At 38.9% G+C, this 115,588-nt stretch overlaps 5 protein-coding genes across 7 annotated transcripts; 4 read left to right on the top strand and 1 right to left on the bottom strand.

The window, feature by feature from the left end:
* Window positions 1-18,703: 18,703 nt before the first annotated feature.
* homer3 (homer scaffold protein 3) lies at window positions 18,704-58,905 on the top strand (the record flags this gene model as incomplete). The annotated part of the gene is given in 9 exon segments (NM_001171520.1): window positions 18,704-18,870; window positions 28,454-28,610; window positions 28,699-28,830; window positions 29,884-29,991; window positions 32,603-32,724; window positions 42,714-42,870; window positions 48,202-48,309; window positions 50,301-50,381; window positions 58,010-58,905. Coding segments are annotated over 9 exon segments (1,074 nt in total). The 3' UTR covers window positions 58,199-58,905.
* A 9,131-nt stretch (window positions 58,906-68,036) lies between these two features.
* Window positions 68,037-112,063, bottom strand: ddx49 (DEAD-box helicase 49). Of its 3 annotated transcripts, none has more exons than XM_012958676.3 (13): window positions 112,027-112,063; window positions 79,297-79,420; window positions 78,566-78,651; window positions 77,495-77,616; window positions 77,035-77,222; window positions 75,836-75,976; window positions 75,248-75,323; window positions 74,954-75,030; window positions 74,437-74,534; window positions 73,622-73,696; window positions 70,173-70,261; window positions 69,994-70,065; window positions 68,037-69,916 (listed from the first exon to the last, which is right to left on the bottom strand). In XM_012958676.3, exons 1-13 carry the CDS (start codon window positions 112,046-112,048, stop codon window positions 69,740-69,742), a joined length of 1,347 nt encoding a protein of 448 aa, XP_012814130.1. In that variant the 5' UTR covers window positions 112,049-112,063; the 3' UTR covers window positions 68,037-69,739.
* Window positions 80,645-91,728, top strand: cope (COPI coat complex subunit epsilon). Its single transcript, NM_001112979.1, has 10 exons — window positions 80,645-80,785; window positions 81,018-81,080; window positions 81,864-81,964; window positions 84,595-84,747; window positions 88,079-88,132; window positions 88,395-88,476; window positions 89,821-89,976; window positions 90,114-90,182; window positions 90,608-90,682; window positions 91,413-91,728. Exons 1-10 carry the CDS (start codon window positions 80,687-80,689, stop codon window positions 91,458-91,460), a joined length of 900 nt encoding a protein of 299 aa, NP_001106450.1. The 5' UTR covers window positions 80,645-80,686; the 3' UTR covers window positions 91,461-91,728.
* cers1 (ceramide synthase 1) lies at window positions 94,725-108,030 on the top strand. The gene is made up of 7 exons (XM_002940602.5): window positions 94,725-95,634; window positions 100,971-101,130; window positions 103,482-103,662; window positions 105,096-105,257; window positions 105,364-105,511; window positions 106,586-106,731; window positions 107,096-108,030. The coding sequence occupies exons 1-7, from the start codon at window positions 95,395-95,397 to the stop codon at window positions 107,136-107,138; spliced, it is 1,080 nt and encodes a 359-aa protein (XP_002940648.1). The 5' UTR covers window positions 94,725-95,394; the 3' UTR covers window positions 107,139-108,030.
* gdf1 (growth differentiation factor 1) lies at window positions 110,634-115,296 on the top strand. Its single transcript, NM_001016819.2, is given in 2 exon segments — window positions 110,634-110,910; window positions 113,329-115,296. Coding segments are annotated over 2 exon segments (1,086 nt in total). The 5' UTR covers window positions 110,634-110,642; the 3' UTR covers window positions 114,147-115,296.
* Window positions 115,297-115,588: the final 292 nt, after the last annotated feature.

Here is a 115,588-nt window from a genome sequence, read left to right as displayed (position 1 = left end):
GCTCTGCAAAGCAGCAGCATCCTGCATGGAACTTATAGTTTTGCACAATTTAGTGTCATCAGCAAAAATAGAAACAGTACTGTCTATGCCCACCTCCAGGTCATTAATAAACAAGTTAAAAAGCAAAGGCCCAAGGACTGACCCCTGCGGTACTCCACTAACCACACTGGTCCAATTAGAAAATGTTCCATTTACCACCACTCTTTGTACTCTATCCTTCAGCCAGTTCTCTATCCAATTACAAATATTATGTTCTAGGCCAATATTCCTTAATTTGATCATTAACCTTCTGTGAGGTACTGTATCAAACGCTTTAGCAAAGTCCAAGTAGATGACATCAACTGCCATTCCAGCAATAAAATAAAGCAATCAATAACCGATACAAGAGGTGAAGAGGGCCCTGCCCAAAAGAGCTTACAATCTACAAGGAGAAAGGGTTGAGATACAAGGCGTGGGACTGGGCATGACCAGAGTTGTGAGAGGTGGGGCACAGGGTATTGCTAAACTAGATTAGGGTAAGCCTCTCTAAATAAATGTGTTTTTAGAGATTTCTTGAAGGCAGAGAGATTGGGAGAAAGTCTGACAGTTTGTGGGAGCGAATTCCAGAGAAGGGGGGCAGCCCTTGCAAAGTCTTGAATGCGAGCGTGTGAGGAGGGAATGAGAGAGGAGTTGAGGAGCAGGTCAGTAGAGGAGCGTAACAAGCGGGTTGGATGGTACCTAGAGATGAGTTCAGAGATGTAGGGTGGGGCAGAGTTATGGACTGCTTTAAATGTGAGGGTCAATAGCTTGAATTTTATCCTGGATGGTAGGGGAAGCCAGTGCAGGGATTGGCAGTGCAGGGATGGTAGGGGAAGCCAGTGCAGGGATTGGCTTCCTCATAGGCTTACAAACTGGGCATGTACACTGGTCTTGGTGCAGGAGGCATTATGGGAACTTTCTTTACAGAGCTTAGCGTTTTTTTTTCAATGAGGCATCTGAACGGGAGTAATATGGGGAGACTTAAGGGCACTATTGAGAGAACTGAAGGTATGCCTGCAGCTTGAGATTAACTATTTATTAGCCTTTCCTTCTACTTTAAACTTTAGTGACAAACAAGCATCAGAGCTCCTGCCCTCCAATTCCAAGTCTGCAGCTCACTGACAGCAGGGGGGCCCAGTTTATCCAAGTAATTGCAGCACTGCAGGGCCCCCTTTAAAAGGCATCTATCACTAAAAATGTTTCCCCCGCTAGAGGTGTAGTCTAATAGATCCCACAATAGTTTTGATACTAAATATGCCCCTTACCACCACTAAGCCACCTGTACTGGGAGGAAGCTCCTGGTGGGTGGCCATGTTGGGGCACATGCATGCACATAATAAGTGAGTGCGAGAAGCTCATTATGTGCATGCGTGTGATATAAGCTTGGGAGGCACTTCTACCGCTTCTATGTCAGGACCATGCGCATAATGAGCAAGCCGAGATGAATAACTGAATATTGTTGTTCATTCCCTTTGCAGCTCTGAAGTACCACCTTGGGTACGTGGGGCAAGAATCATATACAAATGACAGGACAAAAATACCTGAAAGCAAATGAACAGTGTCAAGGGATCAAATGACCATCTAAAATTGTACTCAATAAGGACAAGGCTAATAATCCTCCACTCCAAAAAAGTACATGGCAATGCTTTTGATATGAACTGACATATATGAAGTTAACCTAGAAACCTAGTTAGTGGTTAAATAGGGCAATATCTGTTCATAGTCAGTTGTCAATGAGAGTTGTTGGCTGGCTCTGAACATTTGCAAGAGTCCATCCAGCCAGGCAAAGTGACAGCAGCATTTCAGAAGTGCCACGTGGGGGTATTCTGACACCAAAAGAATGCAGATACAAATGACGTTAGGTCACACAAGTGCACCTATAAATACTTACACTCATGAATCTCTGTAGATGACGTACATGAGAAACAAAATCCTTCAGCACCTATTTTAACCATTCAGTTCTAGAACAGGAATGATCTAAGTATGTCCTCTGACTTGCTGTATAGTGTAGTATAAAAGCTATCAATAAAGATGTGCACTTCCAACTCTGTCAGGATGCTAATTTTATGGACTTTATGATTTATGATAAAATTATTTTGCCATGAAGAGGTACCAGGCCTAATCCTTATGTATCAATCAAAAGTTTAGTCATTCAATTAAAAACCTTGTGCCAATACAGATTTGTTTAGATGATGACACAGGAAAAGGTGATGTACCGTGTTAGCCAGTCAAAAATGTTTACAGGGTAACCCTTTTGAAATAAAAAATAACAAAAGTGGTATAAAGGTGATACCTTTATTGGCTAACTAAGATAGTCATAGCAAGCTTTCAGAACATTTTAGTTCCTTTTTTAAGCTGATTACAATGAAGCTGTGGTGCTCTCTGATATATATCCAACATTCAGCTCATAGATCAAATAACCAGAAAAAAAGAATATCTGTGTGGAAGGTGTTAACAAAGTCATATAAATGGGGGGGGGGGAGCTGCACGGGACAAACAGATAAGGTACAGGATAATGTGGATCAAAGTGACTTGATATAAATTAGGGTAAGTTACTTAAGTGTGAAGTGAATGGAATTCCATGTAATTAACTGGCCCAGTGTCTCTACAGATGTTTGTATTTTTGGCTGGACGCAGGCATCTGTATAATTTGCCATAAATCCAAGGCCCAGGTTCAGTCCCTTCTCCAGAGAGTTGAAAGTTTTCATTAATTTGTACTCCCATTCCTTCCTTTCATTCTCTGTTTTAAAGTTTTCCTTAAGGACCAAGATTCTTAAATCGTTTATGGAGTGGTGAGGGCTGTTAAAATGGTTCCCTACTGGTGTGTCCAGTTTTTTATTTGTTATGGTAAAGCGGTGGTGTGTAATGACACACAAATGCCCCCCCCCCCCCCCCCCCCCCCAGGTTATCTGAGATCAAAATCGCTCATGCCTTTTATTCTGGCCTTTCTGAGTAACATATGTTCAGAAGAAACAAATCTAAACCCCAATTCCTAGCAGTTCCAGAAATAATTATAGGCTCATTAAAGAGGTGATTCACCTTTAAGTTAACTTTTAGAATGTTATAGAATGGGTAGTTCTAAGCAACTTTTTTTGTTGGTCTTCATTATTTAATTTGGATAGTTGTTTAGTTATTTGCCACCTTTTCCTGACTCTTTCCAACTTTCACATGGGGTCACTGACCCCAGCAGCTCTGTTAGGCTATAATCGTATTGTTATTGCTACTTATTATTGCTTATTTTTCTATTCAGGTCCTCTCCTATTCATAGCCCAGTCTCTCATTCAAGCCACTTGCTGGTTGCTAGGGTAATTTGAACCCTATCAACCAGATAACTGCTGAAATTCCAAACTGGAGAGTTGCTGAACAAAAAGTGAAATGATTAAGAAACCATAAATAGTACAAAATGAAGACCAATTGCAAATTGTCTGAGAATTTTACTCTCTGCATCATACTACTAACCACTGTTCTGCTCTGATCAGTGCAAGAAATCACAAAAACAAATATTTCTTAGGTAAAGAAATACATGGGAAAACATGTTTTTTTCAAAACACATCAGTTAATAGAGCTTCTCCAGCAGAATCCTGCACTCGGATCTGTTTTTAAAAAAATGATTTTTATTTTATATTTAATTTTGAAATTTCATATTGGGCTAGTCATATTCTTCATTTCCCAGGGTGCCACAGCCATGTGACCTGTGCTTTGATAAACTTCAGTCACACTTTACTGCTGAGCTGCAAATTGGAGAAATATCACCACCCTCCCTTTCCCCACCAGGTAGCAAGATAGCAGCTCCCAGTAGATATCAGAATAGCACTCAATCCGTAATTTGGATCTCTGTACCTTAAGTCTACTAAAAAATCAATAAAACATTAATTAAACTCAATCGAATTGTTTTTCCTCCAATAAGGATTAATTATATCTTAGTTGGGGTCAATTACAAGGTACTGTTTTATTATTACAAAAGAAAAAGGAAATCAGTTTTAAAATCCTGAATTATTTGATTTAAATGGAGTCTGTGGGAGATGGGCTTTCCGTAATTCGGAGTTTATGGATAACAGGTTTCCGGATACGGGATCCCATACCTGTACAACTAAAAAAAAAAACAAACATTTGTTGGTTCAAGAATAAAATTTTAAATGATAGATATGTAAACAGTGTAATATAAAAATAAAAAGTACACCATAAATATCATGACAGAATCCCTTTAAAACAAAGGAAAGAAACAATGTTTAACCTAAGTCCTATTCACTGCACAAATGTTGAATATTGGTGTATATTGACATAAAAAAAACAACCTGAATTTTGTCATTTAGGTATCCTTTAATATAGGTCATTGTGTCCTGCTTGCCCCACTTCTATTTAAATGACGCGTTCCTCTGGAGGCAGACTTGCTAATAAATTTCACTGCTCTGAATTTATGTGAATAAATGCAGCGTGAGAAGGAGGTGCAAAATCTACACAGGTCTGCTTTGACATTTTGCTTTGCCTACTTTCTGTTTCAGCTTTTATAATATGTGGTGCTGTCACTCAATGAAGATCACTTTCCTAGTCTTTACAAGTGGAAAATGACAGTATAGTGGCAACTGATCCCCAAAACGATAATTGTTTCCTATAGATTTTACTCCTGTGTTATATAAGGGTAATTCCATATCCAAGAAGCTTTGTTCAAAATTATCCAGAAACCCGTTACCCAAAAAGATCTTACTTACAGAAAGGACAAATATATAACAAATATAATTCATCTGTAATGGTGGCAAAATAATCCTTCTGGGTTAAATTAATGTTTAAGTCATTTTCTAGTAGACTTAAGGTATGGAAATTCAAATGAAAGAAAAATTCACTGTCTGGAAAACCCCCCGGTCCTGAGCATTCTGGATAACACGTCCCATACCTGAGTATAAAACCAAGCAAGTGCTACATTTTTTCACAGTAAGTTGGTCATGTGGTAGAGGCCTGCAGTGGTCGAACTGCATCATACCTGGACCAAACCTACAACTGCTTTATCCCCAACTTTCTACTTTTTGACCACTGTAAGTGCCATATTTGTAGACCTCAAGTAATGTCATCCCAGGGTAGGATCTTATATTGCAGCCCCCCCAGCCCAGACCTATACCTACTTGTGAAAATCCTGCCCACAAGCCACAAAATGCTCATATTTTTCTGGGTAGCCTATTGATACTTGTGGCTACCTGACACAGAATTCTTAAAGGTGAAGGAAAGGCTAATAAAGAGTTAATCTCAAGCTGCAGGCATACCTTCAGTTCTCTCAATAGCACCCTTAAGTTTCCAAATATTTCTCTTGTTCAGATGATCAGAAGCCAAACAGGAAGAAAAAACGCTGAGCTGTGTAAAGAAAGTTCCCATAATGCCTCACTCCTGCACAGACACCCAGACCAAGTGAACATGCTCAGTCAGTTAGACTATGAGGAAGCTTCCTGCTGATTGGCTCAGATCCACATTCCTAAGGGGGGAGTAAGTTCTTAGCATTCTTGAGGGAGGGGGGAGCAGGAGAGGGGGGAGAGCTGGATGTCTCTAGCAGAGGAAAACAGACTCAACAAATCTTTTGACAGGGAACTCAGTGCATTGTTTCTGTGAGTACTTATGGCTGTATTTACATAGACCTTTCTTACTAAGCTTACTTAGTTTTTATCTTTCTTTCTCCTTTAAGGTTTGTGGTTTATAATATATTATGCCTTTTTGCACTAAGCAGCATTTCAGACTAAGAAGCATGGCATCATGTATACTTATGGGCTTATTTATCAATTTTGAAGTTTGTGAATTCAGGTTTTTTTCCTAATTCGAATAAACATTTAAAAGAAACCCTCAAATGCTTGGTTATTTATTAATGGAAAACTCCTATTTATTAATGGAAATGTCAAATACCTAAAATTTTCTAGTTTACAAACTCAAAAGAAACCTCAGAAAACTCGAAAATTTCAAATATAAAATATGACTTGGACAACTCCCATTGACTTCTACATGAACGCTCAAGCTTTTAGCTGCAGAATTTGTAAATTTGAATTTTTTGAGTTTTTGCACTTGTAAATTTTTTTAAATTCAAGTTTTTAAACCATAACTTGAATTTTGGGAGTTTTAGCACAAAAAATATTGAATTGTGAAAAAATGAATATTCGAACATTCATAAAACATCCCCTACATATCGAAGTGACTTTATATGGATTGAATAATCCGCTATGGGACTTGTTATCTATAATGCTTGAGACCTGGGGTTTTCCAGATAAGGGTTCTTTCCATTAATTTGGACCACTATACCTTAATCTTACAAAAAAATAATTTTAACATTAAATAAACCCAAGGGGGATTAATAGGGTTTAATTATATCTTAGTTAAGATTAGATGCAAGTTACTTTTGAATTATTACAGAGAAAAAGGAAATTAATTTTAAAATTGAGTCTATGGTAGTTGGCTTTCTTGTAATTCGGAACTTTCTGCATATTGGGTTTCCAGATAACGGATCCTATACCTGTATGTAAAAAACAATACATATTTTTCGCAGTTTATCTGTTGAATAAAACAAGTCTGAGAGTAGCCAGTGGATTGATTTGCTCCAAAAATCGGACCTATAATTAGCTTGAGCATCAACATCTACATCTGTTTTAAACATAAAATATTGTAAGCAAAGCTGTACTGCAAGCACCTTCTCACATGTACTGCTTCAGTGTTGGCTGCTGCCTCTTTCTAAAAAGATGGTGCTGTCTCAACTGCTAGGAGAAGAAGTCTAGAGATGGTGATGGTACAAGATTAAGCATAATCTCTGAAGTCAGTTCAATTTTTTCCATAAAACTATGTGCAAAATGTTTGTCTATCATGCATTTTCTTGCATCTTTAGAGGAAAGTGATAGGTCTGGGCCCTGGAGCACAGTGACAAATTAGTTTCTGCTCAAGAAATCTTGTTGTATATAACTTTTTATACACTCTCTGTTTATATTTCTTGGCAGAGCAAGTAGTTAATACCATATACAGTGATAGCTATATGGTACAAATTATTTATGGTTTTTTTCAGTAAAAGCAGGTCACACATGAAGTAAAAGCAGAGTAGTAGATGATTTCATCTACTATGTGTCCACCTTCGTTGTCAATAGAGAGGGCAAAATTACCAACTTTCAGAAGACTGAAAGGCTATTTGACCAGAAGTTGCTTAACAAGTAAGTTCTACTGAAGTCACCAGGTATTCAGCTTATATTTCTGCAAGAAGTGTTTCCAGGAGTCCTAGAGAATTGTTAAGTCCAAGATGGTGGCAACAAATGCAGTAGCTCCCGTTGATGTGCCCTCAATACATTTGATGCATTCAGTACAGCACAGAGGTTGGCAGCTTGTTTCTGTTTTAGGTAAAACATTGCCCATCAATATATATTTTTGAGATAATTGGTGCTCAATAAAATGCAAGAAAGCTGCATTAAGAGAACAAAAGTAGTCCGAACAACAGTTTCCAGCCTACAGCCCTACAACTGTGGGTGAACCAATTCTTAACTGAATAAAATTAGAGGCTATGGGGCTCACTTTGAAAACAAGATGTAGACTGACATTTCAATGTGTTTAAATAGAGTTCTTTTTTAGAAAAAAATCTACTTGTTGACACAAAAAGATGTACAGCACAGCGAGGCCAGGCTTGTGTGTTTGTGTCAGGCTGTATATAAAGGATATAAGGATGATATGGTTTTAAAATGTCTGTATCATTTATAACACATCAGACATGTCTAAAATAATAATAGTGAAAAGCAACATGGGAATTAACTGGTATTTTTAGTGGTTCATATCAGGATAAATGTATATATTTATATATGTGTATATGATAGGACATATGATTTAGCCCTAAGGCTACCCAATTTCAGGCTTACTTTGTCTCTATAAAGAATATGTGCAGTTTGAAAGGCAGAGTGAAATAAAAGGAGAGAATGACCTTGTCAGATACAAAGATAGGATAAAAAGCATAAAATTAAAAATCAAAACCAATTGCAAATTGCCTACATGTCTAAGTCATATTTACATTTAACTTAATGGTGAACAACCTCTTTAAATATAAATACTTGCATTGGAGGGTAAAGCAGAATTTTTGAATTGTTAAATGTAACTTAAGGCTGGCCTGGATACAAATGTTTAAGGAGAAGGAAAATGTTAGGCACCCCCCAGTGATTGTAATTACATACCTAAATTTGAGCTATCCCCACACCAGCCCGGGGTAGTTGTGACAAAGAAATCCTTTTCCTTCTTCACACCGCAAGAACAATGCGCAGTAGAGTGAAAAGCAGAACATTAACAAAAAATCCAGCTTTTTTACTCTACTGCGCATGTGCTGGCCCTGGGATTGCGAAGAAAGAAGATCACTCGTTTGCAGCTACCCCGGGCTGGTGCAGTTTTCTTTTAACTTGGAGTATTAACCCGGTATATACCGTAAGCAATTACTATCACTGGGGGGGTGCCTTACATTTTGGCACCCCCACTGATTTTACCTTTCCTTCTCCTTTAACTCATATTAAGATTAAAGAAAGAATAAATATACATATCATGTGTTATATGTAATTTCTGTATTATGAATACCTCTTAGTGCGCTTAGCGGGTTATGTAATAAAAGACACTATATTTGCCAGGAGCAGTAACCCACAGCAGCCAATCAGCAGGTAGAATTTACTTGTAAACCTGTTTAAAAGCAAACATCTTATTGGTTGCGATTGGTTCCTGCTCCTGGGCAAACTTAGTGCTTTATAATACATAAGGGGGTTAGTGCATACAATTAATGTGTCAATACATCTAATATTTATGCTGAATGCTTTTAAGGTCAGTGAAACAAGTGGTTATACTTTTCTTCTCCACCTGAATGCTGAAGGTGGGTTAACCTCTTCCTTGGATCACCGTCACCAAAGACTGCAAATCAAGGTCTCATAAATGTTTAATTTTTACAGTGGGGAAGGTTGTTAGGGCTTAGGGATAGTCATTTGTAATTCTCTTTATTATTATTTTCAATGCACCAGCAAGTTATGTGGTGCTGTAGAGTAGCATTAAAACACATTTACAAGGATCGCAGATTAAAAGGAGGTGGGAAATAGACTGCTGGTGTGAATTTTAACTCTACAGAGGTTGGATAACAACTGAAATATATTGGTTGAAAAGATACATTTAGTATCTTTAATATATATATGCACAGATTTTGAATGGAGAACATTGTGTCAAGTATCAATGAATAAAACGTGGGTGCAGGGAGCATTTTCAGAGCTGAGGGGAATGAAAGAGGCTGGCAAGGAATTCTATGGGCAGACAGATGCCGTGAAGTCGAGAGTGGGAGATTATTATAGGGAAAGAGAGGCAAATGTCTTAAGCAGTGAGTAGTGGGAGTGAAGGACATATCTAAAAGAAAAGGCTAGAGGATATAAGGAAAAGCTGAATTGCTATAAGCATTTAAGGCTAAAATATATTTTTTTGTTTATTTAAAGGTCCAGTATTTCCTCATTTCCATTTTTATTTGTCTACAGTAGAACCACTGTTTTACTTTTTCAGGAGACTAGAAAAAATGGTGTCAAATGTGGGAAAATGTAAAATCAGGGAAATGCACTATATAAATTCATATATATTGTTGGGACTACAAAAAATGTTGTAAAATGAGAGAAAACTTGAAATCAGGTTATATAAAAGCTAGTTTTCATTGTACAGAGAAACCTCTATTTTACATCCCCTGATTTCAAGTTTTTCTTCATTTTACACTAGTTTTTGTGGTCTCACCAATGCTGAACAGACTTATTACTCCTATTGTCTTGACCGCCAAAACCTCTACAACCACACTGGTTGCTACCTCTTTAAGCGGTTTATTTCACAAAAAATTTAAATTGGTGTTTTTTCTGAATTCCAAAAAAAAACGAACATGAAAGTATATGCAACTATCTTCTGAACCCTGAATCATCAGCATTTATTAAAGAAAAAACTGTGAAAAGTTGCCTGAAAAAACTCGGCAAGTTAAAGCTGGCGAGTTTCTATAGAAGTCAATTGGAATTGTCTCTGATAACTTTATTTTTTTTTCTCCAGTTTATTAATGCATTTGAGCTTTTCATCATATTACTTGCAGAGAAGCACAGATTCCAAACAAAAAATTGGTAACATGGTTATTATGGTCATGAAATTGCAAATCAAGACCAACCTTGCAAAAAGCCCACAAGTTAGCCTTTTGTCTCATCTCAGAATATAGTTATATATGAACACCTCTGCATAAGTGTCTTGTAGCCAAACGTTGAAGAAAACACATGCAAGTGCGATAACAGCAATTATTTTTTTCTGTGATGGTTCAAGTGTAGAAAAGATTTGTCCATGTCTATAATCCCTTCGTACAATTTCCACTGGGGAGTAAGGATTCATTCGGGGTTTTAGAGCTCAGTGCTGTTGCTGAACTTTCCTTTCCCTTTTTTTCCTCTCCTGTTTTCGCTTTTTTTGGCAAAGCCTTATGAAAAGCTTATTGGTCCATTCTCCATAGGCCATTGTTTCCGTTGGAAGCTATTTTAACCTGCTCATAGTTATTGTAAACTCAGATCATGCAGTTTATAGCTGAAGTACGGCACCAATAATAAAACTTTCTTTAGTGATTGGCATTAACGACAAGGCCCCTGTGGCAATTTGCTAAGTTTTGCACTATATTAAGAGCAGCATGTTACGAAAAACATAACTGGATTAACTTTTTATGTTATGTTCCATTGTGTGTATTAATGAATAGCAGTTTTGTTTCTTAACGTTTTTTAAATATCTTTGGCCTGTTATTCTGCTGTTTGCTTTTAATCCTTTCATATTCAGTCACAAAACAGTTTAGGCATTACATAACACACAGAGTGTGAAACAAGTGCTGAGAGACTTGGGTGGGATAAGACACAAGTGGGGTTATGTTTAAAAGGCACTAATGGTGCGACCAGTTGTCCAGTTGTTTTAGACTTAATTCTACTAGATACTGTACATATAGTATAGTCTCGCCAGAATTCAACAACATATCTAATAGGTTCTCTTTATGGTGGTTCCTGATAGCTCATTGGAAGTAATTTAGAACTTAAGATGTTGATTCTGTCTATGCTCGTAGAGCCTCTTGATGAGTCAAGGAAAGGAATTAGTGCATAGGAAACATGTAAATTGTAACATACAGTATTTGTCATTGCCACAAAGTAAGCCTTCAATTGTGTAAGACTAAGTGCTCACGCTTGTCTTATTCCATTCAGTATGTGTAGAATGTGGCCTGGAATAAATTACAAAGGCAATGGGGTCAGTAATGGAGCTGCATTTACTCAGAGGCAGGAAAAAAAGAGTAACTCTGCACATCACCAAAATCAGTCCATGAAGGAGCAGCCATGCGGAGAGGGAGAAAGACAGGGAAGAGAGAGAGAGGGGGCACAATGTGGAGGGGCTGAATATTTCAATTTATATTCTCAGTGAAATGAATTTCAAGTTAAAGAAGCCCCCCGCCAATGATAGAAATTATGTATACATTTTCTAGCACTACTATTTTTATTTTTAGTTGGATACTGAATGGTTGCATGGTTTCCTGGTGGAGCTTATTTTTTGGTAGCTGACAAAGTAGTGAGCAGGTGGGAGAGCACAGGGGTGCAGTGGTTAGCAGTCATGCAGCACTGTGGGCCCTAGGTTTAATTTTAGCCAGGGTACCATCTGCAAGAATGTCCCCTCTGTTCTTGTCTGTTCCTCATTCTTATGTGGGATTTGTCCCACACTCTAAAAATATACAGGATGGTTAATTGGCTTCTAATGGAATTGACTGTAATATGTTTGAGCTGATGTTTTTAGATTTTATGGAACACCTTATATTCCCCACCAAAAAAAAGCAATTGAATGGCTTTTCTATCTGACATATAGAAAGAAATAGCTCAATGTGTAACTGAAGAATCTGAAAGTTAAAAAAAAACAGAGAGAGAAAATTTGAATCAGTGCCATAGAAGATATGAGCACAGTTAAATGTATAGGACAACATCCATCTTTTTCTGATCAGCGGGAGTGCAGGCAGAGAACGGGGTTTGAAGTTAGCAGCCAGCGTGGGAATTCCGTAGCATTAATAATGGATGGAGGGATGTTTGTCTAAATACAGGCTGAACTGCAATAACTACTTACTGCTTGCAACCATCTATTTATTCCCCAGCCGTATACTCATACTGCATACTTTGTATGCTCACCAAGCTGACTGCAGTGTTGTCTGTGTTTGAGTACCTGTTGGTGGGGCAAAATCTCTGAAAGGCGTCCTTTTTAAGAATTCCCTTCAGCCCTTTATTTTGTTCTTTAAAGGGTATTCCTGTGAGATTTGAGATAAATGAACCAAAACTATATTTATCTTTTATTTTCAATCTCTCAAAGGCATCCAAACCTCACATGCCATCAATATGTGTACTTGGCTTCCAGGAAAAAAGCTATTTTTAATCTCTTATCAAACTGTTAAGGGGCACCTAATACTAAAGAGCAAGCTGCCATGAGTGCATCACACTCTTTATATGTATTTATACCTTTGTTAAAGTAGCACTTTATTATTATTATCATCTCGTATTTATAAAACACCGACATGGGGGGGGCATTAACTAATGTTTGTTTTTTTTTCATCTACACGTCATGTAGAAGTCAGTGGCAGAAGATCTTTCTTTGTTCTGTGGTTTTAAAGGTTTTCAGGGTTTTTTGACGCCTGTACAACAAAACAAAAAAGGTTTTGCATTTTTTTCACATTTTTTTTCCGTAAGCGCTTTTTCAATTAATATGATTTATTTTGTGTACATGAGTTTAGTTGTTGTTTAAAAAAATCACTAAAACCCAGGGCTGTGGAGTCAGAGTCGGAGTCGAGGAGTCGGAGTCGGAGGCAATTTTGGGTACCCGGAGTCGGAGTCGGCAAAAAATGAACCGACTCCAACTCCTACTAAATTTAAATGGGAATAAAAAAAAAAAATAAAGCAAGTTTAAATGTCCCAATTCACAAACAGTCATAATTAATTACTTATCTGCTATAAGAATAAAGCCCAATGCACGCCGTGCATAAACGAACACGTTGAGTGACCATGAAGCTTTTCATTGACTGTATGCTTCACTAAATGGGACGTAACGCACAGTTACGGTGCGGCAGCTCCACTGCGTCGGGTTTCTCTGTTACAGGGAACACAATGCTCACTGTGAACCTAGCCTAACTCTCACTGATAACTAATTAAGTAAAAACATTGCAGGACTAGAAATACTTGTATACGTGAAGGGAATGGATAGTCAATAGTTTAAAGGAAAAGTAACACCAAAAAATGAAAGTGTATAAAAGTAACTAAAATATAATGTGCTGCTGCCCTGCACTGTGTGTTTACTTCAGAAAATCTACTATAATTTATATAAATAAGCTGCTGTGTAGTATGGGGGCAGCCATTCCTGCACTGGTACAGCTGGGGTGTTTGCTACAGAAACCCTACTATAGTTTATATAAATACCCCGCTGTGTAGCCCCGGGGGCAGACATTCCTGCACTGGTATAAGCTGGGGTGTTTGCTACAGAAACCCTACTATAGTTTATATAAATACCCCGCTGTGTAGCCCCAGGGGCAGCCATTCCTGCACTGGTACGGCTGGGGTTTTTGCTACAGAAACCCTACTATAGTTTATATAAATACCCCGCTGTGTAGCCCCGGGGGCAGCCATTCCTGCACTGGTACAGCTGGGCTGTTTGCTACAGAAACCCTACTATAGTTTATATAAATACCCTGCTGTGTAGCCCCGGGGGCAGCCATTCCTGCACTGGTACGGCTGGGGTGTTTGCTACAGAAACCCTACTATAGTTTATATAAATACCCCGCTGTGTAGCCCCGGGGGCAGCCATTCCTGCACTGGTACAGCTGGGGTGTTTGCTACAGAAACCCTACTATAGTTTATATAAATACCCTGCTGTGTAGCCCCGGGATCAGCCGTCCCTGCACTGGTACAGCTGGGGTGTTTGCTACAGAAACCCTACTATAGTTTATATAAATACCCCGCTGTGTAGCCCCAGGGGCAGCCATTCCCGCACTGGTACAGCTGGGGTGTTTGCTACAGAAACCCTACTATAGTTTATATAAATACCCCGCTGTGTAGCCCCGGGGCAGCCATTCCTGCACTGGTACAGCTGGGGTGTTTGCTACAGAAACCCTACTATAGTTTATATAAATACCCCGCTGTGTAGCCCCGGGGGCAGCCATTCAAGCTGGGAAAAAGGAGAAAAGGCACAGGCACATAGCAGATAACAGATAAGACACTATTGTATTCTACAGAACTTGTCTGTTATCTGCTATGTAACCTGTGCCTTTTCTCCTTTTTTCCAGCTTGAATGGCTGCCCCCGTGGCTACACAGCAGCTTATTATATAAATTATAGTAGTTTTACTGTAGCAAACACACCAGTTTTACCAGTGCAGGGCAACAGTGCATTATATTTTTATTACTTTAAAGCTATTTTATTTTTTGGTGTTACTGTTCCTTTAAGATTGAAGCTTTAAAACATTTGAAAAACTGCTGTAATTCAGCTGTAATGTTAGCTTAAGCTTTAAACATGACTATGGGATTCTAGGGAAATCATTAGGAGTAGTATAGATAAAATTGTCTATCAGTTTATTATCAGTTCAGTTGTGTTTTAAGTGCCCCTTCCCCTTCCTGGATGTATAAAATACATTAGCATATTAAAAACAGAGGAGTCGGAGTCGCGGAGTCGGAAGTATCAGAAACTGAGGAGTCGGAGAATTTATCTACCGACTTGACAGCCCTGCTAAAACCACCATACATTGAATATACAGAGTTACATACAAAGCCAATAACCAATACAAGAGGTACAGAGGTCACTGCCCAAAAGGATTAAAGTGCTTCAGTTTAATATTAACTTTTTTTTTGTTGTTTTTAGTATGATCTAAACAATTTGTATTTGGTATTTTGATTTAATAGTTTTTGAATGGCTTAATGTTTTCTTCATCAGCTATCCAGTTTGGGATTTAAATAATTTTATATAGATTCCAGGTTTTACTTTTCCATATGAGCTAGTCCTTGGTTTGGAAATCATAATGAAAGATGAATATGAGATGAGAAAGATAAGAATTAAAAAAGATGCATATCTATAAAAATATCCTAACAGAAGATGGGTTTTTTTGGTTGCCAGAGCTATTCATAATTTAATATTGTCACAGGAAGAGAGGCAGGGTATTAAACACAAAACATTTCTTGTTGTTTTGTGAACTATAGTTGATTTTAAAGCACAAATATGTAAAGTTCAGTTTTGTTGCTTTAAATCTAGTTTCTTTATAGATGTTATAAGATCACTCATTTGTTGGCATGTCCTTTCTACAGTGAGGAACATAAGTATTTGAACACCCTGCGATTTTGCAAGTTCTCCCACTTAGAAATCATGGAGGGGTCTGAAATTCACATTGTAGGCGCATTCCCACTGTGAGAGACAGCATTTAAAAAAGAAATTCAGGAAATCACATTGTATGATTTTTAAAGAATGTATTTGTATTGCACTGCTGCACATAAGTATTTGAACACCTGGCAATCAGCAAGAATTCTGGCTCTCAAAGACCTGATACTCTGCCTTTAAATAGTCCACCTCTACTCCACTCATTAATCTAAATCAGTAGCACCTGTCTGAGCTCTTTAAAGACACCTGTCCACCCCACAGTCAGTCAGACTTCAACTACTACCATGGGCAAGGCCAAAGAACTGTGAAAAGACACCAGAGACAAAATTATGGACCTCCACAAGGCTGGAAAGGGCTACAGGGCAATTGCCAAGCAGCTTGGTGAAAATAGAGCAACTGTTGGAGCAATTGTTAGAAAATGGAAGAGGCTAAAGACGACTGTCAGACTCCCTAAGACTGGGGCTCCATGCAAGATCTCACCTCGTGGGGTATGACTGATGATAAGAAAGGTGAGGAATCAGCCCAGAACTACAAGGGAGGAGCTGGTCAATGACATGAAGAGAGCTGGGACCACAGTTTCAAAGGTCACTGTCGGTAGAACACTACGCCGTCATGGTTTCAAATCATGCATTGCACTGAAGGTTCCCCTGCTCAAGTCATCACATGTCCAGGCCCGTCTGAAGTTTGCCAGTGACCATCTGTATGATCCAGAGGAGGCATGGGAGAAAGCCATGTGGTCGAATGAGACCAAAGTAGAACTTTTTGGTCTAAACTTCACTCGCCGTGTTTGGAGGAAAAATAAGGATGAGTTGCATCCCAAGAACACCATCCCTACTGAAGCATAGGGGTGGTAACATCATGCTTTGGGGGTGCTTTTCTGCGAAGGGGACAGGACGACTGCACTGATGAGAGGATGAATGGGGCCATGTATTGTGAGATTTTGACCTCCTTCCCTCAGTAAAAGCATTGAAGATGGGTCTTGGCTGGGTCTTCCAACATGACAATGACCTGAAGCACACAGCCAGGATAACCAAGGAGTGGCTCCGTAAGAGGTCCTAGGGCGGCACAAGTTTAGGGGCGGCATGCCGCCCCGCCGCAACAGATTTTTTACATTTGGCTCCCATATGGAGCAGTCGGGACCTCTCCCCACTGCTCTGTATGGGAGTTTAAATGTGCGATTGCGCATGCGCATTGATCGCGCATGCGCACTCGGGGGAGAGGGGCGTCGCGCGATTGCGCATGCGCACTCGTGGGGGGGCAGGGGGCGGCCTTGGGGCGCCGAAAAGTTAAATCCGGCCCTGGTGGCCTAGCCAGTCTCCAGACCTAAATCCAATAAAAAATCTTTGGAGGGAGGTGAAACTCTGTGTTGCTCAGCGACAGCCCCAAAACCTGACAGATCTAGAGGAGATGTGTGTGGAGGAGTGGGCCAAAATCCCTGTTGCAGTGTGTGCAAACCTGGTCAAGAACTACAGGAAATGTTTGACCTCTGTAATTGCAAACAAAGGTTTCTGTACCAAATATTAACACTGATTTTCTCGGGTGTTCAAATACTTATGTGCAGCAGTGCAATACAAATACATTCTTTAAAAATTATACAATGTGTCTTTCCATAATAATACATTAGGTCTGTTAAAAAATGATTTAATATTAAATAAACCCAATAGGTACAGTCTTATTATTAAAGGGAAAAAGGAAATCATTTTTAAACATTTGAATTATATGATTAAAATAGAGTCAGGTCCTATACCTGTAATGTCGCTTTGTTTTGTTCTAGGGCAGTGCTGTCCAACTGGCGGCCCGCGGGCCGCATGCGGCCCGCGACCCCCCTCTGTGTGGCCCCCCACCTGTCTGGCTGCTTTGATGGCTTACTCTTGTGTAAGCCTTAAATGGTATCAGTACTGTGATTAACTGCCCCCCCTGCATGGTTATCACCTCAGATTCAGGCTGTAATCAGGCTGTATTGTTTAAATATGTAATCCCCTGTGTTGTTCACACCTTTTAATACCTGCATTGTTCACCCTCTGCAGTGTTCACACCTCAGGCTCAGGCTGCAATCACCCCCATTGTTCCCCTGTTCACACCTCAGGAGCAGTAGAAACCCACAAACAATCCCTGCACACTACAAAAAGAACATATACTGAGGTGGTACTTCAATTAAAAAGTTTTTTAATATATAGTTATTGTGCAGACTGTAGGAGCAGTGCCAGCATTATGTCACTGTAGGCTGCCTGTGTGTGCCATACACACAGGCATCATAGGGCAAGCAGAGTATGGCACACACAGGCAGGGTAGGGAAGGCAGAGTATGGCACACACAGGCAGGGTAGGGAAGGCAGAGTATGGCACACACAGGCCAAGTATGGCACAAACCAGCCAAGAATGGCAAACACAGTGAAAGTATGGCACACAGGCAGGGTAGGGAAGGCAGAGTATGGCACACACAGGCAGGGTAGGGAAGGCAGAGTATGGCACACACAGGCAGGGTAGGGAAGGCAGAGTATGGCACACACAGGCAGGGTAGGGAAGGCAGAGTATGGCACACACAGGCAGGGTAAGGAAGGCAGAGTATGGCACATACAGGTAGGGTAGGGAAGGCAGAGTATGGCACACACAGGCAGGGTAGGGCAGGCAGAGTATGGCAGGTTTTTGCTGTACTACAACCATTAATATGGGTATGGTCATGTGATAACATGGGTGTGTTTTCAAGTGGGAGCGGTTTCAAAAAGGGGAGTGGTCAAAACTGGCTTCCATTATCGGCCCTCCACCACGTAGGTTGGAAAAATTCCGGCCCTCGGTACAACAGAAGTTGGACAGCACTGTTCTAGGGCAACAAAACACACAAATACAGTGTTATATCTAACTGCTTATAGATAAACCTGGACTGAGCTGTGAGAATGAGAATGCAGAACAGGGACATGTTGGATTAGTATGTATGCATAGAGCTAATTTTTATTTTACATCACATGTCGCACAGCAGCATGCCAGTACATTATACTATAAAATGTAAAAAAATTGTGATAAACTGTTTAAACTGGGCGATGTGGTAGAACATGGTAAGTGACGTAACCAGACTAGTAGGGACAATGGGGCTTTTAAGTGTTTTCATAAATTAATTTGACAGTACCCAAAGTGAATTATTAGGTTCTGGAAAACCTGTGTATTATACACTATTATTCTGAGTCACTTAATGTCATCCCAGCCCTCAGAATGGGGGGGGGGGGGAATAGACCAGCCAGTTTGTGGAGTTTTACAGGCATTTATAAAATCAGAATAAAATGACATCTGTTTCCTTTTTCTCCAGGAAATGAAAACTTGGCCTCGGAGCAATATAGAAGTTGTCTGTCTGGAGCGTAAGGCAGAACATTTGTAACTTATGTTCTAATCACAACTGTGACCTCCATCTTGTTCTCTTCAGTGTCCTTGTTCTTCCGCAGTCTTTCATCCACAAATGTCTTCTACCACTAACAGGTATGGATTTCTCTTCAGGCTTCCTCTGAACTGCTATATTTAGCTGCAGCGATGATGGATAATGTTTAGGGTATCACTCTAGCAATTGCAGGTTGAGGTCCAGGGCTTTCTGCTTTACACCCACTTCCATTGAGAGAATATAAATGAAATTGTAAAAAACCAGCACTTCCTTCAAGAGTATTAAATGTTTTAGTTATGGTTCTGGCCCCTACGGTAGACACTTATTTAATACGCTGATGTTAAAGGAATACTGTCACGGAAAAACATGTTTTTTTAAAAGGCCTCTGTGAAAGTGCTGCTCCAGCAGAATCCTGCATTGAAATCCATTTTTAAAAGAGCAAACAGATTTTTTTATATTTTATTTTGAAATTTGACTTGGGGATAGCCATTACCTTACTTTCCGAGGTTCCCTCAGCCATGTGACTTGTGCAAGTTGGAGTGATATTAACAAGTTGGAGTGATATTGCCCCCTCCCGCCCAGCAGCCAATCAGCAGAATAATGTGAAAGTAGCAAGATAGCAGCTCATTGACACCTCTGCTGAAGGATTCAGCTGCCTGAACTGACAGTGCCTCCAGGGGCTTACTGTCCTAGTCATTTCTCTGCCAGCTAAAATAAAAATATAAAAAAATACATTTGTTGGTCCAAGAATAAAAATTTAAATTGTAGAGTTAATTATTTGCTATGTAAACAGTGTAATTTAGAAATGAAGAGTATACCATAAAAATCATGACAGAATCCCTTTAATGTTCCCTTTGCACTTGTTTGTTTTTCTAGAGCCAATTGAGTTTCTCAGCATCACATGCAGCCCTTTGTTATGTGCTGTGTGTTTGTAGTAACTGGTTACCATATTCATATTAGCTACGTGTATGTGTTCTCTATGTTGTAAGGCAGTGCTGTCCAACTTCTGTGGCACCGAGGGCCAGAATTTTTCCAGCCTCCGTGGTGGAGGGCCGATAATGGAAGCTAGTTTTGACCACTCCCCTTTTTAAAACCACACCCACTTGAAACCACACCCATGTTATCGCATGACCATAGCCATATTAATGGTGGTAGTACAGCAAAAACCTGCCATACTCTGCCTTCCCTACACTGCCTGTGTGTGCCATACTCTGCCTTCCCTACCCTGCCTGTGTTTGCCATACTCGGCCTTCCCTACCCTGCCTGTGTGCGCCACACTCTGCCTGCCCCACCCTGCTTGTGTGTGCCATACTCTGCCTTCCCTACCCTGCCTGTATGTGCCATACTCTGCCTTCCCTACCCTGCCTGTGTGTGCGATACTCTGCCTTCCCTACCCTGCCTGTGTGTATGGCACACACAGGCAGCATAGGGCAGGCAGAGTATGGCACACACAGGCAGCCTACAGTGACACAATGCTGCCACTGCTCCTACAGTCTGCTCAATAACTATATATTAAAAAACTTTTTAATTGCAGTACCACCTCAGTATATGTTCTTTTTATAGTGTGCAGGGTTTATTTTTGGGTTTCTACTGCTCCTACAGTCTGAGGTGTGAACAGGTGAACAATGTGGGTGATTACAACCTGAGCCTGAGGTGTGAACAATGCAGGGGATGAACAATGTAGGGATTTAAAGGTGTGAACAACAAAGGGGATTACATTTTTAAACAATACAGGTGGTTTACAGCCTGAATCGGAGGTGTTAACCATGCAGGGGGCCCGTACTGGTACCATTTAAAGCTTACACAAAGGTAAATTATCAAAGCAGCCATACAGGTGGGGGGCCACACAGCGGCCCGCGGGCCGCCAGTTGGACAGCACTGTTGTAAGGCATTTGACAGTATGCTTTTATTGCATAGAATATACACCATGTTAGACCACCTTCTATAAACATAAGGGGAGAATGCTTTATTCAAGACCAGCAATGTGGCAGCTCACACCAAAAGGTATAAATACAGGTGTGCAGAGTGTGAATATTCTGTCCTTGGTAAGACATTCTCGAATTAAAGGAAAATGTATGGAAAATAAACACTGTGGTGTCTATTTAACAGTCAGCAAAATAGCTTGCCTGTGACCATTTCATCTGATTATGATACTGCCAGTTAAATATTCAGTAATGAGTTATTCACCCAATGAGTTGATTCACATGCGTTAAAAATTTTATCACATCTAATTTTTCTCTGTCTTAATGCACGATTCACTAAAAGGATACTTGTGTTAATTTAGACGCGATGCTGCTTGCAAAAAAACGCATGCTATATTAGCCATACACGGCATTACTTTCGTAAAACTACTTTTAAGAAAATTACCCATATCCCTGCAAACTGGAGGCTGCATCACTCTAGGGCCAACACATACTTGAATAAATCACACTGCAAAGTCCATATTTTATTGCCAAAAGCTCATTAACTGTACTGCCTGCCTCAAGTAGGTGTTATTTTTTGCACAGACAGATGCGATATTTAGTGCGTCTAAGTGTTTGTGAATCATGCGTTAGTATTATTTCTGTGCATAAATTAACGCAATATGTTAAAATTAACGCATGTGGTAGCACGAAATTTAAAGCATGCGATATGCGACCATGAATCACGCAGGTTTTTTTGCGTCAATTTTAACGCAAAAAAAGTGACCTTTTAAGTGAATCAGCCCTCTTATGTTTACATACTTTCACACACTGTCCTGCAAAAAACTAGGACATTTGGGAAGTACTTGTTTAGGAAGAGGTTTTCTGTGAGAAGTATTAACAATAAGCAGAAATGTTTCATAGTCATTGTAAGTTTCTTAAATAATATGGCAATTACTACTACATGTATAATATCCCATATTTGCAAATCAGTTATCCAGAAAGCTCAGAATTACAGAAAGGCCATCTCCAGACTCCATTTAAAAGAAATAATTACAATTTTTTAAAAATGTTTTTAAAACTTTGTACTTCCAACGTTTATTTAGGGGCAGCTTTTCAGCTGCATGAGTTAAGGAACTTATACAGGGTTTTTTGGAAAAAAACCTTGTTAGTTAAGGTATTTTTCCCTGAGTGGGCTTACTTATAAAAGAAATAGTTTGGCACCTAAAGGCTGGCCCTTAATGTTTAAATTCTTTTTTAGCATATTTAAAGTATGGTGACCCAGATTACAAAAAGATCCCTTATCTAGAAAACCCTATGCCTCAAGCATTCTGGAAAACGGGTTCCTTACCTGTACCAGACTATACGTGACCTCACTGTGCTCTATTTTGGAGATACAGCTACCCACTTGGTTCCTCCTTCAGCTGCTACATGTAGTCTAACCTCTCTAACATAAACCTCATTCATAGAGTAATACTTTCCCCAGCTCTTAACACACATGGCAGCTAAAAAGATAACCAAGTGCACATTTTGCCCTGCGTTACAGTTGTGCTTTGTAGGATATTTAAACACACTTGTGGCAAGGAGGTGGCATATTCAAGAATGTTACCAAACTGGAAGATAGACAGATAGATAGATATAATTAAATACAGCCCTTGTATATCTTTTACCCTCTTTACTCCCTCGGAGATCACATGACAGGAATAATGAAACTCTGACTGTTTGAATGGTATGATCCCAGGAGGTGGCACTTACTACTTAAAATGCCAATTTAGGATTACCCAATGGCACATAATACTAAAAAATGCTAGTTTTATAGACATGGTTTATTTAAATGAAGCAGAGATTTACATATGAGCTGTTTTATGCAATATATTTTCATAGAGACCTACATTGTTCGAATGTATAGTTTTCCTAAGTGTAACTAAGAAATAGGCTTTTAATTTGCTTCTTTATTACAGAGCGTTTTATACTTCTTTAGAAAATGTGTTGGGTTCTGTTCACACATCAGCCTCCCTGCGTAAACTGCGTACAGAGAGAACAGAGAGAATGCATTTCTACTCATTATATTACTCTGTGCATTACACAGATTATATAACTTTAAAGCTCTTTCCTTGTGCTCTCTTCTCATTACACTACATTAAGTGAAGTGAAATTTTTCCCTTATTGCACAGCAAAGTGCAGAAAGAAGAAGTACAGAGAGAAAGCTTGTCTGTGGGTCACATGTCTTATTGTTTCTAAATAAACTGGCAAAAATGTCATCCTGCAGAGGAAATGCTTTCTAATGGGCAAGCATCCATTTTGGCAAATATCTGGGTCATTACATTGCAAAGAAAATGTTATCTGGTTACATCTATTCTTGATGCCTATAGTGCATGTATAAAATATATGCCTTTTAGCTACATTTAACTTCTGTCTATATAAAGTCTCCAAATGCAGCAAAGAAAATATTGAACAGCTTGTATATTCCTAGTCTGTGGATCTGTAATTCAGATCTGTTTTATCTTTCTTTCTATATTAATTCTTTTACAGAATACCGTACACAAGGACTTATATTGCTAGAACTCATGAGGCAGTGTATGAAATGATTCTGGTCTGTATAGGAAAAATACACATATTCAAATGGACAAAAAGGGCAAATATACCGTCGTCATGATTAATGGAGTATCTGTGTGAGGCTTTCTTGGAAATTCCCCAAGATTCAATTAAGAGACACTCGGATTTCAGTCAGATTAATCTGCTGTCGTTTCATCTGGGTCATACAAGGCAGCGAATTAAACCACCCTTCTCTCTACTGATTTCTGCCTGAAAAAAAAAACAGATTTTCAATTATGAACAGGCTTGATTAAGATTTTTGTCTTGCAATATATTTTAAAAAGGAGGGATATACTGTCACAAAAAAAAAAAACAAAAATAAATAAGCTTTATCTTACAGTTTTAAAATATAGTCAGTAAAAAAATTCTGCCCCATTTCCCGCTTTAACAATTTTTCTCTTTATATACAGGCTTTATGTCAGTTTATTGGATGGACAATGAGTGCTAATACATTAATTGTCTGTGCTTCTTTTGCATGCATCATATATAAGAGCAGAGATCCCCAATCTTTTTTACTCGTAAGCCGCAGACAGAGGTAAAAAGTGTTGGTGACCTACAGAAGCATAAAAAGGTTCTTTGGGGATGCCAAATAAGAAGTGTGAGTAGCTGTTTGGTAGCCCCATGTGGACCGATGACCTGTAGGAGGTTCTGTGTCTCTTTGTTTTCAAAACGTGCCCTTAATCCAGAAATTTAAAAATAGGCACCTATTTTTAAAACACTGGGAGCAACATCAAAGGGAGTGGCGAGCAAAATGTTGCTTATGAGCCACTGGTTGGCATCACTGTATTAGAGTGTTTTCTAAAAAAGTGATTCCACCGCAAAGCCTGCTTTTAGAAAGGGAGATTACTGAGAGGGAAATTATGAAGAGTAACATTTTTTAATTATTTCAGAAATGGTTCAGAATTTTGAATTAATTTTAAAGTTTATTCATTTTATAAGCTGAAGCATAAATGTTAAAGTCTCCTTAAAAAGTAATGTAGACTTGTAAAAATATTGATGAATATGATTTAATAAAAGGTGTAAGGGTTAATTAACAAAGACCCCTGACGAAGTGATAGGGCATAGGTCCCGTAGTTCTCATGCAGAGAGTACTTTTTTCCTAGGACTAGCTGCATTCTGTATCTCATGCTGATGAAATATGCAGCATCAAGTGCAGGCTACTCCTGTCTTCACTGCCTGCCATAGGGCAAGCATAAAGTACAGGGTATATTCAGGGCTGTATTTAGGTCCGGTGCCACCCTAGCACATAAGTGAGATCATGCGCAGCATGTGCGTGACATCACATATACTTAATGGAAGTGAAGTCATGTGCAACATGACGTCACTTCTGCCACGCAACCAAACCCCCTTCTGCCCCAGCTACGTCGCCAGATTTCTTATGGAAATCTCTAGTCACAGGGGTGCCTATATATAAATACAGCCCTGGGTATATTCCAAAAGATTTAAGCCCCCCTCATTTTAAATATATAATTGCTTTCATGCTGCCTGCTGTAGATCACTTTGTCTTTTCAAACACTTCCAATTGGCAGTCAAAAAACTAGCAAGACAAGCAAAAATGTAGAGTTTAGAATAATAAATATCACACACATGGCGATAGGTACTGTATGTGGCACTTCTAGCTGGTTCAGAAAATGTTGCTTTTTATTTCATGGGAGAAAACGATGCTTAACCATAAACATGAAACTATCTAACAATATACCCGATACTTGTCATATTTTTTCCAGGACGCTTCCAGTTTTCCTGGTCATTATCATGGGTTTCCAAGAAAGAGGTAATATTGAGGCAAATAGGATATGCATTAGGTGTATCAGAGCATAACCATAAAAAAAGAAACATTTTGAAATCTGAAATGTTGGTTGGTCTGTATCCTGACTGCCATTAATTACAAAAAAAATCCAGTGTGAAGAAGAAAGTTTACATTTAACCATAACATTTTTTTAAGTAACATTTTTAGATTTATAACGAAGTGGCAGATGCAGGCATTTTTGTAAAAAAATGCAAAGTCCTTAGTTAGGTGCAAGGTCCCCTTCCCCCCCAATAGAGTAGCTATAAAGGGATCCTGTTCCCTCAGTGATATTATCAGGCAGCTACATCTGAAAAAAAAGACTTTTGTATATTTTTATTTACTATTGCACAAATTCATAATTGTAGTAGGTAGACTGTGCCAATTTAAAAGGAATACTGTCATGGGAAAATATGTTTTTTTTTTTTCAAAGTGCATCAGTTAATAGAGCTTCTCCAGCAGAATAATTTTGAAATTATACATGGGGCTGGCCTTATTCTTTATTTCCCAGGGTGCCACAATCATGTGACCTGTGCTTTAAAAAACTTCAGTCACACTTTACTGCTGAGCTGCAAGTTGGAGTGATATCACCCCCTCCCAGCAGCCGATCAGCAGAACAATAGGAAGGTAGCAAGAAAGCAGCAGCCAGTAGATATCAGAATAACACTCAATAGTAAGAGAGAGAATAGGAGTAGGAGAAACAATAGGTTACCTAAAAGCAGTGTAGGGTTGACTTCTTCTGAAAGCTCAGACTCAGGCACAGTGCACTGAGATGGCTGCCTACACACCAATATTAGAATTAAAAAAAATACATTTGTTGGTTCAAGAATAACATTTTAAGTGGCAGAGTGAATTATTTGTTATGTAAACAGTGTAATTTAGAAATAAAAAGTATACCATACAATCATGACTATATCCATTTATGGAGTTTTCAAAGTGCACAGCTCAGGCTGGACACTGCTTCTACAGTGCTGGGTTAGGCACAAGGAGTGGCAGCCATTTCTCCCTGTGGCTTCTGAGCTGTTTAGAAGGGTGCAATGTACTCAGCTGCATAGTGAAGCTGCTTTACTGGCAGGCTTGTACACTGATCTCACTCAGAAGAATAATCTTAAGGTTCACATTTAGCGTATGCTACACTAAAACACAGATATGTAATTTATTACGTAGACAGCTCCCTCACCTACCATTATGCACCAGTATAATATTAGTGTCATTAATTATCACACAGATTGTTGGCTTCAAACTGCTGTCGCTATGACGCTGGGAGCAAAGCAGGTAATGTCAGATACGGAGGTGTACAATGAAAACTGGCAGGATTCTCTGTTTGCTGGTATCAATGCATAAACCAGAGTAATGTACTAGTATGTAATGATACAATAACACCAGAGATCGGGGGATAGCACATTGATGTTATTTATTGCTATAATTTTGTTCTGTCTTTACCCACTGTGGAAAGAATTCAATAGACCAATCAAAAGCTGCTAATAAGCAGCAGTGGAAGTAGACGTGCTAGAATGCAACTGAACAGATAAAAACTGGGAAAGCAGTATGTGTATATACAGTGCATCAGTTCACATTATAATTATTTATATATCCAGAGTAACAGTTGACATTGAGTCTTATGGTGCAGAACATATATGCAGGTTAATTGGCTTCTGACTAAATTGACCACAGTGTGTGTGTGACAGTGATAGGGACCTTAGATTGTAAGTTCCTCATGGGCAGGGAATGATGTAAATGTTTTAGCTAGGATTAGGCAGGATAACTGCAATTAACCCTTTAATTATAATGAGGGATAACTTGGTTAAGTTGTAATGTTTTAGCCATATTATGAGGAGGTACAGATACACAGGAATCCTCTAGGGTGAGATAAGGACAGGTAATCAGCTGCTGCTGCTGTTGAAGAGGAAACAAACTTGCCTAGGGGAATATAAAGCATGCAAATTTGTGCGTCTGCATATTTTATGTTTCCATTCCACCATTAAAGGTGGTTCTTGGTAGCCTATGTAGACATGTAGTATTGCCTTGTTCGCTGACCATATAGTACATTAGGAGCCATTGCTTTTGGAGTTTCTGAACTATATAGTTCCACAGGCCATGATAAAGGCACCAGTTAAGGTGAACCACCATATTCAAATGAATTCAATCTTTTTTGTATTAGTAATTGGGTAGAAAGAGTGATTTCCTAGTACTTGGGGAAAAATACTAAATCAATTATATCTTTATTAAAGTGGTATTCTTGTAATCATTCTTCTTGTCTACATCAGTGTGGCACTTAAGCTATGAAAATGTCAGTATAATAAGAGACTATAATATCAAATAAAAGGCTAACATCTTATTTAATAGCTGTTTAATTCTTTTGTACCTGTTTTATGTTTCCACGTATACAAGTATGAGGGATTATTTACTGAAGTGGAGCATACTTTAAAGTGTTATAAACAAGTGCAAAGCTCCATGTTTATAGCCCTTAATTCTAGGGATGCACCAAATCCAGGATTCGGTTCGGGATTCGACCAAGATTCATGCTTTTTCAGCAGGATTCAGATTCGACCATGGAATCCATGGTCTTGGCCAAACCAAATCTGAATCTTTAAAATCATGTGACTTTTCGTCACATAAACATGGAATTTTTTAATGCACGCAGTTCTTTCCAATCCTTCGATTGCTTTATTTACATATGCAAATTAGGATTCAGTTCAGTATTCGGCCGAATCTTTCACAAAGCATTTGAGGTTCGGTCGATTCCCAAAATAGTAGATTCAGTGCATCTCTGCTTAATTCTCCTTGCCATTACTGCCACAAGGTGCAAATCTTTAAACTGCAGCTTGTTTCTGGCATGTCGAGGGCAGCATATGGGCTTATGCACACCCCTTACTTTTATGATAGTAGAAACAAAACAATGCAGCATCTTAGTTGCAAATTGCTAGGCAGTAGTGATGTGCGGGCTGGCCCGATACCCACGGAACCCGTGGGTTGGACGGTTTTGGGCCAACCTCTGCACTATATTTTCGGGTCACAGGCAGGTTCAGGTTGAGCTCTTCTGCTTGCCCTCCCTGCTCACGACCTTACTCTGCTGGCTTCCCGGTTCCGGCTTTCTAATATATAGGCGTGTGACTGGTCATAGGATATATATATATATTTTGGATATAGCTGCGTTCAAGCAATATAGGAGAAACCAGCTACATTGGATGACCATGGCATAGTGTATTGTCAGTTGTGGAACATTTACAGAAAGAATTGCACCCGAGGGACAAATATTATGCCAACTGATGTCCATAACTAAGAGAAAAATACTGTATAAAAAAATGTGTAATGTGTGTTCTAACTTTAAATTATGTTTTCTGTAGAATAAAAATATGTTTTAAAAAGAATATTGCAATTTTTAAAGTTTCTTCTTCTTTGTAGGGAGCAGCCAATATTTAGCACCCGGGCTCATGTGTTTCAGATCGACCCAATCACCAAAAAGAACTGGCTTCCTGCCAGTAAACATGCGGTCACAGTATCTTACTTCTATGATGCTACAAGGAATGTGTATCGCATCATCAGTGTGGGGGGCACCAAGGTGAGGGATGATTATGTATTGCAATGTGTGCAAGATATCAGCTGAAATGAACTAGGTGTTATTAACACTGATCAATGGGTTTTTGCAGGCCATCATCAACAGTACTATTACTCCAAACATGACTTTTACCAAAACCTCACAAAAGTTTGGGCAGTGGGCTGACAGTCGTGCCAATACTGTGTATGGATTGGGCTTCGCTTCAGAGCAGAATTTGTCTCAGGTAATGTGGAAGATTTACTTTAAATATGTGAATACATAGTATTACAATTCCAAGTGTATATAACCTTTCCATATTAGATGTAAAGCCTCACTAAATATGTAGAATTTATTTGTGAATTAGTATCTACCTGTTACTATGGCTTCTGTTTGTGTAGGTCCTTCTCCTATTTTGATTAGTATAGAGTATAAATGAGCAGTTGGACTGCCTATGTCCTTCATAATGATCCTCATAATTTGGATAATGCTGCTCACAGAAAAATTATATCTATAGTAATGTTTGTTAATATTTGTAACACCTGCTGTTAATGCACTTTAATACCAAACGTGCCCTAACAATTTTTTTAGAATGAGTGCCCTGCGGAAATAAGATAATACCACTTTAGACAACAAACATTCCAAGACCTATAAGACCCAAACCAAAAAAACAGCACACTTAACAACTCTTTTTATTTAATTTCCAGCCTTTACCTGTGTTTTGTGCAGCCATAATATTAGACCATAAGATAGCTGGAAGTCTACAGGTGTAAGCTACTAATGCAAAAATAATATGCCTTATGTGTCTTTATGGGAATATCTTTATATCTTTCTATAACATTTTGGCAGTCAAAGGGGGCAAATTAAATTACTGGCCAAGGGTCATTAGGTGGATCACTTTAGGCTCCACTCATAATAAAATTAATTGTCAATAAGCACCTCAACAATATACATGTCCTAAGTGTAGACATTTATATTTCTAAGGTGCTGTAAGAAATAGAAAAAAGGGTTTCCTAACTCAGAGACCAATCTACCTTTTAAATTTATTAGAAATCCTGGATGTTTGCCATACATTATAAACTGGAAATTAGAAATAAATCTGGTCTAAATTGATGTTTTAATCTTTGGAGCTTTCACTTACACTAAGGGAATTTGTGTTCAGTTTTGTTACTGCAGATAGTAAAGGCATTTGTGTTGATTATTCTGCATTCCATTTCACGCAAAAATGAAAAAAAAGAAGGAAGTCTGTCTGTCCATCTCAATTTATGCTGAATTGTTTTTCACCACACGCCCTCTGCAGTTTGCAGAGAAGTTCCAGGAAGTGAGGGAAGCTGCCCGACTGGCAAGGGAAAGATCTCAGGACAAGACTGACCTGACAAACCCTGCACTTAATATTACTTCTCAGCAGGTAGGTTGGACTAATATGAAAACTGGAGAGTTACCAGAAAGGGACCATATGTATAAGGTCAACACTATCCTGTTTTTCATTGTGTCCCAAACATGCACTCTTTTTCTTCTTTGTCTATTTTGTTTCAACCGTCAAGAATTCCTACATATTCCCCAGTCTCCTAATTCTCTAATTCCTAAATGGAACCTTCTGTCTGTCCCTTTAGTTTCCACACCTTTCTTAACTGCTGCCTCCAGCACTGAGGTGAGGATTCCCGGCAGAGCCACATCCTCGCATCATAGTACATTGGCATTAGATTTCCTATTCAGTACCAGACGCTGGTGCAGCCTTCTGGGTTAACCACTGCCATAACAGGGAATTGAGCAGATGGGACAAAAGCTTACTGTTTGTTTTTAACAAGCTGTTATCTTGTTGCTGCCTGAGAACCACAGATACTCAGAATCCATAATTTGTAGGCATTGTATGGTACACCCACTGGGTTAACCCATTCAAAGCATTTTCTTCAATGAACACCTGCATATTTAGCTTGCAAGACAGTTTAATTCATAGAGGCAAATGATTTGTTATTAGATGACTTTCTCCAAAATAAACTGCCCCACTTGCAGCTGGCCTGTTAGATTCAATAGCTATGTTTAATTGCTGGCGCATCAAATATACACAATAGTTCAGCTTAGCTGTGAAGACTTTTTTGTCTGTAAAGGAACCAATCCAATTGCTTTGTGTTGTTTCCTAAACTATTTAAAGCAGGAAAGACAATTTTCCATTGTATAAATCCTTGTTTTACACAAGGGCTGCATATTTAAAGGGCCAGCTCACATTTAAAACCATTAATACATGCTATGACCTAGATTTTAGAGATGAGAAATCTATTCCTCTGGTATGTTACTCTCTGTAGCAGGTTTATTGAGCAGTGAGTTCTTTGAAGAACATATTGATAAAATAGCCCTAGAGGTTTAAAAGGTTCAGGATTAGCAAAACATAATGCATTTGTACTTGTAAAGCAGTTTATTGCCCATCTCTATGATTTTGTGCAGAGTAGATGTAGAGAGAGAAAATGCTGTTTTTTGTTTTTTTACTAGTGTGTGTATATACCCACACAATTAATTGTATGTAGTTTATTGATAAGCAAAGCCAACCAAACATTCTACAATTTTCCATGCTATTTTTTCACTGAAGAAACTGCTAAATTATTTTTTGGTGCTACTTTATTTGTAGTAATATAGCATCTTCCACCATGTCACCATTTACTGAACATTTTTAGCAACCTCATGTGCTAGCCAACCAATTCTGTAAACATTTTGTAATGTGAGTGAGACAAAGCATCTCTGTTTTTCTGTGTACTAACCAAGAGAGACAGAAATAGCATAGAACTCTAGGCTCAGGTATAGTTCTGCAATAATTACTATATGTGAACATGTAAGCAATATACAGCTTGAAAATTGTTCTGCAAATCAATGCAGCCCTCAATGTGAATCAGTTTTTATTGATTCAGAAATCTATGTTAAATACAACTTTCCACCACCTCACCTTTCCCCTTTCCAAGTGCCTAAGGCTACAGACACATAGGCGGTTATCTGCGCTTGAAATCCCTGATAAACTGGGCTATTTTGAAGCTCATGTTGAACATATACTTAACATGGGTCTTAAAATAATTTTGGGGATCAATGTTAGAATCATCCTTATATTGTACCTGCACCTTTCTGCCCAAACAGTTTTGATATAGCTGCAATATCTTTCTACATACAAAGTAGACTTTGTTCCCCCCCAATAATTATAAGAACAAACAAGAATATTTTCTGTATATATTATTTTCCTTACTGGTGCATCTCTCTCACTAGATATATTGTTTTGGCAGACCATTCTTTCAATGTCATTGAATTACAGTCAGGGTGATCTACCAGTACCTCTCCTTTGATCAAATATGAGGCATGGTCAGAAGTGAAGGCAGATCCATCTAACTTCAGTTCAGATCCTCTCATTCTAGAAATTTGCTGAACAATGGAATTGAGGTCATTTGGCCATCTGTTTGAATATCCTTTACAATCAACCTCTTTCCTAGCTAATGGCATATGGGGCTTTTGACTGTTGACATCAGGTGTAATTGGTTAATCTTTTCTAAATAGAATCTGTTGCTTTGTGTGTGTTTCAAGTAGGTTACTGTGTGAAGTGGTGACACAATGAGAAGGTTGACAACTGTTTTGCACCTTGTGTCTATGTTGGTTCAAGGGCCCGTTGTGGCATTAGATTACTTATTAAGTAAAACTACTTAAACCTGCTCTGTGCGACTGATTCCATTCTCATACAAATTCAGATAGTGAAAGGCAGCGCATAGACTTTTCTCCACTGGCATATATTATATTTATATATATATATATATATATATATATATATATATATACGTGCCAGTGATAAACCAACCTGTGTGCCATTAGCCTTATTCTTACTTATTCATTCAACTCTGTAGGCAGTATTTTCAAAGCCAAGTGAGCACCTGAGCAGTAACCTGTAACTATATTTTTTTGCCCTAGGCACATTTCCTTGACGTGGGTGACTCGTTTAGGTGGATGAAAGTCATCAGGGTTCTAAATATTCTTTTTTAAAACCTTCACAGGTACTTCCTTCTCCTATTATCAGTGCCAATGGACCAGGGGATGACAAGCTGTTTCGGAGCCAGAGTGCAGAGATGGAACTTAGCACAGAAAGGGAACGTGTTAAGAAGATGCTCTCTGAAGGGTATGTGGGTGCACTTTTTTATATTTATTTCAGAAAAAAGACAATAGTAGCAAAAGCATTTTGCTTTTATGAGTTTTATAATAGGGTATCATAAAAAGCTACCTCTATTAAAGGGTGAAATATTTGGGTGAATAATTCACTGAGGGAAATCAGTCTTTCCTGGTGAAATAGTTTGTCCCATGAGTAAACGTTACAGATAATAATTCACATAGGTGATTTTTTTACCCTTTTGTTAAATTTAGCCTACTGTTCTTACGTGAGGGCTCACTGGGAAATATACAGGCGCATTAATAAATGCTGCATATAAAATCCCATGGTAACATTGTGCAAAGAGCTTTCCAGACACCTGCATTTCCAGTAAAAAGCAGTTTGTCCTGCTGCAAGGACATTAATTATATAGATATATATATATGTAAACACCCCCACAATTTTTAAAAAATGGTGGTGTTAATTTAAAAGTACAGGTTTATGAATTATTAGACTGCTTTGTGTGTAGTTACCCACATACTGTATATGTGGCATGTCTCTTTTTATCTTCTAACTTTTAGATAGATACATTTTAGAATGATGGTAATGATTAAAGTAAATGAGAATTGCTTCTTGTGGTTGCTGAAGAAACACGCTTGCCAAATCCTTATTTCCATTGTTAACATTTAGAATTCAGAATTCACTGAGAATAGTTACCTGAGAGAAAAAAAGTGATTGCATCGCCATTTCTGTGAGAAAATTATATGTTATGGGCTTGATTCGCTAGCATGTTTTAATCCTATCTGCTGTAAAGTACCATCTGTGAAAAAATCCCTAGAGATAGTCCAATTCCCACACACTGTGCTGAAAACAAGAAACTGAAACAAAATGTGTCAAGCCCAGTTTATTCCAAAAGAAGATAGGGTTCTTTTTTAATGAAAGCATATTTAAAAAATGAAATTGTGAAGGGCTTTTGTAACTTTAAAGGGGAACTCCACCCAAACACAATTTAACCTTTTTGAAAAGTAAACATAATTTCCAACAACTTTGCCTTCAGCCTGCGTCCTCCAAATCCCACAATTTCCTGCTGTCAGGAGCGCTCTGCTTCATAGAAAAAGTAAAGATGGTGACTACCATGGCTGCAATGCTATCGTGCCTGCACGCTATGTAGTGACGCGCCACCAGTGCCATGTGACGTCATTACACTTGCTGTTAAAATTTGAAATAAATACACGCCACAAACCCAGGTTCAACAGGACTTTTTTAGTAAGCTCCTGAGTGCACTGTAAATCACTTTTCCCTATTGATCTACCAGTATTTGACCTTCCTGCCTGTTCTTGACCATCCTGTTTGTTGCTTGAACCAACCTGTGCCTGGAATACATTTTGAGACTGATTAACCCTTTTGGTACTACGTTTTTGGACTGTTTTGTTGCCTGTACTCAAGTTTCCTCCTCGGTGCTGACTACAAAACCTAGCCGAGCAGGCCCTTACAGTATATATGGGCCATGGACCCTTTTGAGGTAGCTCCATCTAAACTGAAAATGACTTTGGATCTTCTAAATCGTCTAGTTTAGTGGCCTTCTATGCTGAAAGACATCAAAGACTTTGTTGCTTCCTGCTCTGTCTGTGCCTCTTCCAAAACAAGCTACTCCCCTCCATGTGGTCTGCTTTAACCCCTACCTATTGGACCCACTCAGCCGTGGACTTCATCGTTGAATTGCCTCCCTCTAAAGAAAACATTGTGATCTGGGTGGTAACTGACCACTTCAGTAAGATGGTGAATTTCATTTCTCTATGCAAGCTCCCATCAGCAGTGGAACTCTCTTTTATCCTTCAGATTTTTTGTCTCCATGGATTCGCAGTGGAAATTGTTTCTGATAGGGCAGGGGTGGGCAAACTACGGCCCGCGGGCCACATCCGGCCCGTCAGCCCTTTCAATCCGGCCCGCCGTCTCCGGCCCCCTTAAAAGAATGACAGGCCCTGATTGGTTGCGCCCCGTGCGTGCGCACAGCGTCAGCACGCACAGGGCGCAACCATATAAAAGAATGCACTGGGGAGCCGGGGAACAGAAGGAGGGGACGGAGGAAGCAGCGGGTCGCTGGGGGGGGAGCTGAGAGGCCCCATAATTTTTGATGGCAGCCCCGGGCGTAACGCTGTCCCGGCCTGGTCCGGCCCGTCCGTTAATTAATGTGGCCACTGAGCCAAAAAGTTTGCCCACCCCTGTGATAGGGGTTCTCAATTTATTTCCAAAATTTTACGCTCTCTGTGTAAAACTCTAGGCATCACTCTCCAGTTTTCTTCTGCATATCACCCTCAATTTAATGGAGCTGTGGAATGAGTTAATCAAGCTCTTGAACAATTTCTTCTATGCCACGTATCTGTCTATCAGGACAACTGATCTGATCACTTCCCCGGGTGTAGTTTGCTCGTAACAATGCTTTACAAGCCTCCACTGGGAGATTACCGTTTATAAGTGTCTATGGGCAACATCTCCAAGCTTTTCCACAGGACTTCCTCCTCTCTGATGTCCCAACAACTAATAATCATGTAGCCCATATGTCTGCAATATGGAGCTGCACTAGGGCAAATTTGTAGAGGAGCTCTTTTTCACAAAAAATACTTTGCCGATAGGAAACGGAAATCCTCCCCTTAGTACTCATTTGAAGAAAAAGTTTGGTTATTCTCCAAAAACATCCATCTTAAAATTCCCTCTCCAAAGTTGGATCATAAGTTTATTGGTGACTTTGGGATCATGGACATTATTAACCTAGTGGCCTTCGATTCCTCATGGGATGCAACTTCCTTCTGGGATGCAACTTCCTAATGTGTTCAATGTAATCCTTATCAAGCCTGCAATGTCTAACCTTTTCGCCTAAATCTACTCATGTCCTTGTTGATGGCAGCAAGAAATTTAGAAAATCCTTTACTCAAGGTTCTCCAGTGGCTTTTTATAGTACTGCAACCAGTCAAAAGGCTTTGGGCCTAAGGAATGTTCCTGGGTGAAACATTCAAATGTCCATGCCCCATGATTGATACAGGAGTTTTATAGACAATTTCCACAAAAACCTTGTCTTGGTGGTCCAGTGGCACCCCCTGGGGGAGGAGATACTGTAAGGAGTGCTCCATTTTGTTGAAAAAGTAAGATGGAGGCACCCATGGCTGCAGTGGCATTGTGGCGGTGCGCTGCGTAGTGACACCAATAGACAAAGACCCGGGTTAAATGGCCCAAGTATAGGATTTTTTTACTAAGCTCCTGGGTGCGCTGTAAATTGCTTTTCCCTATTGATCTACCAGCATTTAACCTTTCTGCAAGTTTCTGACCTTTCTGTTTGCCACCTAAACCATCCTGTGCCTGGAATTCATTTTGAGACTGATTAACCCTTCTGGTACTGTGTGTTTTGACTGTTTTGCTGCCTGTACTCAAGCTTTCTCCTCGGTCCCAACTACAAACCTTTTAAGAGCCGAGCAGGCCTTTATACCTGCACACATAATGTCAATAAGGAAAGGAACATCACATTGCAGTGCACTGTGGGTTATGTAGTAGCTGCATGCTGTCTGTTGTTACAAATTGTAACACAGAGTTTTAGTCTCTCCTTCCCTTCCAGGATTTCAAATGATGCAGAAAGAGAAGAACTGTTTTGCAGCTGAATTTCAATATATAAAAATAATATTTATAAATACTTTCCGTGTGGGACTCTTTAACAAATTTTGGTAAGGAAGCCAGAGTTCCCCTTTAAAGACATACTGTTAGAACTCACCCCCTCCAAAACCAACAGTGTAGGTATGGCACCTGATTTTTCTTTGTAACGGTAAGACAAAAGTATTTTATGTGTTTTAAGCTAGCATAAATCTATGTTCATGAAAAAGTTTTCAAGCAGCTTTAAAGGAAGAAAAGGGAGGGGAAGGAAGTGCCCAGTATTTCCAAAGGCTTCCCTGTGACTTTCTAGGTTTGCTCATATGCAGTATGGTAAAATTGGAAAATATTAGTCTGAAGAAGGCACAAGAGAGCCTTGGGAAATGTAGGTAAGATGGAAGTGTAACGCTAGGTAGTTCCAACAGTATCTAGGAAAACAAATTAGATTTTACTTTAAATCTTACCATAAATGACCCTTGACTGGGGTTTCTGTGCATCTAGAAGAGTAAATAGTTAGTCATTCAACTGGCCTTCAACCTGTGGCCCCCAGTACCACTGCTTCAAGCCCTCTAAGTAATACATTTCTGAGAGATGCCAGGGGAAGGAAACCGGCTACTAAAATGAATGGAATGGTATGCCAAGGTTCCCATACTGTGTTGCCTCAATTGGTGTTTAGACTTTAGACTTGTAATCAGCAAACCAGAAGCTAATTCCATTTTATCAATAAAACATCCCTTTCACAGTCTTCCAAACATTTGTAGTATATTATATATTAATATATATAATTTTATAATTTTAAAATTATATATATTAATATTTAATATACTGCAAATAGTATATAAAATTATATCATTTTACACTTCATTTTAATTGTATGCATGTGAAATTGTTGTGGATATATTTTATAAAGACCTTTTTGAAAATTATCGTGGCACTCATTGTTAGGTATATCCTCTTCTGTAGGCGTTTCATTAGTTTTGCAGTTATCAAAATTGCACAGAAAAATTCAGACCATTTATATGCAACATAAGTTCAAATACAGAAACAGATATGTGTGTTTGTTTACAAAGTGTTTGGTATGTCTTCTTTTTATATGCCCTTGAATTGGACATTAAACCGCTTTTTGCAGGAAAATATGGAGGCCTTGTAACTGCAGATCCAGACATTTTAAAACAAGTATGTAAGACACTAAATATACATCTGATATGCATCTCTTTAAACCCTAATGCAAACTAGACATACATCACAAATGTACACAACTGAGCATGCAGTGTGTATTAAAGGAGAAGGAAAGGTAAAAACTAAGTAAGCTTTATCAGAAAGGTCTATGTAAATACAGCCATAAGCACTTACAGAAATGCTGCACTGAGCCCTCTATCAAAAGAAACACAGGATTCCTTTTTTTCCTGAGCCAGAGTCCGCCCAGCTCTCTCCTCTCTCCTCTCCCCTCTCCTCCTCCCCCCTCCCACAAGAATGCTAAGAACTCCCTCCCCCACCCATAAGAATGTGTGATCTGAGCCATACAGCAGGAAGCATCCTCATAGTCTTACAAACTGCGCATGTACAGGGGGTCTTGGTCTTGGTGCAGGAGTGTGGCATTATGGGAATTTTGTTTACAGAGCTCAGCCTTTTTTTCCTATGAGGCTTCTGATCATCTGAACAGGGGAAATATGGGGAAACTTAAGGGCACTATTGAGAGAACTGAAGGTATGCCTGTAGCTTGAGATGAACACTTTTTTAGCCTTTCCGTCTCCTTTAAGGGCAGTCAATGCGGAATAAGTTTAAGCCTATTAGCATTTATCCTAATTTATTGTGCATCCACAACAAAAGTCTGTCTTAAGAAATCCCTTGTTGATTCCCACATGAATTGAATTCCCAAAACATACATACATTTCTTGTTCTGATTTCCCACATTAAAAATATGTGGCATTCTTCTTAAAGGTTATTGTAGTCTAAATATTGTCATATGTAGCCCAGTTTTGTTGGGCAGTTTGACCAAGATTCAAGGCTGGGTCAACAAGGAAGGGCTTCAAAAGCAAGCCTACGGCATCTGACAACTCACTTTCCCCCTCTCAGCAACTTTACCTCAACCTCTACATCTTCCCCACTCTGTAACTCCTGTTTTTCCCATTTCAGCAACTCAGCACAGGGCTAGAGTGAGGTTCATGTCTATTGTCCCTTATAACTCTACCTATAAGGCATGTGCCTCTTTTGCCTATCCCAAGTTCCAGTCTTGCCAACATCCAACACAATGCCTGACTCTCTGGACATGTATGTCAGACTATGTCAGCAGCTACATGGTTCAATGGCAGATGACGATGCATGGTCACTAGTATTCCTTTGGCCTGTAGTCTGACGAGTCAAATACCATAAAGCAGTGCTGTCCAACTGGCGGCCCGCGGGCCCCCCCTCTGTGTGGCCCACCACCTGTCTGGCTGCTTTGATGGCTTAGATGCTTTATATAAGCTTTAAATGGTATCCGTACTAAGATTAACTGCCCCCCTGTATGGTTCTCACTTCAGATTCAGGCTGTAATCCCCCTGTATGGTTTAAAAATGTAATCCCCTGTGTTGTTCACACTTTTTAATCTCTGCATTGTTCACCCCCTGCAGTGTTCACACTTCAGGCTCAGGCTGTAATCACCCACATTGTTCTCCTGTTCACACTTCAGACATTGTATGTACTGCCTGTTCTATGCTGCCTGTGTATAGGGCACACATAGGCAGCATAAGGCAGGGAGGGTATGGCACACACAGGTAGGGCAGGTAGAGTATGGCACACACAGGCATGGTAGGACAGGCAGAGTATGGCACACACAGGCAGCATAGGGCAGGTAGAGTATGGCACACACAGGCATGGTAGGGCAGGCAGAGTATGGCACACACAGGGAGCATTGGGCAGGTAGAGTATGGCACACACAGGCATGGTAGGGCAGGCAGAGTATGACACACACAGGCAGCATAGGGCAGGCAGAATATAGCACTTACAGGCAGCATAGGGCAGGCAGAGTGCTGCCTGTGTGTGCCATACTCTGCCTGCCCTATGCTGCCTGTGTATGCTATACTCCGAATAAATGAATAAAATAATAGTAGTACATATGCTCGTAAGAAAGGATCTCACCTATAGTATAGGTTGGTCCAGGTGCTCATGCCCCAGACCCTCAGCCAAAGGGAGCCAACATGCTATACTCCGCCTGCCCTATGCTGCCTGTGTATGCCATACTCTGCCTGCCCTATGCTGCCTGTGTGTGCCATACTCTGCCTGCCCTGTGCTGCCTGTGGAGGAGGTGAACCTGGCAGGGGTTTGTTCTAGGACTTTGTTAGTAGTTTTAAATAGCCAATAAATGGTCCCTAAGGTGTGTAATTATGTGCTGGGGGTTGCTGTGCTATCCACAGGAGAGGAGGGCATATGGATTTAAGGGTGTGTCTTATGACATAATATAATTCTTTCATATATGAATAACAGTTGATATCCGCACAGTGAGGACTAAGCATTTGGGTTTTTGCTGCACTACCACCATTGTGATAAAATGTACATCTGAGGCTGATTCAATCCAGGGAAGCAAACTCTTTTAATAAGGGAAAGATATTTAATTATGAATGTTGCCTAGAAAAACTGAACTGATCTGATATTTCACAGTTGTGTTCCAGCCCTGCATCTAAAAGAGTGTAAGAGAATTGTAAACATTTCTGTTTCTCAAGTATGAAAATAAAGGTTTGCATTTAATGTGTAGTTGCTTCCTTTCCAGAACAGCCCACTCACATGATTTGCATCTTACTTTATATCTTCATAGGACAATTACATATGAGGAAGCTGTATCATTACGCTCTCCCAGACGGTTTCCTCAAAGATCAATTTCCTATTTTTCACTTCTAAGTTTATCATAGTCATTAAAGTCATCTTATAAGCAATTATAAAATAAGGACAGCAGGCATCTGTCCTGGGATCACAGCTTCCCCCATGTTCTCTGTTACAGGACTATTTAAGGTGAAAATGTTACAGCTTCCACAGCAAAGAATCTCATTTGTTACTTGTTTTATATTAAGAATTTTCACCTAATGTCTGTTTTTAATTAATGATTTTTTTTATTGCCCTATTTTGAAATGCCACATATTAACACAAGAACTTAGAAGTGAAACAGATAATGTCCTGTCAGGAAAAATGTGACAGTCTCACCAAGATTTGATGCTCACCCCCTCCCTCCATCTGCTATCAACCAATTAAAATGCACAATAATTAAGTGTTCACAGTGCCACATTTTGGGTCACGCTCATATTCAGATGTTCTATAAATTCTGAGTTGTAATTGTGTTGCACCAGTATTTTGATGGTAGAGGAATGCTACTTTTTTTTCTGCAAATCCCAAAAGAGTTAAGTTGAGAGAAAGGAGTTTAGATAGAACTGCATTTGGTGTCCCATGTCCTCCTCTGTTGTACAGATTTGTGAACGAGGTCTAAGACAATTGTTTTAGTTTAAAACGAATATTGCATATAAATATAATGATATGTAAATGTTCTTATTTGCTTATTTTCTTTGATGGTAAATTATTAGCTATCTTTCTAGTCCCTCTGTGCATTTATATATGAAAATATGTCTGTTTAGTATATCTATCACTATCTGACACATAACAAAATGTCCTTAAGATAATGGTGTGTATCAGCTACTTGCTCACCAGCGCTCTACATATATATTTGGTGAGACAACAGCTTTCATGTGACTTCCAAGCAGTGACTAATTTGCTTCAATTATTTAGCACTGTTTGAGTTAATTATACTTACATTAATTATGATGAAACAGGGCCTACAATGTTTCATCTCGATAATCTGCAGTGGACATGTTTTTACCAAATGGCAAGCCTGTAAGTGCAAGGCTCAGTTGTGTGTGATTTGACGTGGATACAAATGAATATTAATGAACGAAATAATTGTAAATACATTTACATCTTTTCCATCTGTGTGAACCCAGAAGGAAACTTGGAAGGACAAGACTACAGAACCCTAGAGAAAATAATAATGCCAAAGCACCACACCCACAGGAGCTTAGTATATATCAGGAAAATTGAGACAAGAAAGCAAAATGAAGGACATTTAAAGGGCATATTTACCAAAGGGCAATTCTCAAAAAAAAGCTATCAAAAATGCCCTCAAATGGGAACTGAATCCTATATGACTGAATAAGATATGCAAGAACTTTATTGGCCGTTTCCTCTTGAACTAATCCTATACAGGTATGGGATCCCTTATCCGGAAACCCATTATCCAGAAAGTTATGAATTACGGAAAGGCCATCTCCCATAGACTCCATTGTAAGCAAATAATTCTAATTTTTTAAAATGATTTCCTTTTTCTCTGGTGTAATAAAACAGTACCTTGTACTTGATCCCAGCTAAGGTATAACGAGTCCTTATTGGAGGCAAAACAATCCGATTGGATTTATTCAATATTTAAATGATTTTTAGCAGACGTAAGTTATGGAGATCCAGGTTGTGGAAAGATCCGTTATCTGGAAAACCCCAGGTCCCTAGCAATCTGTATAACAGGTCCCATACCTGTACCACTGAATTAGATATTGGAGTACTGGTATGGGACATGTTATCCAGAATACTCAGGGCCTGGGGATTTCCGAATAAGGGTTCTTTCTGTTATTTGGAACTCCATGCCTTAAGTCTACTAAAAAATAATTTAAACACCAATTAACATCAAGTACAAGGTACTGTTTTATTACCTTGTACTTGATGTTATTATTATTTGCTTATAATAGAGTTTTTTGCTTATAAGGGAAATGACCTTCCCGTAATTGGGATCTTTCTTCATAAAAGGTTTTGGGATAACAGATGACATACATGTACTATATTGACAGTTTTCTCTTGAACAAAATGTTATACTACTGAATTAGATATGGAAATACACTATTGACTCTTTTCTCTTAAAACTTTGAAAAATACACTTAATAAAATCACTGGGGGGTGCCTAATATTTTATACTTTCTTTCTCCTTTAAAGCTGCAGTATTTAAATCACCTTTGCTAAAAATGAACATACTAAATAATTCTTGTGTTGAAAATTTATTTTTTCTTTCTCTTACTATTACGTTGTTACTATATTTATGCTTCACCTCCCTTATAAAAGGGTTAATTTGTTCAAAGGGCCAGAGTGAACCCTGTATAAACAAACATCATCCTTTCCTCAGCTGCAGTCTTTGTTGTTATTCAAATATCTTTTTGCTTTACAATTTGTACATGACAAATCACAACCAGCATAGAATCTACGGTGTATTTAACCTGCTAGATTACATAAAAACCCAGATAATGCCTTAAGAAGACTAGAAAGTATTTACCAATCCTAATCACAGCTCTTGTTCATCTGCCCTCTTCTTTCTCTCTTATCAGCTCGGTGTGTGAAGTTCAGTGGGAAGCCGAGTTCTTCAGCCTCCAGGATAATAACAACAAGTTGGTGGCAGCACTTCGAGAAGCTAATGCCAACGTAGAAAAATGGAAGAAGCAGTTGGCAGCATATCAGGAGGAGGCGGAAACGCTACGGCAACGGGTACGGAACATCTTTCATATCAGCTTCAGGAGATTTTCGTTATTATGTTCAAAAAGAACAAAACAACATGTGTTTTTTCCATGTGTATTAAATTCCAAGATTGGCACACATTGTAAGCTCTTAATCACAACTCTTTAAATTTCACCTTCAATGCAAGCCTTAAAGGAGACATATCATATAAAAATTAAGAATGTACCAGTGAATTATACTCCTCAAAATATAGAAGGATTGTGCTTAAAAAAGTTGTGTTTTGGACTGATTTATTGAGAAACTCACCAAAACCCCACTAGTCCAACTTCATGCTGGCTGAATTCTCTGGATGTGCAGGGGGGGCCTCTCAGTACAGGCACTTCGGGATAAGAACCAATCAGCAGCTAGGCTGACCTGATAGGGAACTGAAGCCTGTCTTTGCTTGTGTGAGTGCAAGGCTGTGATTGGCTATCCCCCTCCTGCTGTGCTTCTGGCAGGGACTGTTATGACATGCCCACCCTTCATTACAAACACGGACAGAGAAATAATGGCAATAAAGGGGCCATTTTTACAGATAGGATAGACTTTTTTTCCATTTATCCAATATGTCTCCTTTAATAACATTTAAATGAATTTTTGTCAAATTCAGAAATATCTTAATGTTGAAGTTTTTGTTACTTGCCAAACTAAAACTATGTGAAAGCTTTAACTATCTGAATGGGATCAGCTTTCCTTTTTCTGCAAATTTTATAATAAACTGGACTGTCAAAGTGTAGGTTGACAGGACAATGTGGCCCTTTAAGGGAGTCCTTTTTAGGCCTTCCAGCTTTGTAGATTAAGCTCCCTGCTAAATCATATCACAAGGATAGGAATAAAAAAAAGATCCAAAATATCTTATTATGATCTTGTATATAATGTGTATTTTATATGTTATATGCAACTGTTTATTTGAAAATAGTGGATGACCAATTTGATGGAGAAAGAACAGTCTGGCTTGTATTTGGCCAGCCTTCTTATTTGAAATGACAAAGTTACCTAGATGTGATGAGATGCATGAGGTAATTCACTGATTCTGAGCCAGCTCTAGTAATACAAAGTTAAAATACTAGGATTCAAAATAGGCCCTGGCATTTATATAACACAGACCCAAACACCCCCAATAAATTGTGACTGCCTATTGCATCGTATAGCAGCCCCTCTGGTATTTGCCAGAATCCCCAGATATCCAGTCCAGGACTGTTACAATAAAATCAGTTTCTAACCTTTTGGGTGAACCTTTAGTTTAGCTTGATTTAAGATTTAAGGAAACTAAACTGAACCGAGCAAAGGCAAAATGCTAGAATCAAAATGTGGCATTCTTATATGTTCATTAAATTGGGCCCTAACTTTCAGTTATATTGAATTCAACTATATTTTCTGCTTTATCTCTTCATATTTACACAAGGAATCCTGGGAATTACATGTTCATTTTTATGTAATTTATTTTTGGTAGCATTTGCTAACTAGTTATGCATGCATTGGCTCTAAAACAACAGGACCCATGGGTTGTGCGGCAGTTCATACTCTTATATGTTCTGTAATATAAGGGGCATAGAAACATCAGTCTTTTACTTACCTTGTACCACTAGATACATTTTAATAGGCTTTTCTAAATTCCATAATACAAGGCAGACCTAGAACTATCTAGAATACATATGAATATTGTTGTGTTTGTCAGTTTTCAGGATGGACAGTGATTGTTTAAAACCCATCCAGATGACAATACATGTCATCTACCTTTTACATGGTTGTTTAGAACTAATAATAGCAAAACATAAAATAGGTTTTTATTGCATCAGTAAAAGGTTAACATAATTCCATATTCAATTTCAAATGAGTTTCTCCTTTATTCCAACTTTGAGTTAAACTCTCTCTCTCTGCCAGAACCCAAGGACATTTCGATTTGGACTGGTTCTGTTTGCTTTACTGTTGTGTTGAATGGCTGGGTTAATAAAACAATGGAAGTAAACAAATAAAAAAATCCAAACAATTATTTGTTAATGATGTAGCATTAGTACATTGTGGACCATATTCCTTAATGTTCTGCACAACTATTCTCTTTGTACATGTATTTTTTTAGGACTGTGAACCTCCTGTTGCAATCACTTATTACAATTAATTGTAATTATATGTATTATATGGGTTTTCTTTCTTCTGAATCTGTGCCTAAAGTAGTGACAGCCAAACATACCTTGGTTCTGGGGCTACTCTTTTATTCTTTTATCCCAATCGTTACTTTGCCATTTAACCCACTTGGTATTTTGCCCTTTTCTGTCCAAGGGGGTGGTGAATATAAAAGAGTTTATACAAGAGAGGGTGATGCTGATTGCAAAGAGCAAACGTTATCAAATGGACACGCTTTGAGCTGAGTGATTGCAGAAAAAAGAAAACCTGCTTATTTTAGAATGGTTCATGGAGAAAAAAGCAAATAATAACACAGCAGAAAAGTAGAGCAGTGTTCTTTTATATTATTTCTTTAGTGGAACACTTCAGACTGTTCCTGCCAGTTTCGCTTTCCTCCGCGTGATGGCATTTAAAAGTTGAAGCGCATTAATCTCTTTGCAGTAGGAAATATCTTAATACATTTTTATATAAAGAAAAAGGCATGTTTTAAATATAGGCTTGCTGGTCTGGCAGAAACAGCAAAACTCCCTAGTTATTCACAGTACGTTGGCGGTTAGGAACTCTTTTGTCTCACAATGAGTGCCTTGTCCTTGGAATTTGTTATCTGTCCTGAGTATTTTCGAAATAATTATTTTGTACGCTATATCAGTTTTGAATGGACTGATGGGCACCTCCCCTGCACAGTCATTAACAGGATTCAACATGATGTCTATGTTGCTTAGACTTCATATCAATGAATATTGCAGAAGACTTTCCTGTGTGTATTACTTTCTCATTATCCAAAATCAGAGCCATTGCTGAGCCATTCCCTTGCATACTATATTTCAGACTTGTTTTCTTCCACACAGAAAAAAGCACTGATTAAAGGAACTGGGTAGCTACAATATATGTATACTCTTTAACAGCTGTGTCCTTCCATTATGTAAAAAGACCCTGCTTTCTCACCTTGACTGAGCATTGTATTATTCATACATCACTTTATTATTGCTATACTTTAAGCACTTAGAGTGATATCTGTATCTTGTTTGTGTATAAGCCAGAATTGGCCTCTGTTAGGGCTTTATGCAACTTCATGCTTCTCCTTATCTTAATATTTTCCCTTTGCTTTCCTGTAATTTAGCTTTAGCTTTGTTTTCTACCGTAACGAGTTTTAATGAAATCTAAAAAAAAAACAGTTTTCTCCTAGTGAGCATTTATTCTCACACTGTTTTATCTCTTCTGATTTCATTTGTAAAGGCCTGAGGTGCTGTGCAATGGTATATGGACAATTCAGAGTGTTTTGACATCTGACCCATTGCCAGCTTGGCAGGGTTGACAACAAAGAGCTCAGAATCGCACCTTCTTCTCTTCCCCCTTAATTTCTCTGAGGATTGGCTACTATTTTTTTTTTCATGCACATTTTTTTTAAACAATATAAAGCTTGCCACCTTAAGTCTATACAGCACTTTATTATAACCCTTGAGAAAGTGGGGACACAGACGAAATGTGTTGCGACTTTTCTGATTGATTTTCTGGTACATTTATGTTTCTTTATACACTTTAAGCCTGTCAAGCCTTTTATTGTTTATTAAAAAAACCTGATTGTTGATAAAAACAAGGTGAATACGTTTCAAGGTTGCCCTCTGTCCCCCCTGATCTTGCACTTACCGTCAAGCCTCTTGCCCAGTTAATCAGACCCCAATATTTCAGGAGTACAGATAAAAAATACAGACCTCAAAGTTAGCCTTTATGCAGATATGTGCCTAACCATTACTAGACCCCAAAACTTCCCAAACCTGTTTGCCCCTATATAAAAGTTTTTAAATGTGCCAGGTCTAGAAGTAAACATGCCATTAAACAACCCAAAACATACCATTAAATTTCTGGCATGTAACTTTCCTTTTATTTGGAAACACACTCCTAGAATACTTATGGGGCTAATGTAACATCCTCCTACTCTACATTTTTTTAAGGCTAACTATCCCAAAAATCAGAATGTTAACTAAAGATTTGGAAGAATGGCCTTGTTATGCCATTTCATAATTTGGGGATATCTATGTAATCAAAATGATCTTGCTGCCAAAGCTATTATACAAATTTCTTCACTTACCATTACCAGTTAGCATGAAAGATATCATCTACCTTCAGAGCAAAGTACAAATTTGTCTGGTCTAACAAGCCTCCCCCTGTCAACAAACCTACTTTAATAGCAGCCTAGGACTTCCAAACCTATATGCTTACAACAAAGTAGCACGACTTGCCCAGACCACACAGTGTCACCTTCCTCGCATGGAAAATCACTGGGTACATCTTGAATCACTTTTAGCCCACCCAACCGACCTGACATTCCACTTGTGAATGGACAGGATGCAAATCTAATCACTACCAGTGACTAATTCTGTATTAATTCATACAATCTAATATACACTTATTCCTTTACATAATAACACACTCTTTCTTCCTGGTTTAGCCACTCAACACTCAGTAAAAATCTTTGATACTCCCAGCTATATCATCTTGTAAAGAAAACTAATCCTACTGATCATTTACAATGCTTAAAACATGTTGGCTACAAGCAAGTAGAAGTCTTTTGCACAAACAAATACTGTCCAAAAACACAATGTGTATTTCAATGATCCCCTGAAATATATGATCTTAAAAAAAAAACAAATGAGCTAGATGTCCACCAAGCCCTTTAAGCCCATCCTACGAAAGAGTTAAATAAAACAAAATAAGCTTCTGGCCCAAATGTTAGCATAGGCGAGAATTAACCTGGCCAAACAATGGATGAAATCTTCTGTTACAACTCATGGGGTGGTGGTGGAAGAATCAACACAAAATCATCAGTAATTGACAGCTTTATTAACAGATCATTAGATCATCGTAAAACAGCTCCCTATGTGTAAGGTCTCTGGTACAGAGATAAAAAAGTGTACTTGGTTTTTTTTTTCTCGTTTATCTGTTGCTGTATGGTTTCATTATTATTAGCATGCATTATAATACTCATATATATTCTGCAGCCTTGCACAATAAATGGGTACATACGCTGAACATTATACACAAAAAAACAACCAGAAACCAATACTAGAGGGCCCTGCATTGCCACACGGCAGTGTTTTTCCTCATGCAATAAATGATGAGGATAATATATTTGTAAGGTTTCTTGCATTCTCTGTTGCAAATCATATTTATGTTCTTTATTATGCTTATGTTACTTAGGTAGCTGAGCTTGAATCTCAGACACTGAAAGAGACTAATGAAGAACCAGGAGATGAGCTAGCTTTAAGACTGAAAGACTTGGAGACCCTTCTCAAAACTAAGGAAGAAGTAAGTACATGTAATACTTATGCTGCAGGGAATGTGAGATTTCAAAATGTTGATTCTTTTTATTAAGCACACCTCACCTTTGGTAACAGTATTTACGGTTATTAAATGTCCACGTAGATATGGAATAGCAGAGGTCTTCAGAATTTCAGAGTATTTGCTTATTACATAGTGGCACATGAAAAGATAATCTTAGCAGTCTCTACAAGTAAGAAAATAAGTATTTATCTTTACGTCACCCTAAATGGCCTTTAGGCAAGTCCCTCCCTTCACTTGCTCTGGGGGTAGAAACATTTTCAACTTCCACGTTTACTTGACAAAAAGTCACATGATTTTAAGGATTCGGTTCAGCCAGAGGCATGGATTCGGCTGAATCCAAATCCTGATAGAAAAGGCAGAATCTTGGCTGAATCCCGAACCAAATCCTGGATTTGGTGCATCCCCACTTTTTCTTGCAGATCACTTCTAATTCCTTTTCACTCCTTGTTGGGCCATCTTACATGTTTAATGATGATTAAGTCAAGGGACTAAAACACTGATTCGTGCAGTAGAGGTTTCCTCCTTTTAACTAAATGTGTAATTTACCGAAACGTTTTTTGGTTCAGCTAGTGTTTATGCACATATAAATGTTTTCCCTTTAGTCATTTAGCTAGGAGTCAACCTAAACCTCTTTTTTGCTGGGCAACACCTCGCTGTTCATAGGCCTAAAAGCCATATATTTACGTAAATTTACTGACCAAAGATACAGGGTTTCCAAATATCACAACAGAAAGCATATTGTGTCCCAACAATAAGCTTGAAAAATAAAGGGAATATAATCCATTTTGATATATATATTATTTTGCCTTTAAATCCCTTGTCCCTCTTAGTACACAGCATTATTTATGCTTTGGGAAGCCGTGATACATAATTTATTTGCATATATATCTATGTTTTTCATGACCCCTTGGGAGACTGGAGGTCTTCTAACAGATCTACAAAACATTATTAATTAAAAGCAACCTAGTATCCTGCTGGCCACAGTGCTTCATATATCTAAATATATATAAATATATATATATACTCTATTTTGTTCATGCTAGCATTGCTTACAATAATATTCTTTCCTTTATTTATACTACAACCCCACAGACCTAGAGAAAAAGGGATCCTTTTCTTGAGAAAACACCCCACCCCCGTCCTGTATGTAAAATCCTTTTTACACAATTTTTTCCCCTCCGACTTGAAAATTTATAGTGCATCTACCATTTTCCGGTGAATAACAAAAAAACCCCCAAAAATAGAAAGAGGAAGAGAAAATAGTGTACCTGCATTGCACCCAATACAGATGTCTTGGATATAATACAGTGCACCGCCTATTGCAGATGACTATGAACAAGTGCTCCATGGTGTTATTGTAAATGAATTAAAACTAGTTAACATGTGCATTAACTGGGATGGTAATCCTTGGCATATTCTCTTATCCATATATTTACCAGTATGGTGTACCTTGGGTGGGTAGGGGCATTATTTTGTGCTACTATGGCCGTAGGCTCTATCTTTATGCTTCAAAATTCCCATGGACACTAGTAGAATCCGTGAAACTGCCCTATTTTATGGCTACTTTGTTACCACCTACAATTTGTTGGCTGCCTGGGGCATGGGTGCTCCTTTTTCTGTTATTTGGTTTATTTTGTGGTGCCATACAAAAGTAGCATGGTGGCATAAAACATGGCTTTGGGGAAAAATATGCTGTTACTAGATCAATATTGCACTCTGTGAGTTAATAAGCCCCAATGTGTTTGTGCAACAGTGCCTTCCCTATTTAAATTTAATGATATTTTCTTTAGAGAATCCCACTGAACTAAAATCTCATAGCAGTCTTTCAGTGAGATGTTTCCTCAGATTTGTCAGATTTGTTTCTAAAGAGTTTATCTCTTCAGGAACGCCTACCAAAGCATGCCTACTGCCTTATCTTGAAATACCCTGATTTTTTCCCCCGTCTTGTACTTCAGGAAATTCTTTTGCTGAAGGAACAGAGGCCTGATCTAATGGAACTGGAGAGCGAGAGAGACAAGCTGCTTCAGAGGCTGCAGGTATGGCAGAATGTTCAGAACTCCCCTGGAAGGTAGAACTTGTACCCTGAGATTTTGGGTCTATACATAGTCTACTACTTGTATTTAATATGTATTAATGTGTGGTGCGGCTGAATTCTGCGCATTTCTCTTGATGCTCATTGTCAGAGTGCTCTGGGTTTCCATGGAAATATTTGTTCCGATGTTTTTGTTGAAGTATAAAGACTTGGCTCCCTGTTATTCCTGTGAGCCGGGAGGGGGAATTACCTCACAAACGGCATGAGGTTGGCTGAGCTTTCACCCTGATCTCTCTGTACAGGAATATCCTGGCATTCCTTTCTGTTGGACACAAAAGCATTTAAGCAGACAACAGTGCAACCTTGGAAGTGAATACAGGAGAGTGTGCAAGCATGCCCATATATAAATGCGAGCGTTTGTGTCTGGTATAGCACAGCTGTAACTATATGTACAGTCAGGGACTTCAAGTAGAAATAGGAAAGGCTATGACCAGGGTGGGTGTAATTACAGTGTATAATGATCCATGATTAAATTATGGTACGTTGGTTTCTCACCAGATACATAGAAATAGACCAGCCTGTTAGAATTCATTTGTCCATGTAATATCTGCTAAATAGAAAATAAAATAATGTAATATATTGCCTAAAGCTGCCTTTTGGACCTGATTTTCTTTGCTTAATTTTTTTTTGTGCCTCATCTATTTGTACCATTTTTGTAGTTTTCAGTTCCTCTAATAAGAACACACTATTAGAGTGCATTTTTTCTCTTCCTATTCAAGTCACTCTTATATGAAAGATGGCTTTGTGACAGGTCTGTATAATGATTTTTATAAATTATCTTGAGACAGCTGAACCTAAGCCAGGACCCAGATATAGCGTATCAGTATCCAACTTAATGGTTCATTACACTTTTATTTTCTATATTGCTGTTATTCTTGTCTACATTAAATATTAAGAGCTGAACATAGAATACTTTGCAACTTGCATTGTTTCCCAAGTCTTGATCAAAATTCCAGTCTTCTCAGGCTAGCCACATCTTTTCTTATAACCTGTCACAGTAATGTTACTTTGTTATGTCTTCTGTTTTATTTGTTTAAATTTCTTTCCAATTTCTAAGGGCTGCTTTACAATGCCCCCCGCTCTTGTGCCCTGTAGTTCTCTTGCACTTTCGCGCCTTGGGCAAAGAATGACCCCTTTAGTGAAATAAAGGGAATTCCTATAGTGTTCCAGTGTCACAGTCAATAGTAACTAGTCAGTAGGAATAGCTGTGGTGATAATGATGTGATGGTAAAAATGATGTAAGAAGCAGCAGGAAAGTACATTATAGTGCAAGAGCATTTAGGGGCATAGGCAGGTACATCACCTTTTGCCCATTGGTGTTCCTTATAAATGACACACAAACTACTCATACACTGACCCCCCAGCCTCATGATATCAGTGTTTCCAAATTCAGACAGAGCAGTATTAACTGGGAACATGCAGGTCTTTTTGCTCCATTCTGGGTGGCAAAGACTGACTTCTTTGGGCACTAGTAATGGGGGAGGTTGCAGATTAAAACATTGTAGCAAACATTGTAGCAATTTTAACCTTTTTTCACCTTTTTTCACTTTGTATCCTGAACTGAGTGACCAAATTAAACCCTTTTTTGTTTCTCTCTACTCTCGATCATGAGAAGATGAGCCAACTGAATCGGGTTTTGTATATCAAACACTGCATAAGTTCTTAAGTTTACTCTCATACTCCAAATACTGTTGAATACAGAGCTTGGCGTGTTGTTCTACTACTATAGAGCAGCACAGCTTTTCTGACAGACCTTACTTGGCAAATATTATGTTATAGGAGAACAAGGTCATAAGCCAAACAGGAACTCACTTTACTAAAAAATATTTTATAAACTCTGTCTTTTCTCTTTTCAATTCTTTGATTTATATAAAGATACTTGACATGCAGCTCTGTTACTCTAGTTGGTAATAGGACTCTTGTGAATACTAATTGCGTATTTTATCATGCTTATATTTCACGGTTCACAAACATCATTATCTCATATATTATAGCCAGAAAGTATTCCTGTTGCTTTGGGTTTTTACCAGTTTATTATGTAATATAGCTGACCTTGATCCTTCACTAATCACTCAGCCTTCACAAGCGCATGCAGAAAACCTGTTTTGTCACAGTCGCCTACAAATAATGAAATAAATAAGCATGCAGTTCATTAGCATGGATATGAGCTCTGACCTCTATGCATATTAGTCTCAACCGTCTGTTGGAGTCAGTAAATTCACATTAAACTGTTTAGTTTAAAATTAACCTGTAAAGTGGAAGTGCAGTATGTTTTCATAACTTGCTACTGGGGAAGAATTTTCCTTCGCAAGAAACTGGCACATAAAGACATTCTCCAAATAGCCAGATAACTTATTGCGAGAAAATATTGGCCAATATTTTTCTTTATTACTACAAAAAAAATGTGCGCTATATAAAACAAATAAAAAAAAGATAATAAAAGCAAAGACAGAGGTATCAAGTCAGTGTTCTTGAACCAATAAACAGTACAAATAAAGGTTCGCAAAAAAAAATATACAGAGATCCAGGTACGTAATCAGTGAAGGGTGCAGCCACCTCGCGTAGCAATCTACCAATATTTAAAAACACATAAAAACAGAGGGGCGCACTAGTGTAAAATCAACTTACAATTGTCGAATACAATAAGCATATCAAACAATCAGTCAGGCCCAACGCGTTTCGTCATTATGTGATTTTCTCAGGGGAACCCCTCTGTTTTTATGTGTTTCTAAATATTTTTCTAGGACCTAAATAAAACTTTAAGCCAGTGTTCAAACATTTTTGAAAAAATTGCTTGTTTTGTATTAAATATTTTTTATGCCTGTCCGTAAAGAAGTTAAGCAATTAAATTCTGAATGCTAATTACAAAAAACTATATTAGAAAAACCATTACATTTCTCTTTGGAGCAGGTGTATAATGATTAATCTAAAATACCCAGAAGGGGGAAAGAAAATGTGCAGAATTTGGCCCTGCCACTCCTAAACATGTAAAAACGTGATGCCTTTTTATAAGGGGAGCTAAACCCATTGTTAAAATCTTAAGTTACCAGACTGATGTAGCTCTGTGTACTAGCAGACACCTGAATGCGGACTGCATTCACAGGCAGAAAAGGTTTAATCCTTGAACCAAAAAACAAATTCTTTGACAGATCTAAGGAAATAATGAAATTATTACATGAATATTAGGATCTTGATTAGCTGTCGGAGCATGGTTTTGATAATTCTGAAGAAGTTTAGCTTCAGAATTAGCTGTGCCAAGGCCCTGCCTATACAGGGGCATCGCTAACCTCAAAGAAGACTGAGCAGAAAGGCTAAAAATGTAGGAACAAAGCCACCTTCAATTCATCATGACCAACCCAGGTTAAATGTGCATCTGACATCAATATCCAAAGCAAGAACCTGACCTGTGTAGTAGTGACAAGAAAAGAATTACTCAAAAAAAGTAAACTCTCAAAAAGTCAAGTCTGCTCTCGAAATTAGGGAACATGCAGAGAAGAAAAGTGGTTTGTAGCTTTGTTATCAGATGAAAAGAAATTTGGAAAAACCCAACAAATAGCACATCAGGGGGCTCAAATAGTTACACTAGGCAAATATACACTAGTGGAGCAACCCATGGCAACCAATAAAATGTTTTGCTCTAAATGATCTTTCTGCAGCTATCTGGTTGCTATGGGTTACTACCTAGGTGCAAATTACCAGTGTTATATAATATATATATACATACACAGGTATCGAACCCCTTATCCGGAAACCCGTTATCCAGAAAGCTTCAAATTCAGAATTTTAAAACTGATTTCCTTTTTCTCTGTAGTAATAAAACAGTACCTTGTAATTGATCCCAACTAAGATATAAATAATCCTTATAGGATGCAAAACAATCCTATTAGGGTTAATTAATGTTTTATTGATTTTTTTAGCAGACTTAAGGTATGGAGATTCAAATTACGGAAAGACCCCTTATCCAGAATACCCTTGGTCCCGAGCATTCTGGATAACGGGTCCTATACCTGTATATATATATATGTATGTATATATATATATATATATATATATATATATGTATGTATATATATATATATATATATATCCCCTGTCATTTGACATATACTTGCAGTCATACAAAATAGTAATGTGGTAAAATTGGTGTTGTTTGTATATGGGAGGGTGTATGCATAAAAATCCATTTGTATTCTGTGTATCTAGTGTTGCCTTTGCTTCAGTGAATACTGCAAAATGGTGGCTATTGCAGAGAGACCAACTTCAGCTTAGTAAAGGTTCCCATCCTCTACTTATTTTTCCCAATTTTACTTAATGATTTCACATAGCTAGAGATTCTGTAGATTGTGTATAAAAGTAAATTCTAGGTCATCAAGCTTTCCACTACTTTGGGAATAATAGCATTCCTGCAGCGTTCCAATACACTCTGCATGTGGCTTGTTCCAGCTTGAAATGCCTTACATTTATACAACAAAGAGAAACAGTGCTAATGCGAAATGTACTTTAATCACACTGCTATTATCTTAGCCTAGACATTTTAAAACTCTAGTTCTATTTACTATATTGATGAAAAAATACATTCTACAGCGTGACAAATAATTTTGCAATTAGCAGGCAGCTGTCTGAAGATTAGCTAGGGGCAATTTAGCCCCATTCTAGAATATTAGGATATCCAAAGTCACTAGGGAGTGCTTCCAAAAGCATATGAGGGCAAATGTGCGTAGGCTGAGCTTATTTACAGGTTACAGAACTCTAAGGCCACTACTAATAGCCTCATATTTAAAGGGGTTGTAGGCCCAGAAATATAATTTTCCACAGTTAAAGCAAATGTAATTTGTATCACCTTTCCAGCATACAAGCTATTCTTTGCACTGCTAGTCCAGACAACATGTACTACTGAGACAATATAGCAGTAGCCAACTCACATCTGACCAAGACTCCAGTTCCCACAGTGCCTGCATATTACTAGGTCCAGTCTGCGATTCAGAATAGGCCCTGGCATTTTAAGTGGCCCAAACAGCCCCCACCAGCCCAATAAATAATGATCTATTTTACAGAAAACCCTCTGGCATTTGCCAGAATCTACAGATTGACAGTCCAGGCCTGCATATGTCTACATATTATAGCTGTGGTGTAACTAGTGTGCACTGGTCCCCCTGCAAAAAAATCTTTGGAGGGGCCTGGGGCACAGCGATCCATACCTGGCATCCAACCAGGGTCTTCTGCCTGAGTGTTCCCTCCCTATCCGCTTTACTACTTGTGTGTATTGAGGAAAGACTTTGCAACTGTAGAGGAAGCAGACTATATGGTAGGGGGGCCCCTGTTTCCTGGGCAACCCCCCCCCCCACACCATGGGATCTACTTCCTCTATGATTATGGCACAGTATTGTAGAGGCATGCACAGCTAGAATAAATAGTGATGTATACAAAAAAATAGGACACGTAAAGGAAATTATGAGAAGAAACATTTAAGTTGATCTTGATAAATATTTTGGTCTTTTTTGTGTCTTTAAAACCCCCTTTTTTCTATAAAAAATGTAGGAGCTCAGGCCTGCCTAGATCCATTTAAACCAAAGGGCACATCATTATTTGATTAAATGGAATTAATAAATTCATTCAACATACGTATTGTAAAGTGTTTCTGAGAATTCTCACATTGTTAGGGCTGCAAGCGGCGCTGCGTATGCCATCCTATTGGGGAGATTAGTAGACTGCGACAAGGGAGATTTGTTGCGGGTGACTAATCTCCGCATGTGCCATAGCCCTTAAAGTTAAAGCCTTTTGGAACCTTGTGCAGTTCTTGAAACAATGCTTGGGCATTTTCACTCATGACCAAATGCAAGTGGCTAATGATATTTACTTAAGAACAAAATGGGCATGGGATCTATTATCTGGAATGCCAAGGACCTAGGGTTTTCTGGATAGGGGATCTTTCCATAATGTGGATATCTACAGTGCTTTGCTAAGGTATTCACCCCCTTTGGCATTTTTCATGTTTTTTTACATTCCAACCTGTAATTTAAATGTTTTTTAATCTTATTTTATGTGATGGATTTGCACAAAATAGTCTAAGTTGGTGAAGTGAAATGAGAAAAATATATATAAAAAAGAATTTTAAATAAATTAAAAACTGAAAATTGGCATGTGCATATGTATTCATCCCCTTTGCCATGACGTCCCTAAAAAGTCCTGCTGCAACCAAATACCTTAAAAAGTCTCATAATTAGTGAAATAAAGTCCACCTGTGTGCAATCTAAGTGTCGCATGATCTGTCAGTATAAACACACCCTTTCTGAAAGGCTCCAGAGGCTTCAACACCACTAAGCAAGAGGCATCACACCATGAAGACCAAGTAGCTCTCCAAAGAAGTCAGGGACGAAGTTGTTGAGAAGTACAGGGTTGAGTTATAAAAAAATATCCAAATCTCTGAGGATCCCCCAGGCACCATCAAATCCATCATCTTCAAATAGAAAGAACAGACCGGGCAAGGAGGGCATTAATCAGAGAGGCAACACAGAGACTAAAGATAACCCTAAAGGAGTTGCAGAGTTCCACAGCAAAGACTGGAGTATCCCTCAATAGGACCGCAATAAGCCGTACACTCCATAGAGCTGGGCTTTATGGAAGGGATATTCTTGAGCAAAACCTGTGTCAATATGCCTGTAATTTGAGACTGGGACGGAAGTTCACCTTCCAGCAGGACAATGACCCGAAGCATACTGCTAAAGCAACACTCGAGTGGTTTAAGGGGAAACATTTAAATGTGTTGGAATGGCCTCGTCAAAGTCCAGACCTCAATCCCATTGAGAATTTGTAGTCAGAAGATTGCTGTTCACAAGCGAAAACCATCCAACATGAAGGAGCTGGAGCAGTTTTGCCTTGAGCAATGGGCAAAAATCCCAGTTGCAAGATGTGGCAAGCTCATAGAGACTTATCCAAAGCAACTTGCAGCTGTAATTGCTGCAAAAGGTGGCTCTACGAAGTATTGTCTTTAGGGGGGGGGTGCACGCTGAGTCCAGTCCATTTTAATTCCAGGTTGTGAGGCAACAAAACATGAAAAATGCCAAGGGGGTGAAGCACTGTATACCTATTCAGATTTCTATAAAGAACATTAAATAAACCCAATAGGATTGTTTTGCCACCAAAATGGATTTATGCAGCTTAGTTGGGATCAAGTACATGGTAGTGTTTTATCATTACAGAGAAAAGGAAATAATTTTTAAGCTTAGCATTATTTGCTTATAATGGACTGTATGGGAGATGACCTTTTTGTAATTTGGAGCTTTCTTGATAATGGGTTTCTGGATAACGGATCCCATACATGTATATTATTCTGTAATATATAACAGGGCTCATTTAAATCAGTAAGTACAGTGAGCAAAGTGCAATTTCAAGCACAATCAGCATGTTTTTTTCACAGGATTCCAGTGTCATTGTGGTGGGCCTGACCTGATCCTTATTTCTCTTATTCATAATATAAAGAACATATGTTTCTGTTCATATTGAGCATCTGTTCTTAAAGCGATCTTGAATGAGCATATGTATTTAACAAAGGCTTTCATTCTACTTTTGTAGGAGCTGGAAGAGCGAAACCAAGAAATGGAAAAGGAACTTGAGAGGTCAGAACAGAGTCTTAGAGACTCCCAGTCAGAAAGAGATCGAGTTCGAGAAGAGATAAGCAAAGCTGGAGAAGATCTTGATGTTAAAATATGTCAACTGAATGAGTTGCGTATTGGACTCTCTAAACTTCTGGAAAGCAACTGAAAGGGAACAATGGGGCTACACATGGAAATAGTTGATGCTGTTTTTGCTCTTGGAGGAATTCAGACCGGTGATCCAGGAACAGTAGCTGACATAGGCTAATGAGGATGTTTAGCAGTATTTCCTCAGTTCATTGTATTTACAGGCACATGTCGATCAATGGTATTTTTCTAGCTCAGTTTGCTCTCTTCATAGCAAAACTTGTTCTCTTCCACTTCAGAGGTCAGCATCCTCACCACCCTTTGTTTTTAACATTATAACTCAGTGCCACATTTTCCTGCCAGGAGTATAAGCCATTGTAAAAAACCAAAAGAAATATGTGGAGCAGTTATAGCTGGAAGTAGGTAAGGGCTGCTTACAATCACTCTTTACCCACTGTGATGTAGAGATAAGCCTGTTGTCTCTTTCTGTTTCATAAAGCCGCTTTGATAAAGGTGTATATTACCCATTCAAATCATGCAGCTGTGGAACTGCCTTAATAGATGGCAGCCGTACTGTTAGCCATTTTAAGTATAGGAACAAAAAGTCATGATGTTAGTCCAGTGTAAATCTAGTTTTAAAATGTTATTTTTCTACATGTCTGAATACAGTGGAACTGTGTATTTAATGAAGTGCATCAAAAGACATAGGGCTTTTTAAGGACACAGCCCCTTCAACATAGTTTTATCAGACTAACTATGGCTGGTTGTTAAATAAAACAAGCTGATAAATAAGGGCTTCTGCTTCTGAACAAAAAAATGGTCAAACCCAAGGCTCACATCAAATAGTAGGGTGTTACTGGCACGTAAGCTTCTTAATTCATGAATTGTTCATGTCTTTAGCAGTTAACATCTACAACCCCGAAATACATATACAGAACATTTTCTACATTGGCTGCACAACCGATTAGCTACACATTGCTGCCATCATCCTGTCCCTAAGCACACTGAAAATGCACATATATACCAATGGGCTGTCAGCTGATCTGTCAAATGATTACGCTTCTGGTAAACAAACAATCTCAAGGACACCAGCCTTCAGATATCTTAGTAACGGGAGGCAGTGGGAAGCTTTGAGACCACGTTAACATGGTTAGTTGCTTTGAAGCAAAAGCAAAAAGCCTGCGCCAAAAAAAAAAAGAGTGCAAAAAATGGGACAACATTTGAAACGTTTAAACTGAAGAACAGCTGCCGGCTGTGTGGTCAAAGAATAACCTTACAACTGTGCCATATTTGTTTACAGTGAGGCCATAGCATCCTATCTGCAGTATAATTATCTTAAGTAGTTAAAAGGTGTCCTCTTGATATTACCTAATAAAAACTGTACCGTTAAAAAAGTCACCTTCAGGTCCCATTTGAGGCAACTGTGTCTTAATTTAAAAATTGCCCATGTATTTGCCTAATGGAAAGATAAAGAGGTGAATATATCCCTAGTTTCTAGTAAGGTGTTACTGCAATTCTTGTCTAAATCTCCACTATCTTAGGCTGACTGACAACAGCCTTCATTATCACGTCTAATCAGGGACATTGTCTAGCAGAGCTCGGGGTACATAGGCACGGACACCAACACCTCTACCCAACCTGGTCACTATCTACATTCATCTAGTCTGCTTGGCATCTTCTGTGCACCAGATTTACCTTCACTCAGCACTCCAACTACAGTACCAACATTTTATTATGTGCCAGATTTTTCTAGGGGCATTTAGTCTGTTTGCACTGGGGAACAACTCTCAACTTTGCATTTATAGTCTGTATAACACACAGGGGATTCACTTCACAAACCAAGACAGTAAGAGCGTTGTCTGTACTGCCTAGTGCTTGACCAAATTCTTATTTTAATCATTTAATCCACATACCAAGTCAGAAAATATTTGTCAGAAGCTGAAGCCAATGTGAGACTAAGGGCCTTACATTCAGAAAAATCTTTGTCTGATTCTAAACATGACAACTTAATGGTTAGCCTGGAGTTTTTTGAATGGATATTTTTATACCATGCTGGAAAAATGACTGCATTTTATCCATGGATTCTAATGGTTTGCACAACCTTGATGCAGTTGAACACTTTCAAGTGAAGGAACCTTGAAGAAAATTTTTAAAAACTGGAAGCAGTGTTTGGTCCAAAAAAATCAGTTGTGTATAAACAAGTCAAAATAAAATATTTTGTCTATAACTCAACCTTCCACAAATAGGAAGAGTTATATGTTGGTAAATCTGCTCCATGTACAATCTGCTATAGAGAATATCTGATGCAATCCAGGAACCCTTTACTATAGAATCTGTTTGGATAAGGTTGCCTAAATCCTTATGAAATAATAACTCCTAGGGTAGCTTGGGCAGTGGCAAAGGGGGTTTAGCCTGAATGGCAGTTGGGGTAAATGTTTAGAAGACAGACTGACAGGCCAGCTTGAAGGTGACTTGGGATGAGATTTGGAGTGAAGGCTTATTTGCTTTCTTAAATATTTTTGGAACTGTTGCCGAATACACTGATATGCTAAGTACACTGTTGCGAATACACTGATATGTTCCTTTATCTTCCACCTTGTTATGTGCTATGGTGGCTAGACTCTCCAAGGGGAACTTGAACTGGAAGTCCAACAAGTCCAATAACATTCCTACACACACTATGCTCAGTTCAGGAGCTCATTAACCTACCTGTAGGCATTTGCAGTGTGGGAGGAAACCAGAGTACCTGTAGGAAAACCCATGCAGACACAAAAAGAACATAAAAAACTCCTTGGATAGAGTTCCCTGGCTGAAATTGAACCTAGGACCTCAGTGCTCCAAGACAGCAATGCTAACAACTGCACCACTTTCACATATGTTACTTTCTTCTAATGATTTAGAAAGAATTAATAAACCCAAACCGGTGACACATTGACCATTTACATTTAAACGTTCCTGTAATTTCTACTGAGCCATATCTAAAGCTATATTAGAGTAGTTTATTCTAATTACAAAGACTTCAGTAATGCTAGTGTTAACAGAGGAATCCATGGGTCCTTGTATTGGCTGTTCAGAATCTCAGGAATAAAACTAGAAAAAATTATTTACTGGGAAACAATAGCAAAACTGCTAAATCATGTTTGGAAATAATGTAGAGACCTTGCTTTGGTCTTGGAGCAGTTTAAATTGACAGCAAAATTCAACTTGCCTAGAGGTACATGTGTTGAAATCAGAAAAGTCGGTTATAAAAATTGAGCCATTTTTTATAGAAGCACAACATGTTCTTTGCTACAGTCCGAATTTACCTTTTAGATACTTCTAGAAAACAAAAATGGAAAAATATTATTCTATTTAGTGCTGTTTAGAGATTCTGATTTTTTGTGAATTTTAATAAAGCTTTGCAGCTTTGAATACAATCTGTGCATGCTTGTGAATTTTAATTATGATACTACCTCACTAAAAAATCATCAGAATGTATCATCAAAAAGGGATCTGATGTTAGAACCCACCCATATGTTGGCCCAAATCTGTTTGGCTTAATTTTGCACCACCAGTTGCAAGGCGGTCATGATAAAGCATGTCATTATACTGTGTTTTATAATACAAAATATTTTTTTAATCTTTTTTGTGGAACCACTTTCCTGCTGATCAGAAAGCCCTGATGAGTCCCAATAAGGGAGAAATCAGTCTGCAGTTGGGGTCTGATCAGTGTATGGTCACCAACTTTTATGAGGCAGTAAGTAAAGGGGCAGATTGGGTTACAGTTGCCATCTGTCCGGATTTGACCCGAACAGCCTGGTTTTTGGAATGTCCGGGTCAAAACTGTCTGCCTGATATTCCAAACTAGGAGACTGGGCAGGACTCTCTGAGATTGACATGGCATTTGGCCTGTGACATCATCATCCTGCTTCTATCCCGCCCCCTGTGACATCACCTCCTGCCCAGAGTAAGGAGCTGGAAAAGGTGGCAACCCTAGATGTATCTGTATAAAAATAGGTTCCAAAACCTGAAATTTATGAGCGATAAATACACATGTAGACTAGGTGGGCCTTATCATGGAACAGCCTTCTATTGCTATTTACAGTTGCTGAAGATGAAAAGCCATATTTCCGTTTGGTTCGACCCCGTGCATACCACAACAGTTTTGGATGACTTTTTAAATACTACATTAGTAAAGTAGTTTGGTGTGATTTTAAGAAACTCTTCTACACTAAATTATAAATAATCAGTCTAGAAGCTATTAATCCCTGTAGTAAATCTGGTTGGTGCATTCGGAGTATCAAAGATGAAGACAGATAGATTTCTACAAGGCGCCGTTGGGCTTTTACAAAGTACCACCACAAAACACGTCTCCTGTTGGCAGCTTATATATCAGTAAAGTTAGGTTACTCTAATAAAGCTTTATTGTTATTGAAACTTAAGCAATGCTGATTTATGGGCTCTGAGGATTCAGCGCTGTACTAAAAAGTGATTCTTACATGTTCCTATGAGGGATAGAATTCATGTCAGTAACAATGAGCAATACATTTTTTAACAGCACCCCAAGCCGACATGCACCTCAATACTCCTGCTCAAGGCTGCATTACAAAGAGATGTGAATCTGACAGGCTGGGCTCAGATAGTGGTCAGATTCTGGAGTACAGTACACATTTGTATTCCAGACTACATTGAGATCACAGTGCTGTAAGCCCAGCATGACTGATAGATCCTGTTCTCCTTGGACTGCAGCTTTCTGCATGTCTGACTGCTAAGGTAATATTGGGCTGGAAAGTGAGTTTCCGATTGGATTTGATAAACAAAACACAAAAAAGTAAGTGATACTGACACAATTGCAGTCATTGTAAGGAGTGTGTATATGCACTGTCCAACATGTTGGGTTGCTGCCTGCCTGGTTTTGAGCCAGACAGTCTGGTTTCTATATGTGCTCAGATTTGTCTGTCCTGAAGTTTGAGTCCTGAAGCCCAAACAAAACTCTTCCATGGAAACCTGAAATGTGGCAATCCTCATACTCCAATGCCATAGTCCCGCCCCTTTATATGATCGTTTTACTAACCACTTAACCCCCTGACATCATTGGCCCTGCCCCCTGATGTCAATATCAGGTTCTGCAGGTACAAGGTGGCAAATCCACCAACATTACTGCATGTAGTTAAACACTTAGGGGGTTATGTAATAAAAGGCACTACATTTGCCCAGGAGCAGTAAGCCATAGCAACCAATCAGAAGGTAAAATTTACTGGTCATCTGTTTAAAAGCAAATATCTTATTGGTTGCTATGGTTTACTGCACCTAGGCAAACCTAGTGCTTTTTTTACATAAGGGGGTATGTCCAATAACAAGGGCAAAAGATTCAAATCACAAGCACAGGAGCATACCCAATTCTTCCCTAAAAATTGCATACAGGTATAGGATCCTGCATCCAGAAACCTGTTATCCAGAAAGTTCAGAATTACGGGCAGGCAATCTCCCATAGACTTAATTGAAAGCAAATAATTTTAACTTTTAAAAGTGATTTCTTTTTTGTCTGTAATAATAAAACAGTACCTTGAACTCAATTCTAACTATGCTGCATGAATTCATAGTGGTGGCAAAACAATTCTATTAGGTTTATTTAAAGTAGAAGGAAATTCATTTGGGCATTTTACTTCCAATTGAGTATCTATAATAGTGCAGTAAACAGCCCTAGAAGCTCCCCTCATTTGTAGCTCTCAGTAGCATCCGTGTTACAGCTCTAGCTGCAGGTAGCTCAGATAACACATTCTGATAGGAGGGGGAGTGAATTCTTATGGGACGGGAAAGAGGAGGGAGCTGCGCAGGTCTTGGGAATGAAGGATTTTTCTGAGAAAGGAAGTCTGATACCTAAGTACATGTATACACAAAAGAAGACGTAATCCTGTGTTTCTTTTGATAGAGGACTTAGTGCAGTTTTTCTGTGAATGATTGTGGCTGTATTTACATAGATCTTTCATATAAAGCTTACTTAGCTTACTTAATTTTCAAATGATTTTAAGCAGCCTTAAGGTCTGGTGATCCAAAATACAGAGAGATCAGTACAGTGGTGTAACAATGACGTGGTGAGCTCCCCTGCAGGAAAAAAAATCTTCAGAGGGGCCTGGTGTACACCTACTACCTACTCAGCCCTTCCTCCACCCACTCACCCCACTCCATTGCCGGGGCCAGAGTATGCGCAGTTCTCTCTTCTCTCCATTCTCCTGCTCCCCCTTTCCAACAAGAATGCATAAGGACTCACTTCCCCTCCCTTAGGAATGTGTGATCTGAGCTACCAATGGCTAGAGCTGCAGCTGGAAGCTATGAAGATCAAGCTAAAATGGCAGCTGCTATCTTAAACAAACAGAGGGAGCTTCTAGGGCTCTTTACTCAGGTGTGGTAATGCTTTCTGCAGAATAAATATTGTGTTCTATTGTGAATCTATTGGCAGTAAATTGCCAAAATTACTTTCCTTTTCCTTTAAAATAAAAACATTCAGAACACTCCCTATGCCAATAAAAGTCATACAACCTAAATGTCACTAAAACAAAAATCACTGAAACAAAAATCATCAGGTTTCTTTGAAAACATGTTCTAGATTACATAGAAAAATACCCTTTCCAGCAGCAAGAAGTATGGAGTGTCCCCAATATCATTCAATGCTAATGTGCATAACAAGGAGGACAATTAGTGCAATAATACACACAAATGAATAATTTTGAAAATGCAACAATTTGCCCAATAAAGTAGCAGCTCTTCTGAAAAATTTAAATATGCACCTTAACCATAACAGTAAGGATTAAAGTGCAAATAATTATATACAGTATTGTGTATAGGTTTGGAGGTTTTAGAGCAGGACTCTCAGCAGACATTCATGTACTGATGGTGCAAGCCTGTTAGTTCATCTTTGGCCAGAAAGTGGATATCTGAGGAGAATAGATCCTGGGTTACAGTACTGAGTACCAGCTCTAGCCATTGAAAGAATAGCTTGTATTACAGCTCACAGCAGCTGCAATGAGAGGCAGTAAGACCGGGCAGTCTGTGCCCCAACAAGGGATAAAGTAAGGGTTAAAACCCAGGAACATGCCCTGCTGGTCAAGGCCACAGCTGATAGTACAGAATAGAGAGAGTACCCCTAATGCTCCAGCCACACAGCCCTAAGATTTAAGCACCTGAAAACAAGCAATACCTTTTTATCTTTTGTAACTAAAAATGTCAGGTTGCTACTGCATTTCTCTGAACGGAATTCATTTAAGTGTGGATGGCGCTAGTGTTAATTCAACTTTTCCCTGTACACTACACAATTTAACTGAACAGCCTATAATACCATGTATGTGCATTTACAGGAAAAATGGTGAGAACACACTATAAAGAACCTCTTATAAAATGTGGGGAATAAAAAAACAGCCTTCAAGGATGTAACATAATGGTATATAGCACCAAGTAGAGAAAAATAACAACATTAAAAGCATCACAAAAGACATACCAAGAAACTTCCTATACACTGCATATAAAACAGCATGTAAGACCAAAACAAATGATAAATTATACATTATACACAAGATTCATCCGAACCTCCTTCTGTGGAACATACATAGAGAAATGGACCCCTTCATTTGCCATATAGACAGATATGAAAGCAGAAACAGCATGACTTAGTTTTCCCCTTCACTCCAACCTTTCTCACACCCCTGTATGTTTCCTACTTTTTTTTAAGTAGGCAGCCTTAAAAGAAAAATACCAGCAAATGGAGCTTTTAAATTAGATATATAGTTTTGGCAACCCTTTGCCAAATTAGTAAACTGATACGGCAGGGATTACTGTGGTAAAAAAACACACACTTTTGCTAATGTTAATGCAAAGTTAAGTTTGAGCTCCAATGTAAAAGCACAGGCATACATTGTAATTATGCAATGTGCAAAAATTTGGACACCCTTCCACTTGTCCAGCAAGGCCCCTGACAGTAATTGTTTCATTACTGCCTCAATAGCCATTAGGAGCGGTCACCTGTTAACTGCAGAGCTTAGTAAATTCTCTGTCACACCAGACTTTGGGCTGTCACTCAACAACCATGGGCTCCTCTAAGTAACCGAATGAGGATCTGAAAATTACTTTAAACTGAAATTTAGCTTCTGGTAGGTAAAGCTGGAGTTTAGAAGCTGACCCCGGTGTGTGTTTTTTTAATTACTGTTATCATTATCACATAGGTACAAAGCACCAACGTATTCTGCAGCACTGTTCAATAATAGGGTGTATATCCAATATATAAATGTAGGGAGCAAAGAAAGCCCTGCTCATAAGCAATGGTGAATTTTAAAAGAAAAAAGCAAATACAGTATTGTCTATGAGTCTGTGGTTTCTAGCTCTGACACTGCATTGAGGGGATTTTTAAGAGTTATCTTTTGCTATTTCCTAATTGCCAGATAGTGGGAAAGATAATATCCTACTGTAGAATATCAAGTATCAGTATGCAAACTAGCCATCTCTGGGCCAATCAGTTAAAAAAAATGACTTTGTTCACACTAGCATTTGTGGTTCGACCACCCCTCCATTAAGTTGCCAGTTTTTTTCATTTGTGATATCACCATTAAGCAACTAATATGTGGGTGATACAATAAAGGTATGGGATTCGTTATCCGGAAACCTGTTATCTAGAAAGCTCTGAATTACGGGAATGCCATCTCCATAATAATCAAATAATTCTAATTTTTAAAAATGATTTTTCTTTACTCTGTATTATTAAAACAGTACCTTGTACTTGATCCCAAATAAGATATAAATAATCCTTATTGGAGGCAAAACAATCCTGCTGGGTTTATTTAATGTTTAAATAATTTTTTAGCAAAGTATTGAGATCCAAATTACAGAAAAAGACCCCTCATCCAGAAGAATTCAGGTACTGAGCATTCTGGGAAAACAGGTCTAGTACCTGTACTACAATGAGTCTGCAGCAAACAGTAACAGACAATGTGCATTCTCAGAACTTCTTCTGCCTATACAAATTTAGTATGCATTTGACTGGAGAACAGCATTAAGAGGTACAAAAAAGAGAAAAGAGGAACTGGATATATCCAAGGCTTGGCAGTTTTTGCATCTGCCCCCTTGGCTTTGCCGGTCATTTCTTGTAGATTATAAGCTCTTTTGGGCAGGACTCTCTTCACCTCTTGTATCGGTGGATTGCTTTATATGTTACTCTGTATGTCCAATGTATGAAACCCACTTATTGTACAGCACTGCGGAATATTGTTGGGGCTTTATAAATAAATGTTATTATTAATAATAATAATAGTTGCTTCTTGCTGGTCAAATTCCATAATGCATATGCACATTGTTGCTACTCCCACTGAGCCTGACTTTCTGCTCCCTAACTGTTCACAAATATATATGTAAGCAGCAAAGTGGCATTAGATGTGCATTCCTGCAGGGTCAATAAAGACATGAGGGTATACCATGAGGCTCCCCCTTATCACTACTGAGTTAGAACATAGGGCATGCCCAAGACTACAGCTAAAAGTCCTACAAGTCCTATATAAGCCCAGGGCAGGACAGTGGAATAACAAGCAATAAAGTATATTGACATCACCCATGTCTAAAGTAAAAGCATTATGAATAAAGCTATTCCCTGTTCCATTGCCAGTGCAAGTTTAATGTCTGTATATGCAATGTAGAATGAACACACAGTTGCAGCACCATAGCTAGAAGTGCAGCAAAACACCCCATAAAATATAGGGAAATGGTGTTAGTTCAGGAATCCTGACATTAAAAGGATAGTTTGCCTTCAAAATAGGGACTGATTTATGAAAAGTTAGTATTTATCCCAAGTGTTAAGGTTTTTTCCCTTAAAAAGGAATGCAATACATCTTTTAATATCAGCTTATTCACTTGGTCTTATGTAGAAAAGATGCATAAAAAGTATCTGAACTTCAAAAAAATAAATATAAATGTATTTTATTTTTACACAGACATACCTGATTCCACAACTGAAAGAAAACCATGACAGTGTGTCTCTGTGATTAGGTGGACACTTAAGCTCTAAGTGTAATGCAACCCCCGCTCACCTTGTTTCATTGTGGTGGATTGTGGGACTTGAAGTTCCTCTGCTCTCTACAGTGGGGGTCACAGACTCTCTGGAAAGCCGAGGGACATCCCAGACACTGTAGTACACAAGCATTAAGAGGCAGTAGCAAACATGGTCTGCAATGCACCCCTTCCTTGCACCTACATTTGCACCTGTTCACACGGCAAATATACACATATCTTCAAACCTGAACACAATCAGGTTTTTCAGAACTCACATTCAGAACTTAAGCTGGATCAATTACACTGCTGTTTGCTTGCTGGCATGAGGTCAGAACTAAAGATTATAATTCAAAATGACTTTCTAATTGCCAAGCAGAGTTCTTTAATGTGAAGGTCTGTTTGAATGGAAATGTCTTACAGATCAATCTTTACATAAAACTTGCTACACTGTTATTTTGCAGCTAGCACTTTCCATCTTGACAAGTAACATTCCATTCCCTACAACCAAATACAGCAAACATAGATGGACTCTCCTTTGGCTTCCAGACCACTTGTACTACCTAGCAAAGATCTCTTGTAAAAGAGTGGCAACTTAATAGTTAATGAATCAGGTATAATATTTTCTGGCAATTTCAATTAATTGGAGTTTGATAAATTACATCCAGAGAAACCAGTTCTTATGAAGTCATCTGGCATTGTCATGTATATTACTACAGAATCTGACCAAACGTGCCCAATTTACAAGCTCTCAATATATAATAAAAGGGGTTGTAAAAATATGGGTTGAAGGTTTGGATCCCTCAGTTTAAACTTTTAAAACTCTGTCCATATTGGTGCCTGTTCTCACTTTGTACTTATATTTACTACCAGAACATTTGTAGGCATTATCAGTTCATTGATTATATCTTTACCCTCCCGTGCAACATTAGAGATAGTCTAGTGTGTTTAATTTCACTTCATGCTGAAAACAGAACCATTTTCTAGCTGTATTTACCCAGACACTGTGTAGCACTCCTTATTTATGCATCATCGTGTTGCACTGAAATTTAGGCTATAACTTTCTCATAGCACCTGGAGTGAGATATCCCATTCTCAATAATCTGCACTTTCCAAAAGGGTTTCGGAATACACTTAACTTAGTTCTAATAAAACCTCTTCATTATTTTATCACTGATCTGCCTCATTACCCATATTAGCAAGAAACCAGCAAACAAAGACATATTGAGAAAACTTTTAGTTACCAGCTGTCATTTAAAGAATATATTTTTCATTTCCTGTAGTCTTTTCCCAGTGTAACCTCCTAATGTGATGACTGCCAGTCTTGAACATATGTTGGTGTGCCAGATTTCCTAAGAAAAAGGCAAGCATCCGAAGCCATAAGAGAGTTATAGGCTGGGAAGCAGAAACATTAATCAGCAAGGTAGAGAGTGATATGACAATCACTGGGTGCAGTGCTATTTGCCCTTGTTCGAATTAAAGTCTTTGCTAAGTCTTAACCTTAGTCCTGTGTAAAAGGGCCGAGCTCAGCCCATGTTTGTTGTTGGGAGTAAGGACCCAAATCATAAGTCCAGCTAAACAGAGAAATTAAAGGCACGAGCCTGATCCCAGCAGCTTGTCATTGAGGAGCCTTAGCAGCCTTCTTCTCCTGACGAAGACGTTTCTTCTTTAGCTTCCTCCGCACTTGAGCTTCTCTCTTCTTTTGCATGGTCTCCTGAATGTGCTCCTTGAATTTCTTCTTCTGCTTCTTTATTTTCTCAAGTTCTGCCTTCCTTTTAGCTTCCAGATCAGGGTCCTGATGGGACAAAATAATTGCAGTTAAAGTTTATGAATTTCTGGCTCTGGAAATAATATGGGATAAGAGCATCTTACCTTTCCTTCCAGGATAAGCTGTTTCCTCTTGTTTATCTCTTTTTTCTCATCAAAGTCTGTGCATTCCAGTTTCTAAAAAAAAACAAAAAAAACCTTATTACTATGGAACTCCTTTAAATAAAACATTGGTGTTCGCTGGCAGCTCTTGTTTGAGAAACAGCAGAGAGGTATAAACTTACTATTTCACATTCCCGTCGGGTCACGTTCACCTGGGTTAAAATTTTCAGCACTTCACTTTCCTTCACTTTAAACTCCTCCAGTTTCATATCTAGAAGAAGAGGTTACTAAGAGTCAGCATGCACCGGTCTGATGATCACGCTTCTGTGCAGCAACACTTGCTATGTTCAGCATGTAGTGGCTTAAAAGAGACTCAAAGTATAAATGGAAGCCAGTTTGGCCTCTTCCCACATCAACAGTATCTGCTCCATGAAGATGCATAAAGATACATAAAGATTTAAGATTCTAATGAAGTGTTATACAGAGTTCACTGAATAAATGTAGCAGAACACAAAAGAATAGTGAGCCTTTCCCTGCCTCAGGTGCAAACAAAGCACAGAAATCCCTACCCCTAAGAGATGTCTACCCCCAGGAAGCTGAAGTGAAAATAATGATATATCACTACAGACTTGTGTACTGCACACAAGGAAGTAAGATAGGCCTCCTTACTGTTCACTGAAATAAAAATGAAAATGTAATATTCTCTCTTCATTATCCACCTCTCAGCAGTCTGTCTCTACATGCAGCTTTATGCTGGAGTAGGATAAATTGTTACTGTTAGCTCTAATACATGGTCTATGCAAAGGGAGCACACACCAATGCACTTTCCCTAAATCTCAAAATATGAATGAAGAAAGGCAAATTGCTGAGGGAGGGATACTGAAGAGTAACTAGAATATTTCAGAAAATACAGAATTTTTAATTCAGTCACTTGTGGAGGAGACCTAGGCGAATTGCTTGTATTTCGAGTAGGTTGATCGGCAGTATTTTCTCAGAACTGCTCCCCAACCAAAGAGACGTGCCTGATATTCAACTGGTGCTCTCTGCGAAAGGTACCGCTTCTCTGGTAGAGAACATGCAGAACTTGGTTGTGTGAGCAGGCTTTGCCAGGAGGGAGTAGACCAAGGATTGGAGGTGAAGAACATTGTCTTGTAGAAGGGAAACTGTCTGTGCAAGAGTGATGAAATGCACCCCAAGGAAAACCATGGACTGGCTGAGGATCAATGAGGACTTGTCCAGGTTAAGACACCAGCAAGGTCCTGCAGTGTTGTCATGGTGAGGCAGAGAGATTGCTGAGCCTCCAAGAAGGTTAGCAGGTTGATTAGCACTAGTGAAACTCTTGCATTGCGGATCACTGCCAAAGCCACTGCCTTAATCTTGGTAAAGACAAAAGGAGCTGATGTCAAGCCAAAGGAAAGTGCCGTAAACTGGTAGTGGTAGTTTTGGAAGGCAAAGCGCAAGTGCCTCTGATGGGGAGGGGAAATGGGTACATGCAAGACACGTGTCCTTTATGTTGAGGGACAACAGGAACTGACCCAGAGACATTGCTGCAAGACAGACTAGAGAGACTTCATCTTGAATCTCCTCAGGTGGATGATTTTTTTTTGAGTTGTTTGAGGTCCAGGACTGGACGAATGGAGCAGTCTTTTTTTGAGGACTACAAGAGATTTGAGTAGTAGTCCGTGAAGTGCTCTCCGGGTGAGGACCTCTGCGAGGAGGGGATTGGATATCACGTTTTGAAAGGCTCTTCGTTTGCTTTGTTCCTGAGTTATCCTGGACATAAAGAAGTGGGGCAGGGGAAGGGAAGAGAATTCCAGATGATAGCCCAGGGTCACTGTTTTGTGGACCCAGGAGTCTTGAGTGAGCCTGTGCCAGGTGTCGGAAAAGTCACACAACCTTCCTCCTATGGCCGTATGGCCTGATGGTGGGGGCCAACCATCATACTGAGGAGGTCTTGTCTATGGGTTTGGTGGAAGGTTTGCTGCTGTACCAGGAAGATCTTGGTTTGCTTCTAAAGCGGACTCTGCTTGTGGTTGACCAGTTTGCCTTCTAAAAGTCTGGATGCCAGAGGAAGGGGGGGGGGGGGGATTCTAGATTCACCTTTACTTTTCTTCTCAGGAGAAGGGGCCCTATGTTTGGAACTCTTGGCCTTTGGGTTTTTGAGATGAGAGAAGTTTCTCTAATGAGTGAGCCAATTTCGGTATCCAAGTTGAGTTGAGTTGATCCAGTTGAGTTTCCCACTCTGGAACAGGTTGCATTCTAGGTGGTGGGATCTCCTTGGAGAGAGCTGACAGATTCTCTTGAGAGGCTTAAATCACTGGGGGAGAGCAGGTCTCGGGAGTTCCAGTCCTTGCTCCAGTGGTTTACAAAGAGAACAAAAGGGATCTTTACGATCAGTGGGTAAATGCTTGCAGTATTTGGGGCAGGCTAAAAATTTAATAGGCGCTGAAGTGGCTTCTCGGGGAAAGAGACTGTCACTGGATCGCTCAGACATGGTGAGGGTGGAGTGCAGAAGGTCAGAAGAGATCCTAGCAAGGAGAAGGAGGAGTCCCCTTCTGATAGTACAAGCACTGCACTGGTCAACTAACTTGCAGCAGGAGAAGGAAGCAGCAGATACAGCTCCCAAGGGAGAGTGTCTGCTGAATTAGTAGTTACAGCTAACCCTTCTGAAGTGCTGTGTGGGAGAGTAGTTGTGGTTGGCAGTTGCTCGAGCGAACATGGCACCAATCCAGCTTGAGTAGTGGTGTGGAACAGGCCAGGCACGTGAGTTGATGCCCTTAGAGGAAGTGCCTGAGCGGAAGCAGTACCCCTACATCCTGTTGCACGTGATAATGCAAGAATGCATGAACAGGGGACAGACGGCGTCAATTTTTTAATTGTGCGTGAGTAGCACAATCAGGTAAATAGGCCTCTCTCCAAGCATCCAAACCAGAACAATATTCTCTGCCTAAGTCTGCAGGGAAGTCAGGGGAAAGCTGCCGTTATTAAGTGCTGGGAACCCTGGGGCGATTCCCTCCCCCCACCCCTTCCTCTTTCACACAGGTGCTAGCAATGGCAAATCCTCTGGTCCCTTTTGCATCATTTCTGTGGGGCACGACTAGATAGGACCCGCAGTCTGTCCAAGTCAGACTTTCCTCCTTTGAAGGAACGGAGAGGATAGATATGATGTCCTTTGTATTTTGTCTTTAAATCACTAAGGGGCACATTCCACATGCTTAGTAAGAGTAGGGATTACTGTATAAGAAAAAAAGGGGGGGAGGAAAAGGTCACATACTACTGTCTAGTATGCTGGAATTATCCAATAAACTCTAGAACACTTCAATGGAATCTAACATCTTGATTTTTGATCTCACATAGCTAATGCTTATATATCTTTCATTTTTCACCCAGAAGCAAATGGTTTCTATCTGGTCTGTATCTGGGAATGGCATAAACGCTGTTATAAGCACTACATCTTTCAAAAGAGATGCTGGGGAAAAACCAGACAATTTGCTTTGTTCTTTGTTGGGAGAGGAAAAAAGGGAGTATAGCAACCTTAACCATCTTGTCAAGACTGCACTATGCAGCTAGCAAACAGAATTGTTGTGTTAAAAGTACTATTTAAGGTAGAAGTTTGTATGGTCAGACTTACTGATTTGCTCTTCAATTGCATGTACCAGATGAATATCATACTGTGTGACTAATGTTATTGCCATTCCATTCCTTCCTGAAAATGAGAGAAGCTGCATCAAATGGCTATGTAAACAACATTTCTGCATGCTAATAAATAAGCGAATGACTTTAAAATCAACTTAACTCGATTGTTCATAAAACCTTTTGTTAAGTACTGCCCTATAAAATCTATCTTTTTGCAAATTTGTGACTTCCTTAATCTAGCCGATTTCCCTAAGGTTTTGTCCCTTGTGACAAACGTGTCCTAGTTTCTAAAAGTTTAGGAAAATCAATTATTTTTATACAAAGCTGAAGGAACAGAAAGGAAGAATAGAAGGGCAAACAATGGTTCAGAACTTTAGAGATTTTTGGATTTTTGATGCTGTTATTTTGTGAAACAATTTTAAAAAGTAGAGGTTTTGGTGCGACAATTCAAAAAAGTCATAGTTTCGTGACTTTTTTCCCCATGCATACTTTTTCAGTTCAGACGTTTAAGTATAATATATATATATCTCAAACATTCATGGAAATGAGTTTATTTATAATTTTTAAAAAGAAAGAAATTAGAAAAGTTAGAGTTTTAGTAACTCTGCCCCTAAGTCTTACCCAAGACCTAGTCTAAACAAAAGTTATTTTAAAATTCAGAGTAATCAGGTGTCAGAGGCTGGACAACCCAATTACAAAAATCAGATTAAATCTCATTTATTACTGACAAGGAGCTGTCATAGTGATCCCCATTGTAATGATATAACTTGATAAAACCATTACTAATGTTACTATATATCAGCTCTATACCTGCTCTTGCTGTGCGCCCCACCCGGTGAATGTAGATCTTTGGCAGGCCGGGAGTATTGTGATTGATTACAACCTGGACAGTAGGTATATCCAGGCCCCTGTTGGCAAAAAAGGAAAGTTAAAAAGTTGACTGTGCAAAAACACAGATACACTAATACATAGAGGAATGTTAATTAGTTTAATGAAATTTACCCTAGCACATGTGTGTTGTACGATTGTAATATGAACTTAGATTGTAAGCTCCACTGGTAAGAGATTGATGTGAAAGGTAAACAATTCCTGCAGTGCTGCCTAATTTTTGTCGGTGCCACATAAATAATCAGCGTAATAATTGGCTTTGCTCCATGCAAACAATATAAATACAGAACTGTATTTTACTCCTTCACCACCTATATCAAGTACCTGATTCGTAACTGTATGCTATAAATTCTGTGCAATAAAAACTGCACCATCCAAACAAATGAGAATTTAGAAGAATTTTGCCTGATAAAAACCAGTACTGCTTTTGCTTTCTCACCTAGCTGCCACATCAGTTGCAATAAGAATCTTGAAAACACTCGACTTGAACTTGGCAAGAGCAGCAAATCTTTGTTTCTGGAGAGAGAGTATAACAGGAAATGATATTCAGTCATTTTGATAAACCTTACCCAATCTACATTACTGGAGGGGAAGCTCAAAACATCTTAAGAAGGAAGTAAGAAACTTTTAGGACTGGAGTGGACTATGATCTCTTTACTAAGCATTTAGAAAAAAAATATTGAGGTTACATGAGCGGAAACTACATATAGAAATCTGAATGTATATACTTTACTTGTTTCATCATAGAGTGCAGAGCAACAGAGGGGAAGCTAAATTCACGTAGCATCATATTTAGGATTTGGCAGGTTCTAAAAGATAAAAACTTTCTGTTAATACTAGCATGTCCACTGGGCTTTCCCTTTATCAGCCAAAGTTCAGCACTGCAAACAGCAACACTAACAACTTTTGCTTTCTTTACATGCCTCTGTTTATGTGAATACGTTGACTTTCTTATAGATATGGCAGCAAAGCTTGTACATCTTAAAACTCTCCCAAACCTGGCAAATAACCCCATCCAGTGTGTGACTGCAAAGTACATACAGCACACTGTATATCCTTGCTGACCCTGAGTTTTCAGTTATCCACTCATGCACAAGCACTGCATATTTGTTTGCCAAGACCTACTGGATCTCATTTACTAACACTTGTCATATTGCCCAGGTGCAACAAACAATCTCCTACAAGTTTAATAATGAATGCAGATCACAGATTGGTTACTACAGATGCAAATCTGTCCAGTGTTATAAAACTAGCCACACTGTCTCCTGCTTTCACAAAGAAGGATACATAGCTCTGGTTCATTTATGCCTACAGTTCTTACTTGCAGGTGTTAGTGAAGATCATGATGGACCAATCTTCGTGTTCATCCTGAAATTTCTGAATAAGATGTACCAAATAGGCATCCTTAACCTTCTCAGGCACTAGGATGTATCGCTGGTCTAACTGCTCCACTGTTCTTACCCTGGAGAAGTAAGAGATTATAAATCTAAAACCACTGATTTAGAACTACAATGGTTACTTACAAGGAAAGAACAACTGAATATATTTAGTTAGCATTGCTTCATACAGTGCAACAGAACACAATATAATGAAATATAATCCACTAAATTTTTCCACATGCAGTATTTTTTTATTTTTCTTCACATTTTTTGTAAAGAAAAATATTTGTGTTATAGCCTAATGATTACCCCCCTGTACAAGCATTACAACTATAAAAAAAAATTATAGCTTAAATATTTATACAGTATATTTTTTTTCTTCTTTTTTGTCTCCGAAATGGAGCACAGAGTGGGTTGCTGAATTTTTGCACTTTAAATCATGCATGTTGTAAATGAGCTCTTATGTGTCTATTGCCATTCCATTAATCTAGACGTAGAATGCAGTGCACTAATCACATCAATTGTAAGCAGAGACCTCCATACTTCTGTTTCTGGCACTTTATATTTAATTGCATATTTATGTTTATTTACTTACATATTGCACGGTCTATTCTCTTACATGCACTATGAAAGGGGATCTAAACCTACTAGTAAAGGGGGATAACCCCCACAAAAAATAATGTAACTTTATTCAGAGTGGTCCTCTGAGCACTTCTGCAATTTACATACAATTTCTATTTTTAGTGGTTTTTAAAATAATAGCAGTTTTAGTTAGCTTTAGTCTGCTAATAGCAATCTTTAAGCACAACAGCAAGGCTTGAAAGTTAGAGTGTTAGTGACCATAACTGTCTATACATTATCTATGTACATCCTATATTCAAGTTAACCTTAAGGTGATTGACTCAAACGCTAAACAAAAAATAAAAAATGAATATATCAAACTACACGCACAGAAATTTGCGCTATACTGATAACATTTTCCTTTTTATATTTCTACAATGTGCGCTTAAAATAAGAGTACAAGCTCTCTAAAAAGTCAAAATGTCAAGATACTTACGACAGCCAAAAGATGAAAGTGAAAACAGCCGGATATTTATTCAAAGTATAATAACTGCATACTGACAAAACAACCATTACTTACTCTGAGGTTGACTCCCAAAAAAAGGGCTTGTTCATGGCAATAGTTTTGAGTTCCTGCAGGGTGTCTGTAAGGGTTGCGCTGAATAACAAGGTCTGGCGTTGCGCAGGGACAGCTTCAAGAATCACCTGCAAATCCTGGGTGAAATCTGTGCAGCCTTGTTCTAGCAGCCGATCAGCTTCATCCAGCACCTAGAAGAGAATGATAAAAGCTGTCAGCTTGGCCAGTCCAGACTGAGCCAGCAGCTTCCTGGCCTGTGTATGTGGCCCTTTGTTGGGTCTGCCCTACCAATATCTGGGCAATAATCATGCAAATATCTATTGAACAGGTTTGAAAATCACATCAGATAAAGTCAGCATCAGCACCTTGCTATATAAGCAGATCTTTAAATGCATGGCCAACTTAAAGCTAATCAATCTTGGGACAAAATATATTTTCACTAATCAAAATTCCCTATTCTTACCAAGAAACGAATCTTCTTGATGCTGAAAGTGTTTGAACTCCGGATGTGGTCAGCCAGTCGGCCTGGTGTGGCTATCACAACATGTGGCTTTCTGGACAACTCCAGAGCTTGTGCTACCATATCTGTGGAGAAATTGGAGCTAATAGGCAAACCATGACTACTTAAAAAACAAAATGAAATGATCACTGACTTGGTCCACTATTCATTCATTTTTAACATATGATTTTTTTCACCTATTGTTAAACTACATGTCAGAATCCCATGATCTCTCTTGGCAGTTGTGGGAAGCTGATAACCACACTTTAGCAACAGCAAAAGAACTATAGGTTGCTGAGCTTTTGTTTTACCTAACTAGGGCTCTGGACAATGACTGTACCCTTTTAAAGGAAAAAGACAGATTTAGAACAAAAGCAGTGTTCTCACGGAAGTAACAGCCATTTAGATTATCTAATCCATATTCTGCTGAACATTAAAAAATGTCACTCTGGCTTCCTGTACTTATGCTAAAACCCAAACAACATGCATACAAAATCATTGCTAAATTGTGATATATGTTTACAGTATTTGTGGTATGTATAATGGATGCAAAATGCACAGAGGTGTGTCTCACCTACTATTGAGGGACCAGAATCCAGCCTTTTTTTGATGATTCCGTTTCAGCCGATTCCACGGTCCCGGACGTAACGAATCCGAACTAGCTAGTTTGGATTCGGTACGTCCGGGACCATGGAATCGGCTGAAACCGAATCATCAAAAAAAGGCTGGATTCTGCTCCCTCAATAGTAGGTGCAAATTAGCATTCGGAAAGGGTTAAACGGTAGGGGCACGCCAAATTGTAGCGTGTACCAACTTTTAACCCTTCCCAATGCTAATTAGGATTCAGATTCAGTTTGGGATTAGGCAGAATCTGTCAGGGTGGGTTCGGTCAGAGCCAAAACAGTGGGTTTGGTGCATCCCTAGCTACTACAGTTATATAGTTTACTTTTATGGATCAGTTCCTTCTTGGACCTTATGTAAAGACATTACCATATTTCATACATTTGCTACAACTGGATAAGCCAGGATACATACCCATTCCACCAACAATAATGCAATCCTTCAAGCCCAGTGGCTTCCCTAGGACCCGAAATTGTTCTGCAATCTGATATGCGAGTTCTCTGAGAATAAAATTTAAAAAAAAAATCTTATAAAGAGAAATATAAAAAATATTGCTGGTAAATGTTTCTCTTTTTTGGTCTCGTAAAGATCTCTATCTTTAACATATTTGTCTACAAGTGACCACAGTTTTAATCTGACGACAAATTAGTCTGTATTTTCTAAATATACTTGACATTTGTAATCCATTTCAAACATTTGCTAGAGGAAGATAAAGCTAAATTTAAAGACCGGCAACTTATGTTTAGATTATGCACGAATGACAACTGGCTATAGCTGTGCACTGGATGTTAAGAATTATTCACAAAGCAACAATATATACATACATACATGTGTAGATTTTTTTTTCTTAAGAATCTTTCTACAATGTTTTCCTCCCTCTTTGAAATCTATGCCTTTATGTCTCAGTATCCCTGTGTTAAAGACCTGTAAAACCTTACAAAGGTTAACAGGGGCTACATATCATTATTATTAGATATTACTTTGTCTACTAAAAAAAATCATGTAAAATATCTGAAGCTAAACTGTGAAGTCATCTGTTGTTCATTGTAGGGAAAGACCATAATTTTTGCTCTACCACAATATTACTTTTTTTCTCTTTAATGAGAAAATTATACAATAACTATTATAATAGCATCTGTACTCACCGAGTTGGTGTCAGAACCAGGCAAAATATTCCAAAGGGATCCTCAGAGAGTTTTTGGAGAATAGGCAGCACAAAGGCAGCTGTTTTTCCACTGCCAGTCTTTGCACATCCCATGCAGTCTCGGCCTAACAGGACATCAACTTCATGAGTTCTCAACAAAATACAATACATTTTCTGTGCAGATGTTAATGGATAGTTGACCTTTTACCAGGTGGCTTTTTTCCTCTGATACATAATCAGATACATTTAAATCTGCAAACAGCATACACACGCAGACCCTTATTCAGCATACATTTCATCAATAATACAGGCTCACAGAGGCAGAACTGTCTGATAAACGTTCTGCTTTGTTTGAGCTGAGCTCAGGAGAGAAAGTTAGGAGAAAAAATTGAAGCAGACAGCTAGAGCTGAGTTTCTATGGGAACCAGCAATGCCATCTCTTCACTGGCTGCTAGACTGGAGGGCGTATTTTGTAATCTGAGTTTAGTACAACTGAGCATGTCTGGCAAGGCAGGAATCAAAGCAAATTCCCAAGGGGGGGGGGGCGAGTGGGTTACAGGAGGAGAAGGAAATCTAAGTGATTAAGGGGATGTTGCAGCCTTACTATTAACCTCTGGACAAGCAGAGTGGCAGGTATTGAAAGATTTCAAAGAGGCTGTTCACTGATTAAATTTTTGTGTGTGGGGTTTACATGTCCTTTAGATGAATGCAATTATTATGAATCGAACTTAGGTACAAGCAAAACTGTGCACAATATATTTATAAATAGGAATGTAACTATGGAGGAAACTGACGCTTCAAGAGACTGCCGGGGGGCCAGAAGGTAAAAGGGGACCAGTGGGACAGTGACAAAAAAGAAGATTAATACATTTAAATTAAATCTTACTCCTAAATGTTAGGGTTCCCGCAAATTTAGCGCTGCTTTCCTTTAACATATAGTTATGCCATTTACCTTTTGATCACTGGTTTTTCAGATGATTTGTAACACTTATGTAGATGACTTGCTCACCCTGGACAACTCAGATAATCTGCCCCCTTAATCGCGAAGAATCATATTCGCATTCACTAATCTCACCTTCCAGGATGGGCGGGATGCAATTCTCCTGTACAGGACTAGGTTTCAATATGCCCAGTTGGCTACATTGATCGATAAGCCAGGAAGACAACCCAAGCCTCGAAAACCCTTCCATCTTGACACGCGTGATAGCCACTAGCAGCACATTCCGGCGCACAAACTAATGCGTCACACAACTCGCCCTTCTATTGGTCCTTACGGGAACTGACCTTTGGTACTACATCTCCCGCCATGCCTTTAGCTGAGAGGCGGAAGTCGGTAAAGGAAGGCGGAAGTTGTGGAAGCTGGCCGGCTGACGTGTCCGGGATATACAGAAATGGCTGCACAGGGAGAGGTGGACGAGTTATTTGATGTGAAGAATTCTTTCTATATTGGAAGTTACCAGCAGTGCATTAATGAGGCGCAAAGAGTAAAGGTGATTTAACGATTACAGCAAACTGGGTCAGAGAGGCGTGGAGTTATGGCTGAAGGGATATGGATAGTGGACATAGCAGCAATCTTTTTAAATTGGGCATACGTATTGAACAAATATAACGACAGCATGCATGACTGAATCAGGCACAATAACATCTATTATTTTTCTCATGCTAACAATCTGAGGTAAGATGGATAATCAAATAGTAACGTGGGAATATTTTATTTTACAGCCTTCAAGTCCAGAGAAGGAGGTGGAGAGAGACGTTTTCCTGTTCAGAGCATATATAGCCCAGGTGAGAGAGACTCTGTATTATAATCATACATTATTCTCACCCAGCTGTCATTAGTATTGTGAATGTAGCCTTTTTTCCTCCTGCACGTATACCTATAAGTAAAAGAAGCTTTTTATTTCCTCCTGCACTTATACCTATAAGTAAAAGAAGCTTTTTATTTCCTCCTGCACTTATACCTATAAGTAAAAGAAGCTTTTTATTTCCTCCTGCACTTATACCTATAAGTAAAAAAAGCTTTTTATTTCCTCCTGCACTTATACCTATAAGTAAAAAAAGCTTTCTGTTTCCTCCTGCACTTATACCTATAAGTAAAAGAAGCTTTTTATTTCCTCCTGCACTTATACCTATAAGTAAAAGAAGCTTTTTATTTCCTCCTGCACTTATACCTATAAGTAAAAGAAGCTTTTTATTTCCTCCTGCACTTATACCTATAAGTAAAAAAAGCTTTCTGTTTCCTCCTGCACTTATACCTATAAGTAAAAAAGGCTTTTTATTTCCTCCTGCACGTATACCTATAAGTAAAAGAAGCTTTTTATTTCCTCCTGCACTTATACCTATAAGTAAAAAAGGCTTTTTATTTCCTCCTGCACGTATACCTATAAGTAAAAGAAGCTTTTTATTTCCTCCTGCACTTATACCTATAAGTAAAATAAGCTTTTTATTTCCTCCTGCACTTATACCTATAAGTAAAATAAGCTTTTTATTTCCTCCTGCACTTATAACTAAGTAAAAGAAGCTTCTTATTTCTTCCTGGTCTTATGACCTTTTATTTTCCACATGCAGCGCAAGTATGGGGTTGTTCTTGATGAAATTCGGCCAAATACCAACCCTGAATTACAGGCTGTCCGAATGTTTGCAGAGTATCTGTCCAATGAGAGTCGCAGGTATGTGCATTCTACATCTCCAGGGGGCAGATTTATCAAAATTTGAGATTAGAGCTCACTACAGAAAAATTCACTTTTTATTCATTCCTATGGGATTTTTAGAAGCATATTTATCAATGGGCTAAAGTTAGAACTCACCTTTTGATAAATATGCTTCTAAAAATCCCATAGGAATGAAAAGAACATGGGTGAATTTTTATGTATAAATCTTTGAACTCCCATTTTGATAAATCTGGCCCTATGCCTCTCCGTTATATTGTCCCACTCTGTGGCTCTCACCAGAACAACTGGCATATGGCTACTACCAGAAACTCGCTTGACCCTATACAACTAAAACGGTTACCAGATGTGATCATTTGGGTTTCAAGAAATGAGGTCTAGAACCATTGCACTCCCTATAAATATATTAACTTTAGGGGGCACATTTACTAAGACATTTTAAGAAACAGTTGATTTTTGTTTTTTTTTTTTTTACTTCTGTTGAGATTTACGAATGGGTTTTTGCCAGTGCTCGATTTTTCTGATATTGTTTCTCGAAAAATTCTAGTTTTTCAGAAATTTTCCCTGATAAATTTGAGTTTGTCGAAAATAACTCCCATTTTATAAATACAACAATGATCAAGTTTAATTCGAGTTTAATTAGAATTTAAACCATGTCGAGTTTATACTACTTTCAAGTCCAGAAAAAAAAAAAATTTTATTAAATCATTCCCTAAAACTTTTAGGGGAGATCCAACCACAAATAGTAAACAGGTTGGCTTTTCAGAGTCTTCAGATTGGGGAGGGCATATACCAAACTTGTAGAGGGCAAGAACAAAAATCTATATCATAGGCCAGGCTCATATAAACTTAATTTACTAATTAGAAGAAACATTACATCAGCTTAGCTTGATGCATCAGGATAAGTTATGTGACTTTTCTTCTTAATGATTATTTTTTTGAGTGGAGGACACTTTTTTCAGTATGTGCCTTCTGCAAGTGTTGATACATCTGCTTTTAACTTTCATACACTACCGTAGGCTCCCCTAATGGGTTGTGCTGTATAACTGACTATTAGATTTATCAGTGTAGTAAGTAAATGAGAAATCTGGGTATTATATCTGACCAAGCTTAAAGGACAAGGAAAGGCAAAGTCACTTGGGGGTGCCAAAATGTTAGGCACCCCCAAGTGACTTAAATCGCCTACCTTTTACCCCGGGCTGGTGCCCCTGTTCGGGGAGAACAGCACCAGCCCGGGGTAGCTGCAGCGCTTCCTGCTTCGCGTGTTTGTGCATGAGCAGTCGAGTGAAAAAGCTGAACTTTAACAGAGAAGTTGAATTTTTAATCTACTGCGCATGCGCCGGTCGTGGGGTCCCGGCAAAAGGAAGGAGGAACCGCTCGCTACAGGTACCCCGGGCTGGTGCTGTTTTCTCCTAACAGGGGCACCAGCCCGGGGTACAAGGTAAGCAATTAAAGTCACTTGGGGGTGCCTAACATTTTGGCACCCCCAAGTGACTCAGCCTTTCCTTGTCCTTTAATCAGATTTTGATCTGGAAAGGCAATATTTTTGACCTAAACACGGGCCAGTTGGGCTGCTGACTTGCTCAGAAGTGGAATAGTTGGTAGCAAGTGTTTCTTTCTATAGGCACTTTAAGTGGTAACTTAATAATGAGATAAAAGCTAAAATTCCAAAATCGAGAGCTAAAGAATAAAATATTAAGTAATTCAGAAACAAAAATGAATAAATTAAAATCAGCTGCAGAGATATCTCGAAATATTGATGGATAGACTATATTATAAATTTAGGATAACAGACTGTTGAAGACTAATTAATGAACTAGTTTAGTTTTTATCATACATACTATAGGTTCACAGCTTTTCTAGAAAGGATAGGTCTGTAACAAATAGTTGATCTGTCACAATTCAAAGAAAAAATGTAGCCCTCCCTTAGTGAAATGATAAAAGATATCTAAAAGAGAAGGAAAGATTAAAACCACTGTGGAGTGTTTTGTTTTTTTTTTTTTTCCCCAGTCAACAAAGAATTTCTGTACTACACATACACTCACTCAGGGTAATAGGCAACTTGCCACTCCCCAGTAGTTTTACCTTTTTTCTCCTTTAAATGTAGGTATTTTAGATATACATTCTGAAGCAAATGTATATTCTTGATAATACTTGGATTATAGTGCTAAGTTATACCAGTCTAAAATGAATATTTTAAATTTCTCTCTAGTGAGCGCAAAAGAAACTCAGGTACAACTACTCCCCATGTTCAGTCATGTAGAGTGGCCACATGCACTGTTGTAAATTCTAAACGTCTTAATAGAATAAGTAGTCCTTTTATTTTAAAGTCCCTTAACATATCTAGCATGGGCATTAAGTTCTGCCTTCTTGCTTTCTGCCTCCAATGGAAATCAATTAGGCATGTATATTAGACAGTTCCTTGACTGGATTCCTTATCAAAGGAGTAGGAAGACTTAGTATATACTAAAAAGTGCAAAGCTTTACACTGGCTTGATTTCTGCAGCATGTTCAACATCTTGTCTTAGGAAGGATCTGACTTAATGTAGAGAGCTATGTTCAAAATAAATACATTTGTATTAAACTTGTCAAAATCTTTCCCTTGAATTATCTTTTTTTTTAATTTCTAGAGATGCCATAGTTTCAGATCTTGACAAAAAGATGGCAAAAAGTGTTGATATAACTAATTCAACATTCCTGCTGATGGCCGCTTCAATTTACTTCCATGATGGCAACACAGATGCAGCCTTGCGAGCCCTACACCAAGGAGACAGCCTGGAATGGTATGTCAATTTATTTTTCCTTCACTTACACATTTAAAATTACTTTACTTGTATTTCTACCATTTTACTTTGGCCTATCTGCCTTGTGATGCTGAAGTTGTTTGCCTAAAAGATTTTAAATGCATTTCATATATATGTCAGATTTTGTGCAGAGAGTATGGATAAGCCAAGGATTAAATATAACTCACAGATAAACACGCTGCATCACGCCGATTCTTCTGAAAAATGGTTATTGTGCGAACAAACCAGGCAACATTTTGGGCACCAGCCCTTTCTCTGAGAAAGGGCTGGTGCACAAAGTGTGTTCATCTGTATGTCAGATTTTGTGAAGTTTCTTTGTGTTTTCCTGTAGAAATGATAATGTATAGCACCATTTGTACACTAAGTACTGTTTCTTAAACTACAATAACATACAGATAAGGAAACAAGATGCAATAAAATGTTATATACCTAGTCAGTAGAAAGAGTGGGTTTGTTTTTCTGCGCCTCATTATCTATTTATATATAATTTTTTTTTTTATATATATAATGATATAAGTAGGAAGTGGTATACTGGTGACCTTTGGAAATTAGATCCCAATAGACCTCATTTAAACACAGTTTAAATACACTAAAACATTTTAGCACAGAGGTTTTTGGACATTTTTAATTTTAAGAGCAGAGCTGTGGAGTTGAAATCAGAAGCAATTTTGGGTACCCAAAGTTGGCAAAAATGTACTGACTCCGACTCCTAAGGGTATATTTATAATGCTGTGTAAAAAGTGAAGTGAAACAGTACAGGTGATGGTGCTCATAACAGCCAATTAGATTCTTTGCTTTGGTTTTCTAACTGTTAAATCTAATTGCAGATTGGTTGGTTGGGCAACATCACAAGTAATGCTTTAATCCACTTTTTACACAGCATGATTAATATACCCCTTAAATTTAAATTGTAATAAAAAAAACTGTTACAATGTCCTACTTCACAGATAAGTCATAATAAAGTACTTCTTAGCTATAAGAATAAAGACCAAGACCACAGTGAAACTACTATGTACTGAAGTCAAGCTGAGCTACTAGAACCAGCCACAATGATATAGGCTTGGTTATTGGTTGAGACCCAAACTTGAAGAGTATCTTCATTCAAGTTGGCAGTGACTGGCCTGGATGGCCAATAGGTTAATGCATCAGCTTCCTAGCCAGAAGTTCTTTGGTTTGTTGCCAAAAGCAGACACCATCTTCATGTAGATTTAAAATTGCTGAGCTGTGGCAGTGATGAAATGCCTTGTATGCTGTGTTCTTTCAATCAACATGAAAAATACACTAGTGTATTAAAAACAGAGAAGTCGGTGGTACCATAAACGGAGGAGTTGGAGTTGAAGGATTTATGTACCGACTCCACAGCCCTGCTTTCTGAGTTCAGAAAATGTTCTCTCCCTCCCATAGTGCATCTTCCCCTTTTCCAGCCTGAAACAGCCTACAGGTTCTGTGTCTTTACCGACACAAGATCTTTCCCACTACATGCCAGCTATTTACTCTCTTGACAGAGGTTCATTCAATTATGCCCGCATATTAGGACATGTATTGTCATAGAAACCCAACGTTTATCACTGGCTACAGTGTAGTATTAGGACGTGTCACTATAGCAACCTGCTGAATTTACGCACTCTATTGATGCTATGGTGCTCCATGGACTAGTTCCTATTAGAGACACTACTCCCAATTAGGTGGGGACCCTGTTTTAGTGTTTGCTTGTAAACTTACTGATTTACAACTGATCTCACTATATTTTTTAACCAGTAGGGGGCATTGTGATTTTTTAATTCATTTATGATAACAATATGCTGATTACTGTTGATGTTGGATCCAAATCACTGGCTATTTAGGAGTGGACTTGGTGTGGCATTATTTTGTCTTGATAAAAGTCTTTGTTTAGGCCAAAATGTTGATTTTTCTTTTTTCAAATCCTGTGAGTGCTGGTTTCTGGCTGTGGTTGATGGTGAACTACAACTTATGTAATTTAGTATTACTGAAACCAATATTTAAAATTGTGTGTCACCAATATCCTAAATAGTTTTTTTTTTACCTACAAGAAATACCTTTGTGTAGGCTAACATTAAATTTGCAGTATTCTAACCTGCTGAATCCTGTAGTCATGCTAAAAGTGCAGAAGGAAGCATTTTTGCATGATTAGGTGATTCATCTGCTCAGAATACTGCTATTCTGATGTTGGTCTTTAGGAAGATATTTTTGGGGTTTTTTCTACCCACAGGGAGTACATTTTCTTTTTACCGGCAAAACACTTTGTGTGCCATTTCCCTAATCCTGGTTTTCCCTATTATAGTTCTACCCAGGCCCAATCAACAGTGCTTCTTTTACCATACTTATACATAATAGAGCTTCTTTAATTAAGGTCTCCTTGAGGACTCTGGTTTATGTTTTCTTTTTTTCTATTTTTTTTTCTTAAGACTGCTTTGAATTTACAAAGTCTGTTTAGCATGTCATCTCTCCTGTTTACACAACAAACCTAGAGAGTTCCTGAGAATGACATGGTCTGTCTGTTGTAGCAGTCACAGTTTCTCAGAACGTTGTGACACCTCTTATTGTGAGTCTGCTTCAGTATCAGCCTTAGTTACAGCTCATGACAGCTGTGACCCGCATTCAGTATCTGTGTCACAATTATTGTTTCCGACAGCTGCTTTGCCCATCCTTTTGTCAGTCTGTAAATTACAGCTTTTCAAATCTCGAGGGCCTTCTCATGTAACATACTACTTGCTTAATTAAAATTGGTCTCTTGGGAGGGGCAAGTTACCGATATTTATGTTTAAAGGAATTGATACACTGCATTTGTCCTGTACATCGCCTAAAAAAAGGTACCAGTAAGCTATATAAAGATATACATACAAAAGGACTTTATAAATTAATAATTGTTTTAGTGTCCCTCAGACATCATTAGATATCTTATATGGTATTTGCTGTTTAACAGGGCAATACAATTATATACTGGGGCATATTATTAAAGAAATATATACCCTCCCCTTTTTTGACATACGCTGATTCAGTTGGGCTAATGTAAAAAATCTATAAAAACACTACCTGAACTGTCAAAAATAAGTATATATTTTTTTCACAAAACATACATGATCCTTCAGATTGAGAGCAGGTTGGTTGTTCTTTTTGATAAGTGTTCTACTTATAGAGCCATGGTACTACTGTCACTCTTATTCTTATGAGATGGGTGTCTGTGTTATTAATTTGTCAAAAAAGTTTTGAACTGTATTTTTTGCCCTCTAGGAGAATATTTCAAGTTCAGAAACAATATGTTAATCTGTTCATTTTCTTTCTGTTTCAGCATGGCCACAATAATCCAAGTGCTGCTAAAACTTGACAGGCTTGATTTGGCTCGGTAACAACCTACTATTTTTCTTTACTGTTTTCATTACGTCATTTGTTTCAAATTTGGAGTATATATATATATGTATATATATATATGTATATATATATGTATATATATATATATGTATATGTATATATATATATATATATATATATATATATATATATGCTGTTTCATTGTAAAACATATAATTTATGCCGCTTTCTATATTATAATTAAAATATGGTAGAAAGAATCACACTAAAGGACATATGTTTCTGTTAACCATTAGGAAAGAACTGAAAAAGATGGTAGAGGTGGATGAGGATGCAACACTAACACAGTTGGCAACAGCTTGGGTCAATATTGCTGTGGTAAGGATAGTTTTTAGCTATTTTATTAAATGAAAAGCCAGTGTTCTGCAAAAATTAGTAATTGTTCTGCAAAAATGTGCAGAATCACAAATCAGGAGCGGCTGTGTATTCTTTGTACCCTAGATTCAAAAGAGTGCTACACTGATTGAACATGTAACAAGTTAAATGAGAAGAGGCACAGCAGCCTTAAATTCAGTTACAAAATAAAGCTTATGTGTTCTAGAGAATACACTTTATATTTCCTCATCTGTTTTGCTTTAAATCCACTGGCATAGATGTTGAAGATGTAAGAAATAATTCTCCAACTAAGTTCCTTTTCAAATAATTATAATTAAATAAAATATGTACCTTACATTCAAATAAACCAGTGGAGTCTAGTGTACATGTTATAATAATGTTTGGTACAGTACAACCTTGGTAAACATTGCACATACTGTTATTAGGAAATAATACCAATACAGATAACTGAGCTTAATTAAAGTACTGTCCGACAGTGACAGGCCTCCAGGGACCACCAAGACAAGTTATCAGTTGAAAGAATTATGCTACAAATATTAGGGTGTGTAACCGCACTAAATTCACTTCTGATTTTACAGGAAGTAGATCCTGTGTATAAACTAGACTTATTATTAGTTGTTTTTATAAAAGCTTAGTAAAATATTGGCATGGGCTATTTCACAAAGAAAGCATTCTTTATATCATTTTTTTGTTTATTTCTGTGGTTGCAACTATTTTGTCCTACGAACTAAATGAAACCACTTATATATAGTCTAATGAAACTGTGTACCAAGCATAGAATGTCGAAATACAGTGAAAGGGGCTAGAAATAGAAACCGTAACATCCTGGTATTTTCTCTAGTGATTCTTGGAGGCCACACTCTTGGCTGCCCCTAGGATGGCATGTATCTAGTATCACTGAAGCAGAGATGACCTCTGATAAGAGTAACTTGCTGCCAAGCCAGCTACTGTTATGTTTGTTTCTCTGAGCTGTTAAATCAGGTGTCACAGGATTTTCTTTTTAATAATACTTTTGTTTATTATGTCAGTGCCTAAGCTCATGCAGTCTTGCTGCCTATCACATATGTCAGCAGGGTTCTCAGGATCTTTATGTGTGTCTTCCACATTTGTTATAACACTGATGCTGGCAGGGGAAGGCTTCTGCTCCAGAGCATCTCACATAACTGGAAATCAAGCCGCATTGCACTAAGATTATCTGGTAGAGCATGAATATTTAATAGTCTCATGTGGTCTTTTTCCCTTTGCTCATGGTTTTGCCTGTCTCTTTTTTTTTTTTTTTTTCCCTTCATCAAGTTGAATTTTTTCCTTTATGCTTGTAAACTGCAGGGTGGGGACAAGTTGCAAGATGCCTTCTACATCTTCCAGGAAATGTCTGACAAATACTCATCTACACTTCTGCTGCTGAATGGGCAAGCCACATGTTATATGGGCCAGGGCAAGTGGGAAGATGCAGAAGGTGTTCTGCAGGAGGCACTGGATAAGGTAGGGACTCCGCATAGACTATGTCTTTTAGTTCCTCTCCATCAATGGCATTGTCTTGTGTTCATTGTCATTGCTGTTTGGCTTAAATATGCTTAAATATGTGATGCAAAGTCTGTCTGTATTTTCTACCCCTATAGGATAGCAGCCATCCAGAAACCTTGATCAATTTTATTGTCTTGACCCAGCACTTGGGCAAACCACCTGAGGTAAGAGAAAATGAATTTCATTGTATTCTGATCTCTACTTGTGAAACGCTTTTAAAGAGGAAGTACTTGTTTCAACACAGAAAGCTGTGGTGTTCCAGGGCTGATACCTATCCAGCCCTGATGTGTAATAGGGGACCTTAGTAGTGGAGTAATAGTAGGGGGTCACACCATGCTGCTGTGGCAAGTGATGAGGACCGAAAAAAGGTCAGTCATTAAAATACTGGACCTCTTTTCAACCAGGGGGGTGGGGGGAAAATTTCCTGATGGAGTAGGTTTCATAACAAATAGTATATTTCAAAACTATGCAAAGTTCCAGTTGTGAATGCAACAATAAACTAAATTTACTAGTTCCCTAGCAAGTATTATAAAGTGACAGACTGTTACACTAGCTGTTCTTAATTCTTGTTATATTTTGTTGTTTTAAGGTCACCAACCGTTATCTGTCTCAACTGAAGGATGGACACAAAAATCACCCATTTATTAAGGAATACCAAGCAAAGGTGAGAACCAAACGACACTGATAAATACAGTAGTGTTATTTTCCAGCAGTTATCACCTTAACAACTTATATTCATTTGAATCATGTACTAACATTGCATAGTATTCCTTAATTTCATGTTGGCATTTTGTAACCTATATCAAATTTTCTTTGTGTGGTCACTGAATTACACTGAGGTACATAATCCTATTATAGTAAAAATATAATGGCAAAAGTAAATTAGAACTAGTAAAAGAACTCTGTTGCCAAACAGTGTTTTGCATATTAAGACTTTTGTGAATTGGTATAGCTTTCTAAAGATAGATTTACTTTTATATGAGTCAATTCAGCTTTAAAATAACATTAAATCAGTTAAAAGTAATTGGTAAAATATGCTTTCAAATGGTCCCATAAATGGCTGAGAAACCTATGAATAAATATTCTGCTGCCACTTGCTGTCTTGAGATATTTTAGGGTATAGATTTTATTGCATAAATGGTAGGACAACTGCTACTGCTCTTTGGGGCAGGAATATACCAAATGCCAAACAGAAACTGTTACCATCCATGCAAGGATATTGGCTTGCCTATTCGTGTGCCTTACCCTCCCATTGTGCTTTCAATTTTCCTGTCTCCATAACGGTACCCTCGCTGCTGTTTTACCATTCTTAGTTTGTTCTCTTGTAAGACCAAATTTATGACTGTAAACCAGTTTTTCATAGTTCTGCAACCTTTTTTTTTTTTTTTTTTCAGGAAAATGAATTTGACCGGCTGGTCCTGCAGTATGCACCCAGTGCATGAACTCATCCTGGTTAATTTATATTCCAACATTAGCACTAAGCTGTCACCATAAAGCACCTCCCTACAGGGCAACCAAATATGTTCTTGTGTGAGGTTTTCTGAGTCTGTACTTCATATGACTGTTCTAAATTAAGTGAAACCTTTGGGTCTGTATCAACATATACAAAAAACTGATTAGGCTGTCTTTACTGAAGTCAAGCAGTTTTAATCCTGTAAAACTTAATCTTTGCAAATAAAGACAAAAAGACCAAACTTTTTTAAATACAAATTGTTTCCCTTGTTATTGGACTCTTCAGATGCATTCCCATTAAAAAATATATATATTCTGAATTTTTTTTTGTTCCTTTTTTTTTTTTTGTAATATAATGGTTCTTTAGTTTGTTTGGGCAATTGGGCCTGAACAAACATATAATAATTGTTCATTTGGCCTGCTGGTATATCTGTTAGGTACTATAAAGGTTAGCTCATGTATAGCCACTTTAACTGTGGCTATACTTTAATGCAGGAGCAGTAGAAGAAAGGGTTAAAAAAACAGCTATGACCTGGTCTATGTAATGGCCCCGATAGTTGGTAATTTTGACAAACTTGTCTTGCAGTTGGTCTGTCTATGCAGATATTAACCTTAAAAATATATGACTATGTAGCAGGTATATATGAATTTGTTTTTAGGTGTATTTATCAATTAAATTAAAACATTGTCCGAAATCAAATCATTGTCTGAGGTTTGAGGTGTTTTTTTTTTTTTTTTTTGGAATACTTAAAGAATAATATGTTTAGGCTATCGAATTCTGTAGAGGACTGTGGATTCCCCCTCCCCCCAGGTGATTCAGTGCACATGCTCTGTGCTGCTGTCAGTTACTGAACGTAGAGGCCGACTCACAATGTACTGTATATATAGAATATATGTTACAATATAAGGCTGATTAGTAAATAATACATATTATTAGTAGTACATGGCAGCTCAGAAACCAGTGCAATTTGCATCCGAATTTAACAATCAGCCCTGTAGCTTCAGCTTCTATGAAAGGCAAAACTTTTTTTCTGCTTATTAATTTGTGCCAACCCGTAAGCTCAGCTTTTTAACAGCTGCCCTGAGTGCACTGAGCATGTGCGTGTCACTGTCACTTCTAACAAAGTCCAAGATGGGGAGCTCCTGTGCACAACATTGAATGCCTGGATCTTTACTTCTATTGAGACTTTTAGGCTGATGCAATAAGTATGGTATATAAAACAATACTCCTTTAAGTATTCCTAGCTCAGAGATTAGTTTTCGATAGATTCACTTTTTTTTATATTTATACAGTCCTGTTTGCTCCAATTTTTTATTTTTTTTATCACAAAACCCAGTGTTGTTATTCATTGATCACAACCAATCAGTTCACGTGAATTATTAATTAATTTGCCCCTATGTTTCTTAAGAGGCAGTGTAGGGCAAATACTTACCCTAAGACCCTCAATGAACTTGAAGATATTTTTTTTTTTTTTTTTTTAAAAGGACAGTAACAAAAAAAATGATAAGGTACAATTTACATATAAACTTAGTATGTAAAAACTGTGCCTCAGAAGATTGAATTCCTTGTAAATAAATAAGCTGATTTGTAGGCAAGTATGCAGTATGTATGGGCAGTTTTGGATAGTGAATAAAAGCTAAGCTATTAAAAATAGAATAGGATTTTAGTTCCAATTAACTGGTGTTAGATGTGATTTGTGGCTCTATACATATAGGGTGGAAGCCTTGTTTCCCAAGGATAACTGTTTACTACAGACCCAGGAATTGTCTTGTGAAGACATAAGATTCCTGAGAGTGAGAATACAGTTTTTCCTATCTTACTACCCACTACTTTCAGCAAATCTGCAGGATATAGCAACGTAGATGTGATAGTGTGAGGTAAAATGCAATTTGTAGCACAGTCCTTGCATTTTGAAGTGTCAGTTGCAGGGATTTTAGAATTTCCTTGTGAGTGGAAAAAACTAAAGTTCTTTGCCCCCTTACTTTAGCATAGGGGCTGTAGCTGTGGAACCACCTGGCAAATGGAGGTCCATGGGTTAGGTATGTCCCTTCATGAGATTTTATGGCCTCCAGAGGCCATTTTGGCAATCACTGCAATTCTTGTCCTTCCTAGTGACAGGCAAGCATTGCTCATAATTATGTGGCTCTGTATTTTTTTTTTTCCTATCACTGGTCACTAAAATGACAAATCATATGCTTTCTCATGCATAATTAGGAAAGAAAATACTAAAAGCAGGGCTAGTATTAATGACAAAGCTGTAAAGGTATAATAAATAATGCAAGAGAAATATATTTATTAGACACATCACAATGGGCAATAAAACGAGAATAAGTATAAGAGAAAGTACACATGGAGAGGGAAGGAAAAAAATGTTTTGGTGGGAGAAAGGAGAGATCAGAAATATAAGGAGTTTGGAGGAGGAAGAGGTATGGAAATAATGTAACTAGAAGGTTTGCTTGGGTATAATACAAAAGGAAAGGGATACATTGGTCATCAAACAGGGATGGAGGAAAAAAGGCTGGAGAAAAAGTGATAGAAATATGAGGAGTATGTAGTAAAATTCAATTCATGTTCTGTTTGCATCCCTTTCCTTACCCACAGCAAAAGACACACACTAACTAAAAGCTGACATTAAGATTGATGTTCAAAGAACATACATATGAAAGAGATCAGGAGTGGAATCTGTTCAACATGGCATTAGAACAGATGGACAGAAACGAGCTATGAGCTAAATAATGCCCACCTAGCTACTAGTCGCCTCTCCGTTCCACTGTACAGTTTCCTACGCTTTCCCAACTCCTGAGTCATGTGGACAGCTAAGTCAAAATTGATTGGTCTGTCAGATCCCAGTGCAGCTGTCACTGAAATATCTGCTGAAGGAGGGGAGAGACGGGGCAAGGAGGATCGGGTGAACCCAAAGCTTGGTAGAATTTCAGGTTGACAAATTCACCATCTTCCACTCCAATTCAATTGCTGACCTATTTTTACTTCTGCAGCTCATTCCTCTGAATTGCTTTGGAAGCCCTAAATCCGTAATATGGGAGCGATTAGAAGTTTGTCAGGGCTCTTATTTTAATAGAGGGACAAAATTATTGTTGGGGGGGCACGCCTATGTAAGTATTCCACTCACAGATACTGCAATACATGCGAGGCGCGACCCTCCCGTCACTTTGGAAGGTTCAGCTGCTGCCCCCCCCCCCCCCCCATACAATCCCCATACAATCGGACTCTCACATCCACAGCAGCCGGTCAGTTTGACATCACGCAGGTTCCAATCCCCTCTCCCTGCTCTGATTGGCTGCCGCGCCGTCCTTTCCGCCCCTTCATTCAAACGTGCGCTGAATGTATATGAGGGCTGTACCCTCCCTGCCAAGAGCCGGTGTCTCCCTGCTGCTGGGCGCCCCATCTCTCATTGTACAGGCAGTACCGGGCTCGGTTGTAGGTTTGGGCTTCCTGCCTGTGAGTACCAGCAAAGCACAAGGAAAGGAGCATCCCCTCTCCCATATCTGGACCTGATCTTTCTGTCTGAAGGGGAGGGGGGATTCGCTGAGCCATCTCAAAAAATAGAAGGGGTGTAGGAGCCGCTGCCTCCCAGACCAACTAAAAGGCACCTTGGGATCGCTTCCTATTGTGCATCACACGTCTGTATCCCTCACAGGCCGAGGAGGCACCGGCAGCCCTGCTCCCCCCAGGCCCCTACAGCCCCTTGCACCATTCAGACAGAGCACAATGCCTGTGGGCGGGGGACCAGCAGCTGAACATTAGCCTGGCCGGATCAGTGCCACCATACTAAATGGGATTTCTGGGGTGACTTCGCATCGTCCATTTGTTTTCCATCATGTTTGAGTTCTAACGGGAGCTAAAATCCCTTCAGCGCCGCAGGATACAGGAGCAGCTTCCCGTACATCTTCCCATTGCCCGCCATGGAGGCACTGCACCCAGCACTCCCGCCACCCGCTGCTCCCGGATATATGGAGCTCTTGCTCCGGGGTGGGGGCACATTCATGGATGCCCTAAGGGAATGCAAGGACTGTGGATGGGAACTATCCTTGGCTACCCTAAAGAAACATGCCAGCCTTACCTGGGCAGAGCTCCTATGCCTGCTTATAGGCGCCTTGGTATGGACTGGCCTAAGAAAGGCAACCACAAGGTGGATCTTCCAGGTTAGTTACACAGTAACAGGCATTAGTGGGCAAGGAAACAACCTGGCTTCCTTCTAAACACTTCTCACTCCTTTTATACACACCATATGCACAAGTATCACCAGAGTACCAGCCAGGTGCAAATTCCTACACATATCCACACATCCCTGCTATCTGCACACATTGGGTCACTCACAATTGTGTCAGCTGAGGAAAGGGTGTCACGTTTCAGCAATAATAATGCCAAATCAGTTCATTATTAATAGCAATATCATTAATCTGTTATAATCTTCTGCAGTGCAGAACCATTAGGTATACAGGCATCCTTTTTAGACAAGTGGCCTTTAGATTCCAGGTTACAGATGAAAAGGCCATCATCAGCCATCCTGGTATTGCCCCAAGACAGGCCTGCCATAAGGTGAGTACCTTGCCTCAGGCGGCAGGGAGCAGCCAGTTACCAGGGGTAGCAAAAAGCCACATCTGGTAACTTTTAAAGCCCAATTTTCATTTTTTTTAAATGAAAATTTGCTTTGCTTGTGCAGAGAGTGCAATAGTGTTCTCTGCACTAGTGTTGTGGCCCCCTCTGGACCCTCTCTGACGATAATGTTGTAAGGAGATAGGGGTGGCCTCAGGCGGCAGCAGCCTCAGGATCACCGCTGTACCAAGACTGGGCTGCTGGGACACCGGGAAAAATACCGGTGGGCCCCGGCGGCCCAGACCCAACTCTTGCAGTGCTCCCCCTGCCCGACCACTCCTCCCCTGACGCATTAAAGTTACGTGCTAAGGGTAGGACATCGGGTGGGGGCCCTGCGAGGGAGGTTAGGGGGGGTTAGGGGACACCTGGTGGGCCCTTCACCCCCCAGTCCGAACCTGCTTGGAGGTTTACCTTTGTTCAGGCCCACCCTTAGATTTTAGTGGTTCAGTCATTCAGCCATAGTTCCAAGAATCTAGGGCAAAAAATGTTTTCCTTCCAGATCTCACCTTTACTGAATTTCATGCTGGGCTCTCATGTATGTATGAAAGCAAATTGTCATTCTGCCCAAATGTCCCCCCAAATTAACTTTTCAGTCTGAATGCCCCCAGACACTAGTTCAGGGCAGCCCCACAGTTAGGAAACCACTGCTACCCTACACGGGTAGATTCTAGCTGCCAATTCAGGTCCTTTAGGCTGATTTAGCAGCTTATCTGCCCATGTATGTGCACCCCCTGACGGGCCTACCCAACCAACATCTGGCCTAAAATTGGCGAGATCTCGATCGGACTCAGGTAGGTAAGTCCAGTTGGTAAATGGGTTTAATTTTCCATTGGATCAGGGACCACATCAATGAGCTGATGCGGTCCCCGAACCGGCGTTGCCTATGCGCACCATTGTAATTTGATCGTTTGCCCTTTTATGTGTGCATATCGGGAGTATATCTGCTCGCTTAGCAACCTCACCAAATGAGTGAATCATTCAGTGTATGGCCACCTTTAGAGTATAAGATGTGATGGGCCAGTTTCAATTTTAGCTTGCTGAATAATTTTGTTGGCATTTGTCTAATCTTTAATCATTCAAATGTAACATATCATTACTAGGTTCTTTTGTTTTCTACTGTGAAAAAATACTGTCACTTTCCACCAATCTCTGTTAAACCACATGAAAGGTTTCTGCCTCCAGCCAAAACCAGAGTGAATTGGAGAGAGAGCTGAAAGGGATGGGTGGAAAGAATAGTTGCAGCTGCAGAGTAGTTGCCAATAGCAACTTCAGCATCCTTTGGCATTTCCATAGCAACATGATCTTACTTTGTTCAAGGATAAACCTTGTATCAGGTCTGAAACCAAACTTCTTCCTTAAGAAAATTTAGCTTCCATTCGATTAAAGCTGCAAAAGACATTTCTCACTGCAGCCTCTTTCTCAGAAGAGATGTTTTTTTCCCAAGAAATGATGCCTTCTCACACTGGACTCCTACCTGTGCTGGCTAATTGCTTTGCAGAGAAGACAGCTTACTCCCATGAGTGCCAATTTATAACTGATTAAAATTCAATTATATTTCAGTGTGTTGCAGGTTTTTGAAGCAAACAGAATTGGCCATTAACACATTCCACATGAAATGTTTGCCTTCACTACTGACAAAAAGTGAAACTGGTGTTGACAAATGATCTGCATTGAAACAGTATAATGTTTGTTTATATACCATTTTGTAACAAGAGTGATACATTTGATACATTTTTGTTGCATTTGCCAACAAAATTTTCTATATAAATACTAATTTGGAATAAAAAAAGTTTACATTTACACTGTTGTTGTTTTCTTAATACATTAATTGAATGTAAACATCCCCTATTTTATATGGAGCATGCAGAGTGTAAGCCCCTTAGATCCAGGTAGCCAGTGTATATAATGTTCATGTGTTGTAGGCACCAATGCCTAATTTTAGCCAGAGTTCAAAAACAGAATGGGGAAACTGCTGAGAACACAAGAGGTACTGTTACTTCTCTTGCTAAACATAGAAGGCTGACTAGAGAAACACTACTTTCCTCTATCTTTTCACTCTCCAGTTTGCTCACTGTTTAATGAAGTTTGGTTGTATCTTTATTTAATTTTACTTCATGGAATACATCCCCTTTGCAGTGAGGGTCTACCTTTCATTTAGTTTCCTTTAAATTTGAAGTTATGCTCGAGACTAGGTTGCTGTGTACTTGCATTAACTACTGGTTGTTGGCTGCCATACTTATTGCCTCAGCTGTTTTATCTGAATAGCTCTCACATTCTGTCTGCATCCTGAAAAGCAAACCTTAAGTAATAGTAAGAGGATTACCAAAACAAACATCTTCGAAAAACATTAAAAAAACATGTTTCCAAGCTGAGGGTTCATAACCTTTTTACCCATAAGTCACATTAAAATGTAAAAAAAATAGGGAGCAACAAAAAAAAAAAAAAAAAATCCTTGGGTGTGGTGTGTTAAATAAGGGCTGTGACTGGCAACTCTATTTGGACTGGCAGCCTGCAGGGGGCTATATTTGGCAGTTCACATGGGGCTGATTATAGGCCTGCAAAAAAATCAGCCCCTACGCTGACATCAGTTTTCTTATTGGCCTAAACCCAGAACTATTGCGTCGGCCTGGGTGCAGGCTGAACCACAAGAGTTTGCCTTTTGGAGCCGATATCTGCCGCATGTGCCTGCACCTGAGCCAATTCAGTGGTTTCCAGGAGCAAGCAAAGAATAAAACTGATGCCAACATAGGGGCTGATTCTCTGCCTTTTTTCCATAGGCCGACAATCAGCCCTGTGTGGCATCAGCCTTATGCCTCCAAAACTTGCCTCCAAACCAGGAATTAAAAGATAGGCATCTGCTTTGAGGTCCCTGGGAGCAACATCAAAAGGAGTTGCTGAGCAACATGTTGCCCCTGAGCCACTGGTAAGGGCTGTGACACGGGGAGATTAGTCGCCGCATGACAAATCTCCCTTGTCGCGGGCGATTAATCTCCCCGAAATGCTATCCCACCGGCTAGAATGTAAATCGACGGAGGGATGGCATACGCGGCGCCGAAATCACCAAAGTTTCTTCTCAAGGCAACTTCGGCAAATCGACGCACTGTATATGCCATCCCACTGGCGATTTACATTCTCGCCGGTGGGATGGCATTTTGGGAAGATTAGTCTCCCGCAACAAGGGAGATTTGTCGCGCAGCGACTAATTTCCCCGTCTGTCACAGCCCTTACGGATAACCATGCTAGGCAGACTATTTAACCCAAGATGATCTTATATGAATTTGGTAGAAGTATAATCTGATTTATTTGATATACAGTGCTGTCGTTTGACTACCGTAGTATCCTTTTGGCAAGTGTCTCTGGTGACCATTGCCCATGTGACTGCTGCTTAGCTGCCAGCTTTGTGAAACTGCAGGGCAATCAATCTAAACTTGAAAATCTGTCTGTCCTGCTGTTATGCTACACTGTAGTACTGGTTTATTTGATTTTTATTATTTTTTTCTGAGAACTGATTATTGCATTATGTGCTACATGGAGGGACTGAGACTGTGTACAGAAATATAAATTACATCCCTGGGTTATCTTTGCACAAATAAGATAAAATTAAGAATATTACATTGAGGCAGATGAACAGATTATGCTTGTAGTGGTTTACACGTCCTCCAAATTCGCACCAGTGGTGTATGATTGACATTAGTATATACACCCTTGGTTACTGCTTACTGTTTTAGTTTCATTTTCCCTTCCCTCACAATATAAGGTCACTAACACTTTAACCACTCTTGGGCCCAGAGTGCCCACTAGCAGTAAATGGATTGGAGCAGCCTGAATGGAAGGGTTAATGTTGGGACTTGTAATTATTGCTTGTATGGGATACCCTTTTTTTACTATAGTATAACAATGTATTTTATGCTAAGTGCAAAGGAGGGGCAGCAAATTTTGAATCTCAAAAGTGTTGGTAAGAATGCAAGTGATAGGACAAACAGCACTTAAGCCCATATTAATTTAACTACATTTTCCCCAACATTTTCATTGTGGCTGCAGAATGTTGTTCAAAATGTCATAGCTACAATAAACTCTCTCTCTCTTGTGACTTCACCCCCAAATGAGTCTGAAAACCTCAATTCTGAAGTGTAATGATGCCCCTGGACACACTGTGGATCATTTAACACTGACCGGACAGAATAAGGTCAGATAATGTCCCCAGTCTAAAGCTGGCCATACACGTGGCGATCTCACGATGTTTCGTACGACCGTCGGTCGCACGAAACATCGTCAGATCCGCCACACACCATTCAGGGCTGAATCGGCAGGTAAGGAGGTAGAAACAATAGGATTTCTACCTCCTTCTGCCGATTCAGCTCTGAAGGGAGAATTTTGGTCAGGCGCCTTCTATGGCGCCCGATCAAAATTTTCTAACCTGGCCGATCGGCGAGTCGACCGATATCAGCAGCTTCCTGCTATATCGGTCGGCTCGCTGACATGCCATACACGCACCGATTATCGTACGAAACGAGGTTTCGTACGATAATATCGGTGCGTGTATGGCCACCTTTACTCCTCTAAAGTCTACAGTTTGTGTGCTGTGCTGTATTTGGAGGTGGAACCCCAATCCCAACTGGAAATATTTTTTAGTGACTTTATCAGGTAAAGAAGCACCTATGTTTAAGTTTGCACATATAAAACCCTTGAAAAACTAGTACTTTATTTGGGGAGTTTATAAGTAAAATTAGTTTTTATAGAAGAACAAGCAAGGTCAATAATCAATATTGAATCGATGTGTATGATTGACTTCTTACTGTTAGCAAAGTCACTGGCTTGCAAATTATAAATCATATTTGCAGAATTCCTTCTTAAAGATGTTCTTCTTCTGTTGTCTCTACAGCCTTTTGCTCATTGGTGCCTGCTGCACCCAAAAGAAGCCAGTAAAGTCCCAGAGAGTGCCTGGAAGCTCCTATTCTACACCATCTCTTGGTCTTACAGCTTCTACCTCCTGTTCTTCACTGAATACAATTTCTTCCATGACCCTTCTTCTTCCTTCCATGGTATGACCAAGGGTGCTTATAAGTACTGCTAACTAGCCAGCCGTCCGGTGCAGAGCAAAGACACCTTGTGTCAGTGTGGGACACAAATAAATATGTCATATAACCACATGATTTACAAATGTCATTTTTTATATAAATTTGTCAAATTGGTTTTGTGCTGAAAAAAATTGAATGATGATATATGTTTGTAGCTTTCTCTAGAACCTGAATGCCAGATATGCTGGTTTGTTTTGTGTAATGGCTGCTTTTGTGCAGCAACACTACCATACATCAGTCTTATGCAGAGCTGTTTATATCATTGACTGATTCTCTTTTATTTCAGCCCAAGCTATTCAACTGAGCTATGTAGTTCCATCAAACTGTATTTTAGGCCAGACCATGCGGTTTGATGTAGCTTACACTTCCAGGTTATTGAACCAACTGAGCCCACTTGGCTGTTGTTTTGTACCCTTTACTCATGTATGCCATGACTTCTAACATCTTGGAAGAGTTTTTTGTCTAGAAAATGTTATTTGATAGATTCTATGGTGGAGGCCAATAGTAAGGCAGTTGCACTCACCTGTGTAAACTCAGAACTTCTTTAACAATGGATTGCTTACTTTTGCAAACTGGATATTTCAATTTTTATCTTTTCTAACATACTGTGATTATGGTATTTTTATTTCAAAGCACTGAAACTCAATTAATTTGACTGATATATGATTTGTCATTTAGTAAAGTCTGAATACTTATAGACACTGTTTAGAATAAAGATATTTGATATATTACAGTGATGGGTTTCATTATCCACAATGCTTGGAAGCTAGTGTTTTCTAGATAATCTCCAGATCGAGAAAAACTTGGAGGATCATACCTAAAACTTTCTGGGACATTGCCAGTTTGTTTTTAAAGCTTCTTATAGGGTGTACAGTTTATAGATCACGTATCTGTACATAGCTGCTAATGCTAAACAATATAGTTTTGCCAATATAGGATAATGTGCCTTTGAATTTAGCAGCAGATGGAGGGCTGCAGAGGTGACACAGCTGTTAACAAGGCTAGGGCCACAAGAGCAGAGAAAATTGCAATGAGACCCTTTGTTGTGTAGTACACAGTGAGGGTCTTACTATAGTATGCAGAAAGTATTGGGTTTTACTGCTGGGTGGTGGTTATTCCATGCCATTAATATTGAGGTAAACCCATAAACTATTAGTAATGTCAGTATTCTTCATTTCTAAGAAAGTTTCCATTGTATACATTTGTGCCACTGTATTATGGACACAGTGGCCCTTTCAAGATATAAGTAATATGGGGGAATTTATTTAATAACATTTTCCAATAACAATGTGCTATAATGCAATTGCATTAGCAAAATGCTGCTATAGATCCATGGGAAATAGAAATCTAACTGAATTAGAGTGAAACAATATATTTATATTGAACTAAATAACGTTAATTCCCTAGTGCCATATGTTTTAGAGTGAATGACAGCAATTCAGGATTCTGCTATGGTGCTATGAGAAATTTAAGACAGCAAGAGACAGCAATCCTGGAGGGAAAGCCAATGTGATTGGTTGCAAGCAGTTTATATTGTCAACTAAAAGGTAAACATGCTAAAGATTTACTGATGGATGCCAAGTTACTTTTTGGGCATGAATGACGTACCAGAATGAAACAGCAGAGTAGGAGATAAAAGAAAGATTTGATAAAACAAAAAAAACTAAGGTTCTCCAGTCTCCTCAAGGAGAGTAGTTTTGGGTATAACTCCCTATGCAGATAGCCTCTCCAATAAGTCACATGCAAAAGGGGCAGCTTCCCCAAGCCCAAAGTTGTGATTGATAGCTGGCAGGAACGAACATTGCTGCGTTGGATGGCTGCCTTTTCAGGAAGCTTCTGAATGGAGAGACCATTTGCATAGGGAGCTAACTCCTGAGCCATTACCTAGAAGAGTGATTTTAAGAGCTTTTAAAACCTAATTTTCTCAAACCCACCATTTAAAAAAATGTAAATAAGTTGCAGACATAATTTCTGCATATTTACTTTAATTTTATGCCAGTCTAATGTCCCTCTTTAATACCAAGGGGTAACATAATTAGAGATGCAAATTGTAACTTACAGAAAACAATCAGATCATTTTTTTATCACATTACACTATTGAAATCTTACTTCTCATGGACTGATATGAATTGCTTCTGTTGCCTGATGCATAATTTCCTTGCCCCTGGTTGCTCTTATAAAGGAAAACTACAAAATACCAGTAATCTTTTGTAAAATAAACCTGAATACAGAATAGGGACATTTCAGATGACAGGATCTGCACATGTATGTCTTGCTCCTCTAGTAATCCTCATTTTTTCCTTGATGGAATGCAGGTTGGAAGTCAGGAGTGCAGGTTCCCAGGGATATTGCCATGGCATATCTCATACAAGGCAGTTTCTATGCACATTCTACATATGCCACCATCTATATGGACTCATGGAGAAAAGACTCTATTGTCATGATTCTGCATCATGTGGTCACATTCACTCTTATTACTTTCTCATATGCTTTCCGGTAAGTCAGATACTTAAGGGTGTGTACTTAATTTCCAAAGGTATTCATTGGAACAGTCTCATGTGTTTTCATTCTCACTGTAGGGGCCATTTATATAGATTCTGGACAGAAGTACTAGAGTGCTAAGGGATGCAAAAGCAAACTCCTTAGTGCTCATGGAAAGTAAACTTCTGTCCACGGTCTGGCTGCACTCTGTACCTTCTCGCAGACAATAAATCCAGTGTGAGGTGCAGAGAACAGCTGAACGTAGGCAGCAATGTTTCTATCAGAGGGACACAGTTCTATGCCATCTGTTTTGGAACCCAAAGACCTAAGGCAGTTATTCTATGTGCAGGGCAGGACACAAAGTGCAAAAATATTGCTTTTTGCACCCTGCACTGTCCATATTAATGACCTTTATATGTGTATTTATTGGCCTAATTGAAAGTCCACCATGGCCTCCTGATGACAGAGTTATTTTTAATCTGGCTTAAGAAACTATATTAATATTCCAGGTATCCTCCTAGGAAAGCACCCTTTTTCATTGGCTCAACAATTGCGCCAAAGTCCCTTAGACAGGGCTCATTATATACAATACAATCTGCTGGAATGTACATCATAACGCTAACTACCTGGCCACTACTAAACTGTGAATGTAAAGTTAAATATGAAGTAGCAGGGCTGGGATGATATTAGACCAGCCAATCTAGTACTTTCCATCAAAACATACTTAACGCAATGCAACATAGGCTAACCAGAAATTTACAGTCTAGCGAAATAGTCCTGGGACTGTCAAGCTAAGTTATGTACCAATAATACATGTCAATTTATGTAATCTGCTTATACTTTATTTTGTTTATTATTTTATTGCTGTAAATAAAAATAAACCTTTAAAAAAAAAATATGAAGTAGCAGGTCCATCAGGGTGAATACTTATATCTAGAAAAAATAGATACCACAAAAAGGTCAGGCAGTAAGGCAGAGCACATTTGAAATACTCTACCATGTTTATATTTATTCTGTTACCCTTGAATTGTCTAATGGAAATGAATATATTATTCATTCCCTCTGGCTTTATTTACCAAAGCTTCTGCAATAGTAACTTAGCTTGTAGCTTCAGCCTTGCATAAATACTGTTTGGCCTCAGTACTGCTTATCATCTCGCTACTGTACTGTCAGTCAGCATAGCGAAAGGCAGAAGGAGTGTGAGCTGTCAAAGGTATGCATTCTGGTATCTTATAGGACACATACATTCAAAATGGCTGGTAATGAAAAAGTCAAGATATACCAGCAGCAGTAATAACAACCAGCTGCATGTTCTCATTGCCTTCTACAGAGGGGGGATGAAGGATATAGTGGACACATGGAATGGATAAATGCATACTGATCCATGAGCTTCTAGCTATGCCTGTACTGCAGGTTTACATTATATTCTGACTTTCCTGTCTTTGCAGGTACCACAACATTGGAATTCTTGTTCTCTTCCTTCATGACATTAATGACATACAACTTGAATTCACTAAGTTAAATGTCTACTTTAAAACCCGGGGTGGGAGATACCACAGAATTAATGACTTCATTTCTGATGTGGGCTGTGTAACATTCAGCATGAGCTGGTGAGAATGATCCCTTAGGCGGCCATACAAGAATTATTTACACACCTAGCACTAAGATTTGTTCTGCAGTTTACTAAACCCTATATTTATTTTCCTCTCCTTCCAGGTTCTGGTTCCGATTGTTCTGGTTTCCTCAGAAAGTTCTCTATGCTACTTGTTATTCAAGCCTCGAGTCCGATCCAAATATCCCCTTTTATTTCTTTTTTAACAGTCTGCTGTTTGTGCTGACACTGATGAATATATATTGGTTTTTGGTGAGTATTACCATGTTTCAGTGTTCATGACAATGTTTAATAAAGGTAACTATTTGAAACTAAAAATGTTCATCATTAAACTGCTAAACAAGAGCTTTACTGATTTTTTGATAAACTGCCTCATCCTGAGGTCACCAGAGTAATATTTGGCTGATTTTTATTCATTTTAATTGCATTTTAACATTTTAGCACCATATTTATCAAATGGTAAACTCTCACTTCCACTCATATCCTTCAAGAAATTCCATAGAAATTAACAGAAAGTGGCGGAATTCCACTCTGGCAGACTGTGGCGAGCTCTTATTTCATTTGTTGATAAATATGCCCATGTGTCTTAACCTTGGTTCACAGATGTTGCTGGACTACAACTCTCAGAATCCTCCAGCATTATAAAAGACTGAAAATAAAGTACACCAAAGGGGATCTCCCTGAATGTCTGTTCACTTAGATAGGGTAGGAGTTTGCTTGTGGCTTGCAGCAGGGAGTAATTCCAAGTGTAACCTTTCTGCAGAAGATTGCAATCTGCCAATGAGCAGTAGTGCTTCTGTCATAAGCCCAGCTGACTACCTCTTTTTCGGAAGCATTTTCAGTGAGCAGCACAAAAAACAAATACAAGGTAGGCAGGTCTAGACTGGGATTTAAAATAGGCCCCACAAAGGACCAAACAGCCCCTACCAGCCCAATAAATAGTGATTGTCTCAGGTGTTATAGTGTTTTACAGTAGTCCCTCTGGCATTTGCTAGAATGCACCCATTGCCATTCTGGGCCTACAAGTAATAATATACTATTATTATATTTATTTAAATCTTTTTAGGGCCCCAATCGCCAAAATGATTAAAAAAAAAAAGCTTAATTATTTTTCACCAATTTATTAAAATATTGCATCATTTAGGACCCGCACTGGTTCCTCTATACTTTTTCCAACCCATGTAGCAACATTTCAGTCTGCTGATTCTGTAAAAGAAAAAAAAATCTGCATACTTCCTTACTGTGTTTGTCCTAGCAGGCCAGTCATGAATTATTACCTATAAATATATAGGCATAATTTGTCTTTTTTTTTTTTTGTTCCCTTAGTACATTGTGATGTTTGTCGTGAAAGTGTTAACAGGACAAGTGAAAGAAGTCAATGATGTAAGAGAATATGATGTTAGTGAGAATCAAAAGTTGGAAGTCCCTGCAAAAAACAACAACACCCGGCACAGGGACGCTCTTAGCAATGGGTAAGTCCAAAAAACGAATGAAGCTTTTGTGCCTTTATGTACATCCCAGCATTTGTCTTTAATCACCTTTAGCACAGATAATGGGAAGTCTGGTGTTAGGGTAGCTACTACACAACAAAACCGATTATGAACTTTGATACAGACAAAAAATTCTGTTAGTAAAACACCTGATGTGTAATGTGCTCAGCACTGTGCTGCTAAATATATATATATATATATATATATATATATATATATATATATATAATATGTGTTCATAATTACATTTCCCACCTACAACTGAGAATTATCAATGCTAAAAGCATCCTTATATAACTGCATTGTCATTGCATGAGTAACCCATGTTTTTTTATCTTTTCTTCAGGCAATCGATCTTGAATGGATGTGTAAAGAAAAAGAGGATGTAGCTGAGAATTGAATCACAGCCCGCACGTCTCACATTTATGCCTTTTGTGGTTAGAACATTGGGCAGAAGCCATTTCATCTCCACATTAAGGCACTCCACACAAAACACATCAAAATGAACTGAATCGCTCTACTATCATTTTAGTCCATGCAAGACCTTCATTGATTTTTTTTTTAATGTATACCTCATTAAGCTAATGGGTTTAACACATTATCTACTGTGAGACTATGAAAGTGGCACAGATTTACTAAGGCCTAAGATGCATTGCACTTTACATCATGTCATTTTTTTATTGTGTCCTTTTTGGTGGTCCGCCATCTAGTGCTTTTACACAGCATGTGTTTACATGTGTTCAATAGACAGTTGTCAGTCTCAGATGAGGTGATGCTAGAATGCAGCCAGTGAGATCATGAGTCAGACAGCCAATAAAACTTGCTGATACATAGCTCAGTTATAGACAAAACTGATTACTGTGGGGTTGGTTTGTAGCTTCATGGTGCAATTGAATAGGTGTCTTGTGGCAGCACACACCATAGGAGGCAAGATCCAGCCCCATAATAATCATTGGATTTGCTTAATTGTCAATCAAAAAAGTGATTGTATTCTAGGGATCACAGTATCATTTTTATTGACTTGCAGAATAATCAAGGCCTTCATAAGCAGAACTGTCGGACCCTCCAGGACTTTTTCCATAAGTTTACCCCAGAGCAGGAGGCACAATGAGGGGGTTCAGGGCATTAACACAGTGTGGCTAGGGTCCCTAGATATCTGCATGAGCTAGAACCACCCATGCTCATATCCATAAATGTATGTAGACATCTGGGCAGTCAGTCATACATTTTTATCTCTATATTACCCCCCTTATGTCTTTAGTAATTCTGTGCCATAATCATGGTTACCTGAAAACAAAGCCTTTTCTAATTATTACCAGTTTACAGTGTTATGTTTCCAAAGTGTAACAAAGTGAATAATAATTTAAAAAAAAAAAAGTTTTTTGTTGTTTATTTCAGTCAGAATTGTAAACATGTTTCATGTATTTTATTTGTTAGTCAATACTCTTTAAAGAAAAGCTCTTTAAAGAAAGCTTTATAGGGCTCATTCACAAAACGGATTCAGGTTGAATTTTGTGCCCTGCATCCATTGCCTTTTACTAAAGCTGGATGTGAGTCCCAGTGTACATAATTCCTCACAATCTAATATGGCCATACACAGTGGGGCCATCCAATTTATACAACAGGAAGCCTTTGTTTCATCCTGCAGTCAACCCTAAGGTTGAATCCCGAAATGGGAAAAATTCTGATTGGATACGATAATTTCTGATGATCTCAAATATCATGAAAATGCTTAAAAAACAAATCACGATTATATCGTATTGGCGATGCAAAAGTCATGAAATTTTCATACCTGAACTATCGTAAACGGTGGGAAAACCTTTCTAACTTTGATCCTTCTGTGCATGATTTTGGAAGCCTCCCATAGGACTCAATGGCACTCTGCAGCTCCAACCCGGCCCAAGGAAAGTCTCCCATAGGGCTCAATGGCACTCTGCAGCTCCAACCCGGCCCAAGGAAAGTCTCCCATAGGGCTCAATGGCACTCTGCAGCTCCAACCTGGCCCAAGGAAAGTCTCCCATAGGGCTCAATGGCACTCTGCAGCTCCAACCTGGCCCAAGGAAAGTCTCCCATAGGGCTCAATGGCACTCTGCAGCTCCAACCCGGCCCAAGGAAAGTCTCCCATAGGGCTCAATGGCACTCTGCAGCTCCAACCTGGCCCAAGGAAAGTCTCCCATAGGGCTCAATGGCACTCTGCAGCTCCAACCCGGCCCAAGGAAAGTCTCCCATAGGGCTCAATGGCACTCTGCAGCTCCAACCTGGCCCAAGGAAAGTCTCCCATAGGGCTCAATGGCACTCTGCAGCTCCAACCTGGCCCAAGGAAAGTCTCCCATAGGGCTCAATGGCATTCTGCAGCTCCAACCTGGCCCAAGGAAAGTCACAATAACGAAGCTTGAATGAATCCGAAACTTTCGTACTCGTTGCACAAAGGTATGAAAAAGTCACACAAAGGTACCCCTAGCCTGCTCACTTTAGTCATTGCCCCCACCGCTTGTCATTACGCGGTAGGGGCAATGATCTATCGCATCGCGAACCGCCCCACAACCTCCTCGCATGCGTGCTGAAGCACACGCAGGGGGAAGGCCTCGAGGTGGCCGACCGGGTTGCCTAGGGTGTCCTGGCCCGCCCTGACGCTCAGTACGAAAAAGTCGGATTTGGAGTGTTCGTACATTAATAAATCTGCCCCTAAGCCTGTAGTGGGGAAACCTTCAAACCATCTATTGTCGGCAAGACTTTAAAATATCAGAGCAGCAGTTAAATGGAACAGAAATATCGAATTATTTCGAGTAGATCAAATACAAACAAGCTGACCAGACGCTCCCCCCTTTTAATGTAGGACAGGGATTAATATACTGCACATCTGTACTGCATTTTTTCCAGTGCAGGTGGGTATTTATACATGTTCAACGCTTAAGAGAAAGTTTTGTCATGGTAATACACTTTGGGTTATAAATAAATGTAAATGAAGAATAAAAAGACAATTTGTTTTGCAGGACCACTGACATTTTGCATTAGAATCCAATGACCTCTGTCTAAACCCCTGAAATAATATTACCGTATTTTACGCAATGGGCTGGCGCAATCCCCCCCCTACAAAAAAAGCTTGAATCTCTGAGCAGGAGCTCCAGAGTGGGTGACAGAACTGGTAGTTAAGGGTACATGATAATGAATGGACAGTTTAACAAGGGTTGGCCACGAGGGACTGATGGAGTGTTTAAGCTAGTGATAGTAATGCAAAGGGTACTTGCCTGAGCACCAATACCCGCTGGCCTGGCCCTGGTAAAAATGCATGTTTGTTTCAGAAACACTATTTATTATGTAAAAAAGATGTATAGCCATAGGGCAGCCATTTGATCTGAATAGGATGAATAAATACACTGTGTAGAATAATAATGGGTGAAGTTCTTACACAGGAAGATAACTAGGGGTCAAATGAAATTAATTTTAGGACTGAAAACCTTTCTCTAAAATATGACAAACAAGAGGTCCTCTGCACTCACCCATTATCAATATAAATATATAGGACATTAAGACATTCTGCGCATTAAGCTACTAAGAAATGCCCTCCCCTTTAAACAAAATAGGGATTGTTTGTCCGTATATTGCAATATATTTAATTACATTAGAAATCTCAGTGTATCTGCTGCTAAACAGACTGTAGTGGCAAAAGGATTGTGCAAAACAATACATTTAAAATCAGTTATTAATGCCCATCACTATACCAGACAAACCAATAGACAGACACATCCGTGTGTCACATGGTGCATGTTATAAATATCATTAACACGTATATTAAAATGCTAATTACATTTTCTGTCAGACAATCATGTGCATGTTTATAAAGCTAGCACTACCCAGAATGCCTCAGTGCTTGTAGAGAATAGCTTGCCAGCATGGTGTGGCTCAGGCTGTGGGCTTTCCTGCATATTGTTGCTATTGTAACCTTAGACTCTGAGATCAAGAGGCGTGAAGAGCTGTTTTTGAGGAGTTTAGGTTTCTCTTCCAAGCCTGACCCTGTATCTCCTCCTCCTGTCCCATCTATACTCTGGAGGATATTTAATCAAAGAATGGGTGGTTCAGTTCAAAAGAAGAAACCAGACCTGTGCTTTGTGGAGGAATTTAATGTACCAGGCAGTGTTATCAGAGTGTTCCCTGATCAAGGTGAGCTGACCACATTGCCAGTTTGTCTTTGGCATTGGTTGCTATGCTACTTCCTTTCACTTGGTCTTGGTTTTTATTACCAGACTTTTACTCACGAGAGCTCTCTCAGATTCAGATTATCCTGCAGTGATTTCAGGTGAATTGCGGATTATCTATGCTTGTGTCATCAACTAATCAGGCCTCCTTTTTAAAGGGGAACTATAGGTAAAGAGCATAAATGCTGCTTTTATGTGAGTTTTGCAGAATACATGTAAACAATGTATTTAAAATATGTTTATCCTTTGCAGAACTACAGCAGGTTGACAAAAATACCATGAACAGCTTTACATTTTGCAAATGCCACAGATATTCCTTGCTAAAAAAAAACCACTGTTGTTCTCCACATTTTGTGAATACATAGTTGCCTTTCATCAGCTCAGACTGCATGCAAACTAAAGTAGTGCCTGCTTTATACTCAGCAGCGGCAGGTGCCAAGAGGATTAGTGAAGCTGGCAGCATTGCTCACTGTTTGTAACTTTTACTGGGCACTAAAAGCTTTTATACATGAGGCCCACTTGTGATATTCCCATGGCTGGGGTGTGAGCAGTACCTGAATGTGCTGTATGTCAGCCGTGCATCTGAATGCTCAATCATGCATACCCTTGTGACTGCAAATATACTGAATTCTTCAGATCTTGCCTGTTTCTGCCTTCGTGTATGCTTTGTGCACAGTGTTGCCATATTTTACTGTGTATTAAAAATAGCGAACCTACTTATAGGTTACATTTCCCCTGAATGTATGAAAGAAAGACTATAGTATTTTCCCTTTGCAGGTTTCTCAGAACAACATTAGGGCTGCTTGCAAACTAAATAAACCCTAGTTTAAAGGGGAAGTATAAAGTAAACCTTGCTCAACGTTCCTCATAAAGCCTGTTTAAAATGCTAAAACATTGCATACCATGTGGCTTTCTGTTTTTGTCTTGTAAAAGTTACGTTAAAAAAAAATGCATATGAAAATAATATCGACAGACACCTGGAAACACAAGGTTAATTTAGCCAGAGATAATTAGCTGCAGCACACAATTGCTGATAATATACTGAGCAGCATTATGTTCTATAGGCTAAATTCAAACTTACTTGCATGAAATTGAACCTGCATGTTCCCAGGTGCTCCTCTTACAGCATAAGGGCATCACTCTCTTCCAGGCCCTGCCCACTGTTTAGTGACCAATGCAAATATACTAGCAGAGTGGAGGACTGCAAAGTTAGCTTTATCTGGCACACATGATGTCAAATAAGACTACTGCATTTAAGTAATGTTATATATTATATTATATGATTATATTACATATAATTGATATTAATCACCTGACCCCCGTACCCTTGCTCAGCAATGCAGTACTTTCCAGCTCCTTACATGTAGTGGGATATTTATCTTACATATCAATGTCAAGGGGGGCAAATAATACAATTATAATATCTCACACACATGTTTCTAGGTAGACAGCCCTGATTTAGGGTAATGAAATAAAAAATACTCCAAAGTTTGTCGTAGATCAAGTAAACCATCAAAATAGGCAACCTCACTCTCATGGAATCCACATCTTGCATGGCTATTTAGCAATTAATTTATATACATGCTGCATGGCTGCATATATATCAGTTCAGTCTGCAGCATGCATCTACCTTAATTGCTAAATAGCCATGCAGGATGTGGATTTATTATATGACCAGTATTAAGGGGGTAAAGTGGCAACTCTGCATAGAAATCAACTTGCCCATTGCCACAATTGGTTCCACAACCAGGCAATCAAGGAAGCAGGAACCAGGCAGGACAACTACTTAATTGCTTTACCCACACCTCTAAGGCTGATGCCACACAGGGCTGATTCTTGGCCTGGGGAAAAATGCATACATGAGAATTAGCCCCTACACTGGCACCAGCCTGCTAGAGCCTGTAGAGTTCACCACAGTAAAATTCTCCCACACTTTATCTAGTCATATCCTTAGAGGTGCATTTATGAATGAGTGAAAGTTAGAGTTCACCATTTGATAAATACACCTCTAAAAATCCCATTGGAATGAATAGTGTGGCAGAATTTTACTGTGGTGAACTCTAATTTAACACTTTGATCAATCAGCCCCTTTCAACAACCAGACCTGTGACAAAGTTTACTCCTTTTATTAATGTACCATGTCACAAGCAACAAACTTGAGTTGAAAGTTAGAGCAGTGTTCAGAGCAAAATTGCAGCTGGCACTGACTTGTTTGAGCTATACAGGCTATTCTGACCAGTGGTACTCTATATGTTATGGATCAATCTGTTTTAATATTTTCCTATTATAAATCATATGATTACAGCAGTTGGGATTAAGACATTTATTTTTTTTTTGGCCTAAATTCTGTAATTATAAGCCTGGCTTCTTGAATCTCTTTTAGGTCGGTTTGTTCTTCCCTACTCCGATAACAGCCACCTGACACAATGCTTGGAAAAGAGACTTTTCTTCAATATCTCTGCAATAGAGAAAGAAGAGAGAGTGACCATGGGGCAGTTGGAACTAAGGTTTACCCAGAACACCTATTATGGAAGGGTGTTTGACCTGCGTCTTTACCGCACATTACAGATCACCCTTAAAGGGATGGGAAGAAACAAAATGAGCAGAAAGCTGCTGGTGGCCCAAACTTTCCGCCTTCTTCATAAATCCGTCTTCTTTAACCTGACAGACGTTTGCCAAAGCTGGCGAGACCCACTAAAGAACTTGGGTTTGGTCTTGGAGATCTTTCCTATAAAGGAAGGCTCCTGGTTATCGACACCTAAAGATGAATGCAAGGACTTCCAGACCTTTCTCTATACCTCCTTGATGATGGTGACCCTCAATCCAATGCAGTGTAAAAGGCCACGCAGAAAAAGAAGCTATAGCAAACTGCCTTTTACTGCCAGCAATATCTGCAAAAAGAGGCGCCTTTATGTTGAGTTTAAAGATGTTGGGTGGCAAAACTGGGTGATTGCACCCCGTGGTTACATGGCCAACTACTGCTATGGCGAATGTCCATACCCACTGACAGAAATACTAAATGGATCCAACCATGCAATCCTGCAGACCTTGGTACATTCTATTGAGCCAGATGACATTCCTCTTCCTTGTTGCGTTCCTACCAAAATGTCTCCCATTTCAATGTTGTTCTATGACAATAATGACAATGTGGTGCTGAGACACTATGAAAACATGGCAGTAGATGAATGTGGTTGCAGGTGACCATGTGTGCAAATCATTTGAGTCTGCCTCTGTATTTCTGTTAATGTGTGCTACATTTGTGTGCTTGGTATTCATATAGGAGTATTTATTCCTTCCTAAACCAATCAAAGTGAATAATTACTGATAAACTGATAACAAGGATGTGGCTTAAATGTGGGCAATGGTTCTGTTTGCTACAGATCCACATTCCGTCATGGAGTTCATGGCCTGTTAGAAAAATATCACTGTGCTACAAGCAATTTCTAATTTAATTTTATAACTCTCTCTTATAGATTGTCATTCTTAATGTATTCACACTTCTGCATTATCCACTAATTCTTAATTAAGTGCTAATAAGGGGGTGGGGCATCATATTGATTTGCCTTGAACGTTAGCAGCTAAGGAGCATATATCCTAAAATCCACTTTGAACAAATGATGTATTTTTCACTATATTGTATTAATGATGATGATAATGTAATGTGGTGATTGCTCTGTTTCACTAAAATGGGGTAGGGTACTGGCACTATTCACTGCAAAGAGGTATACTCCTCATAAATGGATAAAATTGTCCTTATGAATTTAGCTTCTCAGGCAGGTTGGGACCTAACAGGACATTTGCACTGGTGAAATGTTGGTTACACTGTGCTTCACACACAAACATAGGGAACACAAATACCCTCTAATTCCAGTTTTTGCAATGAAATAATATGTCCCAAACATTATTCATCCTATACTGGGGAGTCCCAGCACTATGGACATTGATGCTGCTGGCATACAAGTGGTATTTAAACACATTTGTTTTTAAAAATATGTATTTTAAACACTCCAATGTTTTTACACTGCCTGTCCGGCATTTGTCTGCAGAGAGGCAACTTAACTTATGCCTATTGCTTATCATTACCTATTGCTTATTGCTTTACCATAGAAGAGTTTCCTATAAAGGAAAGAAGTGGGTAAAATATAACTTGCCTTGGAAACATACAACCATACAAAACCCTTAAACTAACAGTAATGAACATAGTAGTATGTGTGCTATAGTTGGAGAGCCACAGGTTTGGCTACCAGGGTCTGTCTGTCTTTAGATATTTGTCAATTGTATACAGGATATTTCCTGAATTGTAAACTTATTGGTTTTAAATTCTGAATAAATCATATTTGGATTTGGTTAACCTGGCTATATGAGTTCATAAAAGGTAAGACTAAAGTGAATTGTATTAAATACGTAAGTAATACCCAGGGATTTTTGTTACTGGGCATTAGCATTATATAAGAAGTGTATTAAAAAGGTCAAATTAATCTCACTTGCCATCTATGGCCTGCTTAGTGAGAAGGGTTATAACCATACTACAGAGTTAAAAAGGGCAAGCAAACCTTAAGTCAGTTTATCAGTTTGTTAGTTGCTCTGCTGCTATGCTGGTGTTTCAGTTATTTAGCTTATTGTCCATCAGCTCTTCAGTTTGG

Source organism: Xenopus tropicalis, chromosome 1 (assembly GCF_000004195.4).
Source record: "Xenopus tropicalis strain Nigerian chromosome 1, UCB_Xtro_10.0, whole genome shotgun sequence".
Classification (NCBI taxonomy): Eukaryota; Metazoa; Chordata; class Amphibia; order Anura; family Pipidae; genus Xenopus; species Xenopus tropicalis.
The sequence above is the reverse complement of the archived record's forward strand: the minus strand, read 5'-3'. Positions and strand labels throughout refer to the sequence as shown.

What these genes read in the sequence shown, in the direction of transcription:
- cope (NM_001112979.1), top strand. Translation starts at nt 80,687, where the DNA reads ATGGCTGCACAGGGAGAGGTGGACGAGTTATTTGATGTGAAGAATTCT. An exon ending in CAAGGAGACAGCCTGGAATG is followed by an intron (nt 84,748 to 88,078) that starts GTATGTCAATTT and finishes TTTCTGTTTCAG; the next exon opens with CATGGCCACAATAATCCAAG. An exon ending in GACAGGCTTGATTTGGCTCG is followed by an intron (nt 88,133 to 88,394) that starts GTAACAACCTAC and finishes GTTAACCATTAG; the next exon opens with GAAAGAACTGAAAAAGATGG.
- cers1 (XM_002940602.5), top strand. Translation starts at nt 95,395, where the DNA reads ATGGAGGCACTGCACCCAGCACTCCCGCCACCCGCTGCTCCCGGATAT. An exon ending in TGAATATATATTGGTTTTTG is followed by an intron (nt 105,512 to 106,585) that starts GTGAGTATTACC and finishes TTGTTCCCTTAG; the next exon opens with TACATTGTGATGTTTGTCGT. An exon ending in AGGGACGCTCTTAGCAATGG is followed by an intron (nt 106,732 to 107,095) that starts GTAAGTCCAAAA and finishes TCTTTTCTTCAG; the next exon opens with GCAATCGATCTTGAATGGAT.
- ddx49 (XM_012958676.3), bottom strand. Translation starts at nt 112,048, where the DNA reads ATGCAGGTTCAATTTCATGCAA. An exon ending in GCAGGTTCAATTTCATGCAA is followed by an intron (nt 79,421 to 112,026) that starts GTAAGTTTGAAT and finishes ATGTCCTGTTAG; the next exon opens with GCCGAGACTGCATGGGATGT. An exon ending in CTGGTTCTGACACCAACTCG is followed by an intron (nt 78,652 to 79,296) that starts GTGAGTACAGAT and finishes TTTTATTCTCAG; the next exon opens with AGAACTCGCATATCAGATTG.